The 113,336-nt window shown below is 51.1% G+C and overlaps 2 protein-coding genes and 1 long non-coding RNA gene across 9 annotated transcripts; 1 reads left to right on the top strand and 2 right to left on the bottom strand.

Moving 5' to 3' along the window:
- Positions 1–15,671: 15,671 nt before the first annotated feature.
- Positions 15,672–39,372, bottom strand: IFT27 (intraflagellar transport 27). Of its 7 annotated transcripts, XM_047786366.1 has the most exons (8): positions 38,945–39,372; positions 31,491–31,570; positions 31,054–31,113; positions 29,612–29,671; positions 27,618–27,735; positions 26,316–26,425; positions 18,974–19,106; positions 18,043–18,290 (listed from the first exon to the last, which is right to left on the bottom strand). In XM_047786366.1, exons 1-8 carry the CDS (start codon positions 38,976–38,978, stop codon positions 18,073–18,075), a joined length of 813 nt encoding a protein of 270 aa, XP_047642322.1. In that variant the 5' UTR covers positions 38,979–39,372; the 3' UTR covers positions 18,043–18,072. The 7 variants fall into 7 exon arrangements, with proteins under 7 accessions (XP_047642323.1, XP_047642329.1, XP_047642322.1 ...); XM_047786367.1 differs by lacking the exons at positions 18,043–18,290; positions 18,974–19,106 and adding an exon at positions 15,672–17,765; XM_047786373.1 differs by lacking the exons at positions 18,043–18,290; positions 18,974–19,106 and adding an exon at positions 17,733–17,765 and having other exon boundaries at positions 26,316–26,483.
- A 190-nt stretch (positions 39,373–39,562) lies between these two features.
- On the top strand, positions 39,563–90,992 carry LOC125130709 (uncharacterized). The gene is made up of 5 exons (XR_007135770.1): positions 39,563–40,822; positions 63,323–63,411; positions 69,865–69,962; positions 89,426–89,528; positions 90,463–90,992. It is a non-coding gene; the product is annotated as an uncharacterized LOC125130709 (long non-coding RNA).
- PVALB (parvalbumin) lies at positions 59,746–79,073 on the bottom strand. The gene is made up of 5 exons (XM_047786365.1): positions 78,967–79,073; positions 76,572–76,639; positions 74,789–74,921; positions 73,402–73,511; positions 59,746–59,961 (listed from the first exon to the last, which is right to left on the bottom strand). The coding sequence occupies exons 2-5, from the start codon at positions 76,630–76,632 to the stop codon at positions 59,933–59,935; spliced, it is 333 nt and encodes a 110-aa protein (XP_047642321.1). The 5' UTR covers positions 76,633–76,639; positions 78,967–79,073; the 3' UTR covers positions 59,746–59,932.
- Positions 90,993–113,336: the final 22,344 nt, after the last annotated feature.

The following is a 113,336-nucleotide window of genomic DNA, read 5'->3' as shown; positions in this document are numbered from 1 at the left end:
TCTCTGAAGGAGAGGGAGCATCACCTGCCCTAGACAAGGCCCTCCCTCACCCCCAGGGAGGAGGCCCTCTGGTTCCAGAAGAGCAGCCTGCCCATCTCCTTCTCTGGCCACTGTGCCAGGTCCCCTCCTTGCAGCTTCCCTAAGACGGCACTGCAGGCACCTCTGCAGAGCCGGCCCCAGATGAGAGGTTCTCCTCTCCCTGGGACCACGGGGACACTGCTCAGCAACTGACCTATATTCATCGCAAGTACTATTTGCTGTCTTGGTCCCCTCCCACCCAGCATGCGACCCCACCCTGCACAAACACCTCGATCCAGCCAAGGACGTTGTAAAAATAAAACGATCGCCACCTGGCCCTCCGGGAACCTCAGCTTTACAGCGTGTCCTGCTCTGAGGCAGGCAGCGTTCACAACCCAGTTTGAGGAAGGGAAGAAAGAGAAAATGCAAGGAGCTGGGAGGGGGAGAGAGTGAGGCAGATGCTCACAGATTTGCAAGGGTGAAGGTGGATGAGATGAGAAAGATGGGGGATAAAGGGAGAGGGACCAAAACAGGGCAGAGAAGAAAATTAACAAGAGATTTGGGGGGGGGGCAATAACAGGGTTGGAGGGATGAGCGTGTTGAAAAGGATAAATGAAAGCCTTAGAAAGAACGGTTAGTGAATGGCCCAGAGAAGAGAAAGGGTCTTGGAGTAAAGGTGATGGAAGAGGAGGAATGGAATGAAGGGGACACAGAAAATGAAACGTGGATGGGACAGACCACCTGGAAAATCGGAGGGGGCTGCTTGTTGGAAACAGAGAATGTGAAATAGAATGAGAATATAGAGCAGAAATGATCACAAACTTGTAAATCAACTAGACTTACTTCGATCAAACTGAAAAGAATGAGCGTACACAAAACCCCAAGGCTGGAGAGTTGGGGTCGGGGGAGGGGTTGGTGGGCAAGATGGAAAGAACATTCGGGCAGGTCTGGGGCAGCTGGGGGGTTTGGGTGGGGAGTGGACCAGCCTCTGAGAGCCCAGTGGGGCTGGAGTCCAGCCTGGGCGTTTCCAGCCCACAGAGCATGGCTGCCTGGCAGGGTTTTTCTCAGACTCCATGCCTGGCCCGTCCCGCCCCAAAGTCATCAGTCTAGGGAGTCTTACTGCTGGTTACTCAGAGCAAACTGTCCTCTGAACCCCAGGCCACACCCACGGACTTGATTTCTCTCTCCTTCAATCTTTGGACAGAGGATCTTGAGCAGTGAAGGGCTCTGCCTGGGATTCTCAGTCTCTGCTGGGTCTATCCTGGAGTCTGTCTCCAAATGTGCATTTAAAAACTCAGTTCATTCAGAGTTATGGTCCTACACTTTCCCCTTCTTTCATTCATTCGTCAATGTGTTATATATATATATATTTTTTTTTGGTCTTTTTTTTGGGCTGCACCCACGGCATGTGGAGGTTCCCAGACTAGGGGTCACACTGGATCTGCAGTTGCCAGCCTACACCACAGCCACAGCAACACCGGATCTGAGCCGCGTCTGCGACCCACACCACAGCTCATTATCAAGGCCACATCCTTAACCCACTGAGCAAGGCCAGGGATCGAACCTGCATCCTCGTGGATACTAGTCGGATTTGTTTCCACTGAGCCATGACCAGAACTCCTATCGATGTGTATTAATTGAGCACCTAGTGTGTACCAAGCCTCTTCAGTGAATAAGACACACAAAAATCCTTGCCTGGGGCACTTCTAGTTCCTTCTTTCTTCCTCTTCCTTCCTCCCATCTTTGCCTCCTCCCTTCTCTTTTGACTTTATTCTCCTCCTCACCCCCAGGTGTATCAGTTATTTTTGCTGCACTGCAAACCATCCCAAATTTAATTGGTGTGCGTCAAACAATAACAATAACTTATTATTATTATCTTTCATGGTTCTGGGAGGTACCAGGCTCAACTTTGTAGTGCCCACCTGCAGTCTTATGAAGTCACAGACGGATGGTGGCTGGTGTCATGGCTGTCCTTCTGAAATCCTCCCCTCTCGTATTCCTGGTGGCTGCGACCTCATCTGGAGCTGGCAGCCAAGATGCTTGCACTTGGCCTTTCCATCCGGCCTGGGCTTCCTCACAGCATAGTGACTGGGTTCTAAGAGGCTGTTTTGCCTTTAATGACCTACCTTCAGAAGTCACACAGTGTTGCTCGTGTTGTTCTCTACTCCAGGGCAGTCACAGAAATCCATCCAGGTTTAAGGGAAGGGGACACACCACAGCTCACGGCAATGCCGGATCCTTGACCCACTGAGTGAGGCCAGGGATCAAACCCACAACCTCACGGTTTGCACTCGGATTCGTTACCCACTGAGCCATGACAGGAACTCCAGATTCTCATGACTCTTGGCTCTGCCTAGTGGGGTCTTGGTTCTTTTCTCCAAGTCATCCTTGTGTTCCTGTAAGAAATGACCTGTGTCTGCTACTGAGTAATTTTCTTAGCCTGCCTTCTGCCCACAGAGATTTGAGTGTCCAAAGAGCTCTCTTTTCATTTGAAGCTCTCTCTACCCACTCATTCATAGCCCAAACAATTCCTTTAAAAGTTCCGTGGGCTTCTTATGAATCAATTTGTAATTCATTCCATTTCACAAAAGGCACACCACAAATCTCTTTTTTACCTTGGGCTCCTGGCAAGGCTATCCTTAAGATTCTTCAAAGCTTGATTATTTTTAATAGAAAGGGTCTACAGCATACACTGTTAAGATTCTCAGAAAGCCTTTTTCTGTTTGAGAGGGTCTGTGAGGCACTTGAACTCATTCTCAGGTCTTAACAAAAGGCTTCATAGTCATACCTTGGATTCGTCATTACACTGTTTTCCTGATAGTGACCCTGGCTTCGCTCTTTGTCTGGAAGTCATTTCTTCTGAGAATTATTCGTCACATGGGTAGATAGGGAATGAGAATGGTTTTCAAACCTAGCAAGTCCTGGCTCCTTTATATTGAATAGTCTGGTTTTGGCTTCTCTTATTGACAGAGGCAGGATCTATACCCAGAACTCTCTGTTCTAAAAGCCTGCACCCGGGAGTTCCCATTGTAGTGCAGCAGAAACAAATCTGACTAGTATCCATGAGGATGCAGGTTCGATGCCTGGCCTCACTCAGTGGGTTAAGGATCTGGCATTGCCATGAGCTGTGGTGTAGGTAGCAGATGCCACTCAGAGGCTCATATCTGGTGTTGCTGTGGCTGCAGCTCCAATTTGATCCCTAGCCTGGGAACTTCCATATGCCATGGGTGTGGCCCTAAAAGTCAATCAATCAATCAACTGATCAATCAATAGATAAGGCCTGCAACCCACTGATTACATCAAATTTTCATAAAGATACACTGGGTTTGTTGATCAAAACAGTCATGTCATGAATATGTGACTTCTCCTCAATATGGTTTATAGAAATGGCCCAATCCCAACAGAAATTTAGAATTATTTTTTTTGTAGAAACTGACAAGCTAATTCTAAACTTTGTATGGAAAATAAAGGAATTTAAATGTCCTAAATTTTCAAAAAATAAATTTAGGGTGACTCAAGAGTAATCAAATGAATATAATATTGTTGATTTGAATGTAACACGGATACATAAAATGAAATAAAGTTCAATGATTTGAACCTCAAAAAAAAAAAAAAAGTCTGGAGTTCCTGCTGTGACGCAGCGGAAATGAATCTGATTAGTATCCATGAGGTTGCGGGTTCGATCCCTGGTCTTGCTCTGTAGGTTGGGGATCCCCTACTGCCATGAGCTGTGGTGTAGGTCACAGACACAGCTCAGATCTGGTGTCACTGTGGCTCTGGTGCAGGCTGGCAGCTGCAGCTCTAATTCAACCCCTAGCCTGGGAACTTCCATGTGCCCCTGGTGTGGCCCTAAAAAGCAAATAAGAAATAATTAAAAGCCTCACCTTTGCTGAGAAACTCTGCTGCTGCTCTCCACACTGGGGCGCTCAGGGACTTGATGAAGTCCTGAAGGAAAGTGGGGGCGGAGTGGGTGGGGAAGGGAGGGCATGTGAGGCAGGGGGGTTCCACATGGAAGATGGCCAGACTTGGGGATGCACAGCGTGGTAGGAAGCAGCAAGGCACCAGGAGTTTGGGTCCTTTCTATCCCTCTCCCCGCTGGCCAAGCATCCAGTTCCCCTTTCCCAGTCCCTTGGGACCAGTTTTATGTCCTGTTGCCACACAGGCCCTACAATGTCCCCTGCACCCCACTCTTCAGCGGGTTGGCTCAGAGGGGTCCCGTCTTCTCTAAGAATGCCCTTCTTCATCTTGCCAGCTTGGAGAGCACCTTGCCTGTCAAGGCTCAAGAGGAATGCCGCCTCCTCTGTGAAGCCTTCCACGTTTGTTACTGTTTGCTAGCTGTTACAGAACATCCCAACACCACAGTGTTACATGCAAGAGGTTGCTTTTCTTTTTTTCTTTTTTCTTTTCTTTTCTCTTCTCTTCTTTTTTCTTTTCTTTTCTTTCTTTTTTCCTTGTCTTTTTGCCTTTTCCAGGCCACTCCTGCGGCATATGGGGGTTCCCAGGCTAGGGATCGAATCAGAGCTGTAGCTGCTGGCCTACACCACAGCCACAGCAACGCGGGATTCGAGCTGCGTCTGCAACCCACACCGCAGCCTCATGGCAATGCCGGATCTTTAACCCACTGAGCAAGGCCAGCGATCAAACCCGCAAACTCATGGTTCCTTGTCGGATTGGCTAACCACTGAGCCATGACGGGAACTCCTAGAGGTTATTTTTCACTCAGAGCACAGTTGAGTCAAAATTGGCTGGGGTGAGGTGGGTGAGCTCTATTCCACACAGTTATTTGGGGGTCCAGTTCCTCTGTCCACTGGCTCTACCTTCCTCTAGGATGGTGGCTAGAGGACTAGGACCTGTTTTTGTCAATAAAGTTTTATTGGGACCCAGCATACTCGTTAGTAACACATTGTCTAAGCTGCTTTAGTGCTAGGACATGGGCACTGAGTAGCTGCCATAGAGACCTGATGACCCACAAAACTTACAAGGTTTGCCTTCTGGCCTTCACAGAAGACATTTGCTGGGCCTTGCTCAAGGGCTCTGTAGGCCTATGAAGAGAGTATGGAAGGTTCGGGAGGAGGTTTCTACCAGCCAGACCTGGAAATGCCACACATCTCTTCCTCCCACATTGTACTGGTGACAGCTGTCCACGTGACCTCCCCTGAGCAGCAGGGAGCCTGGGAAATGTAGTCTTCCTGGTGCTCGGGAGGACTCTGTAAATATCTCTGATCTGGCACTGGCATCACTGTTTTCCTCATTCTGTGCCTGTTTCCCTTGTCAGATTCCTCTCTCTACACCACCAGTTTGTTTTCGGGCATCTTCTGTGCAGGAACTCCTGCTAGGCCCTGGGCATGTCTTTGTGAACAAAACAGATCCAGCCCGTGCCCTCCAAGAGCTTGCAGTCCAGCCGGAGAGACCAGCACAGGGCAGAGAATCAGAGAATCATAATCGTGCAACTGAATGTAATGTAATTAAATGCCCTGAAAGAAAGGGGCAGCATAAGCGCTAGGAGCACCTCTAAGGAAGAGACCTGATCTAATCCAGTGATCAGGGAGGGCTTTCCTGAGGAGGTGACATTTGGGCTGTGCCCCGAAACAAAGCAGACGTTAACCAGGTGGGGGGAGGAGGAGCAGAGAGCAGTGTGCCAGACAGGGGGAAGAGCCTGGGCAAGGCCCTGACATTGGAGAGAGCTTTATATCCATCATGACGACAGCAATAATGACAGTAGAATGATTATAGCTCAGACCGAGTACCTACTATGTGCCAGACACTGTATTAAGCACTTTACATGCATTATGTCAGTTACTTTGCACAGTGCTACGCGCGAGATCTTCCCAGTTGCAGAAGCCGTGAGTGCTCTGCCCATAAGCCTTCTGCCCACCCCAGGGGTCCCCTGAGGACTGTTCTCCTACATGCTGGCAGCTTCTTTTGGAAATGCCAGGGAGTCCACACTTACCGCCCTCACCAGTGACTGATGGGAACTGGAGGATAAATATCCTGCTTGTTCCCCCTCCGTGGGCGATGCTGAGGCCGACTGACCCTGCCTCTCCGAGACCCCCAGGTGACATGGAGGCCCCCTGCCACAGGAGTCCCCCCCCTTAATGCATACTTCCTCAGCTTTTCTCTCTCACTGACTCACTGCCCCCCTCCCACAGACTGTGCTTCTGGGGTCGCCTCCGAGATAACTTGAGCCTGAACAGCTGTCCCCGAGCCTGTTTTTGCCGTGTTTGTGGGAGAAGGTGAGTGCCACACCTTATGCCTCCGCCGTCGTGATCCTCCCCCTCCCCCCCACCCCGGACCTGTTTTTTTGAGTAATCAGAGCTAAGACACTCTTAGGTATTTCATTTAATAGATTAGGAAACCGAGGCACAGAAGAGTTACATAAGAGATGCCGAATTGAAAGAAGATCTTTGAAACGAAAACACCTTGGGGTGTGTGTGTGCCTGTGCGTGTGATGGGTCCAGGATGGGACAAGGTGAGATGGGTGTGCAGGCCAGGACAAGGATTTGGGTCATTAACTTAGGGACACAGGGGGACTTCCAAGGGCTTTATGCAGATGGGGTGGCACGTTTTGATTGATGCTGGGACTGTGTCACCGTGGTGACAGAGGAAAATTAGGATTAGAGGGGTTTGAGTAGATGCCAGGGGGGGAGTGGGGACTCTGACGGCCTTCTGGGGGCACTGAGTTCCCCCCTTGGTCTCTGGAGCTCTAGGGGACACCATGAGTGCCAGAGAGTCTCTGGGCATCAGAGGGGCTCTGTCCCTGCATCCAGGGTTCTATCCCCTGCAGTGTTCATCTCTTACGGGGAAACATGCACTTGGTGACCCGGCTCCACCCCTCCCCGTCCCGTGCTCCTTTCCCACGCTCTGAGGTCACAGAGTCCTTCCTTGCCCACCCCCGCCCCTGCCCACCGAGACCCCTGTCAGAGAGCCTGGCACCCCTACAGCCCAGCCGGAGCTGGCAGCTGCCATGGAAAAGCCAGCCGGGCCTCCTGACCAGGCAGGCCCCGGAGGCCAGCACGTGGCCAGCCTGGTGCCGGCTGTTTCTGCCCCAGTGCCCGGTGTGGCCTGAGCCTGCCTGAGCAGATGGTCTTGGAAGTGAGCTCGGCCTGAACGGGGTCGGGAGGGTCTGCCGGTCCCATCTTCTCCATCTCTGCCTCTGCTGGGCTCCCTCGCTGTCCTTGCTGCTGTTCTGGAGAAGCCGACAAGCTTGGCTGGCCAGGGGCACGGCGCGGCATTGGTGAGGCGGGAAGTGACACGGCCCAGACGTCTCGCAGTGCCAGGTGTGCGGGACAGGATCCCGGGGGCTCTGGTGTAGCCGATGCAGGACTGGAGGGTAGCGGGGGTGGCAGGATGGTGCAGAGGGGTGCTGGCCGCCCTGCAGGTGCCTCAGGGAGCACCTGATTGCAAGGGAGGCCCTCATGGCTTGTGGTGGCAGTGGGACCTCCCTTGGGGAGGAGGTCAAAGGACTCACGTTTGCTGAGGCCCTACTATGTGCACCGTTCTTATAAGTGTGACCTTGGCTATTACCTGCCCACTTCATACCCCCTGCCTCCACCCTTCCTGGGGGGGCCTTTGTCTAAAACTCCCAAAGCTCCCCACGTTTACCAGGTGAGTTTTTCTTGCCAGTTCTCCAGGGCAGCTGCTTCCCCAGAGGCCTGTCCTTGAACATTTCCAGCTATGGTTACCTCCTGGATGGCTGCTCACCCACCGGGGCTGCATCTTAGTGACCAAAAGAACAGTTTCCGTGTGGGTTCCACTTTCTTTCTTTTCTTTTCTTTTTTTTTTTGCAGGGGCTGGGGCAGGGTTTGGGGCCATATCCACGGCCTATGGAAGTTCCCAAGCTAGGGGTCAAATAGGAGCTATAGCTGCCGACCACAGCCATAGCCTCAGCCACATCAATGTGGCATCCGAGCTGTATCTGTGAACTTCCGCACAGCTTGCTGCAATGCCAGATCCTTAACCACTGAGCGAGGCCAGGGATCGAACCCGCCGCCTCATGGATACTAGTCAGGTTCATAAGTTGCTGAGCAACAACGGGAACTCCCTGGACTCCACTTTCTGACTGCACTTGAATCTCGGGCTTTACCTCTCTGAGCCTCAGTTTCCTCACCTGTAAAATGTGCAAGACCAGCCCACCTGGAAAGGTGGTTATGAGGATTAAGAGTGATGAGGGGTTGTGAGATGCCAGGCACAGAGGAGGCACTGGCTCAGGGACCCACACTGCCTTCCCTCCTTGCAGGCTCTGTGGCTGAGACAAGTCACCCCCCTCCGGGCCTTGATTTCCTCGGCTCTCAAATGAGCACACCCTGCCTGGTCACAGGGAGGGGAGGGAGAGGGGGAGAGTCAAGTGGTGTGCGAGCCACCAGGGCTGTGCCCAGGGGCAACTGGTGCCCGTATCTTCCCATCTCTGCAGCGGAAGCTTTGGGCCAACGAAGGCGCCTCCCTGCCCTGTCGTGTTGCAGTCTGGGGGTCTTAGGGCCTCGCCTGCCCCCACATGACTCTCACTCTTTGTCTCTCAGCTCCGAGGGTCAGCAGAGGCCTCCCACAGGACTTTGCTCTGATTTTGCAGCTCGTGGATGGGCCTGCTGCTGGGGCAGTCCTAGGTGGAGCCTCAGGGCTGCCCAGGCCATAAGGGGGAGAGCGGGAGCCCCACCTTCACCCAAGGCCCATATCTGAGCATCTGTTCCTGTCTATCTGATGTCTCCCATTCTTTTGTGGGTAAGAGTCCCCGCATATGGAAACCCTGGGGGGTGGGGGGCGAAGGCAGAGGAAGAGGCTCTGCTGAGATCTGCCAAGGGATTGGGACTGCTGCTCTTCTCTGCCTCAGAACCTTTGAACATGCTGCTCTTTCTGGCTGATGTACAGTTTCCCTCTTTCACGCCCAACTCCCACCCCTGGTAGCCATTCACATTTCAGCAGAGAGGCTTTTGCTGGACCACCTCCGCAATCTCTAATGGGCCTCCTTTGCAGTCTTATTGAGGGGGCTCTGGTCTTTTCCTTCAAGCAGCTTTTACAACTTGGTTATATATGTGTCTGTAAACTCTCATGTTGTCTCTCTCCCCCACTGGACTGTTCACTCCATGCTTAGGCAAGGAGAGGGGTTGGCCGCGTCTCCTGTTTAGCAGTGAAGACCCTGAGCCTAGAATGAGGCCTGGAACATGGTTGGTGCTCAGAAGGCCAGGATTGGATTGAGATGCATCAGCTCTGCTCCCATAGCGGGTGGCTAAACCCTTCTTGCCTGCCTGCTGGGCATGGAGAACCAAAGATGTTAGAAGCATGAGGACTCTTGGGGATCATTGGTCCTATGTGGTCATTTCAGAGGCCCCCCCCCTCCCCCCCGCCAAGGCAAAGGCCTTCCCAGTGGAGGGAAAAGAGAGACTTGAACCCAGGCCTAATGGCCCTCTGTCTGGTCTCTCTCCAGTCTTCTCTGGGCCATGGCTAGTTATTTCCCAGGGGTCACTTACAGGGGACCCAGGCCTCCCAGCCCCAGAGCTCCTTTGGATGAAGGGTGGGGGAAAACAGGCTCAACTTTTTGGGATTCCCCAGGATGGCGATGACACAGCAATAATAATAATAAAGCCTAAACAGTGACGGTTCCGGCACGGGCTGAGCAGCCTCTAAGTACCACGATACTGTGAACCCTTAGCAACCAGCCAAGGGAAGCGGTGTCACAAGGCTAAAAATGGTGAGGTGACTTGCCCAAAGTCGTTCTGTGAGCAAGTGCCTGAGTGGAGACCCAAACCCAGGGCTGTTTGACTCAGAGAGCCTCGAACACTGCGTGCAGGTGTGCAGCTCCATGCTCTGCTGCTTGGCGTCATTACTACCGTTTGCTTCTCAGAACAGGAAGGCGCTGGAGGAAGGGTGTTGGGAAGAACCCAGGCTTCCCCAAGATGTATCCTGAGATGCACAGATCCCTGCAAACAGCATTCAGAACCAAGGTCACAGGCCTGTTGTGTCCTCAGCTGTGACACTGGAGTGTTGCCTCGGCCTCCTGGGTTGTTGTGTGAAGGCTGAGTCAGAAGAAACAGGCTTGAACGGGTCTCGGGGGGATCCTGGCACGAAGTGGGGCTCACAGGGCTGTCTCCCGCCAGGCCCCCCTTTCACCTCCTAGGAAAGGGAGCTGCTCTTGGAATCCGCAGTGAGGCCCAAGGCGGGGGACCAAACATGCCCACAGATGCGGAGCAGGCCCAAGATCACAGAAAGAGGCCTGAGTTGGAGTGAAGGCAAGTTCAAGATCTGACCCTGCTGGGCGGGAGAGTCATCCTGGTGCAAAACATTCACTGCAAGGGGTGGGCACACAATGTAGAGTTGAGATGTGTGTGAATTGCTGGTATATTGTTCATGAAGCTTTCTTTTTTTCATTTTTCTTGAAATATAGTTGATTTACAATGTTGTGTTAGTTTCAAGTGTAAAGTGGTTCAGTTTATACATGTACACACACATATTCTTTTTTAGATTTTTTTCCATTATAGGTTATTACGAGATATTGAATAGTTTCCCGTGCTGTGCAGTAGGTCTTTGTTGTTTATTTTCTATGTAGTAATGTGTACCTGTTAATCCCAGATTCCCAGTTTATCCCTCCCCAACCCCCTTTCCCCTTTGGTAACCATAAGTTTGTTTTCTATGTCTATGAGTCTATTTCTGCTTTGTAAATAAGCTTATTTGCATCATTTTTTTAAAGATTCCACATGTAAGTGATAGCATACGATATTTGCCTTTGACTTACAGCACTTAGTCTGATAATCTCTAGGTCTATCCCTGTTGCTGTAAATGGCATTATTTTATTCTTTTGATGGCTGACTAATATTCCATTGTATATATACTGAATCTTCTTCATCCATTCCTTTTTCCATGGACACTTAGGTTGCTTCTGTATCATGGCTATTGTATATAGTCCTGCTATGTATATTGGGGTGTACATATCTTTTCTAATTACAGTTTTCTCTGGATATATGCCCTGGAATGGGATTTCTGGGTCATATGATACCTCTATTTTTATTTTTTAAGGAACCTCCATACTGTTCTTCATAGTGGCTGTAGCAATTTACATTCCCACCAATAGTATAGGAAGGTTCCCTTTTCTCCACACCCTCTCTAGCATTTATTATTTATAGATTTTTTGATGACGGTCATTCTGATTGGTGTAAGGGGATACCTCATTGTACTTCTGATTCACGTTTACCTAGTAATGAGTGATATTGGACATCTTTTCCTGGGTCTGTGGACCATCTCTGAGGCTGTTTCTTGATCTTTGCTTGAAAATGTTCTTTTCGACCAGCAAGAATCCACCATGACCTGGATCCTGCATGCTCTTAATTTAAGTACCATTTCACAAATGACACAGCAGCCAAGGAAGTTCTGGACCATGAACGCATCACAGCCCTTGTTAGGATGCCCAGTGCCTACAGCTGGAATGGCTTTGTCACTGAAGCCTGGCTAATGCTGACCCTTGGACCAGTCTGTCTGTGATGTTTGCCCTCAACATGGGAAGAGCATGATGTAAATAGGAGGGGGAGAGTCACAGAGAAGCAAAGCATTGTGACCTCCACCCACAGAGCGAACCTCTGACATACCCAGATGACAAGAGCCAGCACCAGCCCGATCTTCCATGTTGGGTGTAGAGCCAGGCCTCAAATGTATTTTCATTTTAGTTTCTCTTCTCAAACCAGAAATAAATTGTAGGTTGTAAGCTACAGCAAAAAAGAAGAGAGAGAGAAGCCAGGTGGGCGCCTACCACCTGCCACGCGTGGGTCTCTTCCTTGCCCTCCTGCCCCTGCCCTTTGCAAGGACGGGAACAGAAGGGTGGTCACCCTTGGCCCAAGTCAAATTCTGTAACCTTGAGAACGGATCCCCGGATTGTGAACACAGCGGATGGAGCACTTGGGATTTTTAGGAAACTAGACAAGCTTCAGGCACAGCTGGGCGGCAGTTCTGCTTTTCTTTTCTTTCTATCTTTCTTTCTTTCTTTTTTTTCTTCTTGCCTTCAGCTGTGGCAGCCTGTTTCTGATTTCTCTGGAAAGGCAGCTCCTAATTAGAATGGATCGAAGAGTCTTTGCTCCAGCTTTGTTCTCGGTCTCGATTGAATCGTTGCTTTAGGACTTAATCCGGTGCAGTCACTGGTGCCGGCTGGGACCCTTGCCTCTCCAGGCTGCTCTCAGTCGCCTGGCAGGCTGGTCCCCGGGGGAACACTGAGAGCTCAGAAACACACACACACACACACACACACACACACACACACACTCTGCATCCTCTCACCCCAGGCTTCTCTTCCTTTCCCCTTTTCTTCCGCACCTGCTTTTTCTCCCTTTAATTTCCTTTCATTAACAAACCAAGGCCGTCCAGGGTGCCAGTCCCTGCTGGTGGGAGTGTAAATTGGTACAAGTTCTCTGGAGAGCAATTTGTCAAATGCTATTAAAAGCTTTAAAAAAAAAAAAAAAAAAACCTGCATAGGCTTTGACCTGGAAAGTCCCCTTCTAGGAATTTGTCCTGTAGAAATAATTGGACAGGGGTCCACAAATAGGTGCAAAAAGATGTTGCCTTCAGTGCTTTTCATGAGTGACCACTTGGAAACCTGGTACCCATCTACAGGGGGTCCTTGAAAAGGATCATGTGATTAAACCAACTGGAAAAGAAGCTTTTGGAGCTAATTGGAGAAATTCGAATCCTGTCTGGGCATTCGGTGCTCAGTGCTCATAAGGAATTACTGCTAATTTTGTCAGGTGTGATAATGGCCTTGAGATTGGTTTAGAGACACATGGCAGGAGGTTTGGTATTTGGTATTAAACGGTTAGAATGATAATAATAACGGAAAGTGGACTAGGATGAAGCAAGGGAGATGACGTCTTACAAGTGCTGAATCCAGCTGACTGATGGGTAAATGAGTGTCCATTATGCTGTTCTCTTTATTTTTCTGTATGATTCAAATCTTCATGATTTAGGAGTTCCCATCGTGGCTCAGCAGTTAGCGAAACTGACTAGCATCCAAGAGGACACAGGTTCGATCCCTGGCCTCCCTCCGTGGGTTAAGGATCCAGCGTTGCCACGAGCTGTGGGGTAGGTCGCAGATGCTGCTTGGATCTGGCGTTGCTGTGGCTGTAGCGCAGGCCGGCGGCTACAGCTCCGATTGGACCCCTAGCCTGGGAACCTCCATGTGCTGCAGGTGCGGCCCTAAAAAGACAAAAAGACCAAAAAGAATATAAATAAATAAAATCTTCACGATTTAAAAAAGAAGTAAAATGATCACCCAAGACTGTATTTTTTCGTGAAATGTGAAATGATGTCCACGAGATGTTGTTAAGCAAAAAGAGAAACATTTCAAATAGCAGATACGGCACCATCACATTTTTGGTTTAAAAAAATATGTACGTATTTTTATATGCAGAGGAAAAAGGACAGAAGTACACACACCAGAATATTAATGGTGTGGCTATTTCTGGATGGTAGGAGTTGAATAATTTCCATTGTCATCTTTATACTTTTTAGTAGTTTCTGACTTTATCATTTTTTTACAACCCCCAAACATTACCTTTATGCTTACAAAAAAGCCAGTAAAGAAACCTTGGGAATCACCTATGATGCACTGAGCATTATTATGCACCACACCTTGTAAAAAAGAGGTTGTACGTATCTTAATCAACACGCAATCATAGGTAAGGTTGATGCTGTTGACAACAGGGAAGCTAGCCATCAGAGAGCATGAGCGCCTTGCCTACAGACACACAGCTGCAATTCTAATGCCTTCCCTCTGACATGAAACCAGTGCTCTTTCCATTCAACCCCAGTGGCCTTTAGAGGACCCATAAGGAATACCCGATGTGGTTCCTGCTCCCTGGGAACTGAAGTGTCTTTGCTTTCATGGTCGCTTGCCCCCATGCTCCAATCTGGAGCCCCCCACCTCTGCCCCTGGAACCAATTATAGAACAGCTTCGGCAAAAATGCACCTCCCCTGCCCCCCCCCCCCCATCACAGGAAAAAAAACTCAAACCCTGCCAGTTCGATATTTTCTCCTAATGAGCCTTCCCAGCCTTCTTGCCTCTTTAGGATGGAAACAAGCTCTCCGCTGCCATCTTCTTCATATTCATCAGCTCTGTTTAGTAGCAGAGGAGAGGGGTGAACAGACATTGTACCCTCAATATCATAAAATCCACCTAGGGCTGGCAAGCTGGAGTTCTTAATCCTGGTTCCATCGTTAAGAATGTACAACCCAAAGAAGTCACTCTCTCTGTGTTTTCTCTGTCTCCAAAGTAAATAAAGGGTAACGCATGAAAGAAAAAAAAATCAATTGGTGTTCAGAGGAAAAGGTGTAGGGGAGGGGGAGGCATCTCTACGTTGGGCTGAAAATTGCAAAGTTTTTGTTAATGCTGCAGGTGGCTAAAGCCTTGTCTCCTCCTCTCCCCATCAGCTCTCGGCCTGAGTTCCGTTGTCTCTGACCTTCTCTGTTAACCTCCAGGCACTGCCTCTCCCACCCCCTCCTTCCATTTCCCCCCCACGTTGATCTTTCTAAAGCAGAAATCCAGGTGAGTTGCCTCAGTTAAAACCCTTAAAGCTTCCCACTTTCTTTTGGAGAAAGGCCAGCTTCTCTGGTCTGTGTGCCAACATCTCCATGCTCTTACATCATCCTTTTCTCTAAACTTTCGCCGGTTGGGTACCCTGGCTCCTCACCCAGTGCTTCATGTACAGTTCCACAAGGACCCTGCTTCGTGCCTCAGGGCCTTTGCACATGTGGTCCCCTTTGTCTGGAATGCTCTTCCCTGGCTGGCATCCAGTGTTTCCCTTCAAGGTCCCTGGAAACCCTTCCTGCCCATGAGACTTGAGCTCCATGAGGGCACAGCCTCAGTCATTCTCAATATACAGCAGGGTCCCTACACCGAGCTGGACACAGAAACGGGCCACGCAGGTGCAAAACCAAAGGCTTCTCCCTGCATCTCCAGGATGAGCAGAACTCCAAGAGTTGCATGATTCTCAGCTCCCAGCCTGGGCTTCACTGAATCTGCGCTGACTGCCATCCCAGTGGAGAACAGGAAATTTTTAGTTTTCAGTATTCCACTTTAAAACACACATTTTAGCACCAGAATGCAGGTATATTATCTATAGCAGGTAGCCTCCTGCCTCCTGAGTCTCCTTGCAGAAGCCTGTCTAACCTTCCCAGCCATGGAAAACTACAGAGTTGGTGCTTATGGCAAAAACAGTGGCCGGGTAAACCACTGGGCCCAGGACAAGCCCTGGTGCTGCCTCCCATGCCAACCACATCTGAATCGGGAACCCTTCTGTGATAGGACCAAAAAACAAAAGGGACTCAGCAGGGAAAGTGCCTGAGAGCTGGGCAGACCTCAGGCTGTAACTGGGGTCTATGTTTCTAAGCAACCACCCCCAAACTTGATGGGCCCCCTGCTATGTTCCCACCCTCCCAAGCATCTGGGGTTCTCTGAATAAATCTGCAGACATGGGCATGTGTTTCGTAAATGTTTGCTCATTGAGAACAGGGTCTTGAGGCAAGAGATATTTTTTTTTTTTCAGGGCGGCACTCATGGCAGACAGAAGCTCCTGGGCTAGGGGTTGAGTTGGAACAGCAGCTGCCAGCCTATGCCACAGCTTGCGGCAATGCCAGATCCTTAATTCACTGAGCGAGGCCAGGGATCGAAGCTACATTCCTATGGATGCCAGTTGGGTTATTAACCTGCTGAGCCACAATGGTAACTCCAGGAGAAATAATTATTAACCATTTACTACAGTTCCCCAAATAGTGTCAATGTCTCAGGACAGAAAAGCTATGCCATCTGTCCTCTGCCAGCTTCCTGTCTTTTTTGCAATGAAGCCCCAATTCCTTCCGGGATGGCCCCTGCCTATGTCACCTCCTTCTGCTTTCCCTGCACACACCAGACAACACCCTCACCCGCCCTAAGTTCCTTGATGATCCACGCTTGTTCATACCTCCCTGGAGATGGGGTGCAGACTGGCCTGGGGCAGAGCCCCCCTCCGTGGCTGGCATCTCCTCAGGAGGGGACAGCCATAATGCCCCTTCAGCTCTGCCATTGCAACAAGCCCCTGGTCTCTTCCAGGTGGGAGGCAGCGCCCTCCCCCTAGTGTCCCTCTGTCCTCTATGTCCCACCCTCTGTGTGGGTCCCTACACCAGCCCTCAGGGGGGTCACGTGCAGCTAAGGTGACGGCACCTGTGCCCTCTGCTGGCGGTGCAGGCTTCTCCCCCTTGCCAGTCCCCTGGAAGGAGCCAGGGGAGGTGTGCCAAGCTCCCCCAAGGACGCCCTCCCCACTCTGTCCCTGCACTTGGCACCAGGCTCCTGCAGCTCAGCGAGCCTGCAGCTGGGGAACGAGGTGCCAGCCTCCTCTTCTTGGCAACGTCCTCCGTCTCGTCTCGTCTTAGGAGGATTCTCGTGGGGTCTCCTGTGCCTGGTTCTGGGGATGGGGGGAGGGCTGGAGAGGGAGTGGTACCCATTCACCAGCACTGGCCACGCTCCCTCCCTCCCTCCTGTCATCTCCGTTGTCTTGTAGAAACAGGAAAGGGCAAGGGGCCCGGGGTTGGGGGTGGCTTCTGACAGCAGGGCCAATTCTGCCACCTCTAGGACGCCCCAGGGAAGGTGTCTGGCCTCAGCCTTCTGTGATCTCTTTAGGAAATGGGTTTCTCAGCATCTCTTTGGCCACAGCTGTGGGTCGTGGTACCCAATTCTGGGGCAACTGGGAAGTCCCCCTCCATGCCTCCTTGGTTGTTTATGGTAGCTCTTCCCTTTGGGAACACAGGAGAGGAGACCTGCAGCTTGATACGACTCATGCCTAGAAAAATGCCAGGCACATGGCCGGCCCTGGGGAACTATTTTCTTCTGAAAGAGTGGCTCGGATGGGAAGACAGTTGTGGCTGCAGTGACTTTGTGTTGAGAAGTGACGGGGGGTGGGGTGGGAGGGCCTGAGATGGTTGACGCTATGTGCCCCGTGCCCTTCGTCTGTTTTCACTTCTCACCGTGACCTTGAGGGGCAGCCTAGCCATCCCCTCCTCCTGCTCCCGGCCAAGCTGAGGACGACGCAGGAGAGGGCGGCGGCTGTGGGCCAGGCTCTGGCAGCCATGCTTCCGACTCCAGTCCGTCATTTTAAAAGTGGGACAGTTAGTAAGGATTAAATGAGCTAATGCGTGCAATGCGCTCAGCTCACGTAGAGGCTCTGCAGGTCGTGAAAACGGGAACCGGCGCATATTCCACCATCACTGCCATCACTGGGACAGACCCAGGCCCGTCGATCCCCAAAGCCAGCGCTCTGCACGGCGTCCCCACTCCCACCAAGCAGGGGACTGAAGGAGGGTGAGGAAGGCACTGGAGCTGAGAGAAGCTGAGACCCCCTCCGGGTGAGGGTGACAGTCAGAGGCAGCCTTCGATGCCAGACCTGGGCCTGAAGCCCTGATGGAAGAGGCAATGAGGAGCCTCTATGGGTCCTTAATCAGGGGAGTGAAACGATGAAAGTGGTGTTTTAGGAAGATTAATCTGGCAGCAGAGACACGATGGAAAACAGACAAGCTCAGTGCAAAGAATTATGACGGCCGCCCGGCTGGCCCAGAGGCAGGTCATTAAAGGAAACTGGCCTGGTTCTTGGCTCCCTGGGTCCGCAGGGTTCCTGGCACCAGGGAGGGGCTGGGTCTTCATCAGGAAGAGGCACCAGGGCGGTTGCAGAGGGTGCTGTTTTGTCAGAGACAGTAGCCATGGCCAGGCACCTCTGGCATCTGGATGGCAGGACAGGCAGCGGAGCCAAATCTGTTAGAATAAGGAGGGAGCCATTGGTCCCCGGCCACACGGCAAGTTCCAAGCCTGGCAGCCCAACTGCAGCAAATTGTGAGCAAATTCCAGTCCCATGGTGGGGTGTGTTCTTGGGCCGTGGAGGGAGGGGGAATGACCCTTCAGGGGGGGTGGGACACCCGCTGTCACAAATGCCAGCTCCCACCTCTGGCTCTGGGGCTGCCCTGGAAGCAGCAGCCAAAGTTAAAACGGCACCAGGGCTGCTCCGCACAAGAACAGAATGAGCTGCTGCGTCTCCATTTTATCCTCATTTTATTTAAAGTTGTCACCATAGATTGGAAGAGCCCGGGCAATGCCATCTTCTCCCATCTTCAGAGGAGACGGAGCCCACAGCCAGGTGCCCAGCAGTGCTGGCCTGTCTCGGGGAACAGTCCAGCCAGCCCCTCACACCAGAGCCTGGAAAAGCTCCAGCTTCTCCTGGTACAGGTGGTGGAACTGCTTGGCCAGAGAGTGGAAGGGGGCTTCGTAGTTTATCATCTCCTTCTGGAGAGACAAGTTGAAGAAGTTTGTTGGTCAGTTTTAGGATTGTCACAGAGCTGGCATCCTTCACTCGTCCCTCCCGCCGGGCTCCGACCTTCACCTCACTTCTCCTACACTTGGGGCAGCCACTGCCATTACGCCCGTTTTACAAGAAGGAAACAGACACCGAGAGATTTTTTTTTTTTTTTGGTCTTTTTGCTATTTCTTGGGCTGCTCCTGCGGCATATGGAGGTTCCCAGGCTAGGGGTCCAATCGGAGCTGTAGCCACCGGCCTACGCCAGAGCCACAGCAACTCGGGATCCGAGCCGCGTCTGCAACCTACACCACAGCTCACGGCAACGCCGGATCGTTAACCCACTGAGCAAGGCCAGGGACCGAACCCGCAACCTCATGGTTCCTAGTCGGATTCGTTAACCACTGCACCATGACGGGAACTCCAAGACACTGAGAGATTAAGGTCACTTGCCGAAAGCCACACACTTGTCAGCGGTGGAGCTGGGTCTGAACCTGGATCTGTTCCTACAGAGTCTGTACTTTTAGCCACTGTCAATATATGGGTGACAAGATGGTAAACTGAGACTCTTTCTCACTTGGTTTTGATGGAGGCCCCCAAGTCAAAGCAAAATGAATGGCAATGACCTCTATGGCCCGAGGGAGGGAGGGTCAGATAGGAGGGGCCCCCTCACCTGGAGGGCGGGAGTGCTGTGGGATTTCCTCCCCCCGCAGGAAGGGGGTGCTTCTCCCCCACCCTGAGGTCAGTGGGAGGGTCCCAAGAGAAAGTCTGCAGCCCAAGGACTTGGGCCAGTGCTGGAGCCAGGCCTGTGAAGATTAAGGTGAGACGGGCTGGCTGTTTGGATGGCTGAGCCAGGAGAGGGCAGGCCGGGGATAACCTGCATGGCTTCCTTTCAGAAGGGGCCCCAGCAATGCTTCCTGGACCCTAGTGGGCCCAGGGGGATCCCCACCTGAAGCTGTCTTTTTTTTTTTTTTTTTTTGTAGGGCCGCATCCAAGGCATACGGAAGTTCCCAGGCTAGGGTCAAATCGGAGTTGCAGCTGCAGGCCTATACCACAGCCACAGCAACACGGGATCTGAGCTGTGTCTGCGACCTACGCTGCAGCTCACAGCAATGCTGGATCCTTTACCCTCTGAGTGGGGCCAGGGATCAAACCTGCATCCTCATGGATACTAGTCGGGTTCATTACCGCTGAGCCACAGGAGGAACTCCCTGGAGCTGTCTTAAAGGGACTCTGTGGGGACAGCCTCCAGGAGGGTGATGGGTCCCCACAACAATGGGCAACCAGGAACCAAGGTTGCAGGACAGGCGAGGAGGTCTAATAGCCTGAGGAGGTGTCCCCTGTGAGGGGGCATTTGCAGGAGAGAGAACGCCCCGAGGGGGACAGGTAGGGCAGCCACAAAGTGCTCACAGAGCACCAGCCTCAGACACCAGGCAAGTCCAGATGGGCCACGGAGGGTCCCAACAGGTGAGCTGGGGAGGAAGCATAGGTCCAGAAATACAGACGCGGCCGCCTGGCCTTGCTTCCTACAGCAGGCTCGGGGGCAGCACTGACTGCGAATTAGGACTTTTGATAACGGAGTTTCCGTCGTGGCGCAGCGGTTAACAAATCCGACTAGGAACCATGAGGTTGCGGGTTCGATCCCTGCCCTTGCTCAGTAGGTTAAGGATCCAGTGTTGCCGTGAGCTGTGGTGTAGGTCACAGACGCGGCTCAGATCCTGCGTTGCTGTGGCTCTGGCATAGGCTGGTGACTATAGCTCCGATTTGACTCCTAGCTTGGGAACCTCCATGTGCCACGGGAAGCAGCCCCAGAAAAGACAAAAAAAAAAAAAGAATTTTGATAGGCACTCAGGACTGGGCATTTTAATAACTGAAATAACGAATAATTTTGTGACTGAAGTTGCCCAAAGGATTTTTAAAAAATTATTATTATCTGAGAGAGATCAGAAAGTTCTGGAACTTGCCCTAGATTTTCTCCATTGGGTGGGAAGAACCGGCCCTTCAGCGTGAGCATGACAGGCTCTGCGGGAAAGAACACGGCAGCCTCTCAGCTTAACAGCTATCGTCTCTCACGCTCTGTGTGTGCGCCCATGTGTATTTCAAATTTTTTTAAAAGAAGGAAGTTGGCAGAAGAAAACACCCTCTACTTTCAAGACAGGAGCTCAAACGACGAAGGCCCAGGAACTTGTTTTCAAATCTGGGGCACCTGGCCAAAGTGTAGCCCGAGAAGCGACAATGAAACATCCCCAACGAAATGGAAGGATTTCTTTTCTTTCCTCTTTCCTTTCCTTTCCTTTCCTTTCCTTTCCTTTCCTTTCCTTTCCTTTCCTTTCCTTTCCTTTCCTTTCCTTTCCTTTCCTTTCCTTTCCTTCCCTTCCTCCCTCCCTTCCTTCCTTCCCTCTCTCTCTCTCTCTCTTCTTTCTCCGCACCCACTGCATGTGGAGGTTCCCAGGCTAGGGGTTGAATCAGAGCTACAGCTGCCAGCCTACAGCACAGCCACAGCGACGCCAAATCTGAACCATGTCTGAGACTTACATCACAGCTCACGGCAACGCCGGATCCTTAACCCACTGAGTGAGGCCAGGGATCGAACCTGAGTCTTCATGGATACTAGTTGGGTTCATTACCACTGAGCCACAGTGGGAGCTCTGTGGAAGGATTTCTAAACAAAGAATGGAAGGAAGTCATCAAGCTCGGTGCCTTAGTTTTACAGACAGCAGCCCGGGGCCCAGGCAGTGCAGGGGCCCAGCTGGTTTACACAGAACCTAGCCTAGAATTCAGATTCCCCAACGGGAGAAAAGCAGCCTTTCCACCCTGCTAGCCGGGGTGACGGAGACCCGCCAAGGAAACCAGTGCCCGTGGAGAAAGTTACCTGGACTTCCTAGCAAGGGACGTCCCACAGTAGAAGAGAAGAGCCACCAAGAGCAGAACCAGAGAGGGCGGTGCTGAGGGGCAAGGGACAGCTTGTGGCCCAGACAAGCATCTAGCTAAGCTCATGACTGCGAAGGACCGGAAAGCTGTCACTTTCCAGTGGGACATAAGAGAAAGAACTCAGCTATACCCGCAGGGCGTCCCTAGTCGTGCAGAGCATACGGTCCTAGGCAACATCAGTGTCAAAGAGGAAAACGTTACATTAGTTGCAAGGACAGTGAAATGTTGAATGGGAAGAAAACGAGGCCCATAAAGCACACACACAAGGATTTGCAAATGAATATGAAAGCTCTTGAAACATAGATCTTGGGGGAATGCAACATAAGAAGTAAGGAGGAATTCAGCGGAGGCAAGCCTCTTCATAACATGAAGTGCTCCTGAAATAGAAGACATAAGTGGAACCATTTTCCAAATGCATCAAGAGAGCTTGCCAATGACGGGACTCCTTTTGCTCGATGACTAATCATAATCTCGCTGACATGGTTTGGACACCGATAGAGCAGCTCTGCTTCGCGTGGAGAATCCTTAGCGCAGGCTCAGACTGGTGCTCAATCTGGCCTAGAATTCTGCCCTGGAGACCCCCTAAGTAGGCTCTGCGGGAGGCCAGAGCCCCTCCGAGAAGGTTATCAAGCTGGACAGGCCTGTGTTCTAGTTCTGGTTCTACTGCCGGTTAGCTGGGCAACCAGGGGAAGCTACACAATCTTTCTGAGTCTGTTTGTCATCAGAAAAGGGAAGGCAGTGGCCGTCTTGTAGGGCTATCAGGAGCTTGAATAGATAACGTTTGAAAAACACCTGGCGCATATTAGGTGCTCCACAAACACTAGTTCCCTTCTCCTCACCTTCCTGCAAAGGCAGCCATCCATATGGTCTTTTCTTTCTTTCACTTTCTTTTTGGTTTTTGTTGCACCTGCAGCACACAGAGGTTCCCAGGCCAGGGAATGAACCCAAGCCACAGCAGTGACAACTGTGGATCCTTAATCACTAGGCCACCAGGGAACTCCTGTATGGTTCTTTCTTGAACTTGGTTTTATTTAATACTGTCCAACTTCTTACAGTAATAAACAACATATTTAAAAATTGTAATTTCTGTTTAAAGAAAGGCTTTTGAATTTTTTGGCGTGAAAATGCCAAATATTGTGGGGTGTTAGAAAGTCAAAGAGGAAGCACAAATGACCTTGAATAGCCAAAGCAATCCTGAGAGAGAAGAAGAAAGTAGGAGGCATCAAATTTCCTGATTTCAAACCCTATTGCAAAGCGATAGTAATCAAAACAGTATGGTACAGTCATAAAAACAGACACAAAAACCAAAGGAACAGAATTGAGAGCCCAGAAATAACCCTCTCTATATATGGTCAACTAATATTTTACAGGGGAGCCAAGACTAGTCAATGGGGAAAAGACAGCCTCTTCCATAAACGGTGTTGGATACTGGATATTCATTTACAAAAGAATGAAACTGGATCTCTATCCTACGCTATTCACAAAAATTAACCCAAAATGGATTATGACACCATAAGACTCCGAGAAGAAAAGAATTGGGAAAAAGATCCCTGATGCTGGATTTGGCAATGATTTTGTGACTATGACACCAAAAGCACAGGCAGTAAGAGCACAAATCAATAAGTGGGACTCCATCAAACTAAAGAGCTCTGCACAGCAAAGGAAGCCATCGATAGATGAAGGGCAGCCAACGAAACAGGAGAGAAGAGCTGCAAACCACACATCCGATGAGGAGTTAACATCCAAAACATATAAGGAATTCATACAATTCAATGGCAAAAACACAAATAATCTGATTTTAAAATGGGCTGGAGTGCCCATTGTGGCTCAGCGGATTATGAATCTGACTACTATCATGAGGCTGCAGGTTCGATCCCTGGCCTTGCTCAGTGGGTTAAGGATCCGGTGTTGCTGTTGCGGCTGGGATGGGATCCCTCATTGCTGTGGCCAGCAGCTGCAGCTCCAATTCGATCCCTAGCCTGGGAACTTCCACATGCCAGAGGTGTGGCGCTAAAAAGGAAACAAAAAATAAAATAAAAAAATAAAACCAAAAATGGGCCATCAGGGAAATGCAAGTCATAATCGCAATGAGCTATCACCTCAAAGCTGTCAGGATGGCTATCATCAAGAAAGACAAGAAATGACAAGGGTTGGCAAGAACGTGGAGAAAAGGGAACTCTTCTTGCCCTGTTGGTGGGAACGTTAACTGGTGCAGCCACTATGGAAAATAGTATGGAGATGCCGCAAAAATTAAAAATAAAACTACTACGTGATCCAGCAATCCTACTTCTAAGCATATAATCAAAGGAAGTGAAATCACTATCTTGGAGAGAGCCCTACATCACCATGTTCACGGCCAAGGTAATAGTCAAGGGATGGAAATAACCTGATGAATGAATGGATAAAGAAAACGTGGTTGAAATGGACAGAACACTGTAAATCAACTATAACGGGAAAAATAAAAATCGTTAAAAAGAACAAAACAAAACCAAAAACGTGATGCACACACAGAGGAATACTATTCAGCCACAAAAAGGAAGGAAATCCTGCCGCTTGTGACAACATGCGTGAGCGTTGAGGACATTACATTAAGAGAAAGAAACCATATGAGAAAGACAAATACTGTATCTTCTCACTTACATGTGGAATCTAACAACAAAAAACAAAACAAAACTCAGAAACAGAGTAGACTGGGAGTTGCCAGGGGCACAAGGGGTGGGGGTGGGAGAAACGGATGAACGTGGTCAAAGGGTACAAACTTTCAGTTTTAAAATGAATACACTCTGAGGATGAAATTATAAAGAAAACAGAAAGTCAAATGACCATGTAGGTACCTCCTTTAGGTCCTCGGGACAATTGCTGCTGCATTTGGTAAGATGAGAGGAGGGGATGGGCTTGGTGTCAAGACTTGGCTGAGTCTCCAACAGCATTTGGTTCTCTCTCTCTCTTTTTCTTTTGGTTTTTTTTTTTTTTTTTTTTTTTTTTTTGGGCCACATCTGCAGCATATGGGAGTTCCTAGACTAGGGGTTGAATTGGAGCTATAGCTGCCGGCCACAGTCACAGTCACAGCAACTCAGGATCCAAGCTGCGACTGTGACCTACACCACAGCTCAGGGCAATGCCAGATCCTGAACCGGCTGAGCGGGGCCAGGGATCGAACCCATGTCCTCATGGATACTAGTCGGGTTCATTTCTGCTCAGCCACAACAGGAACTCCTGCATTTGGCTATATTTCCTTTTTAATTACAGCTTTCTTAACTGAGCTGCCAGTGGTGCTTCTGTTACCGCCAACTCAGGGGGGACTAGTTAACTTGCACAGTTAATACCAAGCACTTAACTGCAGCCTCCTCAACCATAATTTACACCCTCCTCTTTCAACAGTCTAGCAGGGAACACCTGACCAGAGTTTAAACCTGCAGCCCCGTGGCCTCTGGTGATGAAATGTGAAGGGTGGGTGTTCATTTTTGAGTTCCGCTGAGCTCAAAATATCAGACGAGGAGGCGATTTAACAAGTGCGAACGGAGGCGGAGGGAATGCAATTGTTTGCTGTGGGTGGTACAGCGAACTGCTCTGTGTCAAAGATGGGAAACCCTCTCTGAGAGCAAAAGCTCACTAACTGGAACTTCATTAACTTAGCAGTTGTGATTATTGGACCAGAGGCGAGACTGACATTTATCTTGGTCCAATCTAGGAATGCAAGGATTTAGTAAGTCATAATAGTACAAAGATTACTAAGGGGAATATTTTTGCTTATAAAAAGCTAACATTTACTGAGTGTTTACTATGCCCCAGGCTTTGTGCTAAGTGTTTTTATATTCACCATCTGACTCAATTCTCCTATTTATTACTCAAAGAGGGATATATTTTACTATCCCCATTTCATAGGTGAGGAGCTTGAGGCACCAACAGGTTAAGTAACAGGGCAAGGGGCCCACAGCTAGTTCTGCTCATCACCATCAGAGGTCTGACCCCTGCCTCTGCTCGCTACATTCTCCTTAGGGAAGCTCGCTGCTTTGGGGGGAGTGAAGTTCACGTCCAAACAGCCACTGAACAGCAGCAATTGTCAAGTGTTGTATACGCAGCAATAGTGCCTGTAGCTTAAGTCGAGTTTGAGTAGAAAACGGCTTCCAGGCTATTGCTCAACTAGCCCGTTGACTCTCTGGGTGGGTCAAAGCATCAGGCCAGAGGCCACAAGGCCAAGAGCGAGGTCCAAGTCACCTCCAGGGACGGGTCAGGCTGAGCCAGGCATGGCAACGAGCCAGCTATGGCAAGGCTCCCCCATCACCCGGGCAAGAGACAGTGCAGCCAGCACCTTGGCTCCTGCTGGCTGTGAGATGGATGTTTCTGGGCGGCGTCTGCAAGGGGGAGTTTTCACTTGACTCCTTTCCATAGTGACACACGATCGCGTCCGATGGGTGCAGTCGGGTCATGTACCTGCACTCTGGCTGCGGGGAGGCTGGGACCTCAACACTCCCCACCTAGGAGGGGGCTTCACATGATACCGTCAACATGCCACAATCATGACATCGTGCTGGGACAAATCTCTCTGACTGTCGCCCTTAATGAGGGACCTTGCTGACCACAGTGGAGGAGACTCTGCAGCCTGGAGCTGCAGCACTGAGGGGAACCGGAAGGCAGGGATCCTGGTTTTGCCTCCACCCTTTATGAGTCACATGCCCTTGGGCCAGTCCCTTCACCCCAACACAAAGTGGGGACTGTGGGGTCCAGCTCCTGGATCATGGGACGGATTCTGAGGGTCTATGAAATAATGTCCCATCCACACCAGAACCCACCATGCCTCCTGCACACGTCAAGCGCGGCTGTCATCGAATGCAACACACGCTTGTATTTCTTCCTAATTGAGATACAGCTTTTCCCAGGGCTGGCTGGCTGGCTTTACTGTCACACGTGAGTGACTCTTGCTATATTGAGACAAGATCTTGGGCTAAGAATGTAAACATCAGCTCCAAATCAGGCTCTGCATATGGTGGAATAACAACAATATGCATGTGAGGTCATGTGAAAGACCGCTTCCAGCAGAGGCCCACTCCAGACTTGGCTGCGGCGCAGGTGGGGACACTTACCACGGATGTTTCAAAACATTCCAGGCCCTGGCTCAGCGCCCACGCCCGGGCCTGAGCCGACTCCACCGCTCGCCTGCTGGCCAGGTCTGTCTTGTTCCCCACCAGCACACCTACTCAAAAGAAACAGACCAGAGCATCGCACTTGACCGTGGCAGCCTGGGAGGACAGCTGGAGAGAGAAAAGAGCAGGCAGCCCGATTCCGAGGGGTGTAAAACGCCAGCTGAGACAGGCTGCCTGATCTGAGGTGCCCGGTGTTGTCCCCAAGGGCCGGGACGGGGGTGGGGGTGGGGTGCTGTGCTTTTTCATGCACAGCTTCGCTCGGCCACTTTCCTAGACCCTGTGGGTACCTGTCCGCCTCGTCTCCCTAAGGCTGCCAGCGCTGCAGAGGCGAGGACCAAACTGATGTGCGCGTTGGCGGTAATTCCCAGCACATGGAGCAAACTTGAAAAACGGTCATTAATACTAATCTGAGGGCTGGGCTCAGAGTCAGGGATTCAGAGGTAATTTCGTTCTGTTCCCCCGCTGCATCCGCTGCAGCTAATTTTTGAGGCTGTCTCTGGAGATCACTTTCCCTGGTCTGTAATGAGGAGAATTTGTTGATCTCACATAGGGATGAAAAACAAACTGACTGAAAGCGTTCAGAGGTGACGGCGGGACTTGTATGTTTACCGGTGCCCCCCACACAGGAGAAGATGAGAACTGCCTCCCTGGGGTTGGCTTTCCGGAAATAATAACTCATATTCACGTCACGGCACCTTCTCCCTGAGCACCCTATCGCTCCACAACCCTGCTGGGGGTGGGGGGGGGTTTATCATCAGGCCCATTTTACAGACTCATGGAGGTTGGACAGTGAGGTTTCTGTGGTTGCAAAGAGGCAGATCCAGTCCAGACCATCACACTCAAAACCCCGGGCACCCCTTTTTTTTTTTTTTTGCACCCGTGGCCACCTCTGCAGTGACCTTGTGCTCGCTCTCTCTCTCTCTTTTTTTTTTCTTTTTTTTTTAGGGCTGTACCCATGGCATATGGAAGTTCCCAGGCTAGGGGTCCAATCAGAGCTGCAGCGGCCAGCCTGCGTCACAGCCACAGCAACGCGGGATCTGAGCCACATCTGCGACCTACACCACAGCTCAGGGCAAAGCTGGATCCTTAAACCCACTGGGCGAGGCCAGGGATTCAATATCTATCCTCCTGGATACTAGTCAGGTTTGTTTCTGCTGAGCCACAATGGGAACTCCCGTGAGCTTGCACGCTTGAACTTGAAGGACAGCGCTGCTGCTGGAAACTGGTGCCTGTAGCTCGTACCTGGCAGGGTGATCCCTGGAATCTGCGACCGAGCCTTCTCCAGCCACTTGCTGCAGTTGGTGAAGGACTGTTCATTGGTCACATCGTAGACGAGACACAGGACACTGGGACTCTCCCACTGTGCGAGGGGGACAGGATGGGCGCGCGTCACTGACAGCGCGAGTGACTTGGGGGCTGGGAGGAAACGCGGCCTTCTGAGGGAAGGGGCACGTGGGTGGAGGGAAATGAAAAATTCTAAAGGGGATGTGAGTCAGAAAACTGAGCCTCGTCTGCGGAAGAAGACGATTCACCCACAGGAATGAATGGGAGGGCTGGGCGCCGTGGCGGGAAAGGCCTGGGTGCGGTGACAGTGACAGTGAGGGCAAGGGCTTGCGCTGTGCCAGGCTCACTGCGGGGCGTTTTCTGTGCGTCATTGTGAAATCTCCCAACTTTGTGGGGCTGGTCTGAAGACCCCTACTGTGTAGCTGAAAAAACTGAGTTCAGAGAAGGCAGCTGATGAGCCAGGTCAGATAGGCTTTCAGTACCCGGGTGGGTGGGGCTTTTCTCTACCCAGAAATGCTCTATCTGCCCTGGTTCCATTAACTCATTATTCCACTCATTCTTCTCAAGGGCCCGGTATAATGCAAGCCGATACGCTTTTGTGCTGTGCAGGCCTGAAAAAGCATCCTTTCCTTCATTAGCCAGTCACTGGAAGCTGTTGTGCTTCCATCTTCTTAATCAGGGCTGGCTTTGCAAACTGCAAAAGGCACTTTCTCTTGCTCCTGCAGTGTGTCAGTGCGCCTAATCCAAACCTGGCCGACAACTGGATAGGGCTCACTGTCCCAGTTGAGAACTAAGGCTGTGCTCTCTGGGGCTGTCACCTTCATGGGATGCTGAGAGTTTGGGGACATCCTGCTGTCTGGCATGGGGTGGGGGGGCCACTGGACAGCCCTGCTCAGGCTGTGATGCTCATGCTGATGCGTGGACCCGTGGCCAGGCCCTGGTCTCTGGGGAGCCCCATCCTGCACAATTAGAGCCTGGTTTATTTCTGGGGTGTTGTCACCTCCCAGGGTGTGAGGGAGAATCCTCATCCCTCCAGCCGTCCTTGTGAGGTCAGCTCAGAGTTGGCTCTAGAGGCCTCACCCCCAGCCCCCAAGGCTACAATGGCTCCTGGAGGCGCCCAGGACTGGAGGAGCTTAGACCAAGTGGATGCTGCCCTCCTGCCTTCGCTCCACAGACTCACTCGGGAATTCTAGCTAGAGCCACCCCTGTGTATACAGGCGAGAGACCTCCTACCTCCAGGCCTCAGTGAGGGGACCCAGGACAGGCCTAGGAGGGAGCCAGGAGTCCAGGCTGGATGGGGGAGGGTGTGAGCTGATGGGCAGATGGTGTGTGGCCCTGACTTGCCCTGATGCATCTTTCCCTCTGCTGGGCACATGGCAGGCCCATGGTGAACACCGAGAACTGATGCGTGAGGCCAACCCTGTGTGAAGTGACCATCGTTAGATCTGTTTCTCGTAGACCCCAAAAAGGGGGCAGCAAACAGTTCCTATTAAAATGGAGCTGTTCTTGGGAAGGCAGGGCTCTGGAGATCGCCAACCTTCTAATTAGCTCACTGGCCCAGATTAGTGGAACTGTTACCTTGGAAGGGACAGCAAGCTGGATCCTAAGAGGATGGCGGGATGGGCTGGACCAGCCTGCGGTGGCCGCAGGAGACTGTCCCAGAGCCAGCCCAGGTGGGACCAGGAGGGTGGGCTGGGCAGGCAAGCCCCACTAGAGGTGAAGGAGGGCTGAAAGAACACCAGCCAGGAGGCGGGTGGCCTCAGAGTGGGGGCTGCAAGGACAGAGCCTCAGAGCTGGGGGGAGGGGTCAATCACGACTGACGTGGTTGAGCTGTGCCCACCTGCCAAGGTGACACACGTGGCCTGTAGGGCAGTGAAATTTCTACAAGAGCATCGTAAGCTTGGGAGGGAGGTGGTGGTTGGGAAAAAGACTGAATGCTACTTGCTACTTGCCAATTTATCCAGCATTTCCGAAAACAGCTCCTTGCCGGCCGAGTCAAGAATGAAGAGTTCCTGGAATCAGAAAGGCCGGTCCCAAGAAAGTCTACTGGTAGGGAAAGCCCAGGCTGCAAGTCCCCGGAAGGTCTCCCTGCTCACCTGCACGGCAATACACGCATGCGCACATGGACCTGCGTGCATCTCTGGCCCCAGGCATGAGGAAGATGATGCGGAAAGGCACAAGTTCAAGTACAGCCATTTCCCACACCAACTGGCTCTTTCCGGCCGCCGTCTTACCTCTCCTAACCCCGAGTGCAAAAATACCAGGAACAAGCTGACTCCCCACCTGGCAGAACAGAATGCTAAACAGGCTGACAAGTGCTCCGGTTTCCAGAAGGTCATCCTGCACTTTGTTAACCAAATTGATTTTCAAATCTTAAAACAATCCTTGTTAAAGGAGGGCACCAAGGAGGCCTGGGGACAGCATTTAAAGTAGGACAGCTGGCGTCGTTCTGGACGGCCGAGGTGTGCTTCTGATGGAGGTCGCAGGGGGACCCTTCCCGCCCGAGTCCAAGCCTTTGCCCGCCCAGGTGAGAGCCCCTCCCCAGGGCTGCCCTTCGGGGAAGTCTCCCCGCATTTCCCCGCTGAAGTTTCTCCAGGAAATGTGTGTCTCTCCGACCCCAGTACAGGCTGTGTGGATGTCAGTGCCACCCTCTGACTTGCATATTGGTTACCTGTGCATTCGCCTCATCACTTCTCACCAGACCCGGGGTACTCAGAAATTGTTTTTTGCTCATGGGCCTCTTTAAGAATCTTGCGATTCTTTTTTTTTTCTTTCTTTCTTTTTTTTTGTTTTTTGTTTTTTTTTGCTTTTTAGGGCTGCACTTGCAGCATATGGAAGTTTCCAGGCTAGGGGTCAAATCAGAGCTACAGCTGCCAGCCTAAGCCACAGCCATAGCAACGCCAGATCTGAGCTGCATCTGCGACCTATACCACAGCCACAGCAACACGGGACCCTTAACCCACTGAGCAAGGCCAGGGATTGAACCTGCATCCTCTTGGATACTAGTTGGGTTCATAAATCGCTGAGCCACAGCGGGAACTCCTGAATCTCGAGATTCTTAAAGCTTGTCTCCCTGAAAGCACATGCAAATGTAACAGCTTACAATTCTCTTTTGAGAATGGAGCCTTCCCCTAGAAGGGGACTTGGGAAATAAGAACCTTGGTATTTGGTAAGTTCTGGAAGGGCAAGGTCCAGGGCCCAGTCTTCCTCACTTCCTCTTCGGCCCTTCCCTAGAAAGCTTCCCGTGTCCCTGCCCACCTCCTGTTCCCAAATGCAGACTGGTCTAGGCTGGGTCCTGGCACTGCCTCTCTCCTGGGGAGGAAGACAAGAACCACAGAGCCCATGGCCTCATGGGGGCAGCACTGAGCTCCCTTGGGGGGAGGGCACCGCTCACCACACTGTCTGCTGTGTCCGGGACTGGCACTGTCTTCACCACCAGATCCACCCCTGTTGTCTGCAGAGGAAGAAGGAGAACACGCACGTCAGGGGCCCCTGCGGGGCGCATTGAGAGACAGGCCGAACCCCGAACCCTGGGAGGCGTATCCCTGGCTCAAGTGTCTGTGTTCTGGACTCACTGCTGGTGCAAAAATCAGAGATGACCTAGCCTCATCTGACCCCCCATCCCCACCCCAGACCCTCGAGCGAGCTGTCTGCAGTGACCAGCCCACCCCCAGCTGGTCTGCTCTACTCACCACCACCCCCAGCCTGCGGCTGTGGCCATGCAGCCAGACCCCTGAGGGCTTCTTAAGGAAACGTGGCAAGTCACTCCCTCAGGGTTATCTGCTCACCTGTCTTCCAGCCTCCCCCAGGCCTACACCCCCCACCACTCACCAGGGTGTAGTTCTTCTGGAATTGGGCTCCGTCGCTGCGGAAGATCTGTGCCAGGGCGGTTTTGCCCACGGCTGGGTCTCCTGTTGAGGTCAGAGTAGAAGAAAAAAAGCCACTTTCAACCCAGTTAGACTTGAGACTCTCCCACACCAGTCTAGAAACCGAAAACTTCCAGGAATTATCAGGAGAAATGTGCTTGACTCTCACGGGAACTTGCTCTGGGTCGCTGGCAGAGCAGTGGGTCCGTGAGATGGATCTTCCAAACCCACGAAGGCCAGTCTCATCTCTTCCAGGCTAATCCCTCCATCTACAAAAGCCGCTCCAGAAGGGAACAGAAGCTGGAGGAGGGCTTCTGAGCACTGGACATAAAACTGACTCTCTGCCACTGAAACATACCCTGTGTGGAAAAGCTGTCACTTTCAAGCTTGAACTTACTTGGAAATCTAGAAGGTAAGAGGTGCGATCAGGCCCAGACTCACAGGTTCCCCTGCCGAACAGAACCACTTTGAGTTGAGTTTCCATGCTTAGAATCCTGCAGTTTTTTTTTTTTTTTTTTTTGAGGGGGGGTGACAGTTGGGTGGGTTTTTGTATTTATGAGAAACGCCAACCGCCATATCTGCCACCTGAAACCCGTTTCCAAGTGACATAGTCCACCCTCCACCCCGTGGTGCCCATTAGGACCTCAGTGGACCCGTCTTCCCCAGGGCCCCTCTTTCAAGTCCTTTTGCAATAATCATTGGTTCCTTGAAGCCTGTCTTTTACCTATGGGTCCGTCTCCTTGGCTTTCCTTTGTTAGGGTTAAGTTAGCCCCATAAATTGGCAAACCTTTGAAACTCAAGGTTTATGTCACGGTTCCAAGTCTGAGACCTGGACCTTTCACGGGACGGTCAGGGGCGATTTATCCTGGAGTTCCTCCTGGGTTCCCAAGGTTGCTGGGGGTTCTCCATGCGCATTCCTGATTCCCCGGTGCCCTCCCCGCGTCCTCACTGATGGCTCTGCTTGGCCTCCTTTGATGCCACGCTGCTTTCCTTTGCAAGATCTTTTCCCTCTTGACAGTCTTACATGCATTCTCCCTCTGTCACTCGGCACCCGGCAGGACACCTGGCTTCTCATTTCTCACCCTCTTGATCTGCAGCAAAGTCACCAGCGTGCTCGCCTCCTTCCGGCTTGCGTCCTTCACCTCCCTCCCCCTTTTACAGGCGGCTTCAATGTGCCTCTTCACTGGACTTCTTGAGAGCCTGCTGTTTTGTTCACTTTTCAGGGTTGACTTTTCTCACCTATAATTTTCTCTTGTGAGATAATTATTTGACTATGCGTGGCATTTCATTCTGTGTTAACTCCTCCAGTTCTGAGTGAGCTGCTCAGATCTTGCTTTTCTAGCTGCCATCACTTCTTAGAAGGAAACCATGGACCCATTCGTACCATCTCATTCACTCCTTCCCAGCCCCGCCCCGCTCCCGGGACAATCATTAACCTCATTTGCCAGATGAAGATACTGAGGCTGGGAGAAGCTGGATAACCTGATCCCAGTATCATGTTCATGTTCTTGTAGCCACACCCCACCCCTCTCCTAGGGCTCAGGAACCCTTCTGATCCACTTTTAACACAGCCCCCGAGGGCTGTCTTCCCTACAGCATTGGGGGTCATGAGGGCGCAGTGACCACAGGCAGGGCCATCGCCGGGTACCCATCCATCTCAGAGCAAACAGAATGCACCATTTTCCTTCTCGCTCAATGACTGCACCCACCCTCCTGTCTTCCCTTCAATTTTGCTTCTGAATCCAGTTGGAAATTGGCTCTTCCTGCTTGTGAAATTCCCCACAGATGTGTTCTGGTTAATTTCATAAAAACCTTGCTTCCGACTGTCAGTCAGAGTCACCCACACTTCCGGAAAACCTCCTGTGTCGGCTGAGGAAGGAGCTGGGCCAGAGCAGGAAGGGGAGGCGATTGATAAACACATTTGCAGAGATGACAAGTGCAAATTCAAACAGCACCAGCTGAGAAACAGGGCGTCTGAAGGAGAGAAGCGGACGAGGGGTTTCATCAGCGGGGCAGACTTCCCCAGAGGAGGCTGAGCCTAGGGGTGACCGCAGGAGGGGCACCGCTTGACAGAGAGGGTGCCATCCACAAAGGCACGATGCATGGTCACCTGCGACCTCATAATCGCCAAGTCCCATGGTTTTTCCTCAGCTCTCATGCTCCTTGATGGCTCTGAAGGATGAGTCAGCTTGAAGCAGCATCCCCCTCCTTCTGCAGCCCTCTGGCCCCAGGACCCGGTGACCCTGCACTGGCCTGGTCCTCTTGCTGCTCTGCCTACTCCTGCCTCCCCAAGGTGGACACTCCTGTGGGCCCGTCCTGGCTCCTCTGCTCCCATCTACTCTGCCCCATTTACTCTTGTTACCTTTGTGGTCACTTTTCACGCCAGCACCCTTCTCCCAAGCTTTGTGTCTCCAACAAAACTTGGGAGAAGTTTCCACTGGAATCGGCCTTTGCCCAATCTCAGTGGGTCTACAGCCAGGCTGGGTCCTGAGCCGTCTCGCCCACCTGTCCCACGTGTTCTGTTGGTGGTGTCACCACTCACTCTCGCTGTCCCCAGACTCCGCCCAGTCACCTCTGATGGCTCCTCCCCTTCTCCCCATGTTGGGCCCGCCTCCTTGTCACTCCTTCCCTCCCTCCTGTGTCTCCAGCCCTCACCGCCTTTGTGGTCACTGCAGGTGCTGCCCTAGTTCCCTTGAACTAGGCTCCCGTCTCAGCCCCAAACCCAGCTGTCCATGCTCTGCCCTGTGATGCTGGGGCTGGGACTCTGAACACACAAGTTTCTCCTTTGCCAGGGGCTTCCTGTCAGGCTCGGCCAAGGTGAGTCGTAGGGCAAGACCGGAGGACTGGAGGGGACGAGGGACTCTCTCCTTCCCCTTCGCTTGCTGTTTCTCTCGGCATTCTCCTAGCCATGGCCTTCACCCCAGCAGGAGAGGTTAGTTGCTGCCTCCAGATGCGTTTTGAATTTTCACACTTCCAGATGACCTCAGTCCGCCCCCTCAGACATCGGCGTCAGCTCAGCATCCACAGCCCTTCTGAGATTTGTGGTTCCCATAACCTGCTCTCTTCTGTCCGTTCCCCCAGCCATGGGGGGAACCTCCTTTCTGCAGTCACCCTCTGTGCTACTTGATGATTCCCTTTCCTTTCCAGTCCTCCAGCACCTGTTAAATGAACACCCCGCACTGAGCGCTCACTGTCCAGATACCCAGTGTGGTTCCTGCTTCTTTGCCTGGACCCTGCCTTACGTAGCACCGAATGCTAGGAGTACTTGTACTAGGAGTGGGCCCAAGACATTGACCCTCAGGAGGGTCTGGAATTGGTTTGGGGGTGTCTTGCCCTAAACACAGGGCTGAGCTCCTGGCCAGTGTCCTAGAGACCTGTGGCATGAGGTAGCATCACGCTGGGAACCATGTGGCTAGGCAGTGCCCCTCCTCAGAGGTCTGGATCTCAGCTCAGGGCGGGGGTGGAGGGGGTGGGAGTGGGGGGTGGAGGTTCTTCTTCAAGCTTCCGAAACCCCTGACCTCCACCTACCACTTCTGTGTCATTTCTCTGTTGTTGTCTGGCATTTTCAGTTCTCACCTGCTGAACCAATTCCATGCATTATAATCTCTCTGTTGAAACGCCTGATGTTATTTTCCTTTTTCTTGACTGGGTCTCGACTGAAAACGCTTCCCAACTGGCCCTCTCTCCTTTTAATTTGTCTCCCTGCTCTCACCCACCCTGAACTTGACATCTACAGATGGACCTTCATAAAACAGTGCCTCCCTGTCATGCTCACACAGAGCTGGTCAAGGATTCGCTCTCCTCCCCATCTTGCAACTCCGTCTCCGGTGATCCCTTATGCAAAATCCAGGCTCTCTACTCCTATTCTCTTGATCCCTGAAAATTCCTCGAAGATATAACCTCTTCCAGGTCTCCCCTAACCCAAACCCTAGTCCTGCCAGGCAAAGCTCAAAGAATGTCCTTCCTGCACAGCCTCTGAAGGTCCTCCCTCGCTCCTTCATCTTTAACTGTGCGGTTCCTGTGGCTCAGTGCGGGCAGCATGAGATGACATCAGAGAAGCCCTCCAGAGAGACCCGATCATCATCCCCACATATGGCAACAGGCAATTCATCACGACTCCGCAGGGCACAGACTCCGGCTCCACGGCTTATCAGCTGTGTGACCCTGGGTCAGCCATTTCTCTGGGCCTCAGCTGCCTCATCCGCAAAGTGGGGAAAATAGCACTGATTGCATAGACTTGTTCTGGGTTTTTTTTTTTTTTTTTTTTCATGGCCACAACCTCGGCATATGGACGCTCAGGGGCCAGGGGTTGAATCTGAGCTGCAGTGGCCGGCCTGCACCACATCTGGGTGGATCTTTTAACCCACTGTGCCAGGCCGGGGATCGAACCCATGCCTCCGCAGTGACCCAAGCTGCTGCCGGTGGATTCCTGACTCACTGCGCCTCAGTGGGAACTCCTGTTATGAGGATTTAATGAGTTAACGTGGGCAGCGCCTGATACATATGAAGCGATATTTAAGTGATTCTGAGGCACATAACATATAGATAAATGTTGTTTTCTTTCTTCTCCTGAACCAGAGCAATTAGCAGTGGGGCCTTGAAGTATTTGTCTGGGATCTGGCACACAATGGGCATCTGATCTGTTTTCTGTGTAACGAGGGACTACGCGCAACTCAGCGCTTCCGGTTCGTCCTCGTACTCCCAGTGCACCTTGCGTCACGACGCATGCATTGTAGGTACTCAAAACATACGTGGACTGAAAAACCATTTGAATTGCCAGGTCCCTCAGTGACTAGTTATTTGAGAGAAAAAAAGGCAGAGTGACTCTATTTACACGGTGGGCTAGTGAGGGGCGCGTTGGGTGGAAGGGGGTGAACGAATATTTGATGGGTGGTGGAGGTGGGGCTGTGCAGAGTGAATCCCTACGCTGAGGTCTTTCGGTCCCTGGAAACTTCCAAGAGGAGGTAAGAGGCCTCGAAAGGAAGCGGCTGGCGAAGTGGAAACGAACTCCGACTAGGAACCATGAGGTTGAGGGTTCGATCCCTGGCCTCGCTCAGTGGGTTAAGGATCCTGTGTTGCCGTGAGCTCTGGTGTAGGTCGGCAGCTACAGGTCTGATTAGACCCCTAGCCTAGGAACCTCCATATGCTGCGGGTGTGGCCCTAAAAGGACAAAAGACCAAAAAAAAAAAAAAAAAAGGAAGCGGCAGACTGAGGGCTGGGGTGGAGCTCAGCAATGACATCTCAAGGCAGTGGGTGAAATCAGGTAAAACAAGTTCCCGACGGTGTGGATGTGAAGAAGGGCAAGGGGTCTAGAATCAAGGCCGGACGACAGAATCGTATGGGGCTACGAACAAAGCTCTGGAAATCAGATCACCTGGGTCTCGCTCCGAGCTCAGCCAAATCCAGCTGTGTGACCCAGGGCAAGGGCCCTACCTCTCTGGGCCTCAACTGCCCCGTCTGTAGGTGAGGATGACAATCATCCTGACCCCATAGGGTTGTGGAGATGAGCTGTGGTGGTGATGAGGGTTCAGCACAGCGCTGGTGCATAGAGGGTGCTCAGTAAGTTAACCTCGAGATGGAAGTTGAATTAAAAAAGAGAAAGAATAGAAAGAGAAGCCCACTGTAAATCCACTATAATAAACATAAAATAACCTACGTTCCCGTTGTGGCTCAGCGGAAGTGAATCTGACTAGCATCCATGAGGACACAAGTTCCGACTCCAGCCTTGCGCAGCCTCGCTAAGGATCCGGCATTGCCGTGAGCTACTGTGTAGGTTGCAGACACGGCTCGGATCTGGTGCTGCTGTGGTTGTGGCATAGGCCAGTGGCTACAGCTCCGATTTGACCCCTAGCCTGGGAACCTCCATATGCCACAGTGTGACCCTAAAAAGATCAAAAAAAAAAATTAAGGGAAGCTCATTATTTGTTCTTTTTAGGGCCGCACCCTCGGCATATGTAAGTTCCCAGGGCAGGGTCGAATCAGAGCTGTAGCTGCTGGCCTATGTCACAGCCACAACAACGCCGAATCCTTAACCCACTGAGCAAGGCCAGGAATCAAACCCACAGCCTCATGTATACTAGTCGGGTCCATTTCTGCTGAGTCACAATGGGATCTCAGAGAAGCCCATTTAAAAAAAAAAAAAATCTAACTTCAGAAAAAACTTTCCCACCTTATCCATGAGGAAACTGAGGCTCAGAGAAGTACTTTTGTTCAAGAGGACACAGCCAATCAGAGGAACAGCAGAATTATTCCTATTACACAATACTGTCCCTCCTGGCGCTTCGGCAACTAGAGACTGCTCTTGAGAACCATTCATTTTCATTTGCTCCAGAATGATCTGAGTGATTGTTGTCAGTCATCCTGCTGTGTGACCCTTTTATTTCCAAATTGGAAAAGTCACTTAAAAAAATATCGTCCCTTTCAGTCTGGAATAGAGACTGAAAAAGGAATCTTTTTCTTCGATATACGTTCTTACTGCTTCTTTCCTGAGCTGGTCAGGAAAAGCTGAAAAGGTCACAGGTTTCCAAAGTCACACAAGTTAAGGATTTTGAAGGTTGGCAGATCTGGGGGTTGACATCCCACCTACGACCTTCCTTTGCTAGGGGTGACCTTGGGCCACAGTAAGGTCAGACGAACACAGCACTTAACCCAGTGTGCTGCCTCCTGGGAGAGGATGAAATGAAATACACCTTCCTGACATGCAGTAAGGACTCAGCAAAGTACATATATGCTCCTTGGTCGCAGGTCCATAATCATGGCAAATGTTTTCGAAATGAGCAGAAATACTACAAATGCGCATGTCACATTTTCATTCATTCTACCAATATTTAGTGAGTACCTACTATGTTCCAGATATTGTTCTGTGTGCTTGGGATGTATCAGTCCGGAAAACAGATATTCTCACGTTTGGGAGAGTCCTTTATGTCCTCCTGTTCGTGGGGCAGCACATTAACTCTGGGTCTTAAAGACAACACACATAACTTTTGCAAACTCTGCTCAACTGTACATGACTACCTCCTATCCCCGTTTTGAGAGGAATGGGTTCAGGAAAAAAAAAAATCTCATAAGACTATCACGTCACTGATGCCTAACTTTGGGGTACAGGACATGGTTTAGTTGAAGCACTTGGGGTGAGCTTAGCCTTATTTTTTTTAACGAGTCTACTCCTTCTGAGCACAGCTCAAATTAGTGACAGTGGTCTCAGAGTATGACAGGGAGTGCGGAAAAGCAGCTGGAGCTACAAATGTGCTGTGGAAGATAATTCGTCTACGCCTAATGGAATTTACTCTATCAGTAATTGCATTAACTCGCCTTTGGAAGAGAGAAAGGGAAGGAGAGTAGCCAATTTACATGAACAAAAACTCTTGATAACTCTCTGGCCTCCGTCGACTGTATTCATCCGCAAGTTTTCAGACTCACCTGCCAGGATGCATTTCGCTGCCAGCTTCACCATGGTAACCAATCACCTCCGCGGACCAGATAGCGGAAGAGAGGCTGCTGGAGGCGTTGGGGGCCCTGCCTGGGAAGGGGAGTGGGGAAGGCTGGCGCTGAAGGGTCCTGTGGCGGCGGTGGGGACAACGACCCTCTGGGCAGCCCGCGGGCAGTTCTCGGGCACTAGGGTCACGGCAGGGCGCGGAGGATCGCCAGATGGGGCCAAGTTCAAGGTCTCAGAGAGTAACCTGGAAGATGCCAGCGAGGCGACTCGGATCCCGTCCTAGGCACAGCTCCAGTTAGTGGGAAGCAGCAATAGTGATCCAGCAACCTTCCCGCCCCAAGAACCGCAACAGATGGGCCTCTCGGGCAACCATGCCCCGCCTGCCCCGCCTTCTCTATTTCCTCCTCCTCCTTGCTGATCGTGGATTGGCTGCCACCAAAAGCTCCCACACCCGAAGGCTCCCGAAGACCAGTGGGAAGGAGGGGCGGGGATAACAGCCCTTTCTCGCCAGATAATTCGTAGCAGTATCTGCTCTTCAAACTTTTCTCGCTTGGCTAATAGTTGTAGAGCATGTCAATCATCTCCACCTCCCGCCCCCTCACCTCTGGAAAGTTCAGGGAAAAACAGCTCCAACAACTTATATCCAGAAGCGGTGATAAAAGCAGCTTTCTGATTGGCCAGAGGCTGGCTTGGACCATCTCGGGAGGAACGCGTACCCTCCTCCCCTTCTGGAAGTGGGTTCGCCCACGGAGGGGGCCAGTTGGGAGCGCGGGAGACTGGAGCGGCGCCTGCGCAGTGGACAAGGTGCAGTTGCCCAAGCGGAACTTTGAACCCGCTCTGTTGGGCCGAGGTTCTTGTCGCCCCCTCAAGTCCCAGATTCCGGGGAGCGCGACCGTAAGCTGCATCAAGAAATCTAGTCCTTGGCTCGCATCTCACAGGGAAATCTGATTTTTAAAGCCCGAGAATGTCATGCTTTAAAATGTAAAATAGGAAAGTGTTGACAGTGATGTCTGTGGACAAAGGGAGCACAAGTGAGTTTAATGTGGGGGAGCAGCGGGACTCAGACACTTGAAGCCCTACTTTCCTGAGTCCAGCCCCTCTTGTAAAATGGAGAATATATCACATACCACACATCATCGAATGAGAAAGCCAGCCCCAGGACACTCCCCACCCCACAGGGAGGCTCTGAGGATGTCTGTTGACTTTCTGGGGGAGGCTCCTCTTGCTGAAAGAGGAACCTCAGACTGAAATCACTGCCGCCGCCGTCTTCCTGACCTGGTGACCATCGTGGCACATCGCCTCACCCCTGAGCCTGTTTCCTCGTTAAAAATGGGCTAGTGGAACCCACCTCCTGGGGTTGTCCTGACGCTCAAAAGAAGGTCTGTAAGTGCCTGGAACATAGTAGGGGCTCAACAGTGAGGAATGGATGAATGAGAAGAGATTCATCTGGACAAATTTCATTGATCATCACTGCCGTATGCCAGGTGCATGCACCCCTGTTCTGCCTCTGCTGGGCCCCCCTGGGATGGCTGGTGCTGAGCAGGAAGATGCCCTCAGTGAAGGTGCCTGCCCCCCGGGGGCTTATCATCACAGGCCTTTCAGTTACCTGGAACTTGCCTCACCTGCTCAGTGTCTCCCTGTGGCTACCAGCCTTGTGCTGGGCCATGAACACACATACACTCCACACATTTCTGTGGATGCTTCAGCCTTGAATTGGGAGTGAAACAGTGCAAGCTGCCTGGAAGTTTCTTTCTTTGGGACTCATTCCTGGCATTGTGGTTAAGATGTGTCTCCTGCCTTCCCCTCACCTTTGTCTTCTTTGGAAACATCGTGCAAGTCTGTCTCAGACACCCCAGGCCTCGGTGAGTCAGAAAGCCTCTGCCTGGTCTTTCTGCCCCCGCCCCGCTTCCAGGCTGCCCTGCTAATCCCTCAGAGGCCCTCTTGAGTAAGTCACTCTCTTGAGGCAGCTCCATGGAGCTGAGATACTGAAACACATTTGGGGGAGATACATCTGGGAGCCTCAGTTTCCCCATCTGTGAGGGGCAGGGGGGACTAACAGCCCCTCCCTCATAGGGCTGTCTTCCTCTGCCCACATTTGCGGAGTCCACCTCTGCAGAGGCCACATCCCTTTCCTTGGTGCTGCTGTGTGTGGTTTCCGTCAGCGCCATTGTAAGAGCATTTTGGGGTGGTGTTTTGTGGGTTTTTGTTTTTTTTTTGTCTTTGGTTTTTTTTGTTTTTGTTTTTGTTTTTATGGCCGCACCCGCAGCATATGGAAGTGCCCAGGCTAGGGGTAGCATTGGAGCTGCAGCTGCCAGCCTATGCCACAGCCACAGCAACGCAGGATCCACGCTGCATCTGCGACCTACACCACAGCTCAGGGCAATGCCGGATCCTTAACACACTGAGCAAGGCCAGGGATCAAGCCTGCGTCCTCATGGATGCTAGTCGGGTTCGTTATGGCTGAGCCACTGACGATGGGAGCTCCCTGTAAGAGCATTCTGGATCTCCCCAGAGAGATGGTGAATTCTGTACCCCTCACTCCACTACCCTGCTATACAGTCTTGACGTCAAAATGACAGCCGCATGACTGTCACTGAGTTTTGGGTGATCAGAGAGTTTGGGAGCCCTGAAGGCCCTGGTGAAATTCTAGTCTAACCCTTCCCTGAGTGGCTCTAACAGAGCTGGTGTTTGCTAAACCCATACTGAATGCTGGCCTCATTCTAAGTGCTTGAAAGGAGTCATTAATTTAATATTCATGTTCCTATCTGATATTCATAATAAGCCCTGTGAAGCCTGTATCCGCCCTGTTTGATAAACGGGGAGACTGAGGCTCCGGTGAGGTGAAATCCAATCCTCAAGGTTATAAGACTAGAGAAGGGCAGAGCTGGGGATGAAGCACAGACTATTAAGCCTCTGGCCCCTACAGGGACCTCTCCTGCCTCTAATCCTCTGACACTTCCTTGAATCCTAGAGAGTAAATATTTATTGAGTTCCTTGCAGCAATAGCTCCTGCTAATTGGGCATCAGCTATGCCAGGCATGTGCTGAACACATCACATCCTCTTTCTTGAAGGATTCAGCAACTCTGGGAAGTGGAAACTCTCTTTCCTTCAATTTCCCTGGGAAGGACGCTCAGACCTGCACAGAGCCTGAGCTCATGCAACAAGCCAGCTAGAATCAGAGCCAGCCTCCGGTCTCCTGCGCTTGGGACCGATGCATTTTTTTTTTCCATTGCCTGGTGCAGTCTTTCTGTTTTCATTAATAAGCTTTTCCTTGAGGATCTCCCCTAGGCCAGGCCCTGGGCTGGTTGCTGGGGCCGTGAAGTGAAGGTGCCAGAGAGCCAGGTAGCTCTGGCAGATGGTGGCCCTGTGGGAATACCAGCCCAGTGCTGCAGGACCCTGTGTTTTCTAGAGGATTCAGGAATCTGTATTTTTTTTTTTTTTTGGTCTTTCTTTCTTTCTTTCTTTCTTTCTTTCTTTCTTTCTTTCTTTCTTTCTTTCTTTCTTTCTTTCCTTCTTTCTTTCTTTCTTTTCTTTCTTTCTTTTTCTTTCTTTCCTTCTCTCTCTCTCTTTCTTTCTTTCTTTCCTTTTTAGGGCCATACCCACAGCTTGTGGAGGTTCCCAGGCTAGGGGTTGAATTGGAGCTAGAGCTGCCACCCTACACCACAGCCACAGTAACTCCAGATCTGAGCTGCATCTGTGACCTACACCACAGCCACAGCAACTCTGGATCCCCAACCCATTGAGCGAGGCCAGGGATCGAACCCACAACCTCATGGACCCTGGTGGGATTCTTTAGCCGCTGAGCCACAAAGGGAACTCCTTTCTTTCTTCCTCTTCCTTCCTTCCTTCCTTTCTTTTTTTTCAGGAACTGTTTGTGTGTGTGTGTGTGTGTGTGTGTGTGTGTGTGAATTCCCCTGACTCTCAACTTTTGGCAGTGACCTTAAATCTAAAACACTGCGGCTGCAGGAGAACTCCTCCATTGTTTGGCTGCCCATTTGTGACATTTAGTCAAGAAAGACAGAGTGTGTGAAAAAAAATCCCAGGGTAAGAGTAGAGACAGGACCCCAAGGAGCACCCCCAACCCCGGATAGGTGAAGGGGAGCTGGGAAGGACATTCTGGAAGGAGAGCCTTGACGAACGGGTAGGAGTTTATGACGTGGACACAGCAGAAAGGACTTCCTTGGCAGCGGGAACAGCATGTGCATAGGCATGGAGTTGCGGGAGCAAGTTGAACATTTGGAGGATAGCAGGTGACATTCTTTGCTGAGGTGAGAATGGGAGACTGGCAAGAGATAGGTCTGACCCAGGCCTTTGCTTGAAGCCAAATGTACAGCAGAATGGCAAAAGAAAGTGAGGCAAGGCCCCGTGTAGAACCTTCTTTGACGGGTTCATTCAACATATATTTTATTGAGTACTGCTTACTCAGCTCCATGGACAGAACCAAGCGTGGCTGTCCTCAGGGAGCATCCAGCCCCATGGGGAGGAGGTGACCAAGCAATGATTATCTGTGACTGCTTGTGGTCAGTGTTGCGTGGGAAAGGACTAGTGGATGTTAAGGAAAAACAAACAAAAAAACCAACTCTATCTTGTGGTTTCTGGACCAGCAGGATCAGCATCACACAGTGACTTGTTAGAAATGCACATTCCCAGGCCCCCTGCTCAACTGAACTCTGGGCGGGGGAAGGGGGGCAGGCTCACAATCTGTGTTTTTGAAAACCTTTCGGTGGTTCGGATGCACACTCGTGTTTGGGAGCCTTCGGTCATGTTGGGATCCACTTGTATCCACTTTCTTGGGTTGCTTGACTGTGTTTGAAACTCCCTAAGACTCTTCCGGCCTCAGGGCCTTTGCACATGTTGTTCTCATCATGGCCACATGACTCTCTCCTGACCTTTAGCTCTTTGTTCAAATGTCACCTCCCTGGAAAGGTCCCTCCCAAACACCCAGTTTAAAGGATCGCCCTCAATCTGTCAGACTTGATCTCACTTTACTTTCTTCGTAGCACGCACCACTCCCTGGTATTATTTTCCATGTGTATTTGTTTATTTGTATAGTGGCTGTCTCCTTCCACTAGAAGATAAGCTTCATGAGAACAGGGACTCGGTCTCTTTTGTCGTCCCAGCCCCTGGGCTGGTCCCCAGCATGGCGAGATACTCAGGAAATATTTTGGAACGAACCAATGAACCTCATAGGGTTTACCCTTCTAGGCATGCATTCCTTCAAAAAGCACCAATTCTAGAGCATCAGTTCCTGTGCAGGTAATGGGCCTGTTGTTGGAAGGGGTGCCAAGGATGTGTGGATGGGGGCAGCCTGATGCCTGGGTCTGCCCCACCCCCTCCTCCCCCACATCACGCAGCCCGTTCCAGACCCATAGAACGCCAGACCCTCTAGAACCTCCAGACCTGTAGGCGCCATGGAGGAGGAGGGGTTAACAGCAGTGCTTCCCCAAGCCAAGGCCTGGGCTGTTTGGCCTGATGAGGAAGCAGGCAAGGGCTTTGGGCGAGAAGGAGGGGAGAGAGGCAGCTCCTGACAAGTTATTCCCAGAGAACGTTCAATCATCCTGGGGTTGAATGCTTCCAGAAGGCCCTGACAAGCAGCTTGCAGCTGAGCTGTGGCTTGGCTCAGTGCCAGGGATGACCGCACTATTCCATGCAGGGCACCCGGGACGATTGTGCCCACTGCAGGGCGCAAGTCCCTCCTCCATGGCTCTGGGGGGTTCTGCCCTATCTGGGCTGCTCCTCAGAGCTCCGTGCTGGCAGAGTGTGTTAGGATTGTTGGGTGCAAAACAATCCCTTTGGGTACAGAAGAGGCTTAGGGAGAAATTCGTGGAAAATAGCTTTCATACACTGAGGCAGATTTGCTCTAATGCGCCCCCGTCGGAGGGCAATGCAGAAGAGAGGGCTAGTAGTTGTTGGAATTTTCTGTATTTAGAGCAGGTTTTCCTTAGCCTGGCGCCATTGACATTTTGGATTGGCCAATTCTCGGTTGGGGGCGGGGGGCTGTCCTATGTGTGATAAGAGTTTGGCAGCCTCTTGGGCTTCGACCCACTAGGTGTCAGAATCGCCTCCCTCGTTGCGACAACCCACAATGCCTCCAGATCTTGCCAAATGTCCCCTGTGGCCCAAAATTATCCACGGATGATGATCATGGATGTATGAACTCAACGTGTAGGGAATGTTGATTTTGAAATTGAAATCTGCAAGGGATGGGACACAGACCTTCTGGGTTTGAGTCTTGCTTTGCGTCTTAAGCTGCGTTGCCTCATTCCTGCGCCTGTGAGTGCCACACGGCGAGTAAGGGGTCTAGATCGGCACCTGACCAAACACCAGCTCTTATCAACAGCTATGGGGACGCTGATGAGTCCCTCTGGGGCGATCTGTAATGCAGCGGTGGCGTCCGTTTTACAGTATCCTATAAGGCACTGCGTCGTAGCTGCCTTCTGGTACACCGCCTTCTCACGGCAGTGACCTTTGCTGTTCCATTTTCTACCATTCACGTGGGCCGGGTTGTTTATGCCTCCGCCGCCGATGCAGTGCTTGGCTGTGGCCATCTCCATAAAGGGCAGAGGAAATGTGACTGACTCACCTTCTGTGCGCCTGGAATGCAAAGTGGAGCCCTGAGCCGTGGCCTTGGAAGTGCAAGGAGAATGCACTACCGAGATTCTGTCAGCAGGGGGCAGCAGCAGCCGGGACAATGCCTGCGGCTACGGGGTTGTGGGGTGGGGGGGGGGAAAAGCCAAGGGCTGCCTGGCTTGTTTTGATTTACTTCGTTAGTGCAAATATTTAAAGTTCAGCAAATCACCCCTCCAGAGCTACTTTAACAACCCATGGTAGCTTCTTGTGGGAGCCAAGAATCGCTTTTCTAAAACATTCTCAATTTAGCATGTCTGTCCATTTCTGAATGCCTCAGTCTAAACCTAGGCTGAATTAGGCTAGGGGCAAAATTAAGCCATTTCCTGTTGCTTTTCCTCTCTGCTCACTGCACTGCATCCTTCCCCTTGTCTGAGTGACACAACGCCTCTCCCAGAAAGCACCCCAAGCAGCTGTACCTCACCTTTGAGCCCCATCTTACCTCGTTCCCCATCCCCCCCATAGAAGCTCAGCAGTCCAGGGTCTCAGTCTCTCATACTTTCCCTGAACCAGCTCTTGACCCGAGCCACTGTATTCTTCTACTCACCTGGGTCACCTTTAAAATTTAAAAATTTCGAACCGACTTCAGGCCACTTAATATGGCTGGACCTGGAATAACAACTCCTCCCCTCCCCGCTCTCAGAGCGTCCCTGGGAGGCTCAAAATTGACACCACCTGTTGCCGCAGACAAGCTTCACAAACTGTAAAGTGCTGGGCAAAGTCAAGGACTGTCACTCTGACCGTGATCGGCTCCCTGCCAAGGTAGGTTCCTGGGTGGTTGGTCTCCTGCTTCAAGGATTCTTGGGGCATGTTGTCAGCATCTGAATGTGGCATCTGTGTGTCGGCATCTGGCAGCCTTCGAATAGGCTGGAAATACCCGACAGCCGTCCAGAATGCAGAGTCGAGGGGCCTTTTCCAGATGGAACCACCGGGATAAACACGGGCTGGCACACGAGCTGTCCTGTGTGTGTGTGTGGGCGGGGGGGACTCCAGGCCCACCTGCTGAGCCTCTGGTGGCCGGAAACTGGCATGATTGCCTTGAGCCACAGATGTCCCTCTGGAATTAGACGAGGAGGCTGGCGGGACATGAGCCTCTCGACTTATCCCCCACTGGGGTGGTGTGCCTAATGGTGCCAGAGGGACGGGGGACAGTCAGCAGATCTGGATTCAGAGTGATCTAAACGTGAAATGGCTCTGGGTCCCCTCTCAGTGAGACGACCCCCAGTTTCCCCCACCGAGAGTTCTAACATCGTCCCACTTCCTGGGAAGGATTTTGAAGATCTTCCGAGGAAAGAATAAAATGGTTTGGAACCTGTGGAGTGAAAAGTAGGTACTAAGTCGTGAGACATCGTCCCGCCAAGGGCCAGCCCTTCACCTCTCTGATAGCTCCACGCTGTTCTCTCCCAATGCAGCGGTCAGCGCATCTGCCTTCCAGAGGAGAAAACAGAGGCTGCGTTAAATGATGGAAAAGATGTGCCTGGAGTTCCCATCGTGGCTCAGTGGTAACGAACCTGACTAGTATCCATGAGATGCGGGTTCAATCCCTGGCCTCACTCAGTGGGTTAAGGATCCAGCATTGCCATGAGCTGTGATGTAGTTCACAGATGTGGCTCAGATCCCATGTGGCTGTGGCTGTGGCTGTGGTGTAGGCCAGCAGCTGCACCTCCAATTCGACTCCTAGCCTGGGAACCTCCATATGTTGCAGGTGCAGCCCTAAAAAGAACCCCCCCCAAATGTGCCTGACCCCATGCAGCTAGTGAGAAGGGAGAGTAGGACTAGAGTTCATATCTTCTCACTCCAAATCCAGTTCCGTGGCTGCCTGGCTGGCGGGCCTCGGGAGAGCTCAGGAACTTGGCCAAGCCTCTGTTTCATCATCTGGAAAATGGGACCACTGACCTCCCTGAGAGAGCTGTGTGCATGAAATGGGATAATGCATGTAAACACTTGATGCAGCCTCAGAGTAAACACTCAACAAATACTGGTGGTTCTTACTATTCCAGTTCACCTTGTTACTAGTGAATGAATGAGTGAGCGAATAACTCGTTTAAGTTAATATAACTTCTGCCCTCTACCTCTGCCAGGGCCTAGGAAGCTTTCCTTGCAAGAAAGCCAAGAAAATGAAGCCTGTTTCCTTTAGATGGAAATAAAGGCCCATCGAAGCCGTGTATGGTGACAAAAGAACTGGCCCTCACTTCCCCTGTGTCGTGTTCACATTCTTGAAGGATCGTTCCCAAAGCAGAGAAAGGGCTGCCGCCCCCCACCCCCACCCCCCTCGCAGACCATCCGCGACAATCTCTCTGGCGGTGCTGACAAGGTGGCATTTTTGTGATGATTATGCAAGAAACCTTCCAATAACTGACCCTCGGCTCCAGCAGAAAGCTTTGAATTTTGCAAAACTGCTGGGGCATAGCAATTTCTCATCTGGCGCTGGCTCTCCCAGCAAGTTTCACAGCCATCCCAGAATCGTCTCTGAAGCATTCAACCGAACTGATTGCCCTCAGCTCATTTCTTGAGAGTTAACAGATGTGAGCACTAGAGGAGAGGGTGACAAGTGGCCTGGGACCTGCAGAAGCTGGGGTGGGCGGGGGGGGCATGGGTAGCTTCTTGCTGGAGCACATCCAGGTCGGCACTGCGGGCTCCGTGGCGAATATAGAAAATGCTAGAACATTCAGGGCCTCCACAATCAGAGCGGCTTCCATGCTGCTCGCTCGGAGGTTGCTTCCCTGATGCGTCCTGCTCTTTGTGTTTTAATTAGTGTCCCTAAAGATGGGAGGCACATGGGCACTGCCATGCGTGTAACCCCACAGGGCAGGAGGAGCGTGGTGGGTCTGAGCTTGGGCTCTGGGGTCAGATAAACCAGGGATGGGCTGACTCCAAGACCACTTTGGTTTGGGGTTCACCCAGAAGTGGACCCTGACCTAGGACTTGAGCACAGTGTTTTACGGTGACCCCATCCCCGGAAGTCCCACACGGGGGTGGGGATGTGAGACTGGGAGGGGAGAGGAGCCCGGAAGGGACAGCCCCAAGCCACCTGTGGCCGTGGGCGGCTCAGCCCTTCTGAAGACTGTGCAGACTTTCACTGAGGAAGCGGGTGAATTCTCATCCGCCCCCTCTGCCATCTGGTACTTGGCCCAGGGCTGCGCAGCTGTGACCCTCCGCACAGCCGCCTCGCCCTGTGCGGGGCTGGACGTCCACAGCCAGGAAAAAAAAAAAAAACCCGATGACCAGCGAGCATGTCTTGGGTCTTTGAGGGGGCACTGCTGGAACTGCTGGGACCTGCCCCCCCCCACTGCCGCACCATCATTTAATCTGTTTCTGCCTCAGTCTCCCGATCTGTTAAAAAGGGATAACAGTACCCATCACTGGGGCTTGACATAAGCACTAGGGGAAAGGAGAGGCTAAGCCGGCGGCAGAAGACGTGCTTAGCGGTGCTGCCATTATTATACTTTGCCACCTGTGTTTCTGGAAGGCCCTTCTTTATCTTAACCAACGAACTCCTATTTATCCTTCCGACGCCCAGCTTAGATGTCGCATCTTCTACGACACCTACTTTCTGTATATATTCGTGTCCTATGGCCACCGTAACCAATGATCACAAACTTGGTGACTTCAAATGACAGCGATTTACTCTCTCCGGAGGCCACAGGTCTGACCTCAGGGTGTCAGGAGGGCTGTGGTCCCTCTGAAGACTAGGGGAAAGTCCTTCCCTGCCTTTTGCAGCATCTGGTGGCCACTGGCGTCCTTGGCTGCGTCACTCCACCCTCTTCCTCCATCTTCACATCAGCCTCTTTCTGTGTCTCTTCCCCTTTTCTGTCTCTTACCATAACAGGTGTCATTGGATTCAGGACCCCCCCACTAATCCAGGGTGAGCGCACCTCGAGGTCCTTAACTTAATTACACCTACAAGGTTACATTCAGAGCTTCCGAGTGGACCTTCAACCTAGACCTTCTTGAATGATGACTCTGCATTATTCAGATTGTGCTTGTGGCATGAACTAACCAGAGCGACTTAAGCAAACCGGGGTTCACTTTCCTCCTGTCACAAGTGCTCTCAAGGTTGGCAGCTCCCAGGCTGGTACGATGGTTTCAAGGAGCCAGCAGGGACCAGCCTCCTCCTCACTGTCTGATGGGACCGTCCCCGGCTGTGTCTTTAGTCCCTAAGGTGGTAAGAAGGCAGCCCCACCTTCGGACACCAAGTCTGCCTCCTAGACAGGGTAAAGGAGGACGGCAAAGGCCAGCAGACACAGGGGATCCGCTTCTCCAGAGGCTTCGGGGCCAGCCCCAGCTGGGGCTCTGTGTTTACATCTCATGGCCCCAAACTGCGTCCCCAGGTCAGGTGGGTATTTTTCCCAGGGTATGTTGTTGCCCTGCCCCCAAATAGATTGTGATAGAAAGAGGTGAAAATTTGTGATAAGTAGACGATTATAATGATGAGTAGGCAAATTATAATACAGTATAGTATAATATAATATAATACCCAGAAGCAATGAAAATTCACATCACAGCTCTTTCCCCGTGTTGTCATAGAATATCCACAATATCTAGTTTAGAGGACACACCATAGTATATTCACTGATGCCCCATAACGTTTTCCAGACTCAACTCTCCTGGGGATCAGCAGCCTCCTTTCTGGACATCGAAGCCTGGCCCCGAGGGAGAGAGGGACCAGGTGAGCCCCGTGGTGGGGGTGGGCAGCAGGAGCAGCAGGGGTCAGCGCCAGGGCCAGGAGGTGGTGGGCACACCAGAGGGACAGCAGAAACCCGCAGCAGGGACGTTCAAGGAACCTGGCGACGTGAGCGCGTCAGAGCCTTCCCGAGGTGGCGCTCTCAACACTGGGTCGGTCAGGAGGGAGAAAATAAAAAGAACCACCTGGAAAGCTCTCGGCCTCTAGGACAGGGTACCCTCCTTAGATCCATCCGCGCGGCATCTGTGCTCAGTCAATAGCTGGTGATCGATTGCTTCAACAAGGGAGCAAGCAGCCTGCAGGGGGTGACGCGGGGGACTGATGGCCTGTAAGTCGGCTCGGATCACAACATCACAGCTGGAAGGAGCTCGCTGTCTAGGGGACCCTCGTACTGATGCGCGAGCTCTTTCCAAAGGTCCCTTGGTCTTCGCTTGCTTGCCTCTCTTGACAGGACGCTCACTGCTTCACAGGGCAGCCTGCTTTACTGCCCACCAGCTCAAAGTGTAGACAGAGCTTCCAGAGGTTCAGCCAGAAGCTGTTGCTTTGTAAATCACCTTGGCTGGTCCCGATTTTGTGCCTGTGGAATCGCGCAAAATAAACCCACGTCCTCTTCCCTCCACTCCCTGCCTTTAATTATGCAAAGGCTTAACAGCCTCCGTGTGTTGTGGCTTTGCTTCCTTTTTCCCTTGTGACTGTCTTGTGTGTGTACCCCACAAAGGTGTAATAAGTACCTCCTTTGTGCCAGGGACCGTGTCCCGTGCTGGGGTTCCAAGGGCGAGAGAATCGTGATCCCAGTTGTCCGGAAACCTAAAAAAACCCAATGGAGAAGATTGGTGGTGGTGGTGGTGGTGGTGGAGGCTGAATCCACATAACATGCGATTATCCATTTTAGAGTGTACAGTCCAGTGGCATCTCCGCAGTCACAACCTCATGCAGTCACCACCTCTCTAGTTTCAAAGCGTTGTCATCGCTCCAAAAGAACGAATCACTCCCCATTTCCCTTTTCCAGGCGTCTCCAGTGGATGGCAACCTCCAGTCTGCCTTCTGTGTCTGTGGATTTACCTATTCTGGATATTTCACATAAAAGGACATTTGGGAGTTCCCGTTGTGGCTCAGTGGGGTTAAGAACCCAATATAGCATCCATAAGGATGCAGGTTCAACCCCCGCCTTGCTCAGTGGGTTAAGAGTCCGGTGTTGCCACAAGCTGCGGTGTAAGTCACAGATGAGGCTCGGATCCTGCGTTGCTGTGGCCGTGGTGTGGGCTGGCAGCTGCAGCTCCAATTCGACCCCCTAGCCTGGGAACTTCCATATGCCCAGGGTGTGGCCGTGAAAAGGAAAAAATAAAAAAAATCAAAGGACATTTGGTATCTGGATTCTTTCACTTAGCATAATGTTTTCAAGGTTCGTCCAAGTTGTAGCATGCAAATATCTGCCTCTTTTTTTTTTTTTTTTTTAATGGCGAAATAGTATTCTCTATCATATTTTGGTTATCCATTCATCCACTGATGGACATTTGGGTTGTTTTCACCTTTTGGCTGTTATGAGTGATACTGTTAGAACATTTGTTTACAGGTTTCTGTGTAGGCACGTTTTCCGTTCTCTTCAACACATATCTAGGTTGAATTTCTGGGGCATGTAGCAAGTCTATGTTTAACTTTCTGAAGAACTGCCAAACTGTTTTCCACAGTGACTGAACCATTTTATGTTCTCACCAGCAACCCATGAGGGTACCAGTGTCCCCACATCTCTGAAGATAATTCTTATTTTCATTTTTTAAGATTGTAGCCATCCTACTGTGTGTGAAGTGGGATTTCATGGTGATTTTGACTTTCCTTAATGGTCGGTGATGTTGAGCATCTTTTCCTGTGTTTGTCAGTTATTTGTATATATTATTTCTAGAAAATCCGTTCAAGTCATTTGTTTATTTTTAAATTGGGTTTTGTGATGGTTAACTTTATTTTATTTTTTCAATGATTTTTATTTTCCCATTATAGTTGGTTTACAGTGTTCTGTCAATTTCTACTGTACAGAAGTGACCTAGTCACACACTCATATATATACACACACACGTATATACACATATATTCTTTTTCTCACACTATCCTCCATCATGTTCCATCATAAGCGACTAGATATAGTTCCTAGTGCTACACACAGCAGGATCTCATTGCTAATCCATACCAAAGGCAATAATAGTTTGCATCTTTTAACCCCAAGCTCCCAATCCCTCCCACTCCCTCCCCCTCCCCTTTGGCAACCACAAGTCTGTTCTCCAAGCCCATGAGTTTCTTTTCTGTGGAAAGGTTCATTTGTGCCATATATTAGATTCCAGATATAAGTGACATCATATGGTATTTGTCTTTCTCCTTCTGACTTACTTCACTTAGTATGAGAGTCTCTAGTTCCATCCATGTTGCTGCAAATGGCATTATTTTGTTCTTTTTTATGGCTAAGTAGTATTCCATTGTGTGTGTGTACCACATCTTCTTAATACATTCATCTGTGAGTGGACATTTAGGTTGTTTCCATGTCTTGGCTATTGTGAATAGTGCTGCAGTGAATATATGGGTGCATGTGTCTTTTTCAAGGAAAGTTTTGTCTGGGTATATGCCCAAGAGTGGGATTGCTGGGTCATATGGTAGTTCTAGATTTAGTTTTCTGAGGTACCTCCACACCGTTTTCCATAGTGGTTGTACCAATTTACATTCCTGCCAACAGGGTAGGAGGGTACCCTTTTCTCCATACCCGGGCCAGCCTTTGTTATTTGTTGACTTGTTAATGATGGCCATTCTGACAGGTATGAGGTGGTACTTCATGGCAGTTTTGATTTGTATTTCTCTAATAATTAGTGATTTTGAGCATTTTTTCATGTGCCTATTGGCCTTATGATAGTTAATTTTCTATGTCAACTTGACTGGGTAATGTGATACCCATATATTTGATTAAACACTATTCTGGGTGTTTCTCTGGGGGTGTTTTGGGATCAGAGTCATATTTAAATTGGCAGACTGAGTGAAGCAGATTGTCCTTGCTAATGTGGGTGGGTCTAGCCCAATCAGTTGAAGGCCTAAAGAGACCAAGCAGGCTGGCCGTCTTAGGTAAGAGAGGATTCTTCAGCCTGATTACCTCTGAACTGTGACACTGGCTTTTTTCTTGCCTTCCTATTCACTTGGAACCACAATATTGGCTCTCCCGGGCATCCACCCTGCTGATCCACCCCACAGATCTCAGCACTTGTCAGCTGCCGTAATTGCATGAGCTGATTCCTTCTAATAAATCATATATGAACATATGTATATGTGTGTGTGTGTGTATATATATATATGTATGTATATATACACTTAAAGAGATATATGTTTCTCTGGAGAACCCTGACTAAATCAGATTGTCTTTTTTGTTGTTGATTTGTAAGCGTTCTTTACATATTAATGATACCAAATCTTTACCAGATAGATACCTTCTGATATTTGCTGATATCTTCTTCTCTTCAGGAAGACAGATTATTAAAGAAGCAATAAACAGGAAATGAAGTGGGAGCAGAGGGAAGCACAAAGCTGGAGTCCCTCTGAACGGATGTTCCATGAGCACAGGCCTCATCTGGTTTATTTATTATAAGACCCCCCTCTCCCGCTGCACTGTGCCTGACACATAGTAGATGCTCAATAAAGGGTAGTGAGTGAAAATGAGCAGCTAAACTTAAGAGTTCAGCAGGAGCAGAGAAGGATCCCTAGAGGCAGCCTTATTAGGCTGAGGACTGAGTCTTGCATGGAAACTCGCCAGGTAAGGCTGAAACAGTGGTCCAGGGCGAAGGAACGGCCTGTGTGAAGGCCCAGAAGAGAGAGAGGACGTGGCGGTGTTGAGGAATGGAGCCGTCTATCTAGCTGGAGCAGAGAATGCAGGGAATAAATGGTGGGTTGAGCGACTGAGTAGGGGTGGGGGGATAGGAGAGGGCAGGCAGAAGGCAGTGAGGGGGGAGAAGATTGAGGCTGGAAGGGGTCAGACCCAAAGGGCTTTGTAGGCTGTGAAGGAGTTTGAGGGCCTCTGAGAAGGGGAGAGGAAGCGCAAAGCAGTGAAAGGTTGATGAATGAGTGCAAGATGCAGGAAGACCCAGGGAGGCTTTCAGCAGCCTGCAGAGGATGTAGGGGAGGCAGGAGAAGAATGTGGGCTCTGGCTCTGGATCGAGGCTCCTCGTGGTTGGAATCTTGGTTCTGTCCCCCATCAGGTGAAAAGTGGGGGTCATGCAAATGGGCCCTGGAGTCTCAGCCAAAATACTCACGTTCCACTTCCTCATCTCCATTTTCCCATTTCTCATAATGAGGGCAGCCTGGCTTGAGTGCCACCATGCCTGGGGCAGCCTGCCCTTGGCCTTGGGGAGCCCCCAGATCTGATCCCCCTAAAGCCCCAAAGGCAGACACATCTTCTACCACTTCCCTGAGAAGGCTCGAGAAGAGTGGAAACAGGAAATTCAGGTGAGGGTTCGCGCTTTGGGCTCCAGGCTGGCTGCTCAGGCCCTTCTCTGGCTGGACAGGTGGAGAAGGAGGCGAAGGGGGTGGAGAGCATCCCTCTCTGAGCCGCTCCTCCCAAACGGCCTCCTGGTTCCTATATAAGCCCCAGTGGCAGATTCACCCGATTCAAATCTTCCTGGCTAATGTCCCTATAGAGTGGTGGCAGGGGGGCCCAGGGTAGGGGTGCATCTTTACTGTAAGAGGCTGAACGCTTTGGGAAGAATTCTTGCTGTGACTATGATGAGTCAACAAGGTAAGGCTTCTGAAGTGCTTAGCTGTGTAGGGCACAAGTAAACCTTCAAAACTCCTTTGTTGGGGTGTTTCCATTGTGGTGCTGCAGAAATGAACTTGACTAGGATCCATGAGGATGCAAGTTCGATCCCTGGCCCTGCTCACTGGGTTAAGGATCAGGTGTTGCCATGAACTGTGGTGTAGATCACAAACGCGGTTCGGTTCCCACGTTGCTGTGGCTGTGGTGCAGGCCGGCAGCTGTAGCTTTGATTCATCCCCTAGCTTGGGAACGTCCATATGCCGTGGGGGCAGCCTAAGAAAAAACAAACAAATAAACAAAAAAATCCTTTATTGAATGGATAAATAAATGTTTTCAATTTTCATTTTCTTTCTTTTTTTTTTTGTCCTTTTTGTCCTTTTTTAGGGCTGCACCCGCGGCATATAGAGGTTCCCAGGCTAGGGATCTAATTGGAGCTGTTGCCGCCGGCCTACACCACAGCCACAGCAATGCCAAATCTGAGCTGCGTCTGTGACCTACACCACAGCTCATGGCAACACCGGATCCTTAACCCACTGAGCGAGGCCAGGGATTGAACCCACAACCTCACAGTTCCTAGTCGGATTCGTTTCCACTGCGCCATGACGGGAACTCCTCAATTTTCATTTTCTGTTTTCATTTTTATGAGCTGTGTAATTTGGGCAAATTACCTAACCTCTCTGAACCTTAATGTTTTTCACCTGTCATCTTCCTTGGAGGGTCAGGGTGTGGATTAAGGGGTGGTCGATTATATCCAAAAGCCTCTGGCGCACAGGAAGTGCTCAAGGGGAAAGAGGCAGATGTGGACGGTGGCTTTGCCCGGCTCCAAGGCGGGAGCCCTGCATAGTCATTTTCTCCAAGCCCATGGCTGAAAGAGGAGAGACCCCAGCCCTGACTTTCCCCATCCAGCCTTCCCCACCTCTGCTCCTTCCTCCTCGCTCCCTCTCCTGCCCTCCCCCTTTGCCAGCATCTTTTCCCGGCTCTTGGACGGTCAATCCATCATTCAGCTCTCTGCCCCTGTGCAGACTGCTCCTGCTCTTATCAAAAGGCACCCAGGAACTGATTTGCTGGCTCTTCCTCCCAGCCCCCAGCTCCATCCTTTCCTGCTCCCAGCCTCTCCCAGACAGAAGGGAGACAGAGATAATGAGGGAGGCTCCTCCGAGCATAACAATGAATAAAAGCAGTCGTGTTCACCTGATGCGCAATCCGAGAGGGTGCACAGTGGGTGGGGACGAGGCCTTGGAGGATGGTTGATGGATATTCAGAGGCTGGTGACGCTCCATCTCCAGCAGGGCATGCTGGGCAGGGGGGCGCTCCCCTGTGCCCCTCTGTCCTTGCTGAGTTACAGGGGCTCTGTGGATGTGGCACTGTGGCAGGGTGGGAAAGCAGGAGACGAATTCAAGTGCCCATTCTGCTCCGCACATCTGTGTTGGCCTTGCATGAGTCGCTGGCCACGTTGGGCCTCTGTGACCACATCTGTGTCACGCCACCTTTCTGTGTGCCAGGACCTGGGATCCAGCGGGGAACCCCGCAGATGTGTCAGCATCTTACAATCTTTGGGATACACGGCTGGGAATTAGGTGGGCATACTTTCCTCCTTATTCCACCTGTGATGGGGGGGTTGAGGGGCTCTAATCCCAGCTGGGGTTGTCATCCGGGGTGCCCTTCCTGAGGATGAAGAGGACTGGGCCAGGGAAAGTGGGGTGAGGAGGGCAGGGAGGGCAGAACGACCCAGGCCGAGCAAACAGCATGGAGGGACTGAGAGGGGAGGAAAGATGGACCGGACGGTGAGTGGGAGGCAGGGGTGGGCGGGGAGAGGGGGTGGTCAGGCCATCCCAGGGGGCAGGGGAGGCTGATCTTGGAGTTTTCTTTTTAATTTTTAAAAATGATCATTGATTTACATTGTTCTGTCGATTTCTGCCGTACAGCAAAGTGATCCAGCCATACATATTACATACATTCTTTTTCTCATATTATCTCCTCTCATGTTCTGTCACAAACGCTTTTTTTTATAAAATGATTTATAGAATATTTTATGATAAATATAGTTTAAAATAGACTACAAAAGTATAAATAAAATAGATTAATTTTGTTCTACAGATGGGGCAGTCCCTGCACAATTTTAAGCAGAGAAATGTGACTCTGGGTGGAGAGGGACAGGGGAGGGTGAGAGGAGGCCAGGAGAGCGGGGAGGAGGCCACTGAGGTGGTGGCTCAGTGGCCAGGGCAGCTCCCCCTGGTGTCTCGCAGAGCCTGGTTGAAGCCAGCACTTACAGGAAAGGTGCCTGTATATAAAAATGCCAAAGCTGGGAGTTCTCGTTGTGGCTCAGTGGGTTATGAACCCGCCTGGCACCCACGAGGACGCAGGTTCAATCCCTGGCCCCGCTCAGTGGGTTAAGGATTTGGTGTAGCCATGAGCTGTGGTGTAGGTCACAGACGCAGCTCAGATCTAGCATTGCTGTGACTGTGGCGTAGGCCAGCAGCTGAAGCTCTGACTCAACCCTAGCCTGGGAACTTCCATATGCTGCAGGAATGGCCCTAAAAAGGAAAGAAAAAGAAAGCCAAACCTGAGTTACCAACAGTGAGTGGCAGAATCGCCATGGGAAGAGACGCCCAATATCCTAATTGGAGACTCTTCATGAATGTGGGACCCAGGCCACACAGCTCCATGAAGCTGGGCCCCTACTGTGCCCACGGTCAGGCCTGAACTCAGGCAGTGGCCTAGAGGATGAGGGAAATGGGCTGAATCCAGACCTATGTGGGAGGTGGCATCAGTGTCACTTGTCACTACGCCTCCTCTGACTACACCACTGCTTGCCCACAAGGTACCCCCACGGTGTCCTGACCTTGTGCTGCCCAGGCTCCAGGCCAGTCCTTTCCAAAGTAGGGCCCCAGAGCCAATGTCGTATGTCCCCGTGATCTGTGGGCTGTCGTTTGGGTGCGGGGCGAGAGGCACTGAGGGCCACCCCAGGCCAGCAGGCCACAGCAGCTGTCACTGTTCTTCTCGCTGGGTCCTGTACTAGGTTCTGGGGGAGACGCTCGGGCTCCCCCACCACCCCGCACTCCACACGGGCCACGCAGGAGGCAGCCCGCTCCAGCTGCCTGTTCTAGACTTCCCATGGAAACCTGGGTCTGTCCTGCTGTCACGAGCCTGTGCGCCCACGCGTGCCCCCACGCCCGCCCACTCATACACGCCGTCTCTTACACACATCACACACTCTCACTCGCCCAGGCCCAGTTCCACCCACTTGAGCGCAGACTGCCCCGCAGCGCCCGTGGCCTGGCACCAGGCTGAGCAGCCCCCACCCCCACCCCCCACCGCCCAGGGTGGCCCTTCAAGGCTTGCCACTATTTTGGCTCCATTCCCATTCTGATTCCAAGTCCCCTCCCAGGTCCGGGCCTGCTGGCACTGTCCAGCTGCTACCATGGGAAGTGGCTTATCCATCCCTGCCTTGCAGCCTGGATCCCAGTGGGGTCGCCTGCTCAGGCCTGGTCCTCGGTGAGCCTTGGGGAGGGGGAGGGGGAAGGTCAGGAGGCACCAGTTGGGTACAGGGCCTGGAACCCTGATCCAGGAAGGGGAGAACGCTGCTCCAGTGCCCACCCCCAGGCTGTCGTGGGAAAGAGCAGATGCCAACCTGCAGGGCCGCTACCGTGTTCGCCCACTCAGCTCCCTTCCCGTCTTCTGATGTCCGCTGGGACATCTCTCCCTACCCTTCTCCAGCCTTGAGCTTTCTGTGTCCCTGGCCCTCATCCTTCGGGTCACAGTGACTGGCTCAGGCGGGGAGGCAGGCTCTGGAAGTGGCTGCTGGGGCTGGGGTCCTGGCCCCACCACTTACTCGCACCGTGGTCTTGGGTGAACATGTCCCTTCCCTGTGCCTGGGTTTCTTCATCTACACAGTGGAGAGAATCATAATCTCTGCTTCACAGGGGTGTTGAACAGCTAGAATCAGAAAGGGCTCAGCACAGGGTAAGCGCTCAGTAATCACTAGCTATTGGTATCAATAGGACTAAATTTGGGGCATTCTGATGCAGTGACTGGGAAAGAGAAGCTCTCTCTCTCTTTTTTTTTTTTTTTAAACTTATATTGCTGAATGTACACCTTGAGTTGCTGGAGGAATTGCCATCAGGAGGGAGAACCTGCCTGGTAATGCACCCAGCACAAAGGAAAGCAGTGCTCAGAGATGGGGAAAGAAGGACTTAATCTTGATGGAAATCACTTGTGTTCCTTGATCCACCTGTTCCTGAAGCTCTACCCTGGATTATTTAGGAACATAACCCAGTCTTTGGGGTTTTTTTCTTCCTTTTTTTGCTTAAGTTACCTTGAGTTGGGTTTCTCTCATTTGTAACAGAGAGAGTCTTAATGAGTATCCATCTGTCTGTCCATTCATCCATCCATCCATCCATCTACTCATAAGTCCTAGCTGTGTGGGCTTAGACACATCACTTTCCTCTCCTAGACTTAGTTTCTGCATCTGTAAAATGGGTATTTCATCACCTACCTTATGGGCGGTTTCAAGGATGAGTGAGCAGTCCATGTACCAAAGGCAGAGGAGGGGCTCCGTAAATCTCCCTTCCACCCCATCTTTCCTAACTGGCAGGAAAGGGGCTCCCCCCACCACGGCCTAGCTCCCCCCACCACGCTCCCCCCCACCACGGCCTAGCTCCCCCCACCACGGCCTAGCTCCTCTCAAATCGCAGAATCCGATTGGTACAGCCTTTATTGTTTCTCCATCATTTTCCAGAAGAATGGTGTCATCCAGGGGCCATAAGGGATGGGGGAGTAAAAAATAACACAAACAAACTGAACAGAAAGGCAGGAAGGCGGCCAGAGGGGCTGAGATCGGGTGTTCGGGGCCAGAGGGGGAAGACCTGGGCAGTCAGAGCCTCTTAGCTTTCAGCCACCAGAGTGGAGAATTCTGCAAAAGAAAACAACAGAGGTGAGTCAGAGGTGGGCCGTGCAGCAGAGGCTGGCCGGGCCCTGAGCGCTGGGTCTCCTGCTGGGTATTTTCTCTCGATTCTCAGGTCTGCTGCAGAAGGAAGAGCCAGAGTGATGAAGGGCGTGAGCACGGGGACGAATGAGTTAATGAACGAATGAGTGAATGACTGAAGTGCGTCGGGACACGATGAGCCTACCATATCTCTTGCCTCACCATGTCATGTCCCCCACAAATGCTCAGTTGTAACAACTACAGTAATAATAGCGATGCTGGTTTTCTGAGTGTTTATCCCACGCCAGCCACTCTTCTAAGCGCTTCATAGACAGTGTCTTTTTTGACTCTGGCCATAATCCTATCATGTGCATTTTAGTATGAACCCCTTTCCACAGACGTGGAAACGGAGGCTCAGAGCCCAGCAATGTCTACATGGTCGCACAGCTAGTAAGAAGCAGAGCCAGGATTCAGATCCGGGTGTGTCTGACTTCGGACCCTGAGCTCTTTCATGGTTTTTTTTTTTTTTTCTTTCTTTCTTTCTTTTTAGGGCCACACCCGCAGCATAGGGAAGTTCCCAGGCCAGGCGTTGAATTGGAGCTGCACCCACTGAGTGGGGCCGGGGACCAAACCCGCATCCTCATGGATACTGGTCGGGTTCACTACCACGGAGCCACGATGGCAACTCCAGACTCTGACCTCTTTCTGGCCCATGAGGATCACCAGCAGGACCTAAGAAGACACAGAGGCCTAGGCCCTTGCCCGGGAATTTCTGATTTAGAAGGTTGGGTTGATAAGGGATGAGTTATTTTATTTGTTAAAAAGATGATTTTTTTTTTTTTTTGGTCTTTTTAGGGCCGCACCTGCGGCATATGGAAGTTCCCAGGCAGGTAGGGGTCGAATTGGAGCTGTAGCTGCCGGCCTAAACCACAGCCACAGCAATGCCAGATCCTTAACCCATTGAGCAAGGCCGGGCATCGAGCATTCGTCCTCATGAATGCTTGTTGGATTTGTTTCCACTGAGCCACAATGGGAGCTCCCTAAAAAGATGATTCCGGTGAGCAGCCAGCTTCAGGAACCACTGTGTGGTCCTGAGCACACGGTCTCTGCACGCAGCTCAGAGGGGTGAACACGTGCGGCTGCTCAGAACGAGCTGGGCTCTGTCTCACGTAGCTCTTCACTGACCCTCCCAAACACTTAGGGAACTGGGAGCCATTGTCCCCATTTTACAGAAGGAAAACTGAGGCCCAGAGAGGAGATGTGACTTTTCAGAGCCTCTGGGTTGTAAGTGGCTGAGGATTCGAGGTCTAGGGGCCAGGCCCTTTCCAGGTCGGCTTGCCTGCGCATTCACGGTGGGCCCCGCCCTCCGCAGAAGTGTCCATTGGCCTTGCTTCGCCTTAACTTAATTAAAGACGTCGTCAGAGGCTGATGATGGCACCAGGGGGTGATCAGACGTCCTGTTGAATCCAACTCCACAGAATGAACAAAGGGATGGCCCAACCAGGTGGGAGGAGATGCAGGGGGGCGGAGAAGGTCCCTGCAGCCCAGGAGCTTCTGGTCTATTTGGGGAAGAAGACCGATTCTGGCAGGAAGTGCTCTGTACTGCTGGCCTGTTCTCTGAATCTCCAGCACACGGAGGGCATTTGCACCCCAGGATCTTTGCACTTGCCGTTCTCCCCGCCTGGTGTGTTCTCCAGGCTTCCTCACAGCTAGCTCCTTCTCACTCGCCTGGTCTCAGCTCAAAGGCCACCCTTCAAGGGGCCTTCTCTGACCCCACTGGTGCAAGTAGTGACCCACCCCTACCCTGATCCTCTTTGCTAACACCATGTTTTATTGCATTCACGGCACTCGCCACGCTCAAAATACTTCTGAGTAAATTCTTGCTTATTCACCTGCTGTCTGCCTCTCCCGTGGAGCATAAGGTTGCAGCTCCCACTCTCCTTGTTCCCTCCATCCTACATCCTGGCTGCACAACTGACACCGAGGGGGACACAGGTATTTGTGAAAAGATGCGAGAGGCACAAAGCCTCTTGTGTTCACAGGGAGAAGAGGGGCCTTCTGTTTAAGGCATCAGCAAAACCTTCAGAGGAAAGGTGGCTTCTGATGCAGGCCTGTAAGAAGATGCAGGGGAGTTCCCATTGTGGCTCAGTGGTAACGAACCCAGCTAGTATCCATGAGGATGCAGGTTCAATGCCTGGCCTCACTCACTGGGTTAAGGATCTGGTGTTGCTGTGAGCTGTGGTGTAGGTCACAGACGCGGCTAGGATCTGGTGTTGCTGTGGTGTAGGCTGGCAGCTGCAGCTCCGATTCAGCCCTTAGCCTGGGAACATTCATATGCTGCACCTGCAGCCCTAAAAAGCAAAAAAAAAAAAAAAAAAAAAAAAGATGCAGGACTCCCTAGGAGAAAGCAGATGGAGGGGGTCAAGGCCAGAGCACAGGACTCAGTGGGGTGTGTTGGGGAAAGACCCGGTAGCCGTGCTGTGCTGTCCTCTTGCATGATAAGATCAGCTCAGCTAAGGAGTCCTGGGCCCCCAAATCTGGCTCTTCCTCCGCTCATTGGCTGTGTGACTGCAGACAAGGCACCTTGCCTCTCTGAGCCTCACTGTCCTATGTGTAAAAGGAAGGAAAGTCTGCTCTACTTCTTTTTGTTGTTGTTGTTGTTGTTGTTGTTGTTGCTATTTCTTGGGCCGCTCCCGCGGCATATGGAGGTTCCCAGGCTAGGGGTCGAATCGGAGCTGTAGCCGCCGGCCTACGCCAGAGCCACAGCAATGCGGGATCCGAGCCGCGTCTGCAACCTACACCACAGCTCACGGCAACGCTGGATCGTTAACCCACTGAGCAAGGGCAGGGACCGAACCCGCAACCTCATGCTTCCTAGTCGGATTCGTTAACCACTGCACCACGACGGGAACTCCCTGCTCTACTTCTTGAGTTAGAGCAGAAGAGATCTGCTGGGAGTTCCCGCTGTGGCACAAAGGGTTAAGAACTCGACTAGTATCCATGAGGATGTGGCTTTGATCCCTGGCCTCGCTCAGTGGGTTAAGGATCCAGCATTGCTGCAGGCTTCAGCGTAGGTCACAGATGTGGCTCGGATCTGGCGTGGCTGTGGCTGTGGCCTCAGCTGCAGCTCTGATTCAGCCTCTAGCCTGGGAACCTCCATATGCCGCAGGTGCAGCCGTGAAAGGAAAAAAGAAGAAGACATATGCGGGAGACCAGGAGCCCGTCTGCCCCTGTCCCATGTCCTCTCAGCCGTGGGGCCTTGTGAGGGACACCGCTCAGCAACCCGGTCTTCTAGACCTTTGTGGAATATGTGTCCTAGGAGAGCCTTCTCTGTTGTTTTTCTCCTCAGGAGACGGGACGGAAGGCGTTTGCCACCCTTTCCAATATGCGTCTCTGAGATGCCATGTCCCCAGCCTGCCAGACACTAGGGGGCCTCAGGTAAGTCCTCATGGCCCCTGGAGACGCAGGGTCGTGCTGTGGGGGGCGGAGAATGAGGGTTCCAGGCCCAGCCTGGCCCTGTTTGCTGGGAAGGTACCCCTCTGGAAATCAGCTCCCGCATCTGCCTGTGGAGTGAAGGGAGGGGGCGGTACCAACCCCCAGTGAGAGAGATGAAAAACTGGGTGTGAAGTGGCTTCACAAAGGCCACAAGAGGAATGTGGGGCTGCCTTGAGGGGCGTCCCACCCTCCCTGTGGCTGGTACGAAGCCCATGTTGTAAAACCCTCCCCATGTGCTCTCATTATTGACACAGTTACATAACATGCGAGCATTGGGGGTGCTGGACAAGGGGGCCACGAAAGTCCCTGTGCTATTGTTAGAACACTTCTGTAAAGCTGGAATGATTTAAAAATGAAAAAGTGAGGAAGTTCCCGTTGTGGTGCAGCAGAAACAAATCCGACTAGGAACTATGAGGTTGTGGGTTCGATCCCTGGCCTCGCTCAGTGGGTTAAAGATCCGGTGTTGCCATGAGCTGTGGTGTAGGTCGGAAGCAACAGCTCTGATTCGACCCCTAGCCTGGGAACTTCCATAAGCCGCGGGTGCGGCTCTAAAAGGACGAAAAGACAAAAATAAAAAATAAAAATGAAAAAGTGAGGAAGTTCCCATTGTGACTCAGCGGGTTATGAGTCCAACTATTATCCATGAGGATGTGGGTTCGACCCCTGGCCTCGCTCAGTGGGTTAAGGATCCAGCATTGCTGTGGCTGTGGGGTAGGCCTCAGCTACAGCTCCGATGCGACCCCTAGCCTGGGAACTCCCATATGCCACAGGTGTGGCCTAAAAAAAAAAAAAAAAAAAAAAGGGAATTTAAAATTCTTCTTTATTGATTGCCTGCATGGGAAGCATTTTGCATTTATCATCTCGTGACGTTCCTACCACTCCTCCGTGGGAGAGACGCTTTTGCCTGCCTGTTACAGATGGAGAAACTGAGGCCCAAGAGTTAAGTTGCTTGAGCAAAGATCACACAGCAGGTGTGATTCAGACTTCCTTCTTTACCCTGGAGGTTTCCGACCTACATTAACCTGGGTCTGGAGTGACACATGAGCCAGCTCACTTATCGCCACCCCCATGACTCTTAGCCGTTTATTTACTTGATGGTATTTAGCGCTCTCTGAAATGATCTTATTCATATTCTTATTTTGGTCAGTCTCCTCTTAGCCGAACGTAAACTCCAGGAAGGCAGGGGGCGCTGTCTCTCTTGTTCACCACTTTCCTAGTAAGAGAACAGACCTGGCCCCCAGCAGGTGCTCATGACCAAATGCCAGAGGGGTGGATGGATGGATGGGCAGATGGATGAATGGATGGAATGGCTCCCTAGTCCTCCTCGGGGTTCAGCAAGTCCTGACTTACTGCATATAATTCTCACAACCACGCCGGGAGGTGACACGATGGTTCCCATTCTAGAGATGGGGAGGTGGAGGCCTGGGGAGGTCAAGTGTCATGGTCACGGGGAAAAGAAGGAGCAGGGGCAGGAGTTGGCCTGCGGTCTTGGGACCGGCCCCTCCACGAAGGTGGAGAGGCCATTCCTGAAGGGGCTGGTGTTCCAGATCAGGCGGAAGCACGCACTCCCTCCAGCTTCAACCTGCCATTCCATTTGGAAGACTGGCCAAAGCTGGTATAGCCTGTCCTTGGGCACCAGCTTGCTCTGTCCTGGGATAAAGGAGACATGAGTCCATCCACTGACACCAGAGTGGTTCATGGAGTGATTGTCAAGAGGGGAAGTCGGCCCTGAGCATTTCCTGACCTCTACCTACCCCCCCAATCCTGACCCTAGAAATTCCCGGCTGCTCATTGGCAAAGAGCCTGGTCATCATTTGCACACCAGAGAGCATCCAGGGCACCCAGCATGAGGGGACTAAGGGGCGCCGACCAGGGGACTCCGTAGTGGCAGAAAGTCCTACATTTTGGAGCCTGACGATGGGAGATGCTTCGGACCTGTTTTCAAAAGCCTCTAAGATCACATGCTTGGGACCCACCCTGAAGCAGCCAGAGTCACAATGGCCGCATACTCCGGCTTTGTGCAGAAAACACAGGATTCTAATTTTGTCCTCCCAGAACCTGGAGCCAGGCACTTTGGAGGCACATTCAGGGCAGGGGTCACCTCCTCTGTACCTCTTTTTCGTCCCTTGGGGCAGCGCTCTCAGGAACCAGCTAATTAACTAATAGCCCTCCTATCCAAAAAAAGACTCTGCTAAAACGCCTAGGTCTCTCCTTAGAGAAAAATGAATGAGCAAGCCTGCAACGACCCTGTTAGGTCTAGGTCAAGTGCTTTGGCAGTAGGATGCTGGGCTGGGGAATGGCCATCAGAGGATGGGGCTCGGGTCTTGGTTCTGCCATTGGTCTGTGTCCTTGAACAAGACAACTTACCCTTCCAGGTCTCGGTTCTTTTTATCTCTGCAGCCTCGGTTCTGCAAGATGCCTCTCCAGCTCTCCCCTGGCGTTTGGAGTAAGGGAGCTGGGAGTCAACCCTGAACTCCCACGTCCTGCTTGTGTGACCTTGAACTAGATTCTTCACCTCCCTGTGCCTCAGTTCCCTCATCTGTAAAGTGGGGCTCCTTGGGTTGTTCAGAGGCACCAGCACTAAAGCCCTTGTCCCCTGCCTGATCAGTCGCCAGCACGCTGCATTAGGTAGCTGTTATCATCAAGATGCTTCTTTAGCTCCAGGCACTTTAAAACCAAGCCCAGGAAATGCTTGGCTAATGCCTGGCACAGGGGGAGGAGTCCTCAATTGGCACCGTCACCTTTATTTCTTGGCCTTGTGAGTTGCCACCCCCCGCCACCATCTCCTGTCCCACCTGGCACCTGCCGACAGCCTTCTAGCAACCCTGGAGCTGGGTCTGAATCTTGCTCCATGTCTCCCTGGCTGGGTGGCGTTAGGTCACTGCTTTGCCTGTCTGAGCCTCAGTTTTCTCATGTGTAAAATGGGTGTGATGATGTCTACAGAGCGATCGGGAAGACCAGATGAGAAAATACAGAAAGATGCCTGGCACAGAGCAGACGGCTTGTAAATGGCAGTTCCTTGGATTTCCTCAGCACAACCGGCACAGGTTGGAGCTTTGAAAAACCAGCAGCAACCACAAAACTCCCGACACTAAGACAGGAAGATGTAAACACACAGGACATGGGCAGGCCAGAGAGCAAGCAGCTGACCTGCCAGAAGTTTCTGACACTATCTATCCCAACCGAGTTAGGAGCCCACCCCTAACATGCCTATCTGAGGACACTCCGCCCCTCAGTTTCCGCATCTGTAAAATGGGGACACAGAGGGACTCCTCATAGGGTGACAGTGAGGTATGGCGCACGCAGTACCACGGTGCCTGGCACACAGAGGGGGCTCAATCATAGCAAGCCTTACTGTTGAGGTGCCAGGGGGTGTGCCCCTGGGTGGGGAGGATCCAGCATCCTCCCTCCTAGAAGAATACAGGTATAGACCCCTCCCGTGCAGAGGAAGCCTCACCAGAGGCCCCTGGGGCCAGCGGTGTCCTCACCATCCAATCAAGAAGAGAGGCGAGGAGGGGAGGGGGCAGAGGGCGGGAGGGCTCGGTCTCCTCCTTTCCCTCAGAGCCTGAAATCAGCCTAATGAGGTCTGTCCCCATCCCAGGCGCTGTGGGGATTGGGCAAAATTAGAAGCTATTGACAGGTGAAAACAGCAGCCGCTGATAGCCCCAGGTGGTGAAAGTGAGACGAACCTTGAGTCAGCGCCTGGAAGGTTCTCTCCTCGCCTCTGTCTTGATGACCAGGATGAAGGCACCAGCCTCCGGTTTATCACCTTGCCTGTAAATAGCTCCCGGGCTGGGTTTCGCATAAATTCGCATTGCAAACAGGGATCACTTACCCACCCCAGAGGACGGGGAGGCAGGGTCATTCGGGGTCAAGCCGCGCGGCCGGCCCAGCCCGGGAGGAGCCGGTAAATAGTCCTGGGGGCACCCCCTGTGCCAGGCACCGCCCTGCGAGCCGGCCCGCTCCATCCTCACCCGCTCGCTTGTCCCCGTTTTACTTATCGGAAAACTGAGGCTGAGAGTCCCTGAGCCAGGAGGATTCTAACTCAGGCCTGGCTCGTGGCAGGATGTGTCTCTTTCGCAGAGGTCCGCGTCGAAGGGCCCCGGGTTCTGACTCAAGCTGGAACCCCAGTGGCAGGAGAGGGGACATGGACAGGGGGCATCTTTCTGCCCTCCCTACTGCTCCTTTCGGCAGGAGAGCAGTTGCGTAAGGAGCGCTGCTTGTCCTCCCTTGGCGAAATCTTATCTAGTGCAGCCTGAGGCCGGAGGTAGAGGGACGGTCCGCGCAAGAATACAAGCGCGCATCTTGCCAAGCGCAGAAGCCATTTGTAACTCAAAGGTCTCAGCTCAGCCTGGAGGCGCGAGTGGCCAAGTCCGGAGACCTGGGTTCCGTTCTCCAAGGGTTTGCCGCGCGACTTTGGCACTTCATGTCGCTGGGGCTCAGTTTCCATCTCTCTCCGTGGGAATCACAGACTGTGTCCCCCAGACCTTCCTGAGCCAGGATGAGGATGCAGTGAAATAGGAGAAAACACAGCACACCTTGGGGCTCTGCCACTGCGGCTGCGGGCTGGCCCTGATGCCCACATCCTGCCCGGCTTGGAAATTAAACTCTCTAGGGGCTGGTGGGCTGGAATTAAAGGGAGGCAGGCAAGATGCTCCCTTTGTCCTTCTCACTTTCCTCCCATCTTAGACTCGATTTCATTTCCTCTGAGGATGGCTATCCCACTGCCTTCAAAGGGTTTTCAGGTAGCTTACCGGAGAAAGTACATAAAACAAGAGGAAAGGAACCATTTCCCGAACACTCACTAATTCTTGCCTTTGAGGGTGGTTATTTTTATCTCTGTTCTGGGAGGAGGAACTAGATGCCCAGAGAGAGGAGCAGGCTTGGCCATTCACACTGCTGGGGGCTCGCACTCTGCAGGTTGTCTCTTCTGCCTGACTTCAGGAGTTCCAACCCGAGGGCTTCGTCCCTCCCTCCTCTCGCCTCTCATGTGAAATAGGCTACTTAAGGATAACAGAGAACAGATTCTGCCAGAAGGAAGCAGAAAAGACAAATGCCTTCAGGCACGTGGAACTGACTGCAAGGATCAGGCAATAATTATGACTAAATTTTTCAGCAAGGAAAGCAAAAAGCAAACTGCAGTCTCTTGAGCTGGAACAGGCTTGAAGCCTAAGAAGGTGGATCTGCCAGGAGGATCAGGTTTCAGGGAAGGTGTTTAACTAGGATTGCGGGTATGTAGGTGTGTGTTCCGGGTGTGTAGCTGTGTGGCTCTTGTCTACAGCACGCTGGGGAAGAGGAGCTACTTGGAGTGAGAGTGTCAGGTTCGAAGCAGGACCCTAATGCTGAAAAGCTGTGTGATTCCAGTTTCCTTGTCTGTACAAGGAGGGCATATCTTGTGATGCTGATGTAGGGACTCAGGGAAGTGCTGCACGAATGGTACCCGCTATTCCCAACAGCCGGCACGGTCCATGCGGGCAGGTACTGGGTATGCAGAGCCCAGGCTGGGGACACAAGCAGGGTGGTGGGGAGTTCTGCCTGGACCCCTGAGTCTCCGTGTGGGCTCTGCTACTGAGGGCCCCTGAGCACGTTACTAAAGTGCTCCGTTTCCTCATCTGTAAATGGGAAGAAGGATGGCATTTGCTTCCTGGGATGATGATAAGGCAGAGGTTCTCAAGGTGTGGTCCCTGGACCACGAGCTTCACATGGCAACTTAGTAGACATGTAAGTGCTTGGGCCCCACCCTGACCTGAAAGGCATCAGAAACTCTGGAGATGGGGCCCAGCCATCTGTATTGTGACAAGCAACCCCGATTCTGATGCCAGGTCCTGCTGGAGACCCACCGTGGGGAAGAACAAGCACTTGAGAGAGAACCTGCCACTGACTAGTCTTGCCTGTTACTGGTGCCTGGGTGTGGGGGCACCTTCCACCTCTGTCCAGCTTCTCTGTCCTTTTAGGTCTTAAAACCCCCCCCCTTTACCAGCTCTGCCCCAGCCTTTCAAGGGTGGCCTTTGAGAATCGATCGACCACATCCATTAAAAAGTCTTCGAGCATCTTGGAAGTAGTTGCCCAGAGACAGGAAAGCAAAGGGTTATTATTAGAACTTTGTTTTTCTACCCACCCGCCTCAATCTGGGATCCTAAAGGACCTGGTAAGTCTCACTCACCCTCAGAAGGGCAAGCATCTAGAGACGGAGGCAGTACCCCCTGGTTCTAGAATTCCCCATCACCTGCTACATGCAAGCCCCCAGCCCAAATAGGTCTGCACCCTTAGCCCATGGACCTCTCCCCATACACCATACTTCCTCATCACTGCACCCCCAAAAGTGGACACATATGCATTTATTCATTCATTCAGTTTTTTTCAGCACACTTTTCTTGTGTCCCTACTATGTGCCAGGCCTATTCTAGGTGCTGGGGCCAGAGCTGAACAAAATGAAGTTCCTGCATTTGTGGAGCTGGACATGAATCCCCAGGAGAGAGAGAGAGAAGCAAGCAGTAAGTTGATAAAGAAAATTGTCTATGGTAGATACTCTTTGACTTTGAATGAGAGGGTGAATGAATGAATGCATGAAGCAGGAGGCACAGGGCAAGTGCTTTGGATCCAGACAGACCTAAGCTTAGATCTTGGCCTTGTCTCTTTCTAAGCATGGGCATTTGGGCAAACCCTTAGCCTCTCTGAGCCTCAGTGTTCTCATCTATAAAATGGGGACAGTGGCAGTAAACTCAAAGATAGCTAGGGAGATTAAATGAGTGTCATGCTAAGCACAGCGCCTGGGACACGGTAAGGGGCTCCATGAAGTTGACGCCATTGCTATCATTACTCGAGGTCACAGAGCTGAGCCTCGGTGCCTGCCTGGTCCTCTGTCTAGAGGTGTATGCACTGGGGCACTTGGGGACCCCAGTGACTAGCCAGTGATCGGATGCCTGATCTTAAAGAGCAGGCACCTGAAGGTCAAAGGGGCTCTGTGACTTGCCCCAGGTAAGTTGAAGGCATCCTCCAGCTGGTGGGCAGGGCTCGGGCCCTTTGGCCTATAGAGAGAGTAAGCAGCAAAGCAGAGCACCTAAAATAGAAAATTCTGGATCCACAAAGGCATCTCAGTGCCTTGTGGGCGCCATCACCTCATCCTTCCTGTCGCCCTCCTGAGAAAGCACTGTGTTTGCTGGTGGTAGTGGGGGCGGGCCCATCGGCATCTTCCCACCTCAGAAGCACAAGGTGTGGGCCCCAAGGCCTGGGCGATCTGTTCTCGTTGGCCACTGCCTCTCTCGCCACCCTGTTTTGTTCTGCTCTGACTCCCAGACCCCTACCAGGTCGGCCTGAGCGTGGACTGGGCTGGCAGACAGACCTGGGTTTGCATCCAGTGTCACCCTGGGCACTGGAGTGGCTCTTTCTGCACCTGCACTTATGCCCTCTGTCATCCAAAGGTCAGTGAGGTGACGCTGGGCACGCATTACGCACCCAGTAATAATTCTCTCTGCCTTCCCACCCTCAGCAATCCAACCTTCTTGCCCGTTTCTAAACACGCTCTAAACCTCCCGGCCTTAGTGCCTTTGCTGACGGATACCTACGCCTCGCCTGGACCGCCCTCTGCTTGCCCTTCCGGCCCACGCAGCCCTGCCAGGGGCTCCCTCTCCTCGGGGCTTGTCTGTACCTCCCACCTCTGCCTGGTATTACCGTGCGTCTGTGTCTGTATCATAGAGCTGTGAGCATCATGCGGACAGAACAGAAATAGCCTTATGGCCGCTGTTTACTGAGCACTTACTGCGCGCTGGCTGCTGCACTCAACACTGTCATACACCATGTCAAGGAATCCTCACAAAACCCCAGCGAGCTATGTGATGCTTTGCCCAATTTAAAGAGGAGGAAATCAGGGCTCAGGGGCACCCAGCCAGGAGGTGGTGCCTCTGGGCCAGATTCCCCTTTGCCTCTCCCGCTGCCGCCGGCACAGGGTTGCTACCCAGTCGGTGTCTGCTGGGTCTGATGGAAGAGTTGAGTTGGCGCTTTAAGATCTGAACTGGGCAGGGAGGGAAGGAGGAGGGGAAGCAGGCCAGGAGCTGGCCTGGTTTTTCTTCATTGTGTAGGTTGCTGTGGGCAGCCAGCCATGAAGACCCTGCCTAGGGCTTCTGAACTGTAGCATAATGGTTGCAAATAAAAGTAGGGGGAGGTCCAAAGGCCTGGGTTGGGGTCGTGGTGGGAACCGGGCTCGGGCTGGAACTGTCTGACCCGTGTCCGGGGGAGGATGGGGGTGCGGGGGAGATACGCCATTCTCTGGAACCGCCTAGACCAGGCACCCGTTCCCCTCTAGCACCCTCCACTGCTCTGGCTCCTTTAAAACCGCCTCCCTCCTTCCCAGGCACAAGAAGGGCAGCGGGCAGCGGGAGGCCTGGCGCCTCATTGCACCTGACCTTGCTAGAGTTTCTCCATTCTCCTTTCTGGCATAAAACTTTAATAAACCATGCCCCTGCGCAGAAGCCTTGTACTTTTCCCCAGGCAATGTGGTGTCTAGAGCCGCTTAATTTTCACAAAGAGCCCCAGCAGATCTTAGGTTAAAACTGTGCACCCCCTTTGTCAGACACGGGAGCCTAGGTGTGGAGAGGTGATGTGGTCAAGGTCACAGCCGGTGAAGGGCAGAGAGCAAGCAGAGCATGGGCGCTGGACGTCATACCCAGGCCAGAGATGCTTCTTAAGTGCCTGCTTTGGGTCAGGTATGGGCTAGATACTGGGGATACAAGGATGAAAACCACGTAGTCCCTATTAAAACATGAGTTAATAAACATGTATACAGCACTTCCTCTGTGCCAGACTCTCTTCTAAACACATCACACACGACCACGGCTAATCCTCCGACAATCCTGTGAGATGAGAAGGGTCATTATCCTCAGTTCAGAGAGGAGAAAACTGAGGCTCAGAGCAGTTACATGAATTTCCCCAAATCACACAGCTAGAAGGTGGCTGGGCTGGGATTTGAACTCAGACAGCACAGGTCCGAGGCCAAGCACTGACCCACGGTTTTCTCTTAAACTGGTAGAAAGGCCCATCACATGGACGGGCACGGATATGGCATAGGAGGTCAGAAAGAGACATCCAGACCTGTTTCGACATCCCTGCTCCACCGCTTAGCTCTCTGAGCAGGCCACCCACCTTCAACCCCACTGTGCCCATCTGCAAAACAGAGATGATTCCCAGGGATGTTGTGACGCCGAGAAAGATAACGCTGCTGGGATGTGTTCTGTGAGTGCAGGTTAGAATGGGCAAGGATGGGGGGTAGAGGACCACCAGCCCGGCCCCTGTTCTGAAAGCAAAGCTTGAAAAGCAAGGTCAGACCAGATGTTCCTTTTCCGAATTCCCGATGGATCCCCTGTTTTTCCTGGCTCTCCCACGATGCTAGGATGGTATATTTGGGAGAATCCCAAACAGGTTTTGAGACTTGAACTTACCGGGCACCCGGATAAGACAAGGAGCATAGGAGATAAGGACTTTCCATCCCTGGAAGCTGAGAACGTGAGAGCCAGTAGGGCCCTTGGGGAATCAGTTGGCCTAATCGTCTCGGATTACAAATGGGAGACTGAGGCCCAGGGCAGGACAGAGACTGCCCAAGGTCACAGAGCCAGTTTAGGTAGCACTGGGACCAGAACCAAGGCAAAAGTGCAGGGAAAATTCAGCAAAAGTTCCTATTTCTCCTGGGTTCCTTATCCAAACAAACAAACAAACCAAAAAAACCTATTCCTTTTGGGTTGTTCAAATCCAGCAAAAATATACCACTTTTCTTTGCCACACTTACATGATGGAGCTCTCAGAACTATATCATTAGTCTTTTTTCCTTCTAATCTTGGGGAGTACAGGACTCTCCCTGCCCTTGACAGAGGGACAGAACTCTGAGCTTTCAGCATCCAGACATCACGAGATCCAAGATGTGCTCAGGTCGTGACTACTCACCGTCAGCCCCAATCTTGCCATCCCCGTCCTTGTCTCCAGCAGCCATCAGCGTCTTGGTTTCTTTCTCTGACAGGTCTCTGGCATCTGGGGAGAAGCCTTTCAGAATGAATCTGGGGCGGGGGGAGAGAGAAAGCCGGGGGGAGGGAGTCAGGGCGGGGTCACTTGCAGGAACACCCTGTGCACGGTGGGCTGGCATCTGCACTGGGGAAGCGGGCAGCCGGGACAGGCAGCAAGCAGTGAGCATGCATGGCGCTGCGCTGGGCCAGGTGGCCCGGGCTGTGGCTGTGCGTCTTCTCGGGGTGGGGGTGCAGAGAAGGACAGGCTGTCCTCAGCAAAGGGTTGACCTCACTTCAGCCGGGGCACCTGTATGTTTATTTATTCAGCCAACGCAACAAACACTAAAGTGTCTCCTCTGTGCCAGGGCCATGCTGGAAACAGGGGGCACGGAGACGATCTTAGGAAGCCACCTGAAAAAAACCAGGGAGGAGGTCAAGGGCTTCAAGAGAGGCCACACAGTGTGGGGACGTAGAGACGGAGCTGGAAGGATGCACCCGTCCCACCTAGGGGGAGGGGAAAAGCTGGGGGAGGTTTCTTGGAGACGGTGATGCCTGGAGAGTAGGTTGGAGTCAGCCTCCGCACTTGTGTGCATGCATGCACATTGGCATGGGAGGGCAGAGAAGGTTCTAGACAAAGGGTACCCTTGAGGGGTGGTTTGAGGGAGAGACAGGATAGATGGAAAAGTTCCTGCTTGAAAGGCCTCTCTCCACACTCTCCCCCTTCCCTTTCTGACAAAATCCAAAGCAGTTTTGGCCAGCGGGTAACTTAAAGCACAGCCCAGGCAGCAGATATGGGTCAGGTGGCCGAGAGGGTTATGGCGAGAGGTTTTTTTTCTGATGTAATTTTGCATTTTCCTTATCATAACCTCTTCTCTGCCCTGCTTCCAGGACTCCTGAACCCCCCAAAGCAGGTTCTGCATCCCTGCCTTGCCCAGAAATTGCTCTAGCCACCCTGGTACAGAAGGGTGTGGGTCTGCTGGGTGGTGGAAGGTGCCTTTTAGAGGAATGAAAAATCAATGAAATACTCAAGGGAGCACTCTTTGTCTTGCCTGTGGTGTTAGGCAATGAGAAAAATGGCCTCTTGGTTTGTATTAAATTATTAAGTAGCATCATTCCATTAGCAATATTAAGTGGCTATAATTTAACCTAGTTAGCTGCACTTTCTGCTGAGGATTTTATTCTTCCGGAAGCCACAATGGTCAGGCAGTGTCATTTTCTGTGAAGGGTGCGGTGAGGAGGGCCGATGGCCGGGAACTGGGAAGCAAGAGTCCCAACCCCCACTCCCTCTCCCAAAGCGCCCCCACCCCCCACCCCCGTGGGCCTCAGTTTACCCCAGCTCCTCCTCCTCAATGAAGCCGCTCTTGTCTTTATCCAGGATGTGGAATACCTTCTTCACATCATCCGGGCTCTTTTTCTTCAGGCCAACCATTTGGAAGAACTTTTTGTGGTCGAAGGAGTCGACAGCTAGGGGTGGGGGGTGGAGAGGAGGGGGTTAAAATGAGGACAGAGAAGGGGCCTGGAGAAGGGCGGGAGAATGGGGGTGTCCCAGCATTTTCATCAACTCTGCTGGGCGGGTCCTGGGGGCGGGAGGCGGAGTGCCTCCGTGGGAGGGCTGCGGGAGCCCAGGCCAGGAGAGGGGCCTTGGCCCAAGGTCACCCATCCAAGGGCGACAGAGGTGGGCTTGCACTCAGATCTCCCTGGCTCCCTAGTTGGCCCCCACCCTCTGCTGTCCCCTTCCCTAATGGTGGGGCTATCATGTGATGGCAGAGAGGGGCTTCCTGGTTCCCGTGAAGCCTTTCGGTGGTGGCTGAGCAGGGGGACAGGCAGGGGAATTGAAAGTGGGGGGAACATGATGTGTGTGCGTTGGGGGGCAGGGGCGAGGGGTTTGGCCTTTCTCTTGGCCATGGATTGTGTTGCCAGAAGATCAACCCAGAAAGGACAAGTTTCCCTCAAGGTCACAGAGTGGGAGGAGGAGGGGGAGGACCCAGAAGTCCCGGCTTTGCTGCAGAAATCCCTTCCGGTGGGAAGGGGGGCGGGCGCTGGAAGACTCTCCAAGAATTCCCAGTTAGGTTTCTTCTAAGAGGGAGCAAGTGGGTCAAGGAGAAGTGGGTGGGTTATTGCAATGCCCTGGGAGCGTGGCTTCTCAGGATTTCTTCATGCCCAGGGGAGGGGGCGCCACGCAGAAAGGAAATGGGAGCCCTTCTCCAATTTTTCTATGTCCTGAGCTCCCTTTTTAAGGTCACCTGGGAAAGGAAACAACCTTAGACCATAACTTACATGCGTGTTGGGAAACACTAGAGTGAGGGAACAAGACCTAGGGGTGACCCCACCCCCCACGCGCGCTCATCCCCTTCTGCCCTGCGAGGTGACCTTGGGCAAGTTTCTGGCCCTCTCCCTGCCTCAGTTTCCCCATCTGGGTGATGGGAGGGAGGAGCGAGGTAAGCGGCTAAGCGCTCAGGTCCAAGGGCAGCTCAGAGTGGCGAGACTGCCGGCTTCTCTCCCTTGGTGCCTGGGGAGGCTGGAAGTTGCGAGCTGAGGATGCTCAGGGCAGGGCCGGGCAGAGCTGAGCCTTAGGGAAGGTCACCTCCCTCTCTCGCAGGTCGGCAGGGGGTGGGTGGGCTCTGAGCCCCGGAGAGGGGGCTTGGGCTTCCGGGAGCCAGCAACGAGTAGCTGGGCAAGAAGAGTCCTGTCCAGAAATGGGGGTCTGGGAAAGGGGTCGCGCGAAGAAGCGTGCCCACTTACAGCCCCCTCCAAGTGCCTGGAAAAGGAAACCCCAAGCGCGCACAAGGACCCAGAGGTCCAGCTTTCGACCCCGGTCTTTGCCCCTTGTCCGGGATCCGAGTCCTCGCAGCGCGGCCACCTGGCCTTTGGCGCCCGCAAGTTTCGGTTGTCCTGCAGGGCGCGGGATCTCTCCGCCCCGCTCCCTGCGCCAAGTCCCGCCCGGGCAGAGTTTGGGAAATACCGTGGACCCCCTTCCACGCTCCACCAGCGCCCCGAAAGATGCGGGGGCAGAGGAGCGCTGGGGCAGACTGGCCAGCCGGGGGACTCCGCGGGGTGCAGGGACCAGGGTAGTGGATGAGGGGCGAGGGATGCAGAGGGGAGCGCGCTGCTCACCGGTAAAGGCCCCCACTGCCTTCTTGATGTCCTCAGCGTTGAGCAAGTCTGTCATCGACATCCTGCAACTGTTTGAGCGGGCAGAGCAAGTGCGAAAAGATTAAAAAGTGCTTTTCTCATCATTTCTGCTCATATGACCTGCGCTGCAGTGCCGCGCGCCGGGCGCACGCCCGCCAGCCTGGCGCAGAGCCAGGGGGCGCGGGGCTCGGCGCGCAGCCAGAGCCGCTCAGTCCAGCCGCGCCGCCGAGCTGCGCGGGCCTGGCCGGGTGGGCGAGTGCGCCATCCCGCTGCCGCTCCAGCCCAGCCCCGCCGGGGATCCTAGGGAACCCAGGGCCTTCGGCCAGGGCCCCCGGGGAAGGGGCACCTCGGATTTACGGGGCGCCCGCCTCACCAGCTGGATCTGGAGAGTTCTCCTGCCGTCAAGGGCACGCAGGAGGCGCCAGCCTGATGAGGTGCAGGGCCCCTGGACCCGCGCATCTCCTAGGATGTCCCGCCGCTTCAGGGAGGACACTGGGCCGGCAGGGGCCAGTCCTACACCTGTGTGGGCCCCTTGGCCCTGCTCCCATTCTCTCTCCACTCCTACCTCAGCCTCCTCTCTGTCTGTCCCGGATGCAAATTTATGCTGCAAAGGCAGAGCGCTGAGATCTGGAAATCTGACCCACAGGACACTGGGAGGGGGTGGTACTGATAGCCGGTGCTCGGCCCTCTGCGGGTGCCCCGTCCCACATCTGGTCAGGGACGCGCACACTGAGAGCAGTTTTTTTTTTTTTTTTTGTAATTTCTTACCTGACTTTTCAAGGAACCCTTCTCGGATCCCCACTTAGCTACCTGCTTTCCTGGTCTCCTGAGCCAGAGAGTACAGTGCAGGTCCCGACTCCCCCCTGACGGTGTTAAGCCACTTGGGGGAGGGGAGGGTGGGAGAGGCCTCTTGCCTTTCTTTGCATCCCCCTCCCACACTGGGAGACCAGAAGGCCAGTGCTTGAGGAGAGGGTGGCACCCTCAGACCACACCTTGGAGACAGCCTAAGCCAGTTTTATGGCCTGAACTTCATCTCTGGGAAATGGGACACTTTCTAATCTTTATGTAGCCAGAGACAAGTTGCATTCTTTCCCACGGTCCCCCAGGGGTTCAGGCTGCAACTAGCTGCCTCTAGAATGTGCTGAGCCCTGGATGGGGAGTCAGGAGGCCTCGGTTCTAGACTTGGGGCTGCACAAAGTCCCTATGTGACCTTGGGTTGTGACCTTCATCTCTGGGCTTCAGGCTCCCTCTGCTGTGTTGAGGGTGTTGGCGGTCCCTTGAGGTGGCATCTTGAGACTCCAACTTTAAGGGGTGGGCGAGGGCTACCATGGTGGCCCTTGATGGGGGTACCGGGGAGAGTGGTCTTGCTGCCCAGTAGCTCAAGTTCCCTCTCACTCGCTGTCAACACTGTCTCCCTCAGCTGGGCGCTGGATGGCTGCCCTTCCTGGAAACCTTAGGATGCTGCTGGCTCCGGCTGGCCCCCTCCCTGTGAGTCAGCTCCTTCGGGTGACAGTCCGCCAGCTGGCTCCCAAGGCACAGAGGCTGCAGCTCCTGATCTGGCCTCTCTCCGGGGGAAGCCTTCCCCGGACCCCTCAGCTGCCCCTGCTGCCTCTGCCCCCAGCTGGGCTGTTAACTTGGAAATGCCAAGCTTCTGGGCTCAGTTCCCTCTGGAGGCCTAATTGGAGAACCTGCTTCTGCATGTGAAGGATCCTTAGGCTACACTCGTGGGGAAACTGAGGCCAGAGAGAGTCAGTAAGTGGCTTAAGAACACACAGCAAGGCAGTGGCACAGAGGGAGCCACTCTCAGATCCGCTCACTTCGAGTTCGTCAACCAAGTTCATGCTGGTCCAGTGCTCAGGACCCAGCGCTATCAAGTCCCACGTGTCTGAGCCACAGAGTGGCTCCTGCCGTCCCCAAACGCTGGCCCCTCTGGCAGAGGCTGGAACCGCGACGGAGGCCCATCCCTCTCCCTCCTTCTTCCATCTCTCCCTGCTGCAGAAGCCGCCCGTCAACTGGCACCCTCTCTAGGCCGCCGTCCACCCAGCCAGAGCATCAGATGATGTCGTTAGGTCAGCCTTTCCGCGTTCCCGCCCCCTCCCTCCTGCCTCCGCTGCCCTGGCACAGGCCTCCTCACCTGAGCCCGCGGATGTCCGGCTCTACCCATCTCGTTCTACAGGGAAGGGCTGGGCCTCAGGTCCCACCAGGAGTTAGCATGGAGACCCCAGGAACTGTACTCTCAGGCCTGGACTCCACAGCGGCCCACCTCTCGGCACCACCCCCGCCCCGGGCCATGTCCCTGGGGGAGGGGACCCGTGGCTGTCCCCTTCCGGCTGGCCTCCTTCCCTCCGCACGCCTCCATCCTCCTCCTGCCACTCACCTCGGGTGGTGGTGGAGGGCCGGGCCCTGCACTGAAAGGCTGGGCCGGTGGGAGGTCCTGTCAGGAAGTGAGCCTGGTGGTGGGATGGCCACCTATATAGGCCACTGCTCTGGCTATTTTGGGAGGTGGTGCTCCCCTCTGCCCCCGGCCCCCTCCCCTTCCGGTGTCAGGTACTTCCCAACCCTGGTGCTGGGTGTCTGTATCACATTCACCCTCCCCAGGCCCATCGAGCCAGGCCTATTAATAACCCTTGGCCCCCGCCTCCCTCCGGCACCCAAAATCGAGGCTCAGGCAGGGCTCTCCTCTTCCACGAAGCCTTCCAAGACCACTTTCGATGGCAGTAACGTTTCCAGCCTCCAAAATCCTACAAGGAAAGGAAGAGAAAAAGTGAGCAGCGGGAGAGAACAGGAATTGTCTCTCATTCATGCGTGGGGCTGGCCTGGGCTCCTGTTCACACACCATCTTCTTACCACAGCCTCACAGCGCAAGCCTGGTTCCTCTTTCGTGGGGGAAGAAACAGCGCAGAGATGTTAGGGATGCCATGATTATGTATGTATGTATTTATTTATTTATTGCTTTTTAGGGCTGCACCTGCAGCATATGGAACTTCCCAGGCTAAGGATCGAATCGGAGCTATAGCTGCCGGCCTGCACCGCAGCCACAGCAACACCAGATCCGAGCCATGCCTGCAACCTACACCACGGCTTACGGCAACGCCGGATCCTTCATCCCTAGCGAGGCCATCGCTCGAACCCACTCAGTTGGGTTCATAACCTGTTGATCCATATCGGGAACTCCCTGGCTTCTGTGATTGAGTCAAAGCTAGAGACCTGGAGCTGGACGTGGACCCAGCAGTCTCAGGAGATGAGCTAAATGCCTGCCAGAAAGGCACTCGCTGCGTGTTCTCTGACCAAGTCCTTCCTCTCTTTGCATCTCAGTCTCCCCGCCTGTAAAATGAGCTTAATCAGGGGCAAGCTTGGCTCTGTAGATGGCCTGGGGGATCCCTGAACCCCCCGAATTTACATTCTGAAAGTCACCTTCAAGGGCTCTTTGGTGAAGCAAAGGCCCACGGGTCTCATGAGACTTGCACAGGGCTCTCTGGTGTGGTCTCTCTTGGATCAGAGACCAAGGGTGTGTTTGCAAAAGCATGAGTGAATTAATGAATTTAATACATATTTATTGAGTACCTAGTGTGAATGCCATGGAAGTTTCCTCTTCTTGGCCCCGACCTTGAAAAGAATCTCCAGGGTGCTGACACTGTCAACAGTGTGGTCCAGTCTTTGACCATGACATTGAGAGGCTCGGTCTCCAGGCAGAGGCAGATTGGGAGAGAAGCTGCACCAGTCCTTTGCCGAGCATTGGCTCCAGGGGTAGAAGGAGCAGCGGGTGGACTGGATTCGGAAGCCAGTGCTGGAGCCCGGATGCATCTCCGGGGTGACTCTCCCAGACTTGGGGGCTGTGATGCACAAGATGGACAAATCCAAGCTGACTCTAAATTTTCAAGCTGGGGTTCATTGGAGAATGGCGCTGCTGCTTTTGAAGGTGGTATGTCTGGGGAGAAAGTGGTACCCAGCGGGGGAGAGGCTACACTGGAGTTGAGAGGTCTAGGCTGTTTGAACTGGAAGAGGCTCCATAGTCATAGACTACAACCGGGTGAAGAGACCAGGGCCAATGTGAGAGATCAAATCGTACAGAGCAGTGCCTGAGCTAGGAACCCGCGCTGGCTTTAGGATGCCCGGAGGATATTCTGGTGGAGATGCCCATGAACTCTGAACCCTGGGGAGAGGGCGAGCTGGACACAGATCTTTGGTGGTTATCAGGAAGGTCAAGGAGTTGAAGTCCCAGGCAGAGCTGAGCTCTGGGAGGCAGGACTGCAGCTGTCTTGAGGACCAGTCCTCAAGGAAGATCCCTGGCCAGGGTCTGGGAAAATAAGCAGAATGCTGTGCCAGGGACAGTGTACGCTGCATCATGCTTTTGGCCTTGTGATCCTCCCCCACTTTCAAGGCAGGCATTGCCGTCAGGGTTTTCCTAATGAGGAAACAAGTCTCAGAGAGGTTAGGTGAATTGCCTAAGGTCACAGAGCAGAGGTAGAACTTACACCCGGATCTCTCTGACCCCAAAGCCTTTGCTCTTTTCCACTCTTCTGGCTTGCTTCTTGATAGGACTGACAGAAGATACACACTGAGGGCAATGCCCTTTCCCCGCCACGAGTGCCTTCTCGGGAACTAGGATGGCTTCTTCTCTGTCCCCAATGGTCTTCACGTGCCTGTAATGAAGCAGATCTAGATGCGCTGAACCATATCGCGTGACGCATTTATTGAGGACTGACTGTGTGCTCTGTGCTTTATGCACACCATTTCATTTTACTCTCATGATCACCTTCAGAGATTTAAAGAAATAAGAGTCCCAGAGAGAGGTTTAGTGACTTGTCCAAGGTCACGTGGCTAGTAAGTGAGTCAGCTAAGATTTACACCCACGTCTTTCCAGGAGTTCCTGTTGTGGCTCAGCAGGTAAAGAACCCGAATAGCATCCATGAGGATGTGGGTTGGATCCCTGGCCTTGCTCAGTGGGTTAAGGATCTGGTGTGGCCATGAGCTGGGGCGTAGGTTGCAGATGTGGCTTGCATCTGGCGTGGCTGTGGCTGTGGCTGTGGCTGGCAGCTGCAGCTCCAGTTTGACCCCTAGCCTGAGAACTTCCATATGCCACGGGTGCAGCCCTAAAAGGAAAAAAAAAAAAAAAAAAGACCATAAGTAAATAAATAAATAAATCCAGGTCTTTCCATTTCTGAAGCATTTTTTTTCCCCCACAATACTTGAAAGTAGGGTAAGGATGTTCTGAAGCCTGAATAGAATATCTTGAAACATCCACATTTTGTTTTGTTTGTTGTTTGCTCTGAATCTGTACTAAATCAAGCAGTTCTCACTTTGTTAATTTGATTATACAAGGGCCTTGGTGATGGAGAATGGGTTTTTCAGGCAGGCCTTTTTTGACAGTACGTTACAGAAAGCCTAACTCAGGCTGGAGTTATTCTGTAACTGTACATGGTGATGGATGTTAATTAGACTTATTGTGGTTATTATTTTGCAGTATGTACAAATATTGAATCACTATGTTATACACCTGAAACTAATATAATGTGTGTCGATTATATCTAAATTAAAAAAAAAAAGAAACATTCCATGCCAAAAAAAAAAAAAGGCAAAAGGGAGATTTATTGACTCTCATGACTACTAAGTCCAGGAAGGTTCAGGTATGGCTTGATCCAGAACTCAACAACTGCCATGAGAATATTGTTTCTATTTCTCAGCAATACCTTGTACTTCATTGGCCATCTTCTCAGACTGGCTGTCCCTTGAAGGTTACAAGACTCCCCTGCAGTGCTGTAAACTTTCAGGTCCATGTCCTGTGGGGATAAAGGAGTTCAGTGTCCTAATATCTTGATCAAAATCCCCAGAATTGAGTTTCAGTGGCTGTGATTAGCTTGGTTTGGTCATACACCATCCCTGAACTGGTCACTCTCAATTGCAGGGGCGGCCAGGCCTGGGCTGCAAAGGCATCTTTTTTTTTTTGTCTTTTTGCCTTTTTCTAGGGCCGCGCCCTCGGCATCTGGAGGTTCCCAGGCTAGGGATCTAATCGGAGCCTACGCCAGAGCCACAGCAATGTGGGATCTGAGCCGCGTCTGCAACCTACACCACAGCTCCTGGCAACGCCGGATCCTTAAACCACTGAGCGAGGCCAGGGACGGAACCCTCAACCTCATGGTTCCTCGTCGGATTCGTTAACCACTGCGCCACGACGGGAACTCCTGCAAGGTATCTTCATGTCAACACCATGGGACCTGCGTGGGGAGAAGGTAGTGGATTCTGGGGGGTCAAAGTCTTGAACTCTTCATTGTGCGAGTCTCTGGGAGGCAAGGGGCACCCAAGCGTGCCAGACACTAGTGTTTATGCCCCAAGTCCTTGGTGAGTTTGATGGTAGAATACGTGAACTTCTAGAGAAGGATTCTCTCTGGGGCCCGAAGTGGCCTTTCTGAACTTGAGATCTCCAACCCCATCCTGAGCCTCATGAGGCCTAACAGGCCGCTACTTCCATCCCCATGGGACTCTGTTAAAAGGGTGCCCAGTGGAATTTCCTCCTAGATGCAGGGTTTCTTCTTCTGACCAGTGATGAGATGGCTGGATAGATCGATGGAGGTCTTGTTCCCACATTGACCTCAGCTTTTCTATCCCCTGGTCCCCAAGCTGCGCCTGGCTTTCAACTGAACGCTTGCTCATATACATTGCTAAAGTGGATCCTGTTATCCTCTTTCTACAGAGGACAAAAACCTGAGGCCCAGAGAAGTTAAGTCATTTGCCCAAGGTCACACAGCATCCAAAGACTGAACCTGGTCGGTCTGCCTCCACCCCTGCCCAGTGCTCTCCCCTAAGCCTGCTCTGGCCTCCCAGCTGGTGGAGGGAAGGAGACCAGTGTGTGTGGGTCAGCAGTCTCCTAGCTGCTGTCTGCCAGGAGACGAGCATTCAGCTGTTAGCTTCGCTGGTGATATTTCATTAGTTCACACTATTTCCACCTGCCGTGGCCGGGAACAGGATACAGAGTTCCTCACGTCCAGGGCCCTGGCAGGCTGGGTGGAGGCCATGGCATCTAATGATATTCATGAAGTCAGCCCTATGAGTTGATGGGTATTCCCTCCAAGGAATCTTGGCCCCATTCCTCACAGCCAGATCTTGAGCCTGTGGCCTTGTTTCCCCTCCCGCCTTTCACCTGTATTTAAGCACAATTTCACCCTGAGAGAGGCCAAGGGGTTTGAGAGTCCCTGTGGGTGACATGGGCATGCGGGTGGACCTCCTTGGGTCCCTGCCCTGACTCCTGCCACTTACCCATTGCGTGACCTTGAGCCAGTCGCTTCACCTCTCTGGGCCTAGGTTTCTTCATCTGTAAAATGGAGCTGAAGAGGCAGCCGTGGTGAATAGTAAGTGAGACGCTGTCTGAATAAGGGATATAAAATCCTACACAGGTGAGGAGTTCCCGTCATGGCTCAGTGGTTAACGAATCCAACTGAGAACCATGAGGTTGCAGGTTCAATCCCTGGCCTCACCCAATGGGTTGGGGATCTGGCGTTGCCGTGAGCTGTGGTGTAGGCTGCAGACGTGGCTTGGATCCCATGTTGCTGCGGCTCTGGCGTAGGCTTGGGAGCTACAGCTCTGATTAGACCCCTAGCCTGGGAACCTCCATGTGCCGTGAGTGCAGCCCTAGAGAAGGCAAAAAGACAAAAAAAAAGAAAGAAAGAAAGAAAAAGAAAGAAAGAAAGAAAGAAAGAAAGAAAGAAAGAAAGAAAGAAAGAAAGAAAGAAAGAAAGAAAGAAAGAAAGAAAGAAAGAAAGAAAGAAAGAAAGAAAGAAAGAAAGAAAGAAAGAAAGAAAGAAAAAGAAAGAAAGAAAGAAAAGAAAATCCTACACAAATGATGCTCAGGGTGGTTATCATTGTGAGGGATTTACCCTTGACCCGGTCCTGCCACTGGGAGGACCCGGGAGGAGTGGCTTTGTGGATAGAGAGGTGGAGAACCAGGGAGGGCCTGCCCCTGACCACTCCTGGCTTTCCCAGGAAGGTCTCTGAGGCCAGTGTCCTAGTTGGGGAGGTCAAGAGCTCCAGATGAGGGAGGAGGAAGAACTGGAGGACGCGAAGGGTGGAAGGGTCTGAGGCCCCGCGGGACCAGGGTAGTGCAAGATGGGGCTGGGACTCTGACAGGTGAGCTGGGGTTGAGGCGGTAAAGCCGAGGTGATCGTGGCTCTTGGCCACCCGAATTTGTGTCCCTTCCTTGAAGACTTCACCCCATCTCAGCGGTGCTCAGAGGAAAGCGAGGAAGAGTTTGGAGTGACAGAGAGGAGCAGGGCAGTCAAGGTCATGGCTATGGAAGTTGGAAGACCTGGTGAAAGCTGTTAATGGGCAGAACTGGGGATTCTTCCTCCCTGGGTTGTTCTGGGTGATGCCGGTGAAGAAGCCGAGCGAGGTCGGTCTGAGAGTTAAGAACCCTCTTGACTCCTAAACACCTGCCAATGTCAGGGGAGTGGACCACATCCCACCTGGAGCCCAGCTCAGATGGATAAAGCTGGCCTAGATTCCTAGATTCCTTTCTCACACTATATCTCCATCAGTCCACTTCTACCTCCATCCCTTACTGCTCCCATCACCATAACAACCCACATCCCATAATGAAGGGGTAGAAGGATCACTGAAAGAGGTTGTGTATTCCTATGTGTATATGGTGTATGTGTCTGTGGGGTCTTGTGTGTGCACATGCGTGTGCACACGCGTGCACCTCCAGGGGGTGGGTGATAAATTTCCATGAGTTTTGGGGGACTCTCATCTTCAGTGGCTCTGGGGAGTGCGGGTGCCTGGGGTGCCTGGGAGCTCCGCTCCCGGTGGGGCCAGGACCTCTAACAAGCCACCTGCATCCTCTCCAGCATCTGGCATCTTTGCATCAAAATCAAGTAAATCCCAATGCTCTGAACTCTCCCACAGCAATGAAAGGAAACAAAGGACTCACTCGAGCTATTTATCTGTTCCGATGTGTTATGGACTGAACTGTGTCCCTCCTCCCCCAGAGTCACCTGCTAAAGCCCTAACCTCTAGGACCTCAGGCTGTGACTGTATTTGGAGGGAGGGTCTTTACAGAGGTCATGGCCATGAGATCACTGGGGTAGGCCCCAATCCAATGTGACTGGTGTCCTTTATTTTTGTTTGTTTTTTGTTTTTTGGCTTTTTTAAGGCCGCACCCACGGCACACAGACGTTCCCAGGCTAGAGGTTGAATCGGAGCTATGGCTGTTGGCCACAGCCACAGCAACGCGGGATCCCTGACCCACTGAGTGAAGCCAGGGATCGAACCCACATCCTCATGGATACCAGTTGGATTCGTTTCCACTGCACCGCAACAGGAACTCTTGGTGTCCTTCTAAGAAGAGGAAGTTGGGACACAGACACACAGAGGGAAGGCCAGGTGAGGACGCAGGGAGGAGTTGGCCGCCTGCGAACCAAGGAGAGAGGCCTCGGGAGAAGCCAACCCCCCCCACACACACCTTGATTTCCGACCTCTAGCCCCCAGGACCCTGAGGACATAAATGTCTGCTGTCTAAGCCGGGGCCAGGGGGTCCTTTGTTGTGGCACCACCAACAGCAAGAGGCTGCTGGGAGTTCCCGTGGTGGCTTGGCTGTAATGAACCCAACTAGTATCCATGAGGATGTGGGTTTGATCCCTGACCTGGCTCAGTGGGTTAAGGATCTGGCATTGCTGTGGCTGTGGTGTAGGCTGGCAGCTGCAGCTCCAATTCCACCCCTAGCCTGGAAACTTCCATATGCTGCAGGTGAGGCCCCACCCTACCTCCGCCCCCCCCAAAAAAAGAAAGAGGATGCCGGAGGGGTTGCAAGAGGGCCAGGGTCTCCATTTCCACCATGAAGACACAGACCACATTCTCGTGAAAACTCTCCAAGTCTTTTGAAATCCTTTTACCTTTCCTTTCTTAAAATTTTTTTTCTTATGGAAATGACATGTACTCTTTAAGGAAACAATGGAAAATAGAGGGGCTGGGGTAGGGGAGTCACCAGTAATCTATTGCTACCCGAGAACAACCGCTGTTATCTTTGCCTTTCCCATCCCTGTCCAGCCAGCCATCTGCCAGTCACCCTTGGTGGCTCAGCTTGGGTGCTGCTGCTTCCTGGAAGGCCTCCTTGGTTTCTCTCCCTGGACCACATGCCCCTCCTAGCACCTGCGTTGAGCTCCTTCACCACTTTGGTAATGGCCCCATTATTCCCCTCGTTCGCTCTGCTTTTCCGGTTGCCTCTTTAGCTGGGAGTTTGAGACACCAATACCGGCGTCCAGCTTCCCTCCAGGAGGGCCTCCAAGGAGAGTAAATCAAACTGATGTTTTTATTTTTGGCTGTGTGTGTGGACAGAGGTGGTTCTCTAAAACATTCTTGGATTGCTACTTATGATGCTGTCGAAATCCACTTACTCACCTGTACTTCAGCGGCAACTGCTGGGTGTGTGATTAGTCTTTCAGGAACTGTAGGCTTCCCTTGAGGGTTCGAGCCTCTTATTCACGGGCTCTCACTTCCTGACCCCAAATTGCAACTCCTATTCCAATAAGAGAGGGTGCTTTGGGGAACAGAGAACTGGCTATTTGAAACCAGGCTGAGCAAATCTGGAATGTTTGGTGCCCATACGTCTTGGGCCCTTCAGCCCATGGGGGGAGACTTGATGTTGGCTCCTAGTTGCGAAGCTCTTCGTGACATGACCAAAGCAGTTTTTAAAAATATTTTCGTATTAAAGTGTAGTTGATTTACGATGTGTCTTCAATTTTGGTTGTATAGCAAAGCGACCCAAGCATACACAGTTCCCTGTGCTGTACGGTAGGACCCCCCTGCCCATCCATTCCAGACACAAGAGTTTGCATCCACCAACACCAAACTCCCCATCTCCATCCCACTCCCTCCCCCTTCCCTCGAGCAACCACAGGTCTGCTTGCTTTGGCCTTGATCTGTTTCTGTTCTATGGATACGATCATTTGTTCCATATTTTAGATGCCACAAATGAGTGATATCACATGATATTTGTCTTTCTCTTTCTGACTTACTTCACTTAGTATGAGAATCTCTAGTTCTATCCATGTTGCTGCAAATGGCATTAGTTTGTCCTTTTTAGGGCTGAATAGTATTCCGCTGCATATATGTACCATATCTTCTTAAACCATTCATCTGTCTGTGGACATTTAGGTTGTTTCCATGTCTTGGCTATTGTGAACAGCACTGCAGTAAACATAGGGGTGCATGTACCTTTTTGAATGAATGTTTTGCCTGGATGTATGCCCAGCTGTGGGATTGCTGGGTCATATGGTAATTCTATATATAGTTTTCTGAGGAACCTCCATACAGTTTTGCATAGTGGTGGTACCAGCGTTCCCACCAACAGGGAAGGAGGGCACCCTTTTGACCAACGTGGTTTTGGTTTTTTTTTTTTTTTGGTCTTTTTGGGGTCACACCTGCCAGTCTACATCACAGCCACAGTAACACCAGATCCAAGCAGCGTCTGTGACCCACACCATAGCTCATGACAACACTGGATCCTTAACCCACTGAGCGAGGCCAGGAATCAAACCCTCAACCTTATGTTCCTAGTCGGATTCGTTTCTGCTGTGCCACGACGGGAACTCCTTGACCAACGTGTTTTAAGGACATAGTTGAACCATCGTTCTTTCTTATCAACTGTGCATTGGTTTCACTCTGATTGTGGATTGAATTCTACTGAAAAAAAATACTGTTCAGTCACAGAACCTGTATCTATTTGAAAACCCAGCGGTTCCCATCTTGCTCCAGTACTGTAGACCAAGCCACAGATTTTGTTGGAGATTGGGACTGGGGTTTGGAGGTTGGCAATGAAGGAGAATCGGGAAGTAAATATACGGGCAAGACAAGGCAGAGAAGGACCCACAGAAACCGCAGGACAGCCCTCCCTCCCCCCTCCCCTCCCCTCCCCCCACATCTCCTCTCTCCATCTGCCCCTCCTCCCCCATTCTCTCCCCCGCATCACCCTCTACCACCATCCCCCCCGTCTCTCTCCCCACCCCTCCACCTCCACCTCTGCTTCCCCTCCCTCTCTCTCTCTTAGCTGGAGCATTCCTTCCTCTCCATCTCCTTGGCCAGTCTCTCTTTTCCACAACTCTCGGTCATGTGTCCTTGGCCTTGTAGGTCTGTAGCATTGGGAGGCCTTTAGCGATCAATGGATCCATTCGACTATCTCATTTTTATTTTTTATTTTATTTATTTTATTTTATTTTATTTTTGGTCTTTTTGCCTTTTCTAGGGCCGCTCCCGCGGCATATGGAGATTCCCAGGCTAGGGGTCTAATCAGAGCTATAGCTGCTGGCTTAGGCCAGGGCCACGGCAACTCGGGATCTGAGCCGAGTCTGCGATCTACATCACAGCTCACAGCAATGCCAGATCCTTAACCCACTGAGCAAGGCTAGGGATCGAACCGGCAACCTTGTGGTTCCTAGTCGGATTCGTTAACCACTGAGCCACGACGGGAACTCCTCGACTATCTCATTTTTAAAGGTTTGTTCCTTGTATGGCTTTTTAAAAAACTGTGATAAAAAATACAAAACACTGGGGTTTCCACTATGGTGCCATGGGTAAACGATTGACTGTAGCAGCTCAGATTGCTGCAGAGGCACAGTTTCGATCCCTGGCCTGGGGCAGTGTGTTAAAGGATCTGGCATTGCTGCCGTTGTGGTGCGGGCACAACTGGGGCTCAGACTCAGTCCCTGGCCGGGGAACTTCCATATGCTGCAGGTGCAGCCATTACAAAAAAAAATAATAGTAACAAAATCTGTCGTCATAACCCCTTTAAAGTGTACAGTTCAGTAGTGTTAAGTGTATTACATTGTTCTTTCACCCATCCCATTTTACAGATGGCAAGCCTGAGGCTCGGAGGAACTAGAACACCTCTAGGGACTTGGCGGAGCAAGGATTCACATCCAGGCCCGTGGATCAGCCTCTGGATCCTGAAGGAGGGTAGGACATGCTGAAGGGAAGTGGATGAGAGCATCGGGGGGGAGAGGCCCCAGTATGGGCAAGAGGTGTGGGTCGTAGTTAGACTGTGGTCCACGTGCTGTGCTCTCCTCCCTAACTGGGAAAGGTCTAAATGATCAAATGAAGCCTTGAGAACCTACTAAGTGAAAGGATCCAGGCGCAAAAGGCCACTTATGGGACAGTTCCCTTTATAAGAAATACCTAGAATAGGTAAATCCATGCGGACAGAAAGTGGGCTGGTGGTGACCAGGGGCTGGGAGAGACGAGAAGAGAGAATCGCTGCTTAAACGGTAAAGGATTCTACTATGGGATGACTCAGAGATATGGCATCTAGACCGAGGTGGTGCTGGCATAATACTATGAAGGCATTAAACTATTGCCTCTGAATTGTCCACTTAAAAACCAGGAACATTTGGAGTTCCCATTGTGGCTCAGCGGTTTAAGAACGTGACTAGTATCCATGAGGTTGTGGGTTCGAACCCTGGCCTTGCTCAGGGTTAAGGATCCGGTGTTGCCACGAGCTGCAGTGTAGGTTGCAGACACAGCTTGGATCTGGCATTGCTGTGGCTGTGGCATAGGCCAGCATCTGCTGCTCTGATTCAACCCCTAGCCTGGGAACTTCCATACTTCCATATGCTGTGCGTGCTGCCCTAAAAATAATCCAGACCAAAACCAAACAGGGAACTCTTTAAAGTTTCCAATATTGATGCAGCTGTGGCTCAGATTTGATCCCTGGCCCCTGGCCCCGGGAACTTCCATATGTCGAGGGTGCTGCTGAAAAAGAAAAAACAAAAAAGCAAAAAGCTTTCTGTTATGTGACTGTCACCTCAATGACAAACATTTTCTCCCCAAGATTCTTAGTGAATCTCGCAGATGACAAAATATCGAAAGATAGCTATTTTCATCCCTCCTGCAGGGCACGACACCTGCCGCTCATCCCTCATGACTGAATTCAGGCGTCACCTCTTTCCAGAAGCCCTCCTTGATTCCCCCCTTTCCCGATTACACGCCATGCTCACGTTCCCTGTGTTGCCTGGGACGGTTACAGCGGAGCAATGATCCATTGACTTGCCTGCTGCCACCCTGTCTGTGAGCCCGCTGGGGTCAGGGACCTCTCAGAGGCAGAGCGGGAAGGAAACTCTGTCGACCTCGACACACGTGGATCTGGGTTCAAAGCCTAGCTCGCCAACGTACCAGCCATGTGCCCTGGTGGCAAGTCGCTGAACCTTTAGGAACATCAGTTTCACATCTGGAGACGGAAGACGCTCTTTTTCTTCTAGGGCTATGCCAAGGAGGCTTGATGATATCATCTCGTGCCCTGAGAGAGTCTTTCTGCTTCTCCACCTGCTTCTCCATTATGATTAGATTGCTTTTGTTTTCCCTTAGTTTCAGCCCTTTCTGAATATTTTCAGACTGTCTCCCTGACCACATGAAGAGTAGAATGGGCAGCCTGGTGTCCATGATGGGGGCTGCAGTGGTGCAAAGGGGCGAGCTGGGGGAGCTGAGGCAGCAAGGGGGTGAGTCCGGGGGGTGAGGATCTGGGCACAGTGACACCTGTTGCCAACCCTATGGACAGGAAAGGATAATATTAGCTTGAGCTGCCAGCTCTACCTGTGTGACATGGCCAGAAACTCGCCCTCTCTGAGCCTCTGCTTTTGGTTGTGTAAATGGTGATTCATGAGAGGATGTCCCTGGAGTGCTGTGAGGGTGACGTGCACACCCCGGTGAGAGGACCTAATGCAGACAGGGGTCATAGGAGCGGGTCATGCCCTTAATAGCTGCAGGTGCCCAGATGCACCACGAGGACGCCTGGCTTGTGTGGCAGCCATGCTAGACTGGAGAACAATGTGCATCAGAAAGAGAAATACAACCAGCTATGATGTAAAAAATAAAAATAGGAGTTCCCATCGTGGCACAGCGGAAACAAATCCAACTAGGAACTGTGAGGTTGCGGGTTCGATCCCTGGCCTCGCTCAGTGGATTAAGGATCCAGTGTTGCCGTGAGCTGTGGTGTAGGTCACAGACGCGCCTTGGATCTGATGTTGCTGTGACTGTGGTGTAGGCCGGCAGCTGTAGCTCCGATTCGACCCCTAGCCTGGGAACCTCCATATGCCATGGAAGTGGTCCTAAAAAGACAAAATAAAGAAATAGAAATACACTCAACTCTTTGCTGGATTCTGAACAGACTCTTCAGCCAGTGAGCTTTCAGAAACTCCAAATTCCTACCCAAATTCTTAAAATGATTTGCAAATAAGCAAGAAAGGAGACTTCCATTCATTTTTTTTTTCTTCTTTTTAGAGCTGCACGTGTGGCATATGGAAGTTACTGGACTAGGGGTCCAAGTGGAGCTGCAGCTGCCAGCCTGCAGAACGATGGATCTGCACCAAAAAATCTGTGACTTACGCTGCAGCTTGGGGCAACACTGAATCCTTACCCACTGAGCAAGGTCAGGGATCAAACCCGAGTCCTCACAGATGCTAGTTGGGTTCTTAACCCACTGAGCCACAACAGGAGCTCCGAGAGTTCCGTTCTTTTTTCTTTTCCTTTCTTTTTTTAAAATTGAAGTATAGCTAATTTACAATATTGTGTTAGTTTCTGGTGTACAGCAAAGTGATTCAGTTCTACACCTACATGTATTCTTCATATTCTTTTCTATTATTATTGCGGGATATTGAATATAAGTCCCAGTGCTATACAGCTGGACCTTGTTGTTTAGCTCTTTCATACACAGTAGTTTGCATCTGCTGGTCCCAGACTCCAAATTTATGCCTCCCCCTCCCTTCCCCTTTGGTAACCATAACTGTATTTTCTATGTCTATGAAACTGTTTCTGTCTTCTATATACGTTCATTTGTATCACTTTTTAGACTCTACAAGTAAGTGCTCTTATAGGACATTTGTCTTTCTCTGATTTACTTCATTTAGTATGATCATCTCTAGGTCCATACACGTTGCTGCAAATGGCATGGTTTCGTTCTTTTTTATGGCTGAGTAGTATTCCACTGCATGTATCACCACATCTTCTTTATCTACTCATTTGTCGGTGGACACTTAGATTGCTTCCACGTCTTGATTATTGTAAATAATGCCACTGTGAACATTGGGGTGTATGTATCTTTTCAAATTAGAGTTTTAGGAGAGTTCTTTTCTTGTTAGCATGGCTGGTGTCTGGTCTTTGCAGGCTGAGGATCGAGCAGGTAATAGGCCAGAGGCAGGAAGTGATGCCCCCACTTGAATTCCCTCAGACAACAGGTGTGGGCTAAGGCCCTGCCACTCTTGGAGGGTGAGAGGGGTGAGGACTGTGGCCAGGACTAAATTCCAGGGCAAGTGAAAGTCAAGTCCCGACGTTGAGTGACCTTGGAGCAAGGGGAGAGGCGGGGCCCCATGCTCCGGCCTCGGGAGGCTAGGGCAAGAAGCTCCCTGAAGACTCCAAATTCCAGGGCAAGGAGGCAGTTAAAGTCTTAGGTGCACAAGTGATAAAAGAAATGTCAGTATGAATCCAAAACATGGGCTGATGCCCAAATTCCCTCCTCTCCTCTCCCTCCCTGCTCATTTCAGTGTAAGGAAAGGTACTACACATTCTAGGCAACCTGGGGACTCAAGCAGATGCTCTAACCACCTGAGCTCAGTTTCACCATCTGTCAAATGGGCACAGCCCACCCACTCGAGCAGATTCCTGTCTGAGATGCTAGTAAGGCCCCAGCGCAGGGCCTGGTTCACGCAGGCTCAGCAGGGCTGTTCCGCTTACCTCTCTCTCCAGACTCCCACCTCCTTCTCCGGGAAATGGAGGAGGCGTGCTGCCTGCTTCCCATGGAGGGACGCCTGTGAGCTGTGGCGGCAGTGGTGGGAGCCCCCAGTCCCCTCTGAGCACTGGGAGTGCTGGGGGTGGGCAGAGGGGCAGAGATGTCCCAGGGACCAACCCTGCCCCGGAGCACGGTCATGCCTCCCACTGCCGCCCTCCTGGGCTGCGCCCTGTTCTCCTCGGCTTGAGCTCTGAGGAGATGGGACCCCAGCCTGGCTCCATCCTTACCTGCCTCCTGTTAGGCTCCCTCAGAGATGGCAGACCAACCGCCGGTCCTGAAGAAAGGAATCTTCTGGGTTCCTCTTCGGGTCCATGTTCTCTGCATTAGACAAGACAGACTCCAGAAGCTTTCTGGACAAGGGAAATCAGCTGGTTGGTCCCTAGCTGGTATTCACTGAGCAGGACACTCAGGAAAATATTTCTGCCCTCCAAGAGTATACGGACTAGTTTTAATACAGATCAGTATATCAATATTGAATCTGATTTGAAATAGATGTAGATACATGTAACTTTGTAGAAGCAGATAAAAATACATATGCCTCCAGGGTTTTTTTTCCTTTCCTTTTTATGACCGCACCAGTGGCATATGGAAGTTCCTGGGCTAGGTGTTGAATCAGAGCTGCAGCCATGCTGGATCCAAGCCACCTCTGCAACCTACACCACAGTTTGTGGCGACGCTAGATCCTCAACTCACTGAGGGAGGCCAGCGATCAAAGCTGCATCCTCACAGAGACTATGTAAGGCCCTTAACCTACGGAGCCACGATGGGAACTCCCCTCCAAGTACTCCTTCAGCAGCTCACTATGCCCTACAGCTCAGGCCACGGTCAAGTCTTTCTTGGACCATGACAGGAAATATCCATATAGATATATACACACACATGAGAGGTAATAATATTCCTACACAGTGTTAACCACAGGGGCAATTCCAGCCACTTTGCATTTTTCAATTCATTTACCCTCCAAAGCGGTCATCATTCTAATTATACAGATGAGGGAAAAAAAGCCAGCAGAGAGGCTAAGTATCTTGCCCAACGTCACACAGCAGACAAGTATCAGAGCTGGGATTTGCACCCGGGCTGTCTGGCTCCAGAACCTGTGCTCTTCCTGACACTTAGCAGCAGCAGCAGCAGCCTGTGATGTGCGCCACTGTCTGCAGGATCAGCCCCTCCAGCCACACACTTGGCCTTGATCATTTTCCTGCCTAAACCCCTCCCCGCCTCCCCCTGCCTTTGGAATAACAGTGAAATTCCTTGGGCAGGTGCTGCTGCCCTCCTCGGCCTCGTTTTTAGAAGTGGCCCCTTTGCAGTAATGCATTTGAGAATCAATGTCTCTGTCTTTTTTTAGTATAAAGCCTCCTTTATAATGCCAAAATAATTCCCAAACCAAGCATGGCAACAGTTCTACTTTTAGTCTCTATTGATTCAGAAAACATCTACCAACAAAAAGCCACCGTGAATTCAGTAGAACTTTAAAATATAGTTGATGAATTGTGATATGTGATATATTACTTTTTCAGTTTATAAACCAGGCTGGATTCAGAGATAAATTCTCAGATTTATACTAAATCCTTGGATCCAGAGATCCTTATTGCTCAGCTTGGAAACCACTTTTTCTCTTTGCTCTTCCAAAATCTTGCAGTTCCCGAGGTATATTTGAACATGCTGATCCCTTGTCCTGGTGTGACCCTTCCTAAGGACCCAGCTGAAGCATCACTTTCCCCGGGGAGTCCTTCCTGACTCATCACCCCACCACTGCCCAGCAAATAGCTCTCTCTGCTCCATTATCTCTGCACCCTGGCTGGTTCTTTACTTTTGCTCACATCACACTGTCTTGTCATTGTTTGCAAACACTGTTGTGTAATTTGGCCATCGAGTCAGGAACCTTGGCATCTATGAGACCCAGTTTCCAGTCTTGGCTGGAGCATCTTCTAGCTTTGTCAACTTGGGAAGACTTGAGCCAATCCCTTCACAATTTTTAAATATGGATGCCTGTACAATTTGTCTTCCCAGCATCACCTGACTTTTTTTTTTTTTTTTTGTCTTTTTGCTGTTTCTTTGGGCTGCTATTTTCTTTGGGTTCCCAGGCTAGGGGTTGAATCGGAGCTGTAGCCACTGGCCTACGCCAGAGCCACAGCAACGCAGGATCCGAGCCGCGTCTGCAACCTACACCACAGCTCACAGCAACGCCGGATTGTAAACCCACTGAGCAAGGGCAGGGACCGAACCCGCAACCTCATGGTTCCTAGTCGGATTCGTTAACCACTGCGCCACGATGGGAACTCCCTCACCTGACTTTCTGATAACAGAGCCTTTCTTTTCCCCTTCATTCTTCTCTAAAATAAAGAATTGTAAAAATAGAGAATCCATTCCATGCGGTTTGATAGGGTTGCTGTAGTAGGCAGGTGTTCCAGACCTGACTAAAAAAGGGCTCCATCTCCTGTCACGTGATTGGCTTAAAGATAGCCATGTGGTTTCAAACAAGTTAATCCTGACCTGTCTGGGACTTTCTGTAAGAAAATGGGAAGAGAGTGTCTCTTCACTCAGGGGTTACTACGTAGGTAGAATGTGGTTCTGGAGGGGTGGGAAGCTATCTTAGAAAGATAGAAACCACGTAGAAAGAATCTATCTAAGAAATGGAAAGAAAGATGAAACCTTGATTATATCACATGAACCGCTTGATCCAGCCATTCCTGAAGACAGACACACTCCTGGGTTTCCAAGTACAAAAGCCAGTAAATGCTTCCCCCCACCCCTTTCCTTTTACACTTAAGTTACCACGAGTCAAGTTTATTTCCCTGGCACCAAAAAGAATTCTGACTATGACAGATGTTATATTAGTGGTTCCTGATGAACCATGCTTCTTAGATTTCATGCTGTTGTGTTGTCAATTCCCCTTGACTATTGGTGGGGCTTGCAAGTTGCTTTAATCAATGGAATGGGATGGAAGTGATGCTGGGCCTGTTCTGGACCTAAGCCTGAAGAAGGTCTGACATCCTGCAGCTTCTGTGCTCTCAGGAGGCTTGGGCTGCCCTGTAAGTTCAGTTATCCACTGGAGAGACCATGTGGAGATGCCACATGAAGAGAGAGAGGTCCAGATGCTGTGTAGAGAGGTAGAAGTTCAGCTTCCTGGGGTCCTAGCTGAGTCCAGCGCCCAGTCAATGTGCCAGCTGAACACAGCCACATGAGCAATCACAGACAAGAGCAGAAAAATCACCTAATCGAGTCCTGTTCAGATTACAGAATTTGGAGTGATGATAAAATGATTGTTGTTTCCATTCACTGTTTTGGTGTAGCTTGTTACACAGCAGTAGCTAACTGACTAATGTACTTCTTTGTAGGGTTGTTGTTAGAACTAAGACAGTGCATGTAAATTACTTATCAGAATGTCTGACACATAAAAACGCTTGTTAAGTATCTGCTAAACTTTTTCCTCTGGTTGTTATTGTTATTACCTGTGTGTTGCCCACATTAGGAACTCATTGAGGGCAACAACTGTGTCATATGCATTGCTATATCCCCAGGAATCCAGCACAGAATGTGGCATAGGGTTGGCATTCTGTCAATGCTCCTTTCAAAGAATGAATAAATGAATGAATGAATGAACAGCAAGGAAAAGTGTTTGCAAAGTGCAAAACCAAGAACATTATGCATAGTTTGTCCTAAGCATGTACTTTTTAATTCAACCCAAAGCCTATATGGACCACTGAGGGTCCAGACAACTTTCTAGCGCAACCGATCTCCTTTTAGCAACTCAACGTCCAGGCTGAGGGAGACTTCAGAACCTGTGGCGCCACCATCTGGAACATGGCTTCTGATTGGTTGGTGCATGAAAACTCCTCATTGGCTCTTAAATTCTTTCCTCTAGAAGGCCACGCCTTCCTTCCAGTTACACTTCATTGGCCAAAGCTAGTCACATGGACCCATCTAATTTCATATGTGATGGAGGACTGTTCTCCAGGGGAGGGAACTGTTTTAAACCAGGGAGCTTACCCCAGGAGGGGCTTATGCTATACACGCACGATGTCCAACAGCTCGACCACTCAGAATAGCTCTGGCATAGTGAGGAGTACCCCGTGCTTCTCATTTTGCAGAGAGAAAATCTAAACTCAAATAAGTAAAGTGAATTGCTTAGGCCCCAGAGATTGATTAATTTTTATTTTAAACATTTTATGCATATGATCTAAGGGTAGTCTAGCAAGGTGGTAAGAGTGCTTCTCTGTAGCGGGTCGGTGGTGTTTAGTAAAATTCTGTATGCTTGAAAAATGTCATAATAAAAAGTCAGAAAATTAAAAGTTACTTTTAGGTGTTCCTGTTGTGGCTCAGCAGTAATGAACCGGACTAGTATCCATGAGGACTCGGGTTCAATCCCTGGCCCTTCTCAGTGGGTGAAGGATTCTGCGTTGCTGTGAGCTGTGCTGTGGCTCCAATCCTGTGTTGCTGTGGCTGTGGCTGTGGCCAGCAGCTGTAGCTCCAATTAGACCCCTAGCTGGGGAAGTTCTATATGCTGCAGGTGTGGCTCAAAAAACAAAAACAAAAACAAAAACAAAAACAAACGTTTGGAGCAGTTCATACATTTACACGCTTTAAAATCCAGAGGGTACCAACATATAAATGGTATAAAATCTTCCTTCGCCCCTGTGCCAGGTACCCAATGTCTTTCCAAAGGCAACCAAAATTATCAGCTTTCTGCATTTCCTTCGAGAGGTATTCTGTGTCTGGGCAACCACCGTTGCAGATAGAAGCAGGCCTCTCCCCTTTTTATTATTAGGACATACAAATCTGCTTCGAGATTTCTGCCTGCACCAGCTTAGTGTTTTGTACCCATTATCTCTTTAATCCTCAGAGCATCCTTATGAGGGAGGCATAGTATCCCCATTTCATGGGTGAGAAAACTAAACTACAGAGAAATTCGGTGAGGTGTTCTTGATCCCATGAAGAATAAGTGGCCGCATTAGGATCTGACTCTAATGGGGGTTTTCTGACCCCAAATCCCATACCAGGAGCCACCATGTTGCCACACAGACAAGGAGGGTCAGGGAGACGGTCTGTTATCTTGTCCGCTGGGCCGTCTTCAAGATGAAGCCGGAAATGAGACCAGGTGCATCACCGTGCAAACCAGGCCTCCAGTGGCATTAATGAGGCTGCAGTGCATCCTGCTGGTTTTCGCTAAGAGTCTTACCCAAGCAGTGTCTCTTGGGATGGAAATAGATTTACAGCTGTCACGGCAACTAAACAGGGGTGACCAGAAAGCAATTTTCGCTCTCCTGCCCCACTCCAATACTACAGGGCTTATTCCTGCCCTGCTCCTGAGGAAATGCTCTCCCTCTTAGGTAAGTGAAAGCTCTCCGTGCTGGTTGCCATCTCAGCTATGTCAGTTCAGGAGTTCTCTTGTGGTGCCGCAGGTTAAGGATCCAGCATTGTCACTGCAGTGGCTGGGGTCACTGCTGTGGTGGGCGTTTGATCCCTGGCTGGGGAACTTCCACATGTGGTAGGTGCAGGCCAAAATCAATCATCAGTCAATCAATCAGTCAGTCAGTCAGTTCAGGTACTAGCAAGTATAGTCTTATTTAATAATCAAAAATCCAAACTTTATTAAGAGGTAAAGCTTTACCCTTCCTTTAGCTGCTGGAGGAAGATCCTGCTGTGAGAAAGGGTGGGGGGGACCTGTTTTTTTTTGTTTGTTTGTTTTTGTTTTTTGCTTTTTTGGTTCCGGACATTTCAGTTTTATTACTCATCCCCAGCTTGCTGAGAACTGACGGTGAGGGGACAGGGAAGTTCCTACCTCTCTGGCATTCTCGGGAAGTGGTGTAGGTGCTTTCTGGGTGGGTCTGGCAGGTGTTTGTTTGTTTGTTTGTTTCTATGTCTTTTTAGGGCTGCATCCAAAGCATATGGAAGTTCCCAGGCTGGGGACTGAATTGGAGCTGCAGCCGCCGGCCTACACCACAGCCACAGCAATGTGGGATCCAAGCCACATCAGTGACCTACGCTGCAGCTCACAGCAATGCCAGATCCTTAACCCACTGAGCAAGGCCAGGGATCAAACCCGCATCCTCATGGATACTAGTTGGGTTCTATTGTTACCCCTCAGCCCCAGTGGAAACTCCTACTTCTCCTCTCTTTTGATGCGTGGAGATGACCTCGTGACTCACGTTGACCAACAGAAAAGGTACATGCGATTTGTGCAAGTTCTGGAACCTGAACCTCAAGACACTGTGTTGCTTCCACCTTTGCTCTTTTGGGATCGAGTCACTACCTACAAAAGCTCAGGCTAGACTTCTGAGTGCTGAGAACCCACATGAGGAGAGAGGACAGCCCCCTACCATTCCAACCAGTCCAGCTTTCAGCTGACTGCAGCCACGTGAGTGACCCCAGCTGACACCATGCGGAGCAGAAGAACTGCCCAGCAGAGCCCAGTTGACCCACAGAATCATGAGACACAGCACACTGTGGCTTTAAATCACTAATCACAACAGAAGAAAAATGAAATAGAAATTGATACCTAGAAGTGGATGCTTCTGGAACAAAACCTGAAAGACATGGCATTGGCTTTGGGACTTGGTGGCAAGTGGCCCTAGAAGGGTGGGAAGAAGGGTTAGTAGAGGCTGCAAGAGCAGTGAGAATGTTGCTCCAAGGGGCAGTGGGGCGGTAGAAAGGTGGACCCCTTTATGTGGTAACAGAACTTTTAGCAACACTGTTACCTTGAATAGTGCAGATGATAATATTTGGTCTTTTTAGGCACCCATGGCATATGGAAGTTCCCAGACTAGGGGTCAAATCAGAGCTACAGCTGCCAGCTTACATCACAGCCACAGCAATGTGGGATCCAAGCCATGTCTGCAATCTACACCACAGCTCACTGCAACACCGGATCCTTAATCCACTGAGTGAGGCCAAGGATCAAACCTGCATCCTCATGGATACTCGTCAGGTTTGTTACCTCTGAGCCACAACAGGAACTCCAACAAGTAGCTTCTTTTAGTGACATATAATCAGAATTTAAAAAGAAAATTAAAAAAATTTATTTGGGGGAGTTCCCTTTGTGGCTCAGTGGTAAACAAACCCAACTAGGATCCATGAGGATGCAGGTTCAATTCATGGCCTTACTCAGTGGGTTAAGGATCCGGTGTTGCTGTGAGCTGTCGTGCAGGTCGCAGACACAGCTTGGATCCCACATTGCTGTGGCTGTGATGTAGGCTAGCAGCTAAAGCTCTGATTTGACCCCTAGCCTGGGAACCTCCATATGCCACAGGTGCCGCCCTAAAATAGCAAAAAAAAAAAAATTATTAGAGTATAGTCTATTTACAATGTTGTATCATTACCTGCTGTACAGCCTAGTGACCTAGTCATATATGACATTCTTATTCATATATATACATTCACACACACATATATATACACACACACATTCTTTTTCTCATACTGTCTTCCATCATGTTCTATCCCAAGAGAATTGTTCCTTGTAGCACTGTAGGACCTCATTGCTTATCCATTCTAAATGTAATAGTTTGTATCTACCAATCCCAAGTTAAAGAAGGAACTGTTCAGTCTTCAGGTAAAATTTTGAGGCAACAGAGGACCCAGAACAGTATCCTAGTTAGAAAAATACATACATACATACATATATGCATACATACATACATACCTCCCAAAGTAAGAAATAGTCTCAGAGCAAAGATAAAACATGGTGGTGGGGTGCTGCCAGCAAAATGTGGCCTCAGGATAAAGATCATATCCAGTCTGTAAGACGTCTTAAGACTTCAGAAACTTTTAAGGTTGTTCTTCATAGACTCTCTCAGATAGACAAAAAGGTTTCAAAACTCTTAAGGGAGTTTTCCCACACAGCCTGCCATGCTCAAAGTAGAAAGAAACCTATCTTAGAATTATGATTGGGTCTTTAGGAGACAGAGTAAATCCCAATAAGATTTATGGGAAACCTACAAAGTTTTTAAGGAAAATGATTGGTGAAAGGATCATTAGCGTGGACTCAAAGAAAGAGAGACAGTTCGAATTGAAAAGAATTTGGAATCTCAACTTTCCTTAGGAATCAAGTTGAGAAAGCTACTCTGCTGCAGATGATGGGTCATTTCTTATGGAAAAGGAGAAATGACTCAGAGGGTGGAGCCAAGAGCCGAGGAAAACAGTAGATTACCTAGTGAAGTAGCTTTTCCTGCCCTGCAGTAGTGGAGAGTGGTAACGTGTACTTAGCTGGATTTCCAGATTTTCTGTGGACCATTGCCTGCTATGTTCTTCCCTTTCCTCCTCTTTTTGTATGGTGAACTTATCCCTGTCTCACCAGTGTATGCTGGGTGTATGGGGGGCAGAAAACTTGTCTCTTTGGTTCACAAGTCTCTGAATCAGGAGGAAATGGAACTTGAGGACCTGCATCTGAGGGTCCTCACCCGCCCTTGGACCTGATGGAGATGGTGAGATCCTGGACCTTAAACCTAATGTCAAAATGAGATGAGACTTTGCGGATCTTGAGAGGAAGGAAATGTATCTTATGTGTGGGATAGCTGTGGTTGAAGGGTAGACTATGGTCGAGTAAGGATAATCATGAATTCTTTGCATCTTCTCTCATCAAGAAGTGGAGTCTGTACCCCCTCTTTGAATCCGAGTTGCTCTGTGACTTGCTTTGACCAACACAGTGCAGCAGAAAGCCAGCCACCACATAAACGACTTCTGATCTCCCTGCTGGAGAGAGAAGCCCCGGAGGATAAGTGACAACAAAGAGTGAGAGAGAAGCCCAGTCACTCTACTCACTCTCCGTGGTGCCAGAGAGTGTTAGAAAAATCATCTTGGATCCTCTGGCTTTAGCCGAAGTGGCTTAGCCAACACCCCATGGAGCAGAGATGAGCTGTTCCCACCAGCCTTGCCTTGTTGCTGAATCATGAACAAACAAACAGTTGTTATTTTAGGACACTAAATGTTGGGCTTAACGTTTACCCGGTGATAGAAAACTGATACGGGAATTGTTACCAGAAGTGGGATTTGAATCCACACAAACATTCAAACCACTGAATGATGAGAGCCCACCCAGAGAGAGTCCAGCCAACCTCCCAGCCCCTCTGCCCACCCCAGCTGATGTGCTGGACTTGTGGGTGAAGCCACCTTGGTCTTCCAATTGCAACTAAATGCCAACTGAGTGTAGCCATTTGAGTAACCTTCTGGTGACATCACACAGAACAAACGAACCACCCAACCGCTCAACTGAAAAAAAATCATTAGAAATAATATATCCTTGAAAGTTAAGTGTTAAGTTTTTTAAATTGAGGTGTATTTATTTACAATGTAGTTTTAATTTCTGCTATATAGCAAAGTGATTCAGTTATACACATATATCTTCTTTTTAATATTCTTTTTATTTTTTATTTTTTTAATTTTTTTGCTTTTTAGGGCCACACCCACAGCATATGGAGGTTCCCAGGCCAGGGGTCTCATTGAAGCTACAGCTGGCAGCCTCCACCAGAGCCACAGCAATGTCAGATCTGAACCATGTCTGCGACCTACACCACAGCTCACGGCAACACTGGATCCTCAACCCACTGAGCGAGGCCAGGAATTGAACCCACAACCTCATGGGTCCTAGTCGGATTTGTGTCTACTGTGCCACAACGGGAACTCCTTCTTTTTAATATTCTTTTTCATTGTGGTTCATCACAGGATGTTGAATAGAGTTCCCTGTGCTCTACAGTGGGACCTTGTTTATCCATCCTATATGCTGGTTTGCATCTGCTAACCCCAAACTCCCAATCCAACCCTCCACCACCCCTGAGCAACCACAAGTCTGTTCTCTATGTCTGTGAGCCTGTTCTGTTTCATAGCTAAGTTGAATTGTGTCACATTTTAGATTGCACATGTAAGTAATATCATATGATATTTGTCTTTCTCTTTCTGACTTCCTTCACTTAGTATGATAATCTCTAGGTCCATCCATGCTCCCACAAATGGCATTATCTCATTTGTTTTATGGCGGAGTGGTATTCCATCGAGTATATATACCACATCTTCTTAATCCACTCATCTGTTGATGGGCATTTAAGTTGTTTCCATGTCTTGGCTATTGTGAATGTGCTGCTGTGAACATAGGGGTGCATGTATCTTTTTGAATTATAGTTTTATCCAGATAGATGGCACTGCTGGACCACATGGCAACTCTATTTTTAGTTTGTCAAGGAACCTCCATACTGTTTTCTATAGTGGCTGGGCCAGCTTACCTTCCCATCGGTAGTGCAGGAAATTTCCCTTTTGGAAGATTAAGTTTGGGGGTGGTTTCCTCACAGTAGCAGATGATTGCGACTACCCCAATAATTGCCCATGGCCCTCCCACACCTTCCTCTAAAGAAAATCTTCAACCTTCACCTTCTCTGCTTCTCCAACCTTAACCCTCCTTTAGCTTCCACTGGACGAGAAGCCAAGGATCACGACTTTTTTTTTGGTGACCCTTTCATTTCTGTAAGACCTGCCTAAGGGATCTAGTACAGGGATTGGCAAACTATGGCCCAAATCCAGCCAACCCCCTCCCCCACCCCCCAGGCTTATTGAGTTATAATTTGTTTAATGGATCCCGAGTTACGACCCACAAAGCCTAAAGTATTTAATATCTGGTCCTTTAAGACAAGATTTCCAAACTAGAATCTCCCTCAGGTATGTGGAAACAGTTGGCAGTTCTTGTCTTGGACTCTCAGCTAAAAATTGATGGAAATAACTTAAATTCGAAGATACTGTTTCAACTATTTGACAAATAGAGCATTCAATGGCCAAATAAACTTGAGAAATGCACAGTGGACAAAACAAAAGGTAAAAAAGATGCCTTAGGAGTTCCCGTCGTGGCGCAGTGGTTAACGAATCTGATGAGGAACCATGAGGTTGCGGGTTCGATCCCTGGCCTTGCTCAGTGGGTTAAGGATCTGGCGTTGCCGTGAGCTGTGGTGTAGGTCGCAGACGAAGCTTGGATCCCGCATTGCTGTGGCTCTGGTGTAGGCTGGTGGCTACAGCTCCGATTAGACCCCTAGCCTGGAAACCTCCATATGCTGTGGGAGCGGCCCAAGAAATGGCAAAAAGAGAAGGAAAAAAAAAAAAAGATGCCTTAATTACAACCTTGTCATCAAGGGGGCAAAAAGAGGCCTGTACTATGCTGTTTTCCTAAATAGTCTGGAAGCTTTTCACTGGAGAAAATCTTATGCAATTTGTATTCTGTGCGACACACTCGGGATCTCCTTTTTCTCAGTGCAAAATATGATGGACATTCAGAAAAGCGCCAAGGAGCCAGGCTGAATTCTTGAGCCTGTGTCTTCATCTTAACCATCTTGCCTCTTTCCTCCCTAAGGTATCTGGCTAACCGCCCATTTGGTCAGAGACAGTCTAATTCATACTAGGTTGTGAGAGACTTAAAGTTCTCTAGTGGCAGTGAGGGTAGGGCTTGGAGATTCCGCTTTTGAAGAATGACAGGGCGGGGCAAAGTTGAACCCAGAGATGCTCACTTTCTCTCTTTTTTGTCATCATCGAAGTAGTGATCTGTCACCCAACACCTCTTCCATAACAGTTCTGCAGTTTGCTGGAGTTACTTCTGAGCAGATTTCCTTATGATCACAAGGAATATTTTATGCCAGGAGGAAGTTAATCTGCTCCGACCTGCTGCATATTCCCCTCACATGACAGGCTTCTCCGTCAAGGGGTGTTTTAACTTCCAGCCTCTTCCTTTGATTACATTCAAAAGGCCCTGACAATGCTGAGCCATCATTTCAGCTCCTAAGAGCTTTTCTCTTGTATACCATCATCCCATGGACCCAAAATTGGAAAAAAAGAATTAACTTGCAGTGGAAACGGCAGAGGAGTGCTCGCCTCTCTTTGCAAAGCTAATTTTGGTCTGGAGGAAGATTTATGCAGGAAGATTCAAGAATATGTTAAAAAAGAAGCCGTGGTTGTGTTTATTTTCAGCCACATTTGCACACATGACATTTGCAGAGGCTCCAGTACTAGGACCAAGACACATAAAGCTTTTTCTTTTTTTTTTTTTTTTTTTTTGCCATTTCTTGAGCCACTCCCATGGCATATGGAGGTTCCCAGGCTAGGGGTCGAATCGGAGCTGTAGCCACCAGCCTACACCAGAGCCACAGCAATGCGGGATCCAAGCTTCGTCTGCGACCTACACCACAGCTCACGGCAACGCCAGATCCTTAACCCACTGAGCAAGGCCAGGGACTGAACCCGCAACCTCACGGTTCCTAGTTGGATTCGTTAACCACTGAGCCACGATGGGAACTCCAAGACACATAAAGCTTTGATGATTTATCCCCAAGAGGCAGTCTTTACTTTGATTGGCATAAAATTTCTACCTCCAATGTATTGAAATGCTACATGACCATGAGGCATTTTGAGTGACATGTATTGCTCTGTATGTTTGATGGAAGTCAAATTAAGGGAGGCTTAGACACGGTTACATGTGTGCAGAGATTGGTGGTCCAGGTAGAATTTAATGGTGGAATTTGGGGATTAATAATGGAATCATGGGGGTGATTCTTGAGCCTGGCGTTGCTCTCTGTGCAAAAATGGATGATGACACCTATTCATATGCACCCCACTCTGTGTGTGTGTGTGTGTGTGTGTGTGTGTGGTTGGTATCAAGTCAGCAAATTGTGGTTGGGCTCCTCCTGGGCTGGCCCAGCCATCCCCTTGAGGGGTTCCAGCATCCTGCCTGCTAAGATTGGGGAGGGAGCCAGGAGGGAGCCATAATTATCCAGGCCTTGCTGCCCACCAGGGTGCTTTATAATTGCTCCTCCTGTGAGCCTAACAAGTTGGCACAGAGCTGTACATTTAACTCAGCTCTGGCTATGCTGGCCAAGTCAACTCCAGAACCATCAGCACCGAGGCCCAGACCCAGACTGTGATGTTTGCCCAGGCCGGTCACCCCCTGCCTCTCCCACCCCATCCTCAGAGGCCAGATGAGCAGCTGGCACCTAGCACCAGGGTGCAGGGTCACAGCTGGGCCCACACACAAAGCTTGCTGGGCCTGAGTCTCCAGTGATGGAGGGGCTTCCTCCCTCCAGGTGAGAAGGATGCTGGTTTGGGCCAGGTGGGCCTTGCTGCCAGTGACTCTGCCCAAAGCAGGAAGGGTCCCACGCACATCCCCAGCTGGAAGAGAAGTGGTGGTGGATGCCTGAAGCACCATCATTAGAGCTCGCATGGGGCAACCAGGCGGGCCTCCCTTAGGGGGAAGCCACATCGGGTCTTTCCATCATGCAGGCTGCTGTGTTCGGGAATGAAAACCAGACCCAGTAAAGATGGAAATTAATCCCTTTACTCCCAATTCTCAACCCTCTCATGGCTCCCCATCATCATATGCGGAAGGAAATCCCAAAGCCTTCCCAGGACCCAGGACCTATAAGCACTGACTGCTCACCTGCCCTCCCTCTGGCTTCACACCACCCGCCCTTCCTCCTTCACCGCATCCTCCAGGGACCCTGGTGGCCCTGCTGGTCCAGGGACTCGGTGCCCTGTGTGTTCTCTCCTTGAGCCTTTGCCTTTGCTCCTCCCACCTCCTGGAACCTTCTCCCCTCACCCCCCAGATACTCCATCCTCATGGTTCTCTCTAGCGCATCAGGGCCTCTGTGCAAATGTTGCCTCATGGGAGAGGCCATCGTGGCCACCTTGTCACCACCAAGTGGCATCCAGTCTTCCCCTTCACTTATTTTATTTTATTTGCTTTTTTAGGGCACCTGTGGCATATGGAAGTTCCCAGGCTAGGGTTTGAATCAGAACTGCAGCTGCCAGCCTATGTCACAGCCACAGCAATGCAGGATCTGAGCCACATCTGCGACCTGCATCACAGCTCACGCAACGTGGGATCCTTAACCCATAGAGCAAGGCCAGGGATCAAACCCCCAGCCTCCTGGATACTAGTTGGGTTAGTAAGGCGCTGAGCCACAATGGGAACTCCCTTCCCCTCCACTTCTCCCTCGGTTCACTTGCTTTAGTTTCTCCAAGGCTCTTCCGCTGTTTGCATTTTCATTTGCATATTCATATGATTGCATATTCATTTCTCCATCATTTGTCTCCCCAATGGAGAGAAAACCTCAGAGGCTTCCCCACCCCCAGAACCGTGCCTGGCAAAATGAAGCAACTTAGTAAATATTTACTGAATGAATGGATGGATCCTTGAGAGGGCGGAGGTAACGCAATATAAACGGTGTCCTGGTGGCGGGACAATGGCATTTCTGAGTGAAGGGAGATGCCAGGAGGGAAGGGCAGAGTTTGACCCCCAGCCCTCAGGACAGACAGCGCGGGGCTGCTCCCACCGCTCAGCACCGGGGCACATCTGATACACTGTGTTCGCGGCTCCGAAGTTTAATTTAGCCGATGTCTTGGCTGCAAGCAAGAGCTGGTAATTTTAGTTGGAGGATTAAGGAACGTATAAGATGCATGGCTCCTTAAAAGGAGCTGGATGGCAGGGGAGAAGCAAAGCCGAGGCATCTCGAAGTTGGCCGCGAAAGGGGAGGCAGGAACCCTCACGCAGGAGAGCAGGCCCAGGGGCCTCGTTTGCTGGATCTTCTGAGAAGGCGGCATCTCTGCGTGGGGGGTGGCGGAGGGCGAGCGCAGGGACGCTACCGGTTGCTGAGCAACCCTGAGCAGCCTGCTGACAGGGAGAGGGACAGCTCTAAAGCCACCAACCAGGTGGCCCGGAAACCGTAAATAAATAGATGGACACATGCGACTGGAGGAAAATGCAAAATTCTGCGAGGAAAAAAAAAATGCCATCCACAAAGTCAAAAAGCAAAAACGAAATGGACAGAAATATATTTGCAACACACGCAATAGAAAAGGGGCCGGTTGGTGCTGATTTCTAGAGAGCTCATAATCAAAAAGAAAATGATGAACAATCCAATAGGAAAAAAAAAAAAAAGGGGGGGGGGTCCGGGGCATAAACAGGAGGGTAAAAGGGAAAAAGTACAAATGGCTAATAAGTGTGTAACAATATGCTCAGCCTCACCAACTGGCAAGGAAACACAAATCAAAATGAAAAACCCTTTTTTAAAAAATTTGTCAGAGAGGCAGAAGGTTAAATTATGCTCATGTCCAGTGATGACAAGGAGAAGAGCAAATGTAAATTTCCCCTTGATTTGGTGATTTCTTTCCAAATTAAAAATGTATAAGCCCTTTGACTCAGAAATTCTACCATTAGGTAGTTACTCTATGGATGTTTATGACAATCCTCTTGAAAGAATGTTTATTTCAGAAGGTTTTTTAAATGGCAAAAAAAAACCCTATAAACAATTTAAATTTCCATCAACAGGAAATACCTATGGATTAGCCATGCAATGAAATATAATGTGGGGGTTTGTTTTGTTTCTTTCTTTCTTTCTTTTTTTTTTTTACCATTCACATCACTTATTTTTATTAAAAAAATGTTTATGGGTATAACCTGGGTCAGACAGTGATTAACTGGTTTTTATTTTCTCATTTAAAAAACCCCTGTGACACATACTGTAAGACAAAATAGAAAACCTGGCAACTCATCTTCAACAAGCCAAATTCCAGTGATGCCGTCTGGAAATTACATCTGAAGTCATGCTGTTTGTTAGACTGTGGGGTGACTCTGGGTAAATCATTTCATTTCTTTGGACCTCACTGTTTTCATTTGTAAAAGGCAAGGGATAATTCCTATTTTGTATTTTGCGACTTTGGGCAAGTGATTTTACTTCTCGGGGGCTTGGGCTCTTTGTCTATAAGAGAGGGATAATAATATTACTCACTTTATTCGATGGTTGTGATGTGTAAATAAAATTACACCTGTGAACATTTAACACAGCACCTAGGTGAGTTCCCTGGTGGCTCAGTGGGTTAAGGATCTGCCCTTGTCACTGCTGTGGCTTGGGTCACGTCTGTGGTACACATTGCATCCCTAGCCTGGTAACTTCTGTATGCTGTGGGTGAGCCAAACAAGAACAAGATCAAAAGAACACGGCATCTAAGTGTGAGGTGCCAAAGTCTGGGTGTTGATTATGACGGTCGAGGAGGAGGCGATAAAAGGGAGGCCAGGAGCAGAGCAGGGACCAAGATGAGGTGAGTGGAAAGGAGGGAGAAAAGAAAGGCCAATTGGAGGGTCCTGAGTGTGGGCGCTTGATGTTCCTTAGTTCATGCAATTGTTTTAATTTAGCCATAAGGTCTACTTGTAGAGTGACCCCCTCATCTGCATTTGATGATGAAGGAACGAGAGGCCAATCTTATGACTCTTCTGAGGTCACCCAGCAGCTAATGGTAGAGCCAGATTCGCCTTGTAATTTTTTTTTTTTAGAGTTGTATTTTTTATTTTTTCCATTATAGTTGATTTGCAGTGTTCTGTCAATTTCTACTGTACAGCAAAGTGACCCAGTCATACATATATATATATATATATATATATATATATATATATATATTCTTTTTCTCACATTATCCTCCATCATGTTCCATCACAAGTGACTAGATATAGTTCCCTGTGCTATACAGCAGGATCTCATGGTTTATCCACTCCAAATGCAAGAGTTTGCATCTATTAACCCCAAACTCCCAGTCCATCCCACTCCCTCCCCCTCCCCCTTGGCAACCATGTCTGTTCTCCAAGCCCATGAGTTTCTTTTCTGGGGAAAGATTCATTTGTGCCATATATTAGATTCCAGATGTAAGTGATATCATATGGTATTTTTCTTTCTCTTTCTGACTTACTTCACTTAGTATGAGAGTCTCTAGTTCCATCCATGTTGCTGCAAATGGCATTATTTTGTTCTTTTTTATGGCTAAGTAGTATTCCACCGTGTATATGTACCACATCTTCTTAATCCATTCATCTGTGGATGGACGTTTAGGTTATTTCCTTGTCTTGGCTACTGTGAATAATGCTGCAATGAACATGCAGGTACATGTGTCTTTTTCAAGGAAAGTTTTGTCTGGATATATGCCCAAGAGTGGGATTGCTGGGTCATATGGTAGTTCTAGATTTAGTTTTCTGAGGTCCCCCCATACTGTTTTCCATAGTGGTTGTACAAATTTGCATTCCCACCAACAGTGTAGGAGGGTTCCCTTTTCTCCCCGCCTTGCCAGCATTTGTTTTTTGCTGGCTTGTTAATGATGGCCATTCTGACACGTGTGAGGTGGTCCCTCATAGCAGTTTTGATTAAATTTTTCTTGATAAAGAGCTAGCATTTGAACATTCAACTCTGAAGATCTCTTTGGTTCCAAGCCTCCCCATGACACCCAGCACGCTGCTTGGCACATAGTAGGTGATCAGTAAATGTTACAGAAATCAGAATTTATTTCTAAGAGAGCTTTTAATCTCTCTAAATTAATCTTTGGGAGTTGCTCTAAGATCCGTGACCCATTTCTTTGCAAGTCTGCCATGGTGAAGGTAGTCTGGTTATTAAGCTATCATTTTAGCCCCAAACATACCCTATATATCTATGTTCCACTTTGTGAGGCTGGGGCTGGGCCTCTGCAAATCTATTTCTGTGCTGCCAGTTGCCTCCTACAGAGCTCTGCTACTGGTGGGAGCTAGAGGGAGGCTGAGAGGCTTTGGGGGAAGAAGGCCCTTGAGTTTTCTCTTCTGCTTGCCAGTTCTTCTGAGCATCACCCGGCCTAATGTCTGCACCCTAGCAATGGCCCTTCATCCCCACGGCAGCACTCGTTACCATCTCCAGATTTTTCCAGCACGTCAAACCAGCCCTACTGCATCCCCTCCAGATCCCAGAGCCAGCTAGGTAGTGTGCCCTCCCCAGGGGTCCAGATCTCAGCTCTCTGGGGCCCTCTCTCTGAACCTCTAGGTCCTAAGACCTGTCTAAACTATTCCCTCCAGTAAATTCTCTCTGTTGAAATAACTGGAGTGCTTGCTCCTTTGAGCAGGACCCTGGCTGATGCATTTTGATTTTGACTGGGGGCAGTAACCATTCTTTAGACCTTAGTCTTGGGGAAAAAAGAAGAGGAGGAGGAGAAGCAGGAGGTGGTGGGGAGGGGTAATAAGGCTGCCTTAATACCATTTTACATCAGAAAGACTTTTTTTTTTTTGTCTTTTTGCCTTTTCTAGGGCTGCTCCTGTGGCATATGGAGGTTCCCAGGCTAGGGGTCTAATCAGCTGTAGCCACTGGCCTACGCCACAGCCACAGCAACCGTGGGATCCGAGCCGCGTCTGCAACCTACACCTCAGCTCAAGGCAATGCCGGATTCTTAACCCACCGAGCAAGGTCAGGGATCAAACCCGCAACCTCATGGTCACTAGTCGGATTCGTTTCCACTGAGCCACGATGGGAACTCCCAGAACTAACTCTTGACTATGAAGACATGAGACGGTTCTTCTCATGTGACTTACTGAGCGGTGTCCTTCCTCCTGGTTTTGGTTTTTGACTTCCGCAGCCCTGACAGGAAGGGTACGAGCATAAGGAGACGAAGGTGGGGCCTGGGAAGTCCAATTTCCTCGCAGGCAATGGACAGACCTTCCCTGGAGTCTGGATCTGTCATCACCTTCGCTCCGACTGCAAGCTCTGAAAAGGGGATGCTTCCAGCCCTTTCAGGCTCGAACCCAACCAGGGCCGCAAACTCTTTCCTACATTTATCCTCAGAATTCAGGCAGAATCAGCCTGAAACTGTCAGAAGACTTCACTAAACCCTAAGGGAGGGCAGCTGAGAAGCCAACACAGAAAGGGCATGAATTTAGGCACATCTTACTCAGCTTTTCACCAGGTGTTTGGAGCCTGCTCACAGCCTGTCACTCATGGGAATCTGGAGAGAGCTGGCTTTTTTAGGGTCGCTCACTAATTAGTTCTTGGCCTACTTCCTTGGGCCCCGTGCCATTTGCCACCCCACCTCCCCCGCCCCCGCCAGGGGTGCTGGTGCAAAACAAGGGTTCGTGTGCCTTCGATGCAGAAAGCCAAGCTCTAATAGCAGTTGTTTGCAGCAAGTAAGGGTTTATTGCAGGGCTCCAAGCAAGCGAGTAGGAGACAAGCCTCAGATGCACGTGAACTTGGTCTTTTGAGTTGGGGCTCATTTTTTTTTCTTTGTAAGGCTGCACCTGCGGCATATGGCAGTTCCCAGGCTAGGGATCGAATCAGAGCTGCAGTTCCCAACCTACGCCACAGCCACAGCAACGTGGGATCTGAACCACATCTGCAACCTACACCACAGCTTGTGGCAATGTCAGATCCTCAACCCACTGAGCAAGGCCAGGGATCGAACCCTCATCCTCATGGATACTAGTCAGGTTCTTAACCTGCTGCGCCACAACAGGAACTCCGAATTCAGGGCTATTTTTAAAGGAGAAGAAGAAAGAAGCTGGAATTAACCATCGTCTTGCGATATTTCTTAATCGTAGTTTGGGGGGTGGGGGTCAGGATGTCTCAAGTTTATGATTCTCTGGCCAGGTGATCCAGGGCTCAGGGGCCTGTGAGCTCATCTTACCCTGGACAGACAAGCTGCGTTTGTGCATTAATGATGATATCTACAGCAGCAATTTCAGTCCATCCGCGATGTTATCGACAGCAATAATTTTAGTCATGTGATCGGTTGATGAGTGTTCAGTTAGCACAGGATCGAGGTCAGAAGGCACAAGAAAGAGTGGGTGAAGAGAGTGATCATACGTAAACTTGGTAAGGGAACTCGGTTTTAGGGGCTCTATCTCAGGTGATACGGATGCTGGTGTGGTGGATTAATTTGCGTACTCACTCTCTTAACCACCCGGTGAGACGGGCCCTATTCTTAGCCCATTTTACGGATGACAAAACCAAGTCACAATGGAAGTTTTGTGAGCAAGTATCTAAAGTCATTCAGCTGGCAGGTAGCACGCCAGGATTTGAACCCTGGATCCAGAGCCCCCTGTTAGAATGTTCCTCCTCCCGGTGGGTCACCCTGCAGGGGCCCAACCTCCTAGGCATACTGCCATTGACTGAAAACTTACAGCTTCACGAGGCAGCCTGGACTGTTAGAAATTCTTTATATGGAGCTGGCATTTCCTTCTACCCCTATTCCTG

Source organism: Phacochoerus africanus, chromosome 7 (genome assembly GCF_016906955.1).
Source record: "Phacochoerus africanus isolate WHEZ1 chromosome 7, ROS_Pafr_v1, whole genome shotgun sequence".
Classification (NCBI taxonomy): domain Eukaryota; kingdom Metazoa; phylum Chordata; class Mammalia; order Artiodactyla; family Suidae; genus Phacochoerus; species Phacochoerus africanus.
This window is presented reverse-complemented; position numbering and strand designations above follow the sequence as displayed.

Excerpts from the sequence above, each read along its gene's own strand:
- PVALB (XM_047786365.1), bottom strand. The coding sequence starts at position 76,632 with ATGTCGATGACAGACTTGCTCAACGCTGAGGACATCAAGAAGGCAGTG. Across the intron at positions 74,922-76,571 it reads GGCAGTGGGGGCCTTTACCG|CTGTCGACTCCTTCGACCAC; the intron begins GTGAGCAGCGCG and ends CCCCACCCCTAG. Across the intron at positions 59,962-73,401 it reads TGGCAAGATTGGGGCTGACG|AATTCTCCACTCTGGTGGCT; the intron begins GTGAGTAGTCAC and ends TTTCTTTTGCAG.
- IFT27 (XM_047786366.1), bottom strand. The coding sequence starts at position 38,978 with ATGGTGAAGCTGGCAGCGAAATGCATCCTGGCAG. Across the intron at positions 26,426-27,617 it reads TCCAGGGATCACCCTGCCAG|GTGTGCTGGTGGGGAACAAG; the intron begins GTACGAGCTACA and ends TCTTTTGAGTAG. Across the intron at positions 18,291-18,973 it reads ACAGCACTCCCGCCCTCCAG|AAGGAGATGATAAACTACGA; the intron begins GTGAGGGGGCCC and ends TTGTCTCTCCAG.